This window comes from Stenella coeruleoalba (genome assembly GCF_951394435.1).
Source record: "Stenella coeruleoalba genome assembly, chromosome: 8".
In the NCBI taxonomy this organism is placed as follows: domain Eukaryota; kingdom Metazoa; phylum Chordata; class Mammalia; order Artiodactyla; family Delphinidae; genus Stenella; species Stenella coeruleoalba.
Window position 1 is genome coordinate 9,523,663 of NC_137154.1, and position 121,896 is coordinate 9,645,558.

General features: G+C 53.2%; 3 protein-coding genes across 5 annotated transcripts; 2 read left to right on the forward strand and 1 right to left on the reverse strand.

The window, feature by feature from the left end:
* Positions 1-23,743: 23,743 nt before the first annotated feature.
* RAB3IL1 (RAB3A interacting protein like 1) lies at positions 23,744-41,666 on the forward strand. 2 transcript variants are annotated; one of them, XM_079930208.1, is made up of 11 exons: positions 23,744-23,930; positions 32,113-32,359; positions 32,754-32,849; positions 32,936-33,013; positions 33,680-33,898; positions 35,137-35,265; positions 35,360-35,472; positions 35,749-35,772; positions 36,946-37,045; positions 39,759-39,825; positions 40,657-41,666. In XM_079930208.1, the coding sequence occupies exons 1-11, from the start codon at positions 23,920-23,922 to the stop codon at positions 40,737-40,739; spliced, it is 1,167 nt and encodes a 388-aa protein (XP_079786334.1). In that variant the 5' UTR covers positions 23,744-23,919; the 3' UTR covers positions 40,740-41,666. The 2 variants fall into 2 exon arrangements, with proteins under 2 accessions (XP_079786334.1, XP_079786333.1); XM_079930207.1 differs by lacking the exon at positions 23,744-23,930 and having other exon boundaries at positions 31,980-32,359.
* A 7,598-nt stretch (positions 41,667-49,264) lies between these two features.
* Positions 49,265-65,693, forward strand: FADS3 (fatty acid desaturase 3). Its single transcript, XM_079929734.1, has 12 exons — positions 49,265-49,614; positions 58,716-58,826; positions 59,329-59,526; positions 59,909-60,010; positions 60,143-60,265; positions 60,530-60,590; positions 61,148-61,224; positions 61,707-61,804; positions 62,155-62,251; positions 62,364-62,443; positions 62,628-62,753; positions 64,421-65,693. The coding sequence occupies exons 1-12, from the start codon at positions 49,408-49,410 to the stop codon at positions 64,470-64,472; spliced, it is 1,332 nt and encodes a 443-aa protein (XP_079785860.1). The 5' UTR covers positions 49,265-49,407; the 3' UTR covers positions 64,473-65,693.
* Positions 65,694-69,574: 3,881 nt separating this feature from the next.
* On the reverse strand, positions 69,575-104,614 carry FADS2 (fatty acid desaturase 2). 2 transcript variants are annotated; one of them, XM_079929733.1, is made up of 13 exons: positions 104,335-104,457; positions 103,923-104,040; positions 95,098-95,208; positions 93,365-93,562; positions 93,144-93,245; positions 86,859-86,984; positions 78,309-78,369; positions 77,822-77,898; positions 73,011-73,108; positions 72,652-72,748; positions 72,266-72,345; positions 71,682-71,807; positions 69,575-71,327 (listed from the first exon to the last, which is right to left on the reverse strand). In XM_079929733.1, the coding sequence occupies exons 1-13, from the start codon at positions 104,340-104,342 to the stop codon at positions 71,276-71,278; spliced, it is 1,254 nt and encodes a 417-aa protein (XP_079785859.1). In that variant the 5' UTR covers positions 104,343-104,457; the 3' UTR covers positions 69,575-71,275. The 2 variants fall into 2 exon arrangements, with proteins under 2 accessions (XP_079785859.1, XP_079785858.1); XM_079929732.1 differs by lacking the exon at positions 103,923-104,040 and having other exon boundaries at positions 104,335-104,614.
* Between the last annotated feature and the right edge of the window lie 17,282 nt (positions 104,615-121,896).

Here is a 121,896-nt window from a genome sequence, read left to right on the forward strand (position 1 = left end):
CAGCCTTCGGGAGAACACTGGGATCTCCAAGCTACCCCGTCCCCATGGACTCTACCCCCATGAGGCCAGCCAGGTGAGGCACAGACGCCAACCACACCCCCAGCCCACCAGCTCAGGACCGGGGCTAATGGGCAGGGGAGGAAGAAGAGGAGCGTCCCAGGGCAGGGCTCCCCGAGGGTACTGCACTGGGTGCGAGAGCACAGGATGCTGTCATGCATTCACCACAAGTCAGGAGCCTCAGCTTTCCTCATCTGTCCAGTGGGCATGTTAGCAGTTTCACATGCTGTAGACAAAGAAAGCAAGGCGTAGAGGCAGAAGTCGACTTGCCTCGAGTCACAGAAATTAGAGTTGGAGCTGGGAGGTATAACACATCATGGTCTAGGTCAGAGCAGTGTGTCTTTTCACTGTTCCAGCAGGTTCCTGAGTTTCAGTTCCACAAGCAAGCACTAAATACCAGCTGAGCTGAGTGCTGTGCTGGGTATCGTGGGAGGAAAAGGGAACAAGAAACAATGGCTTCTCCGGTGACTCGAGCACTTACTGGGTGCCAGGCAGTGCACTAAGTGCTTTTTAGAAATGATCTCAGCTCGGGACTTCCCTGGTGGTCCAGTGGCTAAGGCTCCCAATGCAGGGGGCCTGGGTTTGATCACTGGTCAGAGAACTAGATTCCCCAATGCCACAACTAAGAGTTCACATGTCCCAGCACCCTCAGCTAGGACCCAGTGCAGCCAAATAAATAAATATTTAAAAAGAAAAGAAAAAAAAAAAAGAAATGATATCGGCTCATCATCAGAACTGGGGAATAGGAAGTGTTATCTACCTGTGACAGGTGGTTGTCGAGCCCAGAAAGAAAGTAAGTAACGTGCCTAAGTCTCCACTCAAACCCAAGTCTGTGTGGTCCCCAGCCCTAGAGGTAATGACTGTGAAAGCTGTCTCCTGGCCCGAGGTTGCTGACCACCGGGCCGCCTGGGGTAAGGCCGCCTGTCAGGGTTGCCCTGGAGGGAGATTCCTGTACCAGGTGGGCGACTGGACCAGGCAGCCTGCTCTGCGTCTGCGTCTTCCAGGGGAGCCTTCCTCAGGAGACGGCCAGACCCAAGGGCAGTGGGGGAGGACAGCACAAGGGCAAGCCGTCGAGGAGTGAACCACGGGGGTGACTGTCTGCTGGGCCAACAGGACGGCCAAGCAAGCGGCCTTGAGTTGTCTTGATGGGCCTCAGACACAGGTTGCCTGGCGTCCGCAGCTCCAACCTCTCTCTACCCCAGGCCAGGGCTCCAGAGTTAGCAAGTAAAACTACAGGACAGTCAGTGACATATGAATTCCAGATAAATAATGAATAACTTTTTAGTGTAAATATGTCCTGCACGACATAAGCTCCCTGGGGAGGCGTCCAGAAGCAATGGTCCTTTCTGTGCTAGCCCTCCTGCAGCTGACTTCTAGAGCCTGGCTGCCTGGGGCGTGGGAGCGGAGGGTTGGGAGGTGTCTGTGGCCCAGTTGCAAAAACATCATTTGGAAGCTTTTTTATTTTTAAACAAACTTGATTATTTTTGGTTGCGTTGGGTCTTCGTTGCTGCATGAGGGCTTTCTCTAGTTGAGGCGAGCAGGGGCTGCTCTTTGTTGCAGTGCGCGGGCTTCCCACTGCAGTGGCTTCTCTTGTTGCAGAGCACGGGCTCTAGGCGTGCGGGCTTCAGTAGTTGTGGCTTGCAGGCTCTAGAGCGCAGGCTCAGTAACTGTGGTGCACGGGCTTAGCTGTTCCGCGGCATGTGGGATCTTCCCAGACCGGGGCTCGAACCTGTGTCCCCTGCATTGGCAGGTGGATTCTTAACCACCGCGCCACCAGGGAAGCCCAGAGGCATTTTTAGAAATTAAATAAACTAGACTCCCAGAATCCCAGGCCCCACCCTGGACCTACTCAATTAGAATCTGTATTTTTTTTTTTTTTTTTTTTGCGTTACGCGGGCCTCTCACTGCTGTGGCCTCTCCCGTCGCGGAGCACAGGCTCCGGACGCGCAGGCTCAGCGGCCATGGCTCACAGGCCTAGCCGCTCCGCGGCATGTGGGATCTTCCCAGACCGGGACACGAACCCGCGTCCCCTGCATCGGCAGGCGGACTCTCAACCACTGCGCCACCAGGGAAGCCCTAGAATCTGTATTTTAACAAGGTCCCCAGGAGATTTGTGTGGACATGAGAGTTTGAGAGGCTAGCTTCAGACGATGACAACAGAGATAAGGGAGATTTATTATTGTACTAAGTGTTTATTGTAAACACTTAGGAAAATATAGAGCAGCAAAAAAACCCCGCAAATCACCAAAGGTATCCTTTTGATGTATTTCGTTCCAGTCGTTTTTTTTAATATTGAGGTAAAATTCACATCCTATAAAATTCACTATTTTAATCATTTTAAGTGAACAATTCAGCGGCTTTTAGTTTATTCAACCATCACCACTATCTAATTCCAGGACATTTCTGTCATCCTGAATGGAAATTCAGTACCCATTACTCAGTCACTTATTCATCCTTCTCTCCAATCCCTAGCAACCATTAATCTGCTTTCTATCTCTATAGATTTGCCTATTCTTGACCTTTTATATAAATGGAATCACACATATTTGCCCTTTTGTGTCCGGTTTCTTTCACTTAGAGTAATGTTTTCAAGATTCATTCATTTCCTAGCATGGATCAGTGCTTCATCCTTTTTGGGTTGAATAACATTCAGTTGTATGCATGTATCACAATGTATTTATTCATCAGTTGCTGGACATTTGGATTCTTTTCATTCTTTGTCTATTATGTATATTCATGTACAAGTTTTTGTTTTTAAACTTCCGTCTTCAATTCTTTTGGGTATGTACCTAGGAGTGGAATTGTTGGGTCATATGGTAATTCCATGGTTAACTTTTCAAGGAACTACCAAACTGTTTTCCACAGTGACTGTATCATTTTACACTCCTACCAGCACTCTATGAGGGTTCCAATTTCTCCACATCCTCTCCAACACTTGTTATTTCCCCTTTTTTTAAAAAAAATAAAGCTGTCCTAGTGGGTGTGCAGTGGTATCTCATTGTGGTTTTGATTTGCCCTTCCTTAATGACAAATGATGTTGAGCATCTCATGTGCCTGTCATTTGTATATTTTCATTGGAGAAATGTCTATCCAAGTCCTTTGCCCATTTTTCAATTGGATGATGTTCTCATTGTTGAGCTGTAAGAGTTCTTTGTATATTCTGATTACTAAACCCTTATAGGATGTATATGTATCTCATAAGATTTACAAACATTTTCTCTCATTCCGGGTTGTCTTTTCGTCTTCTTGAGAATGTCCTTTGATGCACAAAGATTTTAACATTTTGATGAAGTCTAGTTTATTTTTTCTTTTGTTGCTTGTGCTTTTGGTGTTGTATCTAAGAAACCATTGCCAAATCCACGGTTCTAAAACTTTACCTATAATAAGTACAAAATATTTATTTAAAAAAACAACAAAATTATCCTCAAGTTTTTTTTGAAGAGTTTCAAAGCATTAGTGCTTACATTTAGGTCTTTGACCTATTTTGAGTTAATTTTTGTATATGGTGTGAGGTAAAGGTCCAACTTCACTCTTTTTTTTTTTTTTTTTTGCTGTGTTGGGTCTTCGTTTCTGTGCGTGGGCTCTCTCTAGCTGTGGCAAGCGGGGGCCACTCTTCATCGCGGTGCACGGGCCTCTCACCATCGCGGCCTCTCCTGCTGCGTAGCACAGGCTCCAGACGCACGAGCTCAGCAGTTGTGGCTCACGGGCCCAGCCGCTCCACGGCATGTGGGATCCTCCCAGACCAGGGCTCGAACCCGTGTCCCCTGCATTAGCAGGCAGATTCTCAACCACTGCGCCACCAGGGAAGCCCCCAACTTCACTCTTTTGCATGCAGATATCCAGTTATTCAAGCACCATTATTTGAAAAGATTATTCTTGCCCCATTGAATGGTCTTGAAACTCTTGTTGAAAATCAATTGACAGTAGTTGTATAGGCTTATTTCTGGACTCTCAATTCTATTCCTTTAATCTAAAAATCTATCCTTATGTCAGTACCACACTGTTTTTATTGTGTAGCTTTGTAGAAGTTTTAAAATCAGAAAGCGTGAGTCTCCAACTTTGTTTTACCTTTTCAAGAATGTTTTGACTATTCAGGGTCCCTTGAAATTCCGTATAAATTTTCAGACCAACTTGCCTATTTTTGTAAAAAAGGCAGTTGGCATTTTGATAGAGATTGCATTGAATCTGTAGATCACACTGCCTTCTTTTCAATATTGTCTTCCACTCCATGAGCATGGGATGTCTGTTATTAAGATCTTCTTTAATTTCTTTCAACACTGTTTTCAGTGTATTTGTTAAATTTATTTGTAAGTATTGTATTATTTTGATACTATTTAAAACGGAATTGTCAATTTTAAATGGGATTATTGTCTTAATTTTAAGATTGTTCATTGCTAGTATAGAAATATAACTGATTTTTGTATGTTGATCTTATATTGTACAACTTTGCTGAATTCACTTACTAGGTGTAATAGTTTCTGCGTTAGGATTTTTTAAAATAAATTTATTTATTTAATTTATTTACTTTTGGCTGCGTTGGGTCTTGTTGCTGTGCACTGACTCTCTCTAGTTGTGGCGAGCGGGGGCTACCCTTTGTTGCAGTGCCCAGGCTTCTCATTGCAGTGTCTTCTCTTGTTGCGGAGCACAGGCTGTAGGCACACGGGCTTCAGTAGTTGTGGCACGTGGGCTCAGTAGTTGTGGCTCACGGGCTCTAGAGCACAGGCTCTGTAGTTGTGGTGCATGGACTTAGTTACTCCACAGCACTTGGGATCTTCCCAGACTAGGGCTCGAACCTGTGTCCCCTGCATTGGCAGGTGGATTCTTAACCACTGTGCCACCAGGGAAGCCCTGAGTTAGGATTTTTTTTTTTAATATTTACTTATTTATTTTCGTTGCTTTGGGTCTTAGCTGCGACAGGAGGGCTCCTTAGTTGTGGCATGTGAACTCTTAGTTCTGGCATGCATGTGGGATCTAGTTTCCCGACCAGGGATCGAACCTGGGCCCCCTGCATTGGAGTCTTAATCACTGTGCCAACAGGGAAGTCCCAAGGATTTTTTATCTATAAGATCATGCCATCTGTGAATAGAGATAGTTTTACTACTTCCTTTCCAATCTGGATGTCTTTTAATTCTTTTTCTTGCCCTAGTTAAAACTTCCAGTAAAATGTTGACTAGAAGTGGCAAAACCAGACATCCTTATATTGTTTCTGATCTTAGGAGGAAAGCTCTCAGTCTTTCACCATTAAGTATGATATTAACTGTGGGTTTTCAAAGATGTCCTTTATCAAGCTGAGGAAGTTCCCTTCTAGTCCTAGTTTTATGAGTGTTTCTATCATGAAAGAGTGTTAGGTGTTTTTTCCCCCACCTTTTTTTATTGTGGTAAAATATCTTTAACATAAAATATACCATCTTAACCATTTCTAAGTGTACAGTTCGGTGGTGTTAAATATATTTATAACGTACAAGCATCATCACTCTCTATCTCTGACACACTTTTCTTCTTGTGAAATGGAAACTCTAAACCCATTAAACAATAACTCCCCACTCCCCCAGTCACTGGCAAACACCATTCTACTTTGTCTCTATGATTTTGGCTACACTGAGTATTTCATATAAGTGGAATCATACAGTGTTAGTCTTTTTGTCACTGGCTTATTTCACTCAGCATAATATCCTCCAGGTTCATTCATAAGGGTGTTGGGTTTTATCAAATTATTTTTCTGTATCCGTTGAGATGATCATGTGGTTGTTTTTCTTCATTCCGTTAACACAGTACATTACATTGATTAATTTTTATATGTTGATCCATTCTTGTAATTCCTGGGATAAATCTCACTTGGCCGTGAAGTATGATTCTTTTAATATGTTGCTGGATTCAATTTTCTAGTATGTTGGGGCATTATAGTGGTGGTGGGGGGGGAAAGCGTTATTATGGGATTATATGAAACCATATGTGTGAAACTTTTGAAAATTGTAAAGCACTATAGAATTTAAAGAATCTTTTATTCAATTAAAAGAAGAGGGGCATCCCTGGTGGCGCAGTGGTTGAGAGTACGCCTGCCGATGCAGGGGACGCGGGTTCGTGCCCCGGTCCGGGAGGATCCCACATGCCGCGGAGTGGCTGGGCCCGTGAGCCATGGCCGCTGAGCCTGCGCGTCTGGAGCCTGTGCTCCGCAACGGGAGAGGCCACAACAGTGAGAGGCCCGCGTACCGCAAAAAAAAAAAAAAAAAAATTTAGAAGTTTTCAGCTATTATTTCTTCAAATATTCTTTCCCCTCATTTCTCTTCCTCCTCTCTTTCTGAGACTTCCATTATGCATATGTTAATAACATATGCTTGGTGGTGTCTCACAGATTAGGCTCTATTCATTTTTTTCACATTCTTCTTTTTCTTTTTTCTGCTTCTCAGACTGGGTAATCTCAATTGACTTATCTTCAAGTATGCTGACTCTTTCTCCTACCTGCTCAAATCTGCTGTTGAACTTCACTAGTGAATCATTTCAATTAGAATTCTTCAACCCTAGAACTTCTATTTGTTTCCTTTTTATAACTTCCGTCTCTTTATTGATATTCTCTATTTAGTGTTATGTTCTCATGGTTTCCTTTAGTTCTTTGTACATGGTTTCCTTTAGGTCTTTGAAAATATTTTAAAGAGTTGATTTAAAGTCTTTGTTTACTAAATCCAATATCTGTGTTTCCTCAAGGACAGTTTTTTTCCCCCCATATATAGGTCATGCTTTCTTATTTCTTTGCATGCATCATAACTTTGGTTCTAAACTGGACATTTTTAGTATTATAATGTAGCAACTCTGGAAATCAGATTCTTTACCATGCGAGGCCTTGTTCTTGCTGCTTGTAGTAGAAATTGTTTGTTAGTTGATTAACTTTTCTGAACTAATTTTGTAAAGTTTATTTTTTGTTGTCTGTGGCCACCGAAGTCTTTTCCATTAGCTAGTGGTCAGCTAGTGATCTGACAGAGATTTCCTTAAATGCCTGAAACAACAGCCATGAAAGTCTTTGCAGATGAGCCTGTATGTATGTTGGGACGTACCTTTAAATACTCAGCCAGGCAGTTTACAACTGCTTCAGCCTTCATTTCCTGCTTGCTCAGAGCCTGAAGATCAGCTAGACATGAGATCTTAGAGCCTTCTCGTGTCTTTTCTGAGCATGCTTCCAGCCCTGGGCAGGCATGTGGACTTCTAGTCCCATGAATAGGTAGGTGCTTTTCAAAGCCCTTATCCCTAGAGCATCTCATTCTCCAGCCTTTCTTCCTAAGCTTTTTGGTTTGTTTGTTGTTTTCTCCAAATGTTACCCAGATGACAGCATCTAATACAATAGACTTTGTATACGTTCAATAAATGCTCCCAAGGTAACAGAGAGTTCTGAATTGGGAAAAATAAGGTTAGTCCTTTGAGCCAGATGTCCAGGGAACCACCAGAGAGGTCAAAACAAACAAGCACAGTTCTTTCAGTAGAAGGTCCATTCCACTCCCTCTAATGCTAAGAACAGGAACGCAGGCTGTTGTCTTCAAGGCTACCACAGAGCTGGGGAGTGGGGGATGGGCCAGGGTAAGTTAAAATATCATAAAGTTCTCTTACTGAAATTCAGCTACTTATTTCTTGATTAAGTGTTCACCTGGTTGCTGTAAACTTTATTTTGTTTCCAGAGTTCTGATAAAGTTGATTCTGACAGTTTTGCAGTTTATTAGCTGCTTTTGTGAAGAGATGAACTCTTGGAGTTCCCTACTCCATTTTCACTGACCTCCTCAGTCTTTTTTTTTAAACACAGAATATTTTTACATAAAAATAATTATTTGGTATTTCAATTTTTTGCATCTTTTTCACTTAATGTTATACCATAAATATTTCTGTTTACCTGTATTATTCTTCATTATTATCCATTTTAGTAGATCATTTAGCAAATAGTTCTTGGGTACCACTTACCTGGTGGTCATTCTATGGAGACTGAGTATACAAAAATGAGTAAAACAAGGCCTGCTCATATGGAGCTTATATTCTAGAAGGGAGAGAAATAAGAGTCAAAGAAATATTCATTCTTTTGAATGCTGTATAATATTCCACCATAAGAATATAACTCTGATAGGATGAAAAATGTCCCCCACCCCCGTAATATCAGGTCCTAATCCCAGAAACTTGTAAATGTTACCTTATATGGAAATGGGGTATTTGCAGATATGATTAAGTTCAGGGTCTTGGGATGTGGAGATTGTCAGGATTATCGGAGTGGGCCCTAAATGCAACCACATGTGTCCTTTTAAAAGGGAAGAAGAGGGAAATTTGACACGTACAGAAGGGGAAAAGGCAATGTGACAATAGAGGCAGAGACTGGAGCGAAGCCAACAGATGTCTGCAGCCACCAAAAGTTGGAAGGAGCACGGAACGTATTCTCCCCTAGACCCTCCAGAGGAACACAGACCTAGCAACATCTTGATTTTGGCCTACTCACACTAATTTTGGCCTCCAAAATGGTGAAAAATCAATTTCTGTTGCTTGAAGCCACCTAGTTTGTTACAGTTACCATAGAAACTAATACAGAGGTTTGGAACTGAGAGTGGGCTGCTGCTGTAACAGATAGCTAAAACCTGGAGATGGCTTCGCAATTGGGTAATGGGTAGAGGCTGGAAGAATTTTGAGAAGCATGATAGAAAAAGCCTAGATTGCCTCGAACAAACTATTGGTAGAGATATGGATGTTTAAGGCTCTGCCAGTGAGGGCTCAGACCAGAATGAGGAAAATGTTACTGGAAACCGAAGGAGAGGTGATCTCTGTTATACAGTAGAAAAAGTCTAGCTGAATTGTGTCCTACAGTGGTGAAGAGCAGCATTTTAAGTGATGAACTTGGATTTTAGCTGAGGCAATTTTGAAGAAAAATTTTAAAGATGTGACCTGGTTTCTTTTTGCTGATTATACTAAACTGTAGAAAAAAATATATTGAGAAAAGAACTGTTATGCAAAAAGGAACCAGTACTTGATTTTGGAAATTTGCAGCCTATCCAAGTTGCAAAAGATGTTAAATTAGGTGATTTACTGTTAGAAAACTGTGCTCTAGAGAGAAGGCCATGGGTGTGGTTGGACAGCCTTCTGCCAGTGCTGAGGATATTAGGTGTATGACCCGTGGAGCCACTCAACCATCTCAGCAGAAGCCAGGGATAAAAGATGATACTTTCCAGGAAAGATCTGTGGGAGACTGTAATGATGTGAGTCTCTGTGACATACAAAGGAGACCCATAAGGCCTTGGAGAATGTTATACCGGCAGAAATGCTGCCAGCTTGAACTGAAAAGAACAGAGGCAATGAAATGAGGGAAGGCTGTTGGACTCCCAAAATTCTACAGGCAGGAGATGGGTTTATAAAACTACTCAGCTTCAACCATTTGCTTGCCTTTAAGAAAAAGGAAAAATGACTCAAAGGGAAGAGCCTCAGGCCCAGAGGGCAGAGCCTCAGGCCTAGAAATCAGAGTCAAGGATGCAGAGGCTGGAACTGTGAATGACAGATTCACCTAGGCCTTGAAAATACTAATGAAATTTGCCCTTTATCTCTTCCATTTTCTTTCTTTTGGAATAGGAATGTCTATAACTGTTATACTGTGCCTGTCCCACCATTGTATTTTGGGAACAGACAACTTATTTCTAGTGTCACGGTTCCAGAGATGGAGAGGAATTTTTTCCCCAGAATAACTCATACCCAGAGTCTCACTTATTCTCGGTTTAGATAATGAGATTAGGGATTCTGAGCTGATTATAGTTAGATGAGATTTTGGATTTGAGTTGATATTTTGATGGATTAAGACTTTCGAAGATGTTGGGATGGGTTAAATGTATTTTGATTGTGTAAAGGGAGAACGTTTTGGGGTTGGGAGCAGGCTCTAAATGCAATCATGTGTGTAATAAGAGGGAGGCAGAAGACAGACAAAAGAGAAGGCAATGTGAAGATGATGGAGAAATTGTGAGGCTGTGAGACAAGGAATGCCAGCCACCACCATAAGCCAGAAGAAACAAAGAACAGGTTCTCCCCTACAGCCTCCAGAGGAAGCATGGACCTACTGACATCTTGATTTTCGTCCAGTGATACTAATTTTGGACTTCTTGCATCCAGCATGGTGGAGGACGAAATTTCTGTTTTAAGCCTCTGTAACTTTTTAGAGTTGCTATAGGAAGCTAATATGATACCACAATGCATTTATCCAGTCTCTGTTCATTGGACATTTGGATTGCTGTTATGAATAGCCTTGTACATGTCTCCTGGTGCAAATGTGCTTGAGTTTTACCAGTTTACACTCCTACCAACGCTTTAGTTCCTGTTGATCCACATTTTGTGTATCATTTGATATAATCAGATTTCTTAATTGTTGCCAATCCTAGTGAGTATGAGATAGTGTCTCACTGTGGTTTTATTTGAATTTCCCTGATTACCAGGCTTGAGTATCTCTTCAAATCCTTATTGGCCATTTGTAATGACTCTTCTATGAAATGCATGTTCATGTCTTTGCCTATTTTTCTAATGAATTATTTTATGTATTTTTATTGACTTATAGGAGTTCCTTTTATAGTCTAGATACTAAAATTTTGTTGGTTATGGCTTGTCTTTTTACTAGCTGTTCCTTCTGGGCTTTACACATTTTTATATTGCTAAATAACATGTGTATACTGACAACTTTTTAAAAAATTTATTTATTTATTATTTTTGGCTGCATTGGGTCTTCATTGCTGCACGCGGGCTTTCTCTAGTTGCGGCGAGCAGGGCTACTGTTCGTTGCAGTGCGCGGGCTTCTCATTGCGGTGGCTTCTCTTGTTGCAGAGCACGGGCTCTAGGCACGCGGGCTTCAGTAGTTGTGGCTGGCGGGCTCTAGAGCGCAGGCTCAGTAGTTGTGGCGCACAGGCTTATTTGCTCCGCGGCTTGCGGGATCTTCCCAGACCAGGGCTTGAACCCGTGTCCCCTGCATGGGCAGGTGGATTATTAACAACTGCGCCACCAGGGAAGCTTGACAACTTGTTATTAATTGTTTAACCTATTGACTTATTTAGTAGATGAGGATTTAATTATCTGATACCACTGCGGGTTAAAAATTAGTGTTTAAGTGAACATTTGGCGTTTACATATTTATGCCTACTCAAATATTATTCATAGCTGAGCACTAATATGACTATATTTTGTACTTTTAGTTTTCTCTAAAGTTAGTAACTGTCATTTTTTAAAATTGTTCAGGTTTCTTTGTACCTAGTGCTCATTCTTCCCACACCTTCCAGTATTTTCAATCACATCAGTTAATCTATCCATTCCAATGATTTTTCCTTGGAGACATTATTCCTAGTGACCATGGTTCTCCTCTGTCTAGGCGGGTTACTCTCCATACTGCTACACAGCCATTGTCCTGGGGCTTTGCCTTCGTCCTTGGAATAATCTTCCCCATTCACCTGGGTTGGAGTCCTTGTTTTCCTGTATCCTCTTTCTTTCTTATGGTTTTACCCTTCTGTTTTGGTGGAACACACCCTGTAAGAGTTCATGAGTTCAAAGTAGTGGTACAGTGGCGGAAGGCACGGTGATGATTGCTCTTAACATACCGACTTCTTGATCTTCTCTCTTCCAGTTTGGTCTGATTGCCGTCGTTGCCTACACAGAATCCCAGCATCTGCTCTCACAATCATCCTGAAGATTCCCTTCCCTTTAGTCCTTTGTTGGCTTTCCAGTCTCCTGACCTATAGGGTTTTTTCCTTGGTTCCCCCCTCATTTTGCTGAAGTGCATCCTTCAGTGGTTCTTGAGAAAGAGTACGTGAAAGTTAAAATTTTCAAGACCTTGCACGTGAACTTGAATGATAGTTTAGTTGGCATAGAGTTCCAGGTTGGAAATAGTTTTCCTTCAGAATCTTGAAGGCATTTTTCTCCATTGTTTTCTTGCTTCTGGTGTTGCTATTGAGAAGCCAAAATCCATTCTGATTCTAGGTCCTTTGTTGTGGTTATTATTGTGTTTCTGGAAGCTTGTAAAATCTTCTTTTTGCCCCCAGTTTCCTGAAAATGTACAATGATGTATCTTAGTGTTTTCATTGACTCTACTAGGCACAGTGTGGGCCTTTTCGGTTTGAAAAATCCTATCCTTCAGTTTGGGGAAGTGATCTCAAATTATTTATTTGATGTTTTTATCTCCATTTTCTTCTGTTCTCTCTTTCTGTAGTCCTTGTAATGCAGATAGTGAGTTTCCTAAATTTCGCCTTGAATTTTCTAATCCTTTTTCTATTTCTTTATTTTTATTTTATTTCTTTATTTTGGGGGGATATTCCCTTAGCCCCTCTTCAGAGCTTTTCTTTTCAGCTGTCATATTTTTTTAAAAAAGGTTAATTTTTTTTTTTTTTTTTTTTTTTGCTGTACACGGGTCTCTCACTGTTGTGGCCTCTCCCGTTGCGGAGCACAGGCTCCGGACGCGCAGGCTCAGCGGCCATGGCTCCACGGCACAGGGGATCTTCCCGGCCCGGGGCACGAACCCACGTCCCCTGCATCGGCAGGCGGACTCTCAACCACTGCACCACCAGGGAAGCCCACCAAGAGTTCTTTTTGTTCTCTCAACTTTCATTGTATAAAATCATGTTCTTATTTCATGAATGCAATACCTCCTTTTGCTCTCTCTGAGGGATATTAATGATAGGGGGGATTTTTTGTTTGTTTTTTGAGGGTTTTTTTCCTTCTCAGAGTCTCTGTTTCCTGCAAGTTGCTTTTTTTCTGCTTACTAGGTTTGACTTCCTTCATGTTAGAGGTTCTCCTTCGTTGTCTTATAGTCTTTGGTTGTCTGCTCATTATTATTATTTTTTAATACTTTCTTTCTTTCTTTCTTTCTTTAGGGCTGCGTCAGGTCTTACTTAGTTGCAGCAAGTGGGCTTCTCTCCAGTTGTGGCGTGCGGGGTTTTCTCTTCTCCAGCTGTGGTGCGCAAGCTCCAGAGTGCACGGGCTCCGTAGTTTGCAGCACGTGGGCTCTCTAGTTGAGGCGTGTGAGCTCAGTAGTTGTGGCGCGCTGGCTTAGCTGCCCCGCAGCATGTGGGATCTTATTTCCCCGACCAGGGATCGAACCCATGTCCCCTGCATTGGAAGGCAGATTCTTTACCACTGGACCACCAGGGAAGTCCCTGTCCGTTCATTATTAAGAATGGGAGCTTAAAAATTGATGGGAAGCTCTAAGCATGTTGACTTTGACCTTCACAGTATGGTGTTCCGATGGGGCATTTCATGGGTAACACTAATCTTAGGGTCTTTAGTCCTCTCTTCTTGGGCTGGCCTGAGTCCCCAGGGAAGGTTCATCCAACCTGCTGCCTGGAGGGTAAAAATCTGGCTGCCAGTATTCTGACTGCTTGGTAAGGGAAGAGGGTTTAGGGCCAGGGAAGGGGGTGGTGTCTCAGTTTTCAACTTGTATGCAATCACTTAATCCCCTTAGTCAGCTATTGTCCCAAAGACTGTTTTACCGTCTCCAGAGAACAAATTTCCAGTCTTCTGTTAGACTCAGAAAGGGGAAGTTGCTTAGTGGCATGAAGTAGGGGAGAGGATACAGGGATCTAATTTCTTCTCAATCAGCTTTGATCGAGAGCTTCACGTTTTAGCCTTTACTACCAATGCTAGAGGTCTCTGTTGCTGCCAGTTTCTGATACTTTGCTTCCTTAAATCTACTCATAATTGAGAGAGATTTGTTGATACCTCACACTGTCATGACAGATTTGTCTAATTTGCCCCTGTAGCTTTAAGGATTTTTGCTTTAAATATTTTTAGACTTTTTTATTAGGTGTATACTAATATAGAATTGTTATATCTTTCCGGGTGAATTTCACTTTTATTTTACTTAACATTGTCATCACTTCATCATTACTGCATAGTGACTACCTTTAATAATATTTTTTGTCTTAAAGTTCAGTTATTAATATAGATATACCACCTTTCTTTTGCTCTGTATTTTCTTCATATAACTTTTTTCTTTTTAATAACATGTTTTATTAAAGTATAGTTGATTTACAATGTTGTGTTAATTTCTACTGTACAGAAAAGTGATTCAGTTATACATATGTATACATATGTACATATATACATATATATACATTCTTTTTCATATTCTTTTCAAGTATTGTTTATCACAGGCTATTGCATATAGTTCCTTGTGCTATACAGTAGAACCTTGTTGTTTATTCATATAACTTTTTTCAGTCTCAACCTTTTCATATTCTTATGCTTAGGTGGGTCAGGTGTGTGGGTTTTTAAAACTGCTTTAAGCATTTAAGTGTACAGTTTAGTGACAATAAGTACATTCATATTGTTGGGCAACCATCATCCAACTCCAGAATATTTTCCTCTTCCCAAACGGAAACTCTGAATCCATTAAACAAATGTTGATGTCTATCTGCGCTTTACTTTCTTTTTTTTTTTTTTTAAAGAATCAATTTCATTTATTTTTGGTTGTGTTGGGTCTTCATTGCTGTGCTTGGTCTTTCTCTAGTTGCGGTGAGCAGGGGCTACTCTTCATTGTGGTGGGTAGGCTTCTCATGCGGTGGCTTCTCTTGTTGTGGAGCACGGGCTCTAGGCACGCGGGCTTCAGTAGTTGTGGCACACGGGCTTAGTTGCTCTGCAGCATGTGGGATCTTCCTGGACCAGGGCTCGAACCTGTGTTCCCTGCATTGGCAGGCAGATTCTTAACCACTGCACCACCAGGAAAGTCCCTGTGCTTTACTTTCTATTCTTGGATTTTATAGACCTCATAAGTCTATGCTCTATATCTCTTTTCAACTTCTTTTTCAAATTTTCCATATCTGTGTGTACTTTTCTGTTACTTTTTGATTATTTATATATATTTTCCAGGACTCTAATTCTCTCTTTGGCTCTGTCTAATCTATTTAACCCATTCTTTTGGAGATATACATCTATATGTATACTTCATTTGGTCATTCAAAAATCTGTTTGGTTCTCTTTAATAATCACTTGTTTATTTATCTTAAGTTCATACATAACCTTTCTATATTGTATATAGGACCTGAGTATCCGGGGTTCTATAGCATCTAAATCTGTTCTATGTTGTTTCTTCTGATTCTCACTCATAGTGGCTAGCCTCCTTCTGTGCTGGCGATCTCTGATTGGGAGCTCATTACTTGGTATTAACCAATGGGAATCTTCTTACCTGTATTTGGACACTTCCCTCCAAAGGGGATTTGCCTCTGCTTCTGCCAGGAGCCAGAGGGTGCCACCAGCATGGGACACTTCAGTCCTCCTTGAGGGCCCTGGCTTCGTATAGTTGCCCAAGATCCAGCTCCCCCACCCTCTCCTGGCCAAGCTCCCAGCTTCATTCTAACTTTTCTTTTGGAGGCAGGAAGTGGGTTTTGGAGATCTTGGAAGACAACAGGGCCTCAAGGAATCATGGCCTCTCTTTGCAGGATATTCTTTTTCTGTAGCAAGAAGCTTCCTCACTGCTCTAAGTCCACCAAATGAGAAGAAGCAGAAATTTTCCAATCCAGGGACTTCCCTGGCAGTACAGTGGTTAAGGCTTCGTGCTTCCACTGCAAGGACGCAGGTTCGATCCCTGGTTGAGGAGATAAGATCCTGTGTGCCGCAAGGCCAAAAAAAAAAAAAAAAAATTCTCCAATCCATTCCACACACGTCTATAGTAGCCACCTTTTGGACATGCAAATCTGATCACATCACACCCCTGCTTAAACCCTTCAATGACTCCCTTTTGTCCTTAAGTATAAAGTTTGAACTCCTTGGGAATTCCCTGGCGGTCCAGTGCTTAGGACTCGGTGCTTTCATTGCCGGGGCCGGGTTCAATCCTTGGTCGGGGAATTAAGATCCCACGAGCAAAAAAGACAAAGTTTGGGGCTTCCCTGGTGGCACAGTTGTTAAGAATCTGCCTGTCAATGCAAGGGACACAGGTTCGAGCCCTGGTTCGGGAAGATTCCACATGCCACGGAGCAGCTAAGCCCATGCGCCACAACTACTGAGCCTGCACTCTAGAGCCCGCGAGCCACAACTACTGAGCCCACGTGCCACAACTACTGAAGCCTGCGTGCCTAGAGCCCATGCTCGGCAACAAGAGAAGCCACGACAATGAGAAGCCCGCGCACCACAATGAAGAGTAGCCCCCGCTCACTGCAACTAGAGGAAGCCCGTGCACAGCAACGAAGACCCAACACAGCCAAAAAATAAATAAATAAGTTTATTTAAAAAAAAATAAGATAAAGTTTGAACTCCTTGCCCAGCTTACAAGGCCCCACATGATCTGGCCTAGTTGCTCAATGTACTTCCCATCCTTGTACCTGTCACATTGTTACAATTAGATGTCTGAATCCCCCAACACGCTCCTTCCCTGAACTGTATACTTCATGAGTGTAGAAACTTTGTCTTGTCCACTAATATCTCCTTGGCACCTGGCACAGGTGCTTATTAAATATTTGTCGAATGAATGAATGAATGAACACATTTACTGGGTGCCCAGTGTTTTTCTTACTGGTTTCTGTGAATTCTTTATCTTAAAGATGTTAAGATTTTGCCGTTCGTTGGGAATATTTTCCCCAGGCTATCTGCCTTTTAATTTTGGTGACTTTTTGGTGGAGGGAGGAACATAGAACATAGATAAGTTTTACATTGTCATGTAAACAGATCTTCTTCTTTTGAGGGTTCTTCAAACGCTTCTAAGTTCAGAAAGTCTTGCCCTCCCTGGATGTTTGATGTGTCCCTTCTATTTTCTATGCACGCTGCTGTCGATTTCTTCTTCCCAAAGCAGGGCTCCAATCACGCCACTCTCCTGCTTAAAAATGTTTAACTGTCTCCTTGGAGCCTTTAGTATAAACTTCAAACTCTTTAACTTGGCCTCCAAGGCTTTTCATGATTCATCCCGAGGCGGTCCATCTGATCTTTTGTTTACTGTCCCCCAACTTAGCCTGAGCAGAATGAAGGGATCCCTCCCTCTGTACCCTGCTCTCTCCCACCTCCCAGCCTTCGTTCCTGATGCTCCCTCTGCTAGAATCCCCGTCTATCTATTTAATAATTATTTATTCTATATATTCATAATTATTACATATTAAACTCCTGCTTATTCTTCAAGCCCTATTTTCTCTAAAAAGCCTCCCCTTACCCCTCCTCCTGAGAGGATGAATGATGGAGGGATAAGAACATGAGCTTCTGGAATCAGATAAATCTGGATGAAAATCCTAGCTCCTTCCCTTGTTCACTGCGACCAAACCCTTTAAACTTTCCACATCTCAGTTCCTTCATCTTCATTTTGTTTGTTTTCTCGTTTTTGGCTGTGCTGCATGGCTTGCAGGATCTTAGTTCCCTGACCAGGGATTGAACCCTGGCTCCCTGCAGCAGAAGCATGGAGCCATAACCACTGGACCACCAGGGCATGCCCCCCTCCTTCATCTTTAAAATGGGAACAGAAAGCAATGAGAGGACCGATGGGTGATTGCCAGGGTGAACGAAGTCTGATATCATGAATGCAAAGATCCTAGCATGGTCCCTATCCCACATTTTGGAAGGGAGTCACCTGCTGCCCTAGGGTCATACTCTCCCCCTCTAATTGTATTTGTCCCTCAAGGTTCGGCTGGTTCTAATTCCATTAGGTGGCTGAGTTTTCCTGCTCTGGACCAGGGAGTGGGCAAACAGGTTCCACCTCAAAGAATCCAGCCCAGGCCCCCAGGCACCTTTGTGGGACACCCACACCCCTCTGGCGCAAAAGGAATCCCCTCCTTCCTTTCTTGTGAGCTCCAGTGGTTTTGTCCCTGGGAGATAATTTAAGTCTCCAAAGAGGCCCACCAGCCAGCGCTCTCTGCCCCTTGCCATCAGCACCCAAGATGATGATGAGTCAAGAAGAGCAAGAGTAATCCTCCCAGTTTAAAGGTGGGTAAACTGAGGCTCAGGCTATCTTCCAAATAGCTGGGTCTAGAACTTGTGTGGCTTCTCAAGGGGCTCTGGGAGGCCTGGACGGCTGTGGTGGGGAACCTGGGGAGAGCTCTGACCCCAGAGTAGGAGATGGTACAGGAACCCTGGCTCTCATGGCCTCCACCCCTTGTGCTCGATGGGTTGGTGCCACTCTCGGAGGCTGGTGGGGAGCTCAGTGTCTGTGTAAGCTTCGTGAACCTAGAGTACTATGCTGGAGTAGGTTGTTTTGTCTGTGTTGTCTGGGGAGAGTAAGGATGACAGTTCGTTGGCTGGAGCGTGTGTGTGTCTTGGGGGCTGGGGGTGAGGGTGGGGACAACCTGGACAGAGAGAGGAGTGAGCTTAGGGTCAGGAGCCCTGGGCTGCAGCTCTACACCCAGCATGCTGTCACCTGGGATGAGCGCCTGCCCCCTCTGGACACCAACTGCCTTATCTGTAAAATGGGGGTGGTGGTAGATGGGCCGATCGCTGCCAGGGGATCAGACGGCTGCCCTGGGCCCGGCTCCCCCCTGAGCCCAGACCGTCTTCTGGGCCTGACTTCACCCGATTGGCCCCCACAAATCTCTGACACCATTCTGCTGCCTCTTCCCTCTGTCCTGTCCTTCCCCCAGTGGCCTGGGCCGGACTCTGGCTCCCCACCATGGCGGGGGCGGGGGGAGCTGGGCAGGCAGTGGTGCTGGTCAGGCCTGGGCGGGGGGCCTCCAAGCCCACAGCTGGCCTCTCGAGCCTCTTCCTGGAGCCAGCATCCTCTCCTCCCTCCCTCTTGAAATCTGAGCCCGGGGATCCAGGGAGCTCTCGCCCTGCAAAACATTCCATCCAGTTGTCCAAACACTCTGCACAGCTGGCGGAGGGAGGGGCCCGAGCCTGGCTTTCAGGGAAGCCTTGGGCTGTTGTTTTCATGGAAATGGCTGAGTCCTTACTCAGAGGGCCAGTCTGGGATGCTGGAAGTGGATTCGCAGGGCTGAGAGGATAAAGAGCCCCCAGCACGCCCTCCTGGGCTTGCCCAAGGCCTCCCTCACCAGGGCCCGGCCGCTGGTGGGAAGGATCCAGGCTGCCTCATGCCGATGCGAGGTGGCAGCCGGGCGCTGGCGGCCTTGTGACCGTCCCCTCGGAACTGGGCTTGGTGCGGTGGCGGGGGAAGGGCAGCAGGAATGGCTGAGAGAGCAGCCTGAGAGGTGACTTAGGGCAGCAGCTTTTCCGGGCAAGCAGTCCCAGACCTGGCTGCCTCTTGGTTCTGACCCACCAGTGACCCGGGATGAGTCCACAAGCCTCAGTTTCCTCACCTGCAACAGGAAGGGGTTGGGCTCCTTCTGCCTCTGATTTTCCTAAGTCACAACGAAGGACAAGGTCCTCAGAGCTTCCCGTGCAGTCCCAGCTGTGTCTAAATGTCCAGAAAGTAGCCAGATTTTCTAGACAATCCCCAGAACAACTCTGACTCAGTTTCCCCTCTGAGAGGACAGCTGGGGCTTGGCAGGGAGGAACCATAGCCTGTACACTTTGTCACCAGCCAGGCTCAGCCCCTTCACCTCCCGCCACGTCAGGGTGATGGGGAGACCCCCACCCCCCGCCCCTTCACACATCCTGTTTTTCATTCATTGTTTCCAGGTGGGCCCAGAGGAAGGTGGAGGCACCGGAGAATCTAGCAGGAGGATCAGTGAGGAGCAAAAACAGGAAGGGGTTGGGAGCAGGCCATGGAAAATTCACTGCCAGGAAACAGAGGCCAGCATCTGGTTTGCATTAGGCTGAGAGAGCTTCGAAGCCCAAAGCTTGAGTGAGAGATATTGTTATCCATGCGCAGGGCAGGCGGGGTGTGACTACCCCTCAGGAACTGGCAGCTTCTCCCAGCGGGAACTCAGAGGCTGACAGGAAAAAAGAGGGAAGGCGAGGGAGAAGGGGACAGGAAACTCAGTGTCCACTGTGGCTGCCACCTCATGAATGTTATCTTCTTTGATATTCACAACTTCACAGGGGAGAATTGTTCCCATTTTTATAGTTGTGGGGATTGAGTCCCAGAGAGGTTAAGTGACTTGCCCAAGGTCACACAGCCAAGGGAACGGCAGAACTCCCGATTAGAATGCAGGCCAAATGAGATAGGGTGGAACACTCAAACCATCCCACGGGTGGATTGAGGCTGACTGTGTGCCAGGCAAGGGGCCACTGAGGATTTGGTGATGAGCGCGGGCCAGCCTCTGCCCATGGGGTCACTCAGTTCATGTGGGGGGTGTCTGACAGTGCCATGGGGCACTGTTCATGACACACGGTGGACCACGTGTCTGAGGGCTCCAGCCCAACGCCTGCAGAGGAGAAAGCAATCCAGAGGGGAAGGCTTCCTGGAGGAGGGGGTATGAGCAAAAGAGAATTTTATCAGAGGGGGTGGGTTGGAGTGGAGGATGCAGAGAGGGGGTAGTGTGAGGAATGTGGGAAGAGGGGGGTGTAGGGCATGTCTGGGCAATAGCAGCTGGCCTGATGTGCCTCAGAGGGAGAGATTCCATTTTATAGTTGGGGAAACTGCAGCATAGAGCCTAATGTGCGCAAGGGTCCACAGTCTGGGAGTGGGGTTGAATCCAACCTCTCTGACTCCATCCAGGTCTGCGTTCCTAACTGCTACACCATCTGGTCCCTTTTTGCTGGTGGTTAATAGTTTTAAGGGGATATTGAGGCCAGGGACCACAGGGCAGCGGGGGCCTTGCCCAAGGCCACACAGCCAACTAGTGACAGGGTCAAAGCTGGACAGGCTCTTTTCAACTTGCCAACCTGAGTGGGAAGAGGACAGGCAGCCCCATCCATGGGCCCGGTAAAAACCTGGGGCCTTAGGTATGTAGAGGGAGGCTCTCACTTCCCTTCAAGGTATCTCACCTTCCTTAGGAGGGGGGCCCAGCCTCATATGCTGTCTGCTGAGCCACGGGAGTTAATAATTACTGGGTTTAAGGAGATAGAGGCCTGTCTGGGAGGCGCCTCCCTCACTGGCCACTGCTCCTCAGAGATAGCAAAGGTTAGTGTGAGTCTCAGCCTGGGAGTGGGGAGAAGGCTCCTGCCACCTCCCCGCTTGGCAGTCTCCAGAGACACTCTCGGTCTGGCCCTCCAGCCATGGACCCTGCTAAGGAACGCACTGAGTGCCCTGCCCGAGAAAAATGCCCTGTGTTCCTGGCAATGAGCTCAGGGACCGTCCGCTACGCCCCATCAGGTTTGGGCCTTGCACTCAAGGGCAACTTGGGAGAGCAGCCCTGGGACACAGACAGGTGAGCGGAGGGGATGGTGGAATCTTGCCACTCAGCAGGGGCATTGGGGGAGGGGTGAGAGGCGGGGCTCCAGACAGGGGACTGGCATAGGACTATGAGGAATTTCATGAGCATTCTACAAGGTCGGCACCAGGGGTGGCCCTGATTGTCTTGTCCAACTTGGTGGTTGTACAGATGTAGAATCTGAGGCTCAGAGAGGGCAAGACACTCATTCTTGGTCACACAGTGAACTGAAGTCCAGAATCAGGGCCTGGGTCATCTAGGCTGGCAGTCTTCTGGATGGGTCTGTGGCCAAGGCTGCCAGGCTGGGGATAAGGATGGCAGGGGTGAGGGGGAAGTTTGGGAAGGGCAGTGGCTTGGGGGCAGAGGACACACCTTTTATATTTTCTTCCCCACCTGCCGGTCAGGCACCTAGTAGGCTCCTCTTGTTGCCCGACAGCATGTAGCTGGGGCTGCCAGAGAGCCCCTCTGGTTTCTGGGCTGTCTTTTCAGAAAACCGGTATAAGGGGTCACAGCCCCTCCATCCCTGGCTGTGTGACATTGGGCAGGTTCCTTAACTTCTCTGAGCCCATCTTTTTCAACTGAAGAGTTGTGGGAGGAGCTAGTGAGGCCTTGGGAGTCCTAAGCAGCTGCATAGATCATGGGATATTTTTGGCTAGTAATTGGGGTGGTGACAGTGACCCCACACTTGTCCTTCAAAGCCTCCCTCAAGAGTCTCCCCAGCCCACCGGTCCTCCCGGGCTGAGGACCCTTCCTCTGGGGCCATAGCCCTGGACTGACACCCCCTCCACCCCTTATCTCCCACCAGTCCGGGTTACCACGACTTGGACCAGGTCTTATCTCCTGCCTGGGCTTGTGATGACTTGGAGGGTAGGCGCCCTGTTCTGAGCTCCTTTTGTGTCATCCCCTCCCCATTCCCCTAAAGAGTGAACAGAGCAAGGTCCAGGAAGACAGCAGTTGCTCAAGACTATTTGGAGAAGGATTCGTCAACAAACATAATGACATCTGCTTTGGGCCAGACCCTGGGCTGGGCTGCGGTGGGTGGAGAAACACAGCCCCAAGGAGGACCTGGTCCCTGCCCTTGGGAAACCACAGCTGTGGAAACAATTGCCCTGCAGAGTGAAGGAGGTCTGGGCAGAATGAAAAGGACATCACAGAGGGCTGCCCAGGTTGTTCACTGCACAAGGTACCAGCCAAGGGGGCATGAGAGCCAGACATCAAGTCTGGCTCGCCCTCCACTCACCAAGTCCTGTACCTTGGCATGGGCCATGCCCACCTAGGAAAGGAGTACCGTTCTCTAATTTGAACTAAGACACCACTCACTTGGCAAGGTGTGCCCTGGGCAGGCAGTGGCCCTGGAAGTGGAGGTCCCCACCCCACATCTCTCCACTGTACTGGAGCCCCAGGAGGACAGAGCCTGTGTCTATGCAGTTTCCTTTTGGGTCCCCAGCCCTTGTATGGCCCACAGTTTGTGCTCAGAAGGGGTGGTTGGATGCATGCATTCAAAATACGTGCCCCAGATGAAGACCTGATAAAACTCAAGCCTGGGGCCCCAGCTCGGGGTCTGAGGGTAGTGCCCCAAGTTCTAGCAATATCTGGAAGGGAAGTACTTCCTCCCATCCTCCCAGGCCTCCTCTAGACACGGAGGCTGGGAGCCATGGTCCCTGGCAGGAGGGAAGCGGGGTTACGCTCTCACTGGATCAGCCCCAGGCTGAAGTTGAGGCTGATGGTCAGGGCTCAGGAAACGTGACAGAAGGACAGAGGGGTGGAGGGACAGGCTAGACCAGCGTTCAGGGAATCTGCAGAGGATGTGGGACCTGACAGGTGTGTGTGTGTGTGTGTGTGTGTGTGTGTGTGTGCGCACGCGCGTGCGCAATTCTCCCAGAGAGTAGATGGTGGGCAAAGGTAAGGATGGGCAGTATCTGTTCAGAGCAGGAAGGGAGGCCCCTGGTTGGGAGGGGGGGAGGGGCGGGGTTGGGGTTGAAGACTTGGGCCAAAGGTGGGGCCTCCCTCAGAAAATGCACTCAGTAGGAGTGAGAAAACTAGTTTTGGGGTCAGCCCCACTTCTCACCAGGAGGGAAGTTGCCCAGAGACAGGCGCAGAGCAGGGAGGCCAGGGAAGGAGTGATGGCCGGAGGGCCGCGTGAGGGGGTGGGAGGGTGTCTGCCGGCCTTGAGTGACAGTCCGCTAAGAATCTGGGAGCTGAAAGCCCGGAGCCATGGTAGGCTCTTGAGCAGGGGTGGTCCTGGGAGGGTGCTGCGCTGGGCCGCGCTGGGCGCCGGATGTCTGGAGCAGAGTAAGCTGGGAGCGTCGGAGAGCAGTGCTGGCCGCAGGATGATGGGGACCCGCTCCTCCCCCACTCGGGCCGTCGCACTGTCCGGGGAGGGCGGCCGGAGCGGGGCTGGGCCGGGAGCGCGCGCGAGCTCTCCGCGTCGGCCGCCGGAGGGGCGGGGCAGGGCACGTGTCCTTGGGCCACCCCTCGGCCACGTGACCCGCCGAGGGCAGGGTCGCAGAGGGACTGGGGGCCGGGGCGCGAGCCCGGGCCGCACAGACCCACAGGCAGCGGGCAAGACTGACAGGCGGCGGGGCAGCCTGGCTGGCCCGGGGCGGAGTCGGCTGCGGGCGGGGACGCGGCGGGGGCGGCGCGGGGAGATCTCTGGGCGATCGCGGCGGCGGCGCGGGGAACCGACGCCCGGGCGCCCCGAGTCGCCAGTATGTGGAGCGGGTAGGTCCGCGCGGGGTCGGGCCGCGGCTGCCTCTGGGGGTGGGACGGTGCGGGGGGGGGTTCCCTGCAGTGTGTGCACCCCTACCGGGAGGTGCTCTACGCCCCCATCCCTGCCCGTGCTGTAGCACGAGGACTGGCGAGCCGGTTTGGGGTGGAAGGACATTCGGCATGGAGGGTTCAGGGGGTCTCTCTGGGGGCAGGAATTGTGAAGGGTGGGCTGCTGACCGTCCCGGAGTGACAGCGCCAACTCCTAGCTTGTCCGGAGCGCAAGTGAGATGGGGGCAAGGGGGTGTGCGGCGGAGTGCAAGCCAGAATAAGCCTGGGATAAGCACCTAGAGGAGGGACCCCCAGGCTGAGTGAACCCTTGAAAAGCAGTGCATTTGCGAAAGGGGGGACTGGGTCTCTGCCACATTCGCTTGCAAGTTGGTGAACTTCCATCTGGGGCTCCTGGAACCTGCTGAGCTCAAAGGTGGGTGGGACCTCCCTGCAGCCTGGAGGGGTGCAGCGCAGACTCTGGGCCCTGGACTAGTGGCTCCACTACCCATATCTGTTCCTTGATTCTTAGGGGTGGTCCCAGTCCCTGGGCAACCAGGTGTGGGACCCTTTCCCTGTATGTGCAGAAAAGCTGTGGCCTTCTCATGGAGTTGGGTAAACACTTCTTCCTCCCCATAGCCTGGAAAGACCAGGTCCTGGCGGAGATGTGGCCAGAGTGGGGGTGGGTTGTACTCCTGGAAAGAACGGGGCCAGATGGGTGGTCCCAGGACAGGGCTCCTCCCAGCCACAGCCGGGGAGTGAGGGAAGCCCCACTGGAGAGGCTGGCGGGCTGGAGAGTTCTGATGCAGGCTAGATCCACTTTACTCCATGGCACCTAGCGAAGTTCGGAGTTCGAGCTGAGATGCTAGGGGAGGGCTGGGGAGTCATGCCCAGCAGGGGCTCCTGAGAGAATGGGCTCCTGGCAGGGGTGAGGTGTGGAGACGTGAGACTCTTAAAGGGAGAGAGTTAAGCAGAGCCTGGATTCTTGTGGAATTGCGCCCTGGGGGAAGGAGACTGAGCTTACGGAGAAGGTGGTTGAGGTGGGTTGGTGACAGCTGGAGAGGTCAGGGCGATCCCACCTGGGGTAAACCGTGCTTGAGGAGCTTCTGGAGGAAGCTCGTGACCCCTTGTGTTGGGTGCGCCCAGGCAGAACACAGCCACCGAGTTGCTGTGTGATCTTGAGAGTATGGCCTCACTGCCCTGAGCCTCAAGGTGAAATGTGTGGGTTGTGTGGTGGAGGTAATCCAGGCCCAGAGAGTGTCCTTTCCTGGAGGCGTCCAGGCTGGAGCCAGACAGACAAGTCTGGGAGGTGCCAGTAGACGGATGCTCACTTTAAAGACTGGATCCAAGAGTCCCGGGACCGTTCTGGATGGACCAGGCTGCCAAGCTGACGCCCGCTTGATCCTAAGTGTGGCTTCCTTGGATCCCCCAGGGTGTAGCTGGGTGCAGAGCACATAGTAGGTGCTTCATAAATGCAGATGGAAAGCATGAGGGGCAGAATGAGGAGCTGGGCATCTGGGGAGTGAGAGGCAGAGTTTTGGGGTTACCTTGAGCTCTGCCTTTTCATGGCCCCCTTACTTGGATGTTGGAGGCAGGGGCCAAGCTGCCAGCACCCGCTGGGGTCCTGGGGTCCTATGAGCTCACGCAGACCCCAGCAGCAGCTGGGAGGCATGCTGCTCAGGTCACACTTGCCCGGGTAACTGACTGAGCTGCTGTGACACCTCTGGGCAAGTGCATACTTGGGACCCTTCCTTCTAGACTAGGAGGGGTGAGGAGTTGGTGACTCTGGCTAAGCCATTGATGTCTCTGGGGCTTGGTTTCCTTACCTGGAAGACAACAGAGATACGTCTCTTGGGTGACTGCTCTGTTAATGGCCAGGTCGTAGTGCCAGTTCACCTTCTTGGCCCTGGACTCAGGGCTGCTCCCCTGGGGTGGGTGGAAGTGGCAGGACTCTACAGGAGCTCAGGTGGACCCTCTTCCTTGGGACTCCTTGAGTGTGGGCCCTGAACTCAGAACCCAGAGGTGGCTCCCCCAAAACAGGACTGCTCCCCTCCCGCTCCCCCACAGTGTCCCCTGTCCATAGTCTTGGGTGCCAAGCCGGCTTCCTGGTGATGGGGTGAGGATGGTGACTGGGGTACTTCTGCTGCTAACACAGTGCTGGGCACTTGAGACTTGGTCATCAGAGCCGAGAGTTTGGGTTCTGGGCTCGTTTTCTGCCACTAAGTGGCCACATGACATTGGTGTAGCCCCTCAGTCTCAGTTTCCCCATCTGACAGATGGGGCTAATCATACCTCCCTAGAAAGGGAGGGGCAGGCTCTGATAGACGCCCAGGAATGAGAAAGACCACCCCAACCTCCCAGGGATGGGAGACTGTGTCTTTGCTGCAGGCAGGATGCTGGGGAGCTGCAGGGCTACAGATGGGCTGTGAGATCTTGAGAAAGTCACCTAACTGTTCTGGGCCTTGGCTATCGTAAGGAGCTTGGATCTGTGAGGTCCTGCCTTTAAGGAGTAAGTCACAGGGAACTCCAGGCTCTGAAATGGCATCTGAAGTATGGCCTAGGGGCTCCAGGGTCAAGAGCAGGAGAAAGGGGTTTTGCGACCTTCACTGTCACCTCCTCCTGGAAGCCCTCCATGATTTAACTACCTCCCACCTCCCCCTCAACAGATGGAAATGTCTTTCCTGCTGTCCCTTAATCAGCACACCTGTCTGTGGCACTCAGTAGAGTCCTGCTTGTCCTAGACTCTCCCCACCCGGGATTTGTGCTCAACAGGGTGGGGGAAGGGAAGCAAAATGAATTCCAGTGTGATGAGAAGGGGGCTTGGTGATGTGGCTGCCAGAACCTGTGCACACTGGGTGGGTCTGGGCCGGTGGAGTGCCTGGCACACGATAGGTGCTCGCTGCATACGTGTTGGATGTTTGAGGGCTTGGGGTGTCAGATTCTTCTAGGACCAAACAGGCAGATGTGAGGCGTGTGCCCTGTGCCCTGCTCTACCTCAGTAGAGGAGGGAGCCCTCCACCCTTTCAGGCCTTGTGCCACCTCCGGTGGAGACACAGGGCTGGATTCCCTCCCTCATCAGGGCTGGGCTGCGCTGGGCTGGGCTGGCAGGCCTGGGGCTATGGCAGGGAGAGGCTTGGCCTGGGCCCCCTGCCTCAGGTGTTCTGACCTCCCTGCTTACCACCCTGAAGCTGTTCCTCACCTCCTCCTCCCTCCTGCTGCCTGTCCTACCAGGCACACACCTGCTTCCCCCTTCCTGGAGCGGTCCAGGCCCACCCTCTCCTACACTGGGGGTCCCGCTTGGCTCACTTCCCGGCATTCTTCTGGTGCCTCGTATGACCCTGTTCTCCCATTCTTCTGGGACCCTCCCCTCCAGCGCCTGTGATGGCTCGTGTTCAGGTCTCCAGGCGGGCTCTCTGGCCCTCAGCTCCTCTCTCACCCATCCCTCATCCAGGCTCAGGGCTGCAGCTGCTCCCTCTGGGCTGGTGCCTCCCCTCAGCCACCACTTCCCCAATGCCTCAGCCACGCCCCTTACCTTCCCTGAAAGACCCCCTCCCAGTTCCTCAGTCGTGTCGTGGGCACTGCTGTTCTCATTCACCTTGGCCTCCGTTTTTCATTAGATTAATTACTGCAACTTTTGTTCTGTTCCCCTCTCCAGCCCCTGGTCCTCCCCTGATTTCCTCCCCACCCCCGCCCAAGTCTTTTGTCTCTGTGTGTCCCCTCTGTGTGTCCCCTCCCAGCCCAGAGCCTGCCTGGCTAGAACAGCAGCCTTGGGCGGAACCGTACCACCACCACTCAAGCACTATCTCCAACTTCCTCAAACCCCCGTCTGCATCCTGCCTCACTTCTCTGAAACCACCATTCATCCCCTTTCCGCCAGTCCTGACTTTTTTGGGTGACAGTTCACATGATGCACTAGTGCCTGGACTCTGGGTTCAGTTTCCCCACTGCCACTTCCTTGCTGTGTGTTACAGCCAGGTCGCCATCCCTCTCTGAACCTCGGGTGCCTCGTCGTTCAAACTGGGCTGGCGAGAGCATCTCCCTGTGGCAGCATCGCAAGTTGACACACGATGACGTCTGTGGGGATGTGGAGTGGTGGGCTGGCGTGGACGTGAACAGGAGCTTGAGAATCGGATCTGTTTGTGGGTCTGGAGCTGAAGACTTGGCCACTCTGTAGGCTGAGCCTGGCCGGGCTTGCTGGTTGGTTGGGGACCCAACACACGAAACCTTTCCTGGGACCCCCTTGGCCTCGTTACGAGAGTCACTTGCCTGTCAGCCTCAGTGTCCTCAGGGCTTACTGGACCGCCCATAAGTGTATGAGCGTGATTCTGAACTGGGCCCCTGTGCCATGGCTGTTCCTGAGCTGTGCCCTGGGTCAGAATTCCTGCAGACCAGACCAGCTGTAGTCGCCCTGGAACCCGGGCTTGGTGGCCCCAGGCAGAGGGTGAGGGTCGCAGTCTGCCCTCCCAGCCCTCTCCTTCCCCGGGTTTTCAGTGCTTTCTTCACTGGCTTCCCCGCTGCTTGCTTAATGAACCCACTGTGCCTGTTAGCACAGGGGAGGGGTCTTTAACTCAAAGAGGTGACCTGGGCACTGGGGGGCAGAGAAGGGGAGGTTAGGGCAGAAGGACCCCATGGCTGGCTGGTTGGGCTGGGGCTGGGAAACGGTATCCAGGACGCTACCTGGGTCCGTCTGGCCCCAGGAGTGGGCTCCGTTCAGGCCCTCCTGGCCCAGTGGGGTTGCTGGGTGACTGGGGACCGTAGAATCCAGGGTGGGCCTCATTTCGCCATTTTTTCTGCTTGGGGACAAAAGCCCTGCTGGCCCTCCTAGGGGTGGCCTGGGGGGGTGAGGATTGAGGTTACTGCTTTCCCCTGCCTTGTGTGTTTCCTGGGGAAGTCACCCAGTGGGGCCTTTCCTGTATGAGTTGCCCTGGGCTCTAGGCCGCAGAGCTGGCTTCGGGATGGGGGATGTTGGCTGCCCCCACCTACCTCTGACCTTGACTCTTAGTATCTCCCACCCCCCTACCCGAGCAGACCCCTTCCTAGCCGGCCCTGCTGTGTGTCCTGGACACTGAACTCTGTGTCTGCAGGGAATGGGGTCCGAGAAGGTTTGTGCACAGGGCCGTGGACCTGAACTGGAAGGGGAGGTGCACGGCAGGAGGACTCCAGTGGTAACCCGTGCTCGCCCAAGGAGTGAGCTCCCCAGCCCCCAGGCACTCACCCCCGGATTTTCGGGCCTCTGGTCTAGGAGACTGAAGTGTGTGGGAGATAGCAGATGCTGGCTCGGGTGGACCCGAGGGGCCTGGGCTCCCTCCTTCATCTGAACTTTGAGTCTCGGGAGCTGGCCTCATAGCCCAGAAGTGTGAGGGGCAGGGTCTGCAGACTTCAGTACAGGGTGGACCCTCCTTCCCTCCAGCTTCTGCACCCCTGGCCCAGGCACTGGGCATTTGGTGACCACAGGGTGGTCCTGCTGTTCCCACGCCTTCTGCCATGAGGATTTGCTCGTGGGCTTTTCCACCAGGGAGAGGGGGAGGGTATCGCACTCTGTCTCAGGCCTCCCTGGACCACTGTTTCCTCTGGCTGCAAAATAGGGCGCCATCCCCCCAGAAGTAGACCAAAGTGAGCCTGTTAGGAAAATGATGGGGGCCGCCTGGATGCACCCCCAGCCCGTGCCCTTGGGACCCGCTGGAGAGCCCTTCACTGTGGCCAGAGGCCCAGACCACACTGGTGGACGAAGCTCAGGCCTCGTGGGAGGGGCTGGCGGCCTTGTTCCCCTAGGCAGGCGGTGCTGGCAATATCAGGGTGGTCCTTGTGGTGGGGCTAGGTGTCTGAGACCTGGGATCCTGCCCTGTGCCCTGTGCTGTCCCTGAGTCAACCCCTGCCCTTGGCCTGTAGTTCCTGCTCATTCTATTGTAGTGGGCAGTCCCGAGATGGGGTCCCCACCAAGCCTGTGTGACTGTGGCCATTCTCTCAACTGAGGAAGTGGGGCTGGGGCCCAGGCCTCCAGGTTCCCACAGTGGGTACATCCCCAGGGCCTGGGGTTTCAGGTGCAGGACACAAGAGCCTGGGCAGGGATGGTGGAGGTGGTGGAGGTGGTGGAGACACCTGGCAGATAGCCCACTATTTACCTGGCGCTGTAGGCAGTGACTTCCTCATTGGATTCTCAGTGTGTCCCTGCAGGTTTTAACCGCCATCCCACAGGCGGGGAAGCAGGTTGAAAGAATTTCAGCAACTTTCCCAGGGGCTCGCGTGGACCCCAGGTCAGAGGCTGGCATGGACCCGGCCGTGCCCGACTGGCCTGTGCTCTCAGCCACAGCTCCCCCAGTCCTGGCCTCCCTCCTGGGAGGCTGTTTCTCTGCCTGAGCAGAGGCTGAGAAGCCAGTTTGGGCTGGAATTGGGTCAGATTTTCCTGTCACAGCCAGGGAGGAGCCTCCTGGATGCCCCTGGGCTCAGCGGCCCTTGATCCCAAGGCAGATGCAAAATTATGTAGCCCACACCCCACCTGCCTGTCCGCTGTGGCTGGAGAGCTTTGGGCCTGGACTGAAGACCTGGCCGCCTGTCCCACCAGTGCCACCGACTAGCTGTGTGGCCCTGGGCAAGTCCCATTGCCTCTCTGAGCATCCGTCCCTCAACTGTAGAATGGGAACAATACCATGAATGCTGCTGAGAATTTTAAATGAGATAACACGGGCAGAGCACCCTCATGAGTCCCCTGGGTGCAGACCCCAGCCTGGGGCTGCCACAGTACTGCCAGAGACCCTTAAGCTTCAGGGACCGCCCCCCTTCCCGACTAGACCCCCCCCAAGCAAAGTATTAGGAAAGATCCCTGTCCGGCATAAACACTGTTGACGGAGTGGTGGGTGTGTGTTCCCACTTTATTCATCAAAGCCCCACGTCCTAGCAAGGCAGGACCCAGCCCCAGGAACCTTGAGGCCACACTCGGGGCCAGTCCCAGCAGACGGCAGGCTGGGCTGGGCAGCTGGACAGGGCCATGCGGAGGGTCGGGAAATGGGCTCATTGCTGGGGTCCCTGGGTGCCCTCTGTGTTACCTAAGGGCAAACTGAGGCTCCGGGGCCGCTTAGTGACTGTCCCAGGGCCCAGAAGACAGGGAGGTGGGACCGGAGAGACCCTGGCCTTGTGTTACTTCCCCTCCGCGATCCTGAATTTCATGACCCCTTGGCCCTGTCTTTCCTCCCTCCCGTGTGGGCCCCTCTTGGCCCCCTCCCCTCCACTTCCCCACTGCTATCAGCAGCCCAGCCCCCAGCCTCGGCCCAGCCGCTGCAGCTCAGAAGCTGCTGGCTCAGGAGCCGCCAGCTTTTGCTGAGTGAGCGAGTCCAGGGTGCTGTCTTGGCACAAACCGCCACGGCCCAGCCCGCTCCTCCCCTCCCTCCTCAGGGTCTGCTGCGAAGGGGGGCGCGTGGATGGGAGGTGGGCAGCGGCTGGCGGCCCCCACCCCGCACCGCCTCTAGGGTCTTCAGCTTCAGAGGGAGGAGGGTCCTGAGGCCCAGAGAGAGGGGGTGTTTGCCTGAGGTCACAAGGCAGACCAAGCAGAGAGCTGGGACTGCCCCCCTGCATGGTCCAGAGAGCAGGAAGTGGGGCTGCCTTGCCTAGGCTGTTTGCAGAACCTTCCTGCCTCAGCCGGCCCTGCCTGCCCTGGCTAGGCCCTTCCTCTCTGGTCCACCCTAAATGGCGTCGAATTTGCATAAACTATGCATGAACCATAGCAATGAAGGCAGTTCCCACTTAATCACCTCGTGTGCCAAGGTTTTCTGCACATCGCTGATCCACTCAGTGACCCTTGAGGTAGGGCCATTGGGATTGTCCCCATTTTATACAGGGGGAAACTCGGGCTCTCGACAGGCATGCATTTACAACATCTGCTGGGCAAACGAGCACCTGCTGTGTGCTCAGCACCTACGGTGGTCCTGGGCTGGAGGGGATGGTTGACAAAGATGAATGAGGCCTGTCCTTGCCCCCAGGAGACCCTGTGCTTGGTCATTCTGCCCTTGTGACGACCCCCGTGACGGCCTATTTTACAGATGGGGAGACTGAGGCCCAGAGTGGCAGGTGCATTGCCCAAGGCTGGTCCCTGGCCTCAGCTCTCTAGCTCTCCAGGCCTCGGGACACCACCCTGTATCTGCTCTTTGCCTCACAGCCAGCCCCACCCGGACGAGGGCCACCCACCGCCCCCTGAAGCTGTCCCAGTCCCCTGGAAGAGTGCGGGCCCCTGCAAAAGCCACAGGGATTCAGGCCTGGTGGAGACCCCTGCTGGGAAGGAAGCCCAAGGCGAGGAGGACCCTGCGGCCACCCGGCTGGACGTGTTGCGTCTGCGCAGCTCTTCCATGGAGATCCGAGAGAAGGGCTCAGAGTTCCTGAAGGAGGAGCTGCACAAAGCCCAGAAGGTGGGCTCTGAGGGCGGGGGCGGAGTGGGGGGGGTGAGGGGCCGGCCTGAGGGGCCGTGGGCTCTCACCCAACGGCCAGAGACGTCACGTTCCTGTCAAGGCCGCCTACATGCCAGGCCTGTGCTGGGCAGGAGGGCAGCCCAAACGAAGGAGAAACAGTTTTGCTTGTGACTTTTAAACGACTTTTAGAAGTCATGACATCTCTGAAAACCGTTCCCAGGCTCTAACAAACTGACAGTTGGGGTCCAACTTCACGCTCTGAGCTAAATGGAAGCACAGAGGAGGCAAGCTCGGGGCCCTGAGGCCCACGTAAGGCGGCCCCGGGAGTGGCGCCAGGCCCGGGGCCGCTGGGGGGCTCACAGCGCCCTCCCTCGTGCCCACGCCCGCCCCGCAGGAGCTGAAGCTGAAGGATGCGGAGTGTGAGCGGCTGTGCAGGGTTCGCGGGCAGCTGGAACGGGAGCTGGAGGAGCTGACGGCCAGCCTGTTCGAGGTGCGGGGCGGGGCGGCGGGCAGGGGGCGGGGCAGCTGGGCGTCCGTCCGCGCCTGCCGCTCACGTGGAGCCCGCCGTCTTCCCAGGAAGCCCACAAGATGGTCCGAGAAGCCAACATGAAGCAGGCGGCGTCAGAAAAGCAGCTGAAGGAGACGCGGGGCAAGGTGAGGCACGCGCCGGCCCAGACCTCCTGCCCACCTCTGAGCCCTGCGAGCGCCGGCCTCCGCCACCCGATCGGACCCTCGCATGGACTGGGGGGCCAGCAGGGAGGGGCAGAGGCATCCGAGATGGCCCCACTGAAACGTTCCCGCTGGAGTGGGAGCCCAGCTCCCTGGGACTCGAGCTGTGTTTCTGCTGTACCCCGGAGACCCTTCTGGGGGCCTTTTCGGGGGCTGGAAGGATCCTGTGGCCATTGTAATTTCTTTTCCTCCGTCCCATACCGCCTTTACTAAGCAGAAACCACAGGCTGGCTGTGTGAGCCTGGGCAAGCAGCTTTATCCCTTGGAGCCCGAGTACCCATCTGTAAAATGGGAGGGCTGGGCTGTTCCTGGCTCCTGGGGGCCCCTCAGTGGGAGACCCAGCCAGCTCCCAGATACGTGCACCTAACAGTCCTGGCTCCCAGTATGACCTCAGCCAGGCTGTGTCTCCTCTGAGCCTCAGTTTCCCTATCTATGGAAAGGGTATCTCAGCCCCCAACCCAGAGGCTGTTCCGAAGATAACGGGTGGAGTTAGGTGCTCAGGGTGGTCTTTCCTGAGCTGGGGTGGCAGTCAGTGGCAGCCGGGGCAGCCTCAGCCCTGGGTTAATATTGACAGCCGTCTCTCCCGGCCAGATCGACATGCTGCAAGCAGAGGTGACAGCCTTGAAGACACTGGTCATCACGTCCACACCAGCCTCTCCTAACCGCGAGCTCCACCCACAGCTGCTCAGCCCCACCAAGGCCGGACCCCGCAAGGGCCACTTGCGTCATAATAGCACCAGCAGCGCCCTCTGCCCCGCCGTGTGCACCGCGGTAGGACACGCCCCCAGCCTGGACAAGGAGGGCAAAGAGGTGAGGGGCAGCGGGCAGGCAGTGGTCACAGGAAAGGGAGGCAGTGCCCACTGTCAGCCAGGCAGCGGTGCCCAGTGGGGACCCGCCTGGACCCTGCTGTGTGACGGGGAGCGTGTCCTACCCTCTCTGGGCCTCTGTGTCCTCTGGCTGTGAGGGCTGCCTGAATTCCCTGTGATAGGAGGTGTTGGGCCCTCAGTAGGGTACGTGGGGCACCTGGTCCAGGCGGGACAGTGGCTGTGATGCCCTTGGCCACGGGTCTTTGGGCAAGTGAAGCCGCCTGTCAGCACCTCAGTCTCCTCGCGTAAATGGGGTTTCCTGGGGCCACAGGACGTGGGCGTCAGGAGCTCAGCTCAGGGCTGCACCCAGCGGACGCCCCTGAAGGCTGTAGTGGGATTCAGCTTCCTGGAGTCTCTGATGCCAAGGTGGCCCCAGCTCTGCCCTGCCCCAGGCCTCCCGAGCGTCCAGGGAGGAGGTGCGGGCCAGGCCTCTCCATCCCCTCCCGAGCTCTAAGCTTCCGGCTGGACTCTAATAATCTCCTTCCTCTGTCTGTCTCTGTGCACCTGTCTGTCTGTCTGTCCTGCCGGCCCAGCCCGGGCTGCCCCCTCTCCTCTCCCTGCTCCTCTGCGTGGTCCCCAGCAAGGCGGTTCACCTCACCTACGAGCCGGCCTGGCAGCTCCCACCTGGGGAGCTGCCCGTGGGCCCCACCTCTGCTACCTCTCTCTCCTTTTCCCGACAGGTAAAGGCTCCGGAGAGGGGCCGCTCCCTCTGCCCCCTCCCAGCCTCTCCCTCTGCATGTGCCCCAGGGCAGCCAGTGAGCTGTGTGTGTTCCTTTCCGTGTGCGCATGCCTGCGTGTGCCGTGCGTCCCGTCAGGTCCCTGTGTGTACCTGCGGGTACCTGCAGCGTCACTCTTCAACTTACCCTCCTCAAGGAGGCAGCGAGGGTCTTCAGAATGAGACCCTGGACCCACGTCTAATTCTGTAGGCCAAGAAACTGGCAACACACCTCCAACACGCTTAGAAGTGAAACTTTTGAGTTCCGAATCCAAATTCTTCTGTGCAAGGGGAAGAGAAGAGTTCTTCTTTGGGACTCGGGTCCCCTGCATGGCTACAGGGGACAGGCCCGCTGGGGCCTGCACTGCATCCTCCCTGGCTCCCCACCTCCTGGGGCTCTGCCTGTCTCTGCCATGCTGGCCCCCCCAGTGCCCTGCCCCCCACCACCGGCTCACCTTCCCCCACAGGTGGACACGACCCTGTTTGCAGAGTTCCAAGCCTGGAGGGAATCGCCCACCCTGGACAAGACCTCCCCCTTCCTGGAAAGGGTGTACCGGGAGGACGTGGGCCCCTGCCTGGACTTCACCATGCAGGAGGTGAGGCAGACAGAGGGTGGCCCGCCGGGGGGCCCAGCCCCGCAGCCGGCGGCCAGCCCCTCACCACCTCCCACTCCTCCCTGCTCTACCGCAGCTCTCAGCCCTGGTACGGGCCGCCGTGGAGGACAACACGCTCACCATCGAGCCGGTGGCTTCGCAAACACTGCCCGCGGTGAAAGTGGCCGCTGTCGAGTGTGGCCGTACCAAGTAAGCTTAGCACCCTGCCCCCGGGAAAGGCCCGCGTAGCCTTGTGCTGCACCAAGGGGGTGGCCAGGGAGGACTGAGCCTCAGGCCTGCCTGCTGGGTCCTGCAGTGGGACCTGGGGGTGGGCAGGGGCACCTGACCAGAGAGGGACAGTGGCTGCCTCCGCGCAAGGCAAGGAGGCATCTTTGGCAGACATGCTGCCTCTAGTCATGGAGCCGGGGTCTCCTCCTTCCTGGCTGGCCTGACGTGCATCTCTCTCCTACCCCCTCTCTCCCACAGTGGGTTCCGGGCCCCGATTGACACGTAAGTGACGTCATTTTTCACTCCACCTCCTGACAATGACCCGATGGCCCTGGCATCTTGTCCTCCCTGCTTCTCAGCTGGCATTGGGCAGGGCCAGCAGCAGAGCAAAGCTGCCAGCATGGAGCAAGGGCAGGGACTGGAGCCTGCGAGGGAGGCCCCTGGGTGGGAGCCTTGTCACAGAGGGGAACATTTGAGCCGGGTTTTGAAAGATGAATAGCAGTTTGCTGAGCAGGGAAGGACCTTTCAGGCAGAGGCAACAGCATGAGTGGAGGTATGAGAAGCTGGAATATTAATGGAAACACCACTGGATCGGTGGGCGGAGCAGTGGGGTGGGTGGGCATGGGGTTGGGGCTGAGGCCACAGAGGGTGTTTGGGGCCAGAGTGTGAAGGCCTCAAATGAGGTTTGGGCTTTAACCCACTGAGGCCAGCATTTCACAAATCATCGATTAACGTTCCCTGAAAAGAGGGTTCCCTGGTCCAATCAGAGTCACAGTGAACCTGGAGGCAGCAAAGGCTCTGATAAGTCCTGCAACCAAGGAGCCTATTTAACCTTCCTTTACTCGGGATTCTCCGTAACTATTTCCTGGGCAGTAGGGAAGCAGCAGGGAAAGATAATGGGCTAGATGTGGGTTTTTGGAGTAGCCCCTGGCTGTAACATGGAGAAGAAAAGCAGAGATGAGGCAGAAGTCTGGTTGGAAGGAACTGAGGGCATCCGGGCAAAAGGTCCTATTGGCAGAACCTAGCCTGGGGACTTCGTGACCTAAGTGGAGGAGAGAGAAGACTCCTGCTTAGGAGGAAGGGATGACTGGGTCTGAGGGCCCTAGTAAAGTAGGGGGCAGCATTTTTAGGGGCGGCAGAGGGTGGAGCTTTTGTACACCTGGCCTGAGGTTGACCAAGCTCTCCTGCCCAGCAGGGGTGAGGTGAGGGGTTGAGGGATGGGGTCCAACTTGGTTTAAAGGTCTCCCCCAGGGACTTCTGAGACTGCCCTCCTCCTTGGCCTGCCTCCAGGCTCCTTGGGAAGCTGGGACCAGGGGAAAGGATGCCAGGCCCCACCCTGATGTGTGTTTGCCTCCCCCTCCCTCTGTGCCTTCTCTGGCTGCTGCGTCCTCCCTGGACGAGCTGGGTGGGCAAGCCCCAGCCGTCCCCATGGTCCTGAGGTCTGCTTTTCTCTAGTACATGTGCCCTGAGTGGCCTGGCCTGCGCCTGTCGTCACCGAATCCGGCTTGGGGACTCCGAGAGCCACTACTACATCTCACCGTCCTCCCGGGCCAGAGTGAGTCATCCAATGGGAGTGTTACCTGGCTCCTTAGAGGCTCCCTGGGCTGGGACTCTGAGCCCCAGGCTGCACAACCTACAATCTACAGAGCAGGGCACAGGCTCAGAGAGGTACGAGAATGACTTGGGCCACACAGCCAAGCCGGTGTATTTGTTTGCTGTTGCTGTGTGACAAGTTACCATAAACTCAGTGGTAAACTTCGATTTAGTATCTCACAGACTCCCTGGGTAGGAGTCTGGGCACAGCTTAGCTGGGTCCTCTGCTCAGGGCCTCAGGGACTGCAGTCACAGTATCAGCGGCTGCATCCTTTCTGGAGCTCAGGGTCCTCTTCTGAGCTCACATGTTGTTGGCAGAAGTCAGTTCCTTGTGGTTGAAGGACTGAGGTGGCCATTTTCTTGCTTGCCGAAAAGTACTCATGGGAGTGACACCCATCAGCTCTGTCGTTTAATATAACCTAATCAAGGGAGTGACACTAGAGTTCCAGGCTCCTGACTCCTGGCTCCGGCCCCAGGCTTTGGAGAAGGTTCTGAGGCTTGTCTGTCACACAAGGCTGACAGTCAGCTGTGGGCTCTGAGGGGCCTCCAGGGATCCCAGCTTCTGCCCTCACCTGCCGAGTGACCCAGGTGAGGGTCAGTGGATCAAGGGGCCTCACTGGGCTGGGATGAGGGTGGGGTGGACCCCTTTCCTCTGTCCCTTCAAAGACAGTGAAGAAGATTGGAAAGAACAAAAGTTTGGAAAACTCAAGCTTGGTGCAAAGGTGACGTGGTGTGGAAGGTCCTCTTGGAGGAACCATCTCCTCCCCTTGACCTACTAGAGGTGCCTAATTGGACTAAAGTGGGCAAATGGCCTCATCATCAGGCAGTAGATTGACCAGCACAGTCAGCTTGTCTGGTCCTGACAGCCTCTGCAGGGCAGCCCAGCATGTTGTTCTGGCAAATCCCCCAGCAGCGAGCTGAGCTCCCATTAGAGAGGGAGTCTGAGCCTTAGAAAGGAAAGGGGTGCACCCCAGGCCACTCAGCCGAGACCGGAGGTCTCCCCATCCTGGATCCAGGCTCTTACTTCTGCAGTCTCCACCTCCTGCATCTGTGCCCAGAGCCTTGTTCGGTGGCCATGGGTCACCTCTGTTTCTTTCTGATCCCAACGAGGGGATCTGTGCCAGACGCTCCCATGCCTAGAAAATTACATCTAGAACGTTGTTCTGCCAGGCCTATGTGTCTGCTGTCCTGGGCAGAGCTGGGAAGGCAGAGGGGAAGGGTGTGAAGTTCTCGGATGTGGTCCCCACCCTGATGAGACCAAGGAGTGTGGAATCCATAGGGAGAAGAAAGTTCTGTCCCCAAAGCGCAGCCCTGGGGAGAGAGCCCCACTGCTCCCCACCATTCCCTAGTCACGGACCTCTGGTAGGGCCTACTGGCCACTGAGCAATGCCAGGGCCTGGGACCCAAGCTTCTCCTGCCCATCCCATCCGGCCCTACGCAGCCCCTCCTCAGCCCTCCCAGGCGGCACCTTTGCCACACTGGGTTAGTCCCCTCACCTGGCCTCTCTCACACCTCCCTGCCTTTGCCAGGGCCACCAACCCCCTGCACCCAATTTTGTCCTCCTGGCAAGGGCTCCTGTGTGTTTGAGGGCCCAGCAGGAGCATCGCCCCTCCCTCAGCTTTCTCCACTCCCCAGCCTGTGGCCCCCACACACTTGATGTCCCTCCCCCAAAGTGCTGGGTATTCAGCATGGGCAGTTGTGGGCGCAGCTGCCAGCTGCCTTCCACCCTGCTTCAGGTTGGGTACCCTAGAAGCAGAGCCTAAGATGGAGATGGTGTGCAATTCTCAGGAGGCAGAATGGGGGTGGGGGGAAGGACAGGCAAAGGTGAGGCTTCAGCTGGAGTCTGGCTTCAGCCTGATCCACAGGGGCCCTGGAGCCCAGAGTGGATTCCACCCTGAGGCACGGGCGTGGCCTTTTATACCCAAGATGCCTGTCAGTCATTGGCTGAAGTCTGTGAGGGTATGGGGTGCAGAGCGGCACCAGCAGCCAACATTCTCAGCAGTGGGGAGATGGGGCCCCAGCCTGGGGAAGGGGCCTGGGAAGGGCACTAACAGCGCCCTCTCAAAGGTGTGAGAGTCTTCGTGACAGAGCTCAGGTCTGAGCCAGCTCGGGGTCCCCAGTGCCTGGCGCAGGGCCTGGCTGGGAGCAGGCCTCAGGTCAGACTAGGGGCTTCAGGTGGGGATCCAGGGCAGCCAGGTGAGCAGCTTCTGATCCCCTCACCTTTCCTGGCATTACGAATAGCACCTGGTAAGGCCTGGCTGGCCGGGGCCTCCAGTAGCCAGAGCGAGCAGGCCCCTCCGGGGAGCGTGGGTTCTAGGCAGCCTGCCCGGTTTCATCTTTGCAGCTCAGCCACTTAATAAGTGGAGGCTCTGTGGCCTCCGCAGTCGTTGTGGGGTCGTTCCTGGAGCCTCAGCGCTCCCCACGTGTAGACTGGGAATGATAGGCACGTCCGGCGCACCGGGTACGCGTACTTGATTACGCTTAGTGGTCGCTATCGTTTTTATTAGGAGTACTAGTGCTGCTGTTGACTGTAACGTTAGAGCCCAGAATTATCTGAGTCTCACAGGACGTGGGTCTTCCCGCTCTGGTCTGCGATCTACCCTGGCTTTTTTTGGGGGGGGAGGGGGCAAGTGTGAGGGCCGGGGGGGGTCACACCCTGCCCCCTCTGCCCACAGATCACGGCCGTGTGCAACTTCTTCACCTACATCCGCTACATCCAGCAAGGCCTGGTGCGGCAGGACGGTGAGCGCCCCCTCGTGGCCGCTGGGGGTGGCGCCCGGGAGGGGAAGGGCGGGGCGGGGCGGGGCGGGGCGGCCGGCCGGGCCAACCCCAGGGCTTTGCTGCACCCCGTCGGAGGAGGACTCTGCGAGAGAGAAGGTCGTAGATTAGCAAAGCGATCCGGAAGCTCCTGTTGCTGAGCCCTGTGGAGAGAGGAAGAGCGGAAGGAGCCTCCTGGGCTCTGCCTTACCGGGAAAACCAGCCTGGTGCCCCCACATACCTGGATCCAGCTGCTTTTTCCCGTTCAGAAACCTCTCCAGCCCCCCGGGCCTGTAGTGACGGCATTCTTGTTACTGGCCTGGTCTACACGATGGGGCCTCCCCTGTGAATCTCCTCCCCTGTCCCGCCGCGTGGACCTCCAAGTGGTGGCTGGACACGGCTCGCCCACCTCCCCCTGTAGACACTCCCCGCCCTTGCCCAACAGGTCCTCTGTCCATCCGTTGTCCCCCTGCCCCCATTCTGCCAGGCCAGGGACGGGCCCTGTGCAGGGTCGCTGGAGAGCCCCGGGAGCAGGGGTTGGAGAGCATTTGCAGTCTGTCCAAGTGTGTGGCAGTGTGTACGTGCGTGTGCGTGTCAGGCTGTGGAGGTGACCGTCACCTCCATGCCTCCCGGGCTGCAAGCCCCCACAGTGGAACCTCAAAGAGGTCCGGCTACTCACTGAGATCTGTCCTCAGGGACTGGGGAGTCCTAGGGTGCCCACCAGCTGCCCTGCCCAAAGCCGGGGGAGAGGCCAGGCCATCTGCCTGAGGCGACCCTGAGTGGGCACTGAGCTGTCCACCCTCTGTCTGCCTGCAGCGGAGCCCATGTTCTGGGAGATCACAAGGCTGAGGAAGGAGATGTCGCTGGCCAAGCTTGGCTTCTTCCCCCAGGAGGCCTAGGTCATGGCCCAGGCCTGGAGGGGGTCTCTGAGCTGGAGCCAACACCTGCCCCAGGAGAGACAGACAGACAGACGGGGTCCTAGAGCCAGCCCTGAGCCAGAAGCTGACCAGAGGGACGAATGGCCAGGCCGTGGAGGCAGCACTGAGCCGGCAGCAAATGTCCATCCCAGGACAGGCCTCAGGAGGTGACCTCTCCCCCCTCATAGTACTACAGCCACCAGGAGACTTTCAAGAAAGCACCAAAGACCAAGGAGCTGGGAGCCGTACAAAGGGGCTCAGCCCTTGGGAGGGCACCCCTGGGACAGCCAGCACCCACTCCCCAGTCCCAGGAGCTGCTGCCTGCAGGTGCCTCACTGGCGAGATCTCCAGGGTATCTCCGCACCCCCCCTTTCCTAAGCCCTGGGCACCAGCACCCCCTTGTGGCCATCCCTCACCTCGTTCCCAGGTGGGCCTGCTGTGCCCAAGGGCCCGAGAGCTAGGAGGAGCGGACGGGGCGGACGGGGGCCTCGCTGGCTGTCTTCCACTCCATCCTGTATCTGCCTGACAATGACCCCAAAACATCCTTAAGATGTATCAGGGGCCCTCCTCCCGCCCGCCCGCTCGACCTTCCTCCTTCCCGCCAGCTGAGCCCAATGCTGCAAGGAGCCTTCGCCCCCACCACTGCTGGGAGGATTGGGGCACTTTCCTCCCAAAGTAAAACACAGACAGGCCTCAGGATGCCCGGGCCTGTTTTCAGCTGTGGATGGCCGTTCCGACGACGGAGGCTGAGATCGCCCAGCCCGGCACACAGGGCTGGGGTGGGGCAGGCAGGCCCCGGGCCCCTCCTCCCCCCTCGCAGGCTACTCAGTACCGGGGTCCAACCTGGACACATCCCTCACCACGTCCGATTTCCGCCTCTGAATGGAATGTAACGCGATCTCTATTTAATAAAGGACGGCTTTGTTGGTAGAGGCCAGGCAGCCACGCGCCTTCACTCCTGCGCCCTGGGGCTTGGGCCAAGGCTTGGGCATCTGAAGGAATGAAACAAAATCCTTTCCTTGCCCGCCCTCGTGCTTGGGATTAAACCCAAATCCTGAAGGGATTGCTGGAGGGAGCACCAACCGAGTCCTCCCCAGTGTTCCTGGGGCAGTAGGTTTTTGGGGGATGAGCCCAGCTCCCTCTCCCGAGAAGTGGTTTGCTGTCAGGAGAACGGGGGCTCTGTCGCTGCCTCACAGGGGATCTTGGGCAGATCCCCTTGCCATCTCCCTGCCAAGTGTCACGGAAGCCTGGAGCTCAGAGTCAGAGCATCAAGGCTGCCTGGTGCCTGCAGGGCAAGGCAGGATTGATTGGTGATGTCTGCCAGCAGCACAGCAAGGCCTGTGGTAGCTGTGGTTTTCCCCGCCCTGGTCAAGGGACAGTAGTCAGAGGTGGAAGAAGGTGGAGTCGCCCGGTCCTCTGAGAACCCAGGATAGGCCTTGGGAGGTGCCTTGTGGGGCCTGATCCCCTCCCCACAAGTAGGGATGTGGGCCCAGGCCAGTTGGTGTCCTTCCTTGTGGGGTGGGGCGTAGCAGCTTCTGGGTCAGTATTTACTGGGGCTGGTGATCCCTCGAGGGGACTTCTCTGTTGGCCTGAGACCTTGGGGTCACTCAGCTGGTAGGTCGAGGCCCCCCCACCCTATCACTCTCTCCAGCCAGTAGCCTTTTCCCTCTCGCTCTCCCGCCTCCAAGACTCTCCCTCTCTTCCCAGCCCTCCCCACTACTCCACTAGTGATTTGAATCCCTTCTGTCTCCCCAGCCCCCTCGGATGTTCACCGGTTAGGCCTCCTGTCACAGATGTTCATTCATTCACTCAACAAACGCTGGGCAACTCATATGCCAGACACTTTTCCTGGTGCAGGGGGTACCTCGCTTGAGCTGAGACGCTCACGGGGAGACTGGCAATAAAAACAATGCACGGGTGACATCCACGGTGTCAGATGGAGGAAGGAAAACAAGGAAGGCGATGGAGGATGTCAGGGAAGGGTGTACCCTGCCGCATTATATGGGGTCACCTATGTCCTCTCCTGCATACCAGTCTCTTTCTGTCCTGGGTCAATCCTGGGTCAGCCAGGGGACAAGGGAGGATGAAGGTCTGGGCCCTGGAGCTGCCCGTTCCTGCCCTGAGCTTCTGTGCTCCCGGTCCAGCCACACCCAGCGCCAAGGAGACACCAGGCAACAGTTCAGGCAACCTGGCAGAGAATCCCCACGGCCAGATGTGCTCAGCCTGACCCTGCCAGGTGAGCAAACAGTAGCTGAGATGCCTGGGGGGGTGCCTGTGACCCTTACACTCTGGCGTCAGTACATAATAGCTGAGCACTTACTGTGTCCCGGGGCTCGTTCCACACCCTTTACGTGAACGCATTCACTTAATCCTCAGGACAACCCTAGGAGGTCCTGTTTTCCTCATTTTGCAGATGAATCGACCTAGGCACCACGAGGTCATACAGGAAACGGTGGCCCCAGAATAGGAATAGATGAGCCCAGCTCCAGAGCCCACGGTGTGAGCCAGCTTCCTAGATGCTTTATACTCACCACCTGCCACGTCCCGGAGGCTGCGTTAGGTCCTTCCCTGTTTTTCAGGGATGTAGAAACAGGCTCAGGCAGTGACGGAGCAGAATTTGAATCTAGGTTTGTTTCTCACCTTTACCCCGTGAGGGGTGCCCTCGCCCCTGCTCTGCAGGCTTCTGGGGGTGGTATGGGGGGAGCTCAGGGCTTTGGCTTTTGGAGTTGGGGGGCGGGGAAGGTTAGCTCACATCAGCCACACAGGAGTTGTTCCTCTTAAGTGAATTTTCTAGATAACCCACTCAGGTCTCTCTAAGTAGTGCCGCACAGGTGGCCACCTCTTACAAGCCAGCACCAACCACAGTCTCCGAGCCTGAGCCCAGCCCCACCCTGGCCTCACACGTTGCGCTGCTGTGTCACATTTTGCCATCTGCCAAGCCTGTACCGATTGGGTCCTGCCAGGGTTGTGTACCTGGGCAAGTCACTCCTCTCTGGGCTTCAGTTTTCTCATCTTTGACTTGGGAATATCAGACTAAATGACCTTTGCAGCCCCACTCTTTCCCTTTTTTTTTTTCCATTTATTTTATTGTGGTGAAGACCCACACAGTTGACCATCTTAGCAATTTTTCATCGTATAGTTCAGTAATGTTAAGTATATTTGCATTGTTGTGAAACAGCTCTCCAGCACTATTTTTATTTTATTTTTTTTTTTAGCGGTACGCGGGCCTCTCACTGTTGTGGCCTCTCCCGTTGTGGAGCACAGGCTCCTGACGCGCAGGCTCGGTGGCCACGGCTCACGGGCCCAGCCACTCCGCGGCATGTGGGATCTTCCCAGACCGGGCACGAACCCACGTCCCCTGCATCGGCAGGCGGACTCTCAACCACTGCGCCACCAGCACTATTTTATCTTGCAAATCTTAAACTGTGTACCCATTAAACAAATCCCCTCCCCCATCCCTGGCCACCACCATTCTATAACTACTTTAGAGATTTTATGTAAGTGAAGTCATGCAGTATTTGTCTTTTTATGACTGGCTTCTTTTATTTAGCATAATGTCCTCAAGGTTCATCTGTTTTGTAGCCTGAGACAGGATTTCCTTCCTTTTTAACGCTGAATAATATTCCATTGTATTCATAGACCACGTTTTGTTTATCCACCCTCTGTTGATGGACACTTGGGTTGCTTCTACCTCTTGGCTATTGTGAATAATGCTGCTCTGAACATGGAAGTACAGATATCTGTTTGAGACACTGCCTTCACTTCTTTTGGATATTTAGAGGTGGGATTCCTGGATGATATAGTAGCTCTTTTTAAAAAAAAAAAATTTATTTATTTATTTGTGGCTGCATTGGGTCTTGCTCTACGCGGGCTTTTCTCTAGTTGCGGTGAGCGGCGGCTACTCTTCGTTGCGGTGCGCGGGCTTCTCATTGCGGTGGCTTCTCTTGTTGTGGAGCACAGGCTCTAGGCGCGCGGGCTTCAGTAGTTGTGGCATGTGGCCTCGGTAGTTGTGGCTCGCGGGCTCTAGAGCGCAGGCTTAGTAGTTGTGGCACACAGGCTTAGTTGCTCCGTGGCATGTGGGATCTTCCCTGACCAGGGCTCGAACCTGTGTCCCCTGCATTGGCAGGCGGATTCTTAACCACTGCACCAGCAGGGAAGCCCCCATATAGTAGTTCTACTTTTAATTTTCTGAGGAAACTTCATACTGTCTTCCGTAGCAGATGCACCATTTTACAATGCCACCAATAGTGTACAAGGGTTCCAATATCCTTGCTAACACTTGTTTCACTGGTGTTTTTTGATAATAGCCATCCTAATGGCTGTGTGATATCTTATTGGTTTTTTTTAATTGACGTATAGTTGAATTCCAATGTTGTGTTAATTACTGCTGTACAGCAAAGTGACTCATTTATACATATATACACATTCTTGTTCATATTCTTTTCCATTATGGTTTTTCACAGGATATGGAATATATTCAATAGTTCTCTGTGCTATACAGTAGGACCTTATCCTACTGTTGTTTATGCGTTCTATATATACCAGTTTGCATCTACTAATCCCATACTTTTCCACTCCTACCCTCTCCCACCCCTCGGCAACCACCAATCTATTCTCTATGTTCCTGACTTTGTTTCTGTTTTGTAGGTAGGTTCATTTGTGTCATATTTTAGATTCCGCATATAAGTGATATCATATGGTATTTGTCTTTCTTACTTCATTTAGCATGATAATTGCAAGTTGAATCCATGTTGCTGCAAATGGCAGTATTTCATTCTTTTTTATGGCTGAGTAGTATTCCATTGTATATATGTACCACATCTTCTTTATCCATTCATCTGCCAGTGGACATTTAGGTTGTTTCCATGTCTTAGCTATTGTGAATAGTGCTGCTATGAACATAGGGGTGCATGTATCTTTTTTTTTTTCTTTTGTATAAAACACAGTCCCTACCATTTATTTATTTATTTTTATAAATTTACTTATTTTATTTATTTTTGGCTGCTTTGGGTCTTTGTTGCTGCGTGCGGGCTTTCTCTAGTTGCAGTGAGAGGGGGCTACTCTTCATTGTGGTACACGGGCTTCTTATTGCAGTGGCTTCCCTTGTTGCAGGGCACAGGCTCTAGGCACGTGGGCTTCAGCAGTTGTGGCTCGTGGGCTCTAGAGCACAGTGTTAGTAGTTGTGGCGCACAGGCTTCGTTGATCCACTGCATGTGGGATCTTCCCGGGCCAGGGATCAAACCCGTGTCCCCTGCATTGGCAGGCGGATTCTTAACCACTGCACCACCAAGGAAGTCCCACATGTATCTATTTAAATTATAGTTTTGTCTGGATATATGCCCAGGAGTGGGATTGCTGGATCATATGGTAATTCTATTTTTAGTTTTCTGAGGAATCTCCATACTGTTTTCCACAGTGGCTGCACCAACTTAAATTCCCACCAACAGTGTAGGGGTGTTCCCTTTTCTCCACACCCTCTCCAGCGTTTGTTATTTGTAGACTTTTTTTTTTGTAGACTTTTTAATGATGACCATTCTGACTGGTGTGAGGTGGTACCTCATTGTAGTTTTTTGTTTTGTTTTGTTTTTTAAATTAATTAATTTATTTTTGGCTGTGTTGGGTCTTTGTTGCTGCGTGCGGGCTTTCTCTAGTTGCGGCAAGTGGGGGGCTACTCTTCTTGCGGTGCACGGGCTTCTCATTGCGGTGGCTTCTCTTGTTGTGCAGCACGGGCTGTAGGCACACGGGCCTCAGTAGTTGCGGCATGTGGGCTCAGTAGTTGTGGCTGGGGGGCTCTAGAGCACAGGCTCAGTAGTTGTGGCGCACAGGCTTAGTTGCTCCATGGCATGTGAGACCAGGGCTCGAACCCGTGTCCCCTGCATTGACAGGCGGATTCTTAACCACTGCGCCACCGGGGAAGCCCCCTTCATTGTAGTTTTGATTTGCATTTCTCTGAGATTAGTGATGTTGAGCATCTTTTCATATGCCAATTGGCCATTTGTACACAGCCTCTTTTTTTTTTACTACGGGGTATTCTAAGGAGCTCTACTGTTCCATCATAGTGATGCCTCCAGGGAGAGTCTTTCATGGCTGCTAGGGCTCTTGAATAATGAATAATAACTCTTCACTGAGTAGTTGTGTCTAGGGCCTAATAACCAAGCTCGAAAAGTGGTGAGCTTTAACTCAAAGCCAAATCGCAAAGCTCTGACTTGGGTCCCCTTTGCGCGTCTGCTGGAGAACAAACGCCTGGGCTTTGTGACTGCTCTTTTTGGTAGGCGCAGAGTTTTTCGGAAATTTGCCCGACTGGGCCACTGTCGCCCCTACGCGGCCTACACAAACATCATTTGACCCCAGGACAGTGGCTGGTGGCACCGTACGGGTGTGGAGACTTCAGTGTGTCCAAGAGGCTGTGTAGCAGCTCGTGGAGAAGCCCAGCAGGGGCTGGGACAGGGGCTCTCTTCAAACCTCATGTGCCCCCCCAAAAAATTGCTCCAGCTGGCCAGACCCTCCCTTGCCTTTTGTATACTTCCCCCTCCCCCTGCCTAAACCCTGACAGTGGCCCCTTGGCAGCTCAGGAATGTCAAGTAGTCCCTCTCTCTTTCCAAGTAGCCTGAGGGGCCTCGCTGCCCTGATGGGGGTTTGGAGACAATGGAATCCCTAGTTTCCCCAGGGCCCCTGACTCCAGGAAAGTTGCCAGCTCCACTGGTTTGAAGCCCAGAGAGGCTATGGAAGTCCCTAAGGCCTGCAGAGAAATGTGGGAAGCTGCTGGTTGGGCTCTGGGGAGGAGACGTAGTTCCGGCTTTTAGCCACTCAACTCCAGGTGGCAGGAGGGTTCAGCCATCTCTCTCCCCCTGTTGGGATGAAGTAGCTGGAGGCAATGGCCTGGCCCTGAGCCCTGTCCTTGCTTTACCTCCAAAGGGATCCTATGAGGGCCTTCATCTGCCTCGTCTCTCTGGGGGCAGCTGGGGCAAGTGAAGGTTCTAACCCACTTAATTCCCCGCTACCTCACAGGAGCTGACACCAGGCTCGGGCCCAGGGAACGGGTCAGGTGTCAGCAACTGACCACTGATGGCTGCTGAAGACAGGGTGAGGGCCACGCCTCCTCCATCCTTGTGCCCATGTGTGAACGTGGTGGGGGCAGGGGCATCTGCCGTCACCTCCAGCCTTAGCTGCCAACCACATTCCTCTATCCCCGCACATGCTCAGGGAGGGGGCTCGAGGATGCCTGAGTGGAGAGGGCTCAGGCCGCCTATGGCTGTGCTGGCGACAAGGCCTTACTGGTTGTCCTGGCAACCGAATGCAGGTGCTCCTGGTACCAAGGAGAACCCACACGACCCCTCAAGCCCTTCTTTGGATCCTGCCCAACCTGTCCCACAAACGTTAGTGACAATGATTTCCTACAAAGTGTGAAACGAAAATAAAATTTTAGCACATCAGAGAACTGTACTTAGGGTTCTCAAAGTGTGTTCCCCAAACCAGGACATCCGCATCACCACATCAGCATCACCTGGGAACTTGTTAAAGCACGATTCTCTGCCCCCAAAGCAGACCTGCTGAGTCCCACTCCGGGGATGAGCCCAGCAGTCAGTGTCTTGACAGGCCCTCTGATGATTCTGACGTGCACTCAAGTTTGACACTTCCTGCCCTGTAGCATAACCGTAGCCTGATTTCATTCGGTGTTAGGTGTGAATTCTTAACTTTTAGGAACACGTACCTTTGTCTCAAAAAAAACTACAGACCGTAGGGGAGCAACCTACACTCTCAGAAGGAATTTAAGTAAAAAGTAGGCAAGGGTACCGTACCGAGCAAGCCAGCCAGTAGAGCAACCACATCCGGTGAATGACAGCACCCCACTCCCCACTCTGGCGCCCCTGCTCCCCTTCTGCCCCAATGGCCATCCCAAGGCATCACCGACCCTGCAGCTCCAAAGGCAGGAAGCCCACCGACTTCCATAGATGGGCGGGGCGGGGGGAGGGCGGTCAGGCCAGTAACCTCAGCCCCGATAGAGGGGCCTCGCTGAGCCGATTCTGGGGACCCATGGTTTGAGAGCTGTTTATGGTCACCCCTAGGTAGTGTCCCCACCTCTGAGCGCTCAGGGTTTAACGTTCTAGGAGGCGCGGCGGGAAGCCCATTCTTCGCAGACTCTTGTTCTGGGCCCCACTGGGCGCGGACCGGACCCCCGAGGGCGCGGCGGACGCCGGCTGTGGGCTTTCCGTCCCTCCGGCCCCGCCCCGCCCCCGCACTGCCGAGCGCAAAGCCCGGCTGCGGACGGTGCCCCCCGCAGGCCAGGGTGTTGTGGCCGCGGAGCCTCGCGGGCGGGGCGCGCCAGCCTCGACACGGCCCTCCCCGCCAGCCCCGCCAGAGCGCGGCGCAGCCAATGGGGGCCAAGGCGCTGCGCCGGGATTGGGGCGGGTGCGGGGCGGCGGCAGGGGCCGGGGTGCGGGGAGGGCGAGGCGAGCGCTGTCAGCGCGATTATAAGGGAGTGAAAAGTTGCCGGCAGACAGCCCGGCGCACGCTCGTACGGCGGCCGCAGCGGCAGGGCGGGGCCGCGGAGCAGCGGGTGGCGGCGGAGGAGGTCTTTGAACGCGGCCTCGCTCCTCAAGAGGTCTCGTTCGGCGAGGTCCCGGCTTCGCGAGGACTTTTGCACGCAGCCATGGGCGGCGTCGGGGAGCCCGGAGGGGGACCTGCGCAGCTGGGGGCGACGCTGCCCACCTTCCGCTGGGAGCAGATCCGCCCGCACAACCTGCCAGGCGACAAGTGGCTGGTCATCGAGCGTCGCGTCTACGACATCAGCCGCTGGGCACAGCGGCACCCGGGGGGCAGCCGCCTCATCGGCCACCACGGCGCCGAGGACGCCACGGTAAGGCCACCCACCGCTGGCGGGGTAGAGCCCAGCGCTCGCTGGGGCCTGCTCGTGGGCACCGTGCCCTGCTCCACCGGCGGGGCCTTAGCATCCTTCTTACTCTCGCTGACCTTTGACCTCCCAGCCGGGGACCCAGAGTTGGGATCTACTAGCCGGGGCCTGATGTGGAGTAGGGAGACCACATCAGCATGGAGGACCCATACCCCCGGCAGTGGACCAGGGCTGGTCTGGAGCAGATCTGTGCGGGGAGGAAGGGGCTCTCAGAGGTGGGTGTGTCATGGCAGAAAGCACTGGCCCTTGGTGAGGGGGCTCCCTGATGCTCTGAGGTTCCTCCTCTCAGTGCTGGCTCTCCCAGACCAGGCTCTTCAGGCCGAGCGCTTGCTGGATGCCAGAGGTAGGGCGGGTTCCCCAGGGGCTGGCAAGGATGTGCCTGCCATCAGAGGCTGGAGGCTGGGCAGCAAAGCTTGAGTGAGGCCTAGAGGTCTGTGGCTCCCCAGAGCTGCTGTAAATGGCTCTGAGGAGCCGTGACTCACCTCTCGTGGGCTAACAGCTGCATGGGGGAGAATTTCGCTAGTCAGGCTGGGTGGGCCTCTTTGGGAAGCACATTCACCCCAGGAACAGGCTGGCCCCTGTGGACCCCAGCTTCCCCTTTGCAGCCATGTTCAGACATGTTCTGGTCAAGGAGGAATGTGGCCTGTCCAGTGGGACCATCTGGCAGAGCAGCATCAGGATGAGAGTCCTCACCAGCCCCTTTTCCCACAGTCCCCCAGCTGGACAATAGGACCTGGGGCCGTGACGCTCTGTCCTTGACCATCCAGAATTCTAGGCTGGTCCCACTGGGTACCAGGAAGGTCTTCAAGATTCCAGGGGATGAATCCCTGACTGGCGGAACTTCAGATAACAAAAGCGATTGTGTCCCGTCGCAGGAGGGTCAGTGCCCCTGTTGCCAGAAACATCTGCTCTCTGCCCACTGCCTTCTCCCGTGGCTTGCGCAACCTTCCTGGGACTCTTTTAGGGGGAAACGTGTCTCTTCCTCACTTCCCCAGGAAGCTGAGAGGTTAGGGTCAGAAACCTCCTGAAACCCTAGAAGCTGACCGGGAAAGCCTTGTGGGTAGTGCCGGACGGCCCGGCGGTGGCCACGGCGTTGGAGCTGACTGTGGGCCAGGGAGTGTGTGACCGTGTTAGGCCTGTCCACATGCGAACGAGGCGTGTGTTTGTGTGTGTGGTTATACATGTGTGTGTTGCTGCCAGGGCGTGGGGGGCGTGAGGTGCCACAGCCCCTCCCCCCTCAGCCTGGCTGAGCCCTGGCCACCCCTCCGGGATGCTGGGGGCAGCTACTCTGGCCTTTTTTCAACCTCTAACCTGTCGGACGGGATGGAGGTTGGCAAGAGGAAGACGATGGAGAATATTTACGAATCGTTTTTTCCCGCTTGGTGCCCAGGTCTGTGCTGGGGGCCCTCCCGTGTGGGAACCCCATTTAGCTCTAGACGCTGAGACCCCCCCCCCCCCCCGTAACAGGTTTCTCACTGATTCATCACCAGTAAGGTCTGTTTTCCCATTTCCATTAAAACACTCTGTCCGTTCCCTGGGGCCAGGTCCCGGCTCTGCCGTTGGAGGCTCTGAGGGACCTGGAGCCAGGCATATCACTCCTCTGAACCTCAGTTTCCTCATCTGTAAAGTGGGGACAGCTGGGCCAGACAGTGAGCCGGCGGAGGGCAGGACTGTGCCTTCTCAGCTCCGTGGCCCCAGAGCTGCTATATAGTTGTTCCTGGTCAGTTTGTGTTGCCAGCGGAGAAGTGGGAGTGTGCCCTGCAGACTGTAGAGTGCAGTGGACAGCCACGGCATAGCCACGTCTTTGCTGGGTGACCTTGTCTGGTTCGTTCATGGCTGTAACAGGACATGATGTTAGGCCATCTCTTAGCTTCCCCGAGGCCCCAAACCCTGGGCTGGAGTTGCCAGAAATACCTGGTCTGTTCAGGCCAAAGGGGTTGTGAGGAGGCTGGGGTTGGGGGACCCCAGTCTTTGTCTGTGGTGGGCCCACAGGGCAGAGCAGGGATCAGATCACCCCAGTGCCCTGTGTGGTCCAGCCCAGACCCCAGGCACGCCATCCCCGGCCCTGGAACACAGGTGGGGGTGGGGCAGCCATCTTGCCGGGCTCTGTTCCCGCAGCCACCTTTTAGCAGCCCCTGCTGCCCATCAGCTGTTCTCCTGTTCACGCCACAAAAGCCTTCCTGCCAGGAAATGCCCAGAGTTCCTGCGCCGTGAAGTCAGTCTGTGGCCATCCTGGGATACAAAGCCGGGTACCCTGGGGAGAGCGCTCTGGGCCTTGGGCCAGGTTTGTCTAAGAGTCACAGGCGGCCTGAGACTAGTGGAGCCAGCCATGGAGGGGTGAGGCCCAGCCGCTGCTGATCGTGAGTTTACCAGGCCTGGGTGCCGAGCACCTACTGTGTGCCGGGCTCTGAATTCAGTACTTGATTTATAGATACCCCTCTCTGAATCCTCATGATACCTCTATGGGACAGGTACTGTTACTGCTATTTCCATTTTAAAGATGAGAAAACAGACTCAGAGAGGCAAAGTGACTTGAAATTAAATGATGGGTCTGGGATTTGAATCCACAGCCCATGCTCTTAACCACCCGCTTCACTGCCACTTAGCTGTTTATTTCATTCATTCATTCATTCTTCAATTATCAAATCATTAAATCCAACAGCAGATATGCAACGAGCATATCCTACGTGCCAAACCCTGTTCTAACCTCTGAAGATACAGCTGTGAACAAAAAAATGTGCTAGGAGGGACTTCCCTGGGAGTCCAGTGGTTAGGACTCCGCTTTTCCGCTGCAGGGGGCACGGGTTTGATCCCTGGTCGGGGAACTAAGAACCCACGTGCTGCGCAAAAAAAAAAAAAAAAAAAAAAATCTGCTAGGAGGATGTTCCTTGGCAGAGGGACCAGCTAGGGCAAAGGCTCGGAGGTGGGACTCCATGCATTTAAGGAACAGCAAGGCTATCAGCTCTCAGCGTGGCTGGAGCGCAGCAGTGAGCAGAAGTGCAGGCAGTGTGGTCCAGAGGTAGCAGGGGAAGCAGGACTTTTGTTTTATTCTAAGGGGAGCTTGAAGGGCAGAGCAGGGAAGCCAGGGGAATCTGATATACATTTAAACAGATCCCTAATGAGGAGGGGGAAGGCAGAGCCTCCTAGGAGAAGGGGGAGGCATTAAGAGAAGAGATGGTGGGGACCTGCCCTCCCCAGGGGAGGCCGCTTGGAAGAGGTGGCCATTCACCTGGGCCCTGGCGTGCAGGTACGTCCAGGGCAGGGGGCAGGTGATGCTGTGGGCTCAGGCACACCAACAGGAACCATTAGGATTTAGCTCAGTGTGGTCTCGAGAAAACAAGCTTCAGAGGTGGTCCTAGCGTTAGCCCACTTTGCAGATGAGGAGACTGAGGTTGAATACGGGTGATTTGAAGGGACCTTCTTGGAACCCTCAAAGGGCAGGGCCTTTGTCCTTGGGCTTGGAGGGTGGGGTTTGTATCTGGGAGATCTGGGCAGATCTGAGGCTGTGGAGCGAGGGTGGGGCCGGAGACAGGGGCTGGCCAGGAGCTCAGACAACCTGGCTCCAGAGCTGAGGAAGCCGTACTCTGCTTCCTCTTACCACGCCAGCTGCCTCGAGAGCTGCCTAAGGGCCACTCCCCGTGAAGTGTGACCTCTCTGGGCTCTGTGGGTGTTTTCTGCAATGTCCCCACCCACCCAGGCCCCTGGTGGGGCAAGAGGGGGATGGCAGTGCCCTGGGGGAGGCGTCGGATCATATGGTGCTGGGCAGGAACTTGGGGAGCAGGGGTGGGGATGCTAGTATCCTAAGCACGCCGGCAGTCCCTCTGCATTTCCTCCCAAGGATGCCCAAGTGGCAGCCATGGGTTTCTCGGGAAACACCAGCGGGAAAGAGCCAGAGCTCAGTGGTGGAGAGAGGACCCGGGGCCAGAGGGCCTGGCCACTTCAGGCCACCGCGGGGTCAGTGACACCTGTGAGGCCAAGGGTGCTGGATGGAGGAACCCCACCACCACCACCACACCTGTCACCAGGGACACCAGGGGTGCTGGGGGGACAGGGGCAACTTCCTGAGGACATCCGTCCTTGAGCTGGGCTCTGCTGCTCCAGCGGGAGTTGATGCTCATGTTCAGGGCTGTGTGCCCTTTGGCCTCAGTTTCCTCATCTATAAAATGGGGATACTGATAGTGCCTCCCCATTGGCCTCCTGTGAGGAGACCCAGGGAGAGGATGGGAGGGAGCATCTGACCTGGGCGTGAGATCCTGCTTTATCTTCCCACCCAGGAGAGGGAGGGAGGAAGAAATTCCTGGGTGTGTCCACTCTCCCATCCTCACAACCCCCTGCTGCCTCCTGAGCTGAGGTTAAGAGGAGCAGACCCAGACCACCTGAGCCCCCAGCAGCCCTGCTTCCTTCCCTGCTCTACCCCCTTCCTGATCTGGAACATTCCAGATTCTTTGGAGAAGTGACCAGAAATGCTCCCCGCCCCTACCTTATCTCTGGGGTGGAAGGAGGCTGCCAGCCCCTCCTGTTTCCTAGCCTCAGGCTGGCCAGGACAGTGACCAGCAGGGCGCACCTCCACCCTCCTGCCTCAGGCCTGCGGGCCTGAATCTCACGGGACACCAGGCCCCTTCTAAGTGCTCTGCCTGCACTGACTCAGTCCTCCCAGCAGCTCCACGAGATGGGTATTTGTGGTTCCTGATTTACTGAAAAAATATAGGATGGAGAGGGGGTGCGACCTTGTCTGTGGCTCCAGGGCTCAGCTCCTAAGTGGCGGCTCAGATTCCATCCCCTGCAGGCTGGCTCCTGAGTCTCCCCACTCCCAGCCTTAACCAGCTGCTACCTGGAGTTCAAAGCGGGGCTGGGGGCAGGGCAGGAGCCACTCTGAGGCTTCCAGGGACTGAAGCAAGGCTGGGTGGGAGCTCTGTCCTGGGAGAGCAGGGACGTCACAGAAGATAGACCTGGATTCGAATCCCAGCTCTGCCACTACAAACTCTGACCTGGGCAGGCCAGAGCCTCTGTTCCCTCACGGGCAGAATGGTTCAGACGCCTGGCTTGTGAGTTCCTTGCCCACTTACGCACACCTGCCATCCTGCCCCAGCTCCGTGCAGGGCTCTGAGGCCACCCCTGTGAACAAGGGCCTGTCCCTGTCAACCGCAGCTTATGTTTAGAGACATCGTTTGAATTCTAAAAGTTTCACCCAACTCTGTTCCAAGAACTCGTGAGAGGCCTCAGTTGCCATCCCCGTGGGGGAGGGTCACAAAGTTTGCACCTATGGCCCTGGGAGGACGTTTCCAGGCGCATCAGGGGTGGGGCCTCCTGCAGTACACTGAAACTTGGTCAGTGCAGCCCCAGAAGCACCAGGACCACCGTCCCGACCCCCACAGCCCGGTCTCCGAGCAGCCAGATCCTTGGCTCCCCGGGATGGTGACCAGCCTCGTGACGAGGGCCCCTTCCCTCCACCTAGGAGACCCACTGCCTCCCCTCTGACCAGGAGCGGCCACCCTGGGGCTAATGCCGAGTGGCCACAAGCACAGTTTTACGGTCAGACCAAGTTCTGGTCCAACCTCCATCAAATGGAGCTGTGTGACCTTGGGTAAGTGGCTCAACCTCTCTGAGTCTTCTGCCCAGCTCCTGAATCCTTAAACAGAGGCCAAAGAGGACTGAGTCACATGGCCCCAGCCAATGTTCCAGGAAAAGCTGTTTGCTGAGGTTTTGGTCTGCGGCCAGGGACCCACCTTGTTGGTACTCAGACTGCAAGAAGCGTAGGCTCAGCAGTGCCCACCCAGCCCCAGGAGCCCGAGCTGCTATCCGAGGACCTGGCACAGCTCCGCGCTTTCCCACCCACCAGCGGAAGGCTTGTCCACCAGCTCTGGGATGTCCCTGCCCGGACCTGAGGGGGCGCACAACTTCCCTCCTCAGTGCAAAGGACATGCCTGGCTGGGGGTCCCTCGGGCAAGCCTGGCTCTGTCCTCCTTCAGGGCATTTCCAGGCCTGGCTTGGGTGAATCAGGACCAAGGGAAAGGAGTTGGGGAGGGAGAGCTGCTCCCGCAGCTCCTCAGCATGGCCCTGGAGCATCTGAGGTCGGCCGGGCGCTGGGGCGGCCCCAGAACAGACACAGAGGTCGTGAGAGCGCGGGGCTGGGAGAGGGGGAAGCCTGGGGCCGGAGCCACCGCACACACATCTGCTCTGTGAGTCTGTGTGTGTGCCAGGCCGTGTCTGTCTGGGTGTTCTTGTGGCCTTGCCTGTGCGCGTATTCCCAAGCGTGTCTGGGAGCCTTAGCGGGTCGGTGGTGGTGTCTGCACGCGTGGAGGCGCACCCTTAAGGCACTGCACTTCCGTGACACGTGTGCACCTCTGGTGTCACGCTCTTTGTAGCATGCCGTGTGCCTCTGTGTGCCACCAGGGCGGTTTCAAAGAAAACGAGAGGTAATCAGAGTCAACGCTCGCTCAGCCTTAAAAAGGAAGGAAATTCTGACATGCCACACGTGGATGAACCTTGAAGACGTGATGCTAAGTGACGAGTCCGTCACAAAAGGACAAATACTGTATGATTCCTCTTCTACGAGTCAATTCTTCTTTTTTCGGCCGCACCTCGAAGCAGGTGGGATCTTAGTTCCCTGACCAGGGGTGGAACCCGTGCCCGCTGCAGTGGAAGCGCGGAGTCTTAACCACTGGACCGCCAGGGAAGTTTCTGTGAGTCAATTCGTAGAGACAGAAAGCGGCACGGTGGTTTCCAGAGGCCGGGGGGAGGTGGAAATGGTGAGCTAGGGTCTCATGGGGACAGAGTTTCAACTGGGGAAGATGAAAAAGGTTTGGAGATGCGTGGCGGCGATGGTTGCCCAACAGTGTGAGTACACTTAATGCCACTGAACTGTGCGCTTCAAGATGGTGACGATGGTCAATTTTATGTGTGTTTGACTATAAAGAAAAAGAAAAAAACCTTAGTGCTCTATAGTCCAGAGCCCGAAAGGCCCTGGGGGCGCGCCCTTTTGATGTTCCCCCTGGATTTGCCTAGTTCCAGGCAGGAGAACAGACTCGCTCAAGGTCACAGTAAGCGGGGTCAACCAACCACAAGAGCAATCTTCCTCTTAGTTCCCCAGCCAGTGCCGCTCCCGCGGCTCCCCAGTAGGCCAGCGCCCGGGCAGCTTCCTGTGGGGCCAGCCTCCCCTCCCCCCCCCCCCAGGGGTGCTCCCCCTCCATCAAGGCTCTTCCTTGGTGAGGGTGAGGTCTGTACCTATACAACCCCTTCCCCTATTATGAGCTCCGCGGAGGGGCCCCAAGTCAGCCTTCCCAAGGGCCTAGGTTATCCCAGAAGCTACATCCTCTGAGCCCCCAGGTCCTCAGACTGCCCTGCGCCAGTAAGAGAGCAGGCAGCAAGAAAGGGGACCCCTCGGGTGAATCCTGCAGGGGTGGCCTTCAGGTGGGAGCTGGAGGGGCCTGAGGTGCTTCTGTCCCCGGGGATGGGACGGTGTGGGCTGTCCTGAAGTGAGGACAGGGGCCCTGCTGCTTTAACACCCACCAGGCACTGCTAGGCTCACTAGCAGACAGCAGTCACCTTCCCCGGCCCAAGGGGACCCGCCGCTACTCCAGGTGCTGCTCCCACAGTTCAGGCTGCTGGCCGGCTGGGGGTTGGCACTCAGAGCCTCCGAAAGTGCGAAGATAAAAATGGGTTGAAGAGCTGTAAACAGCAGTGAGCCAGTGACACCAGGGCTAGATCAGGAAGACTGAGTGAGTCCCAAGCGTGAAGTTCAAGTTCACTCACACTTCAGAACTGCCCGGTGCTAGAGGTCGGGGTCACTTCCTGACCGGTCCCTTTCCACAGCCCTTTATCTTTCCTGGGGTCGCTCTCTTCCTCCAACCCCTTCTCCCGCTCTGCACCCTGCCCCCATGACAGAGAATCACAGGAATGTTAGATTGTTTATTTAACTTACTGTTTAAAAAACTTATATTTTCCACTCCTGCTTTTAAAATCAAGCGAGTTTAACTGTTTGAGCATCTTCGGGCTGTGTGGTCCTCGACTGATTTTTTTTTCTCCCGGTGGCCCAGTGGTCGTCAATTGCAAGTTCCCTCACCCACGTTTTACCCACTGCTTGTGTGTGTGAAAGGTGATTAATCTGATGTTTGTGACCCAGTAGAAAAGCATATGATTTCAAGAAAGCTTTCCAGTGATCTTTTTGGAAAAGTCAAACCCTTTCAGGAAAGGAATCAGAGTCTTCCAGGGAGAACTTTCTGTAAATCCTGATTTATTTTTTTAAATTAATTAATTAATTTATTTATTTTTGGCTGCATTGGGTCTTCATTGCTGCGCCCGGGCTTTCTCTAGTCGCGGCGAGCGGGGGCTACTCTTTGTTGCGGTGCGCGGGCTTCTCATCGCCGTGGCTCCTCTTGTGGCGGAGCACAGGCTCTAGGCATGCGGGCTTCAGTAGTTGTGGCGCACGGGCTTAGTTGCTCCGTGGCACGTGGGGTCTTCCCGGACAAGGGCTCGAACCTGTGTCCCCTGCATTGGCAGGCGGATTCTTAACCACCGCGCCACCAGGGAAGTCCCAATCCAGACTTTTAAAAAATACATTTATTTATTTATTTATTATTGTGGCCGCGCCGGGTCTTAGTTGCAGCACGCGGGCTCTTAGTTGCGCCATGCGTGTGGGATATAGTTCCTCCAACCAGGGATCGATCCCGGGCCCCCTGCATTGGGAGCACAGAGTCTTACCCACTGGACCACCACGGAAGTCCCCTGTTAGTCCAGATTTTAAAATACCCGACCGAATTTGGGGAAGGGCCCCATGGCGGCGTGAAACAGCTGGATCCTGGCAGGCGAAGGGTGTCTGTTGGGGCACCCAAGGCCTGGGGAGGACCAGGGAGGGCTCACAGGCAAGGCTGACCCGTGTGGTCCTATTTCTGTGACGGCTGAAACACCAGCGGACTGCCTGCCTGCCTGCCTGTCCGTCTGTCTGCTCTGCCCTTGCATCAACAGCCCTTCCACTTTGTCTCTGCCTGCTGCCTCTGGGTGCTACTCCAGCCGTCTGTCTGTCCACCTGACTGTCTGCTCTCCCTCAGGATGCCTTCCACGCCTTCCACCAGGACCTCAATTTTGTGCGCAAGTTCCTGCAGCCCCTGCTGATTGGAGAGCTGGCCCCGGAGGAGCCCAGCCAGGATGGACCCCAGAATGTGAGAAGGGCCCCGGTGGAGGCTAAGCCCCCAGTGGGGGGGCTGGAGGGGATGGAAGGCGTTGCCAGTGGCAGCTTCATTCGAATTATCCCAAGGGGCCCTGGGGCCAAGGCTGGGTCTGCCGTCCCTTCCTGGGCAGACAGCTGTAGGCAGAGCCGTAGGGACACCCGCACCAGCGTTTGCCGGGCGACCCGTTTGCCGGGCAAGCCCCTTCCCTGCTCTGGGCTCTGCAGCCCCATCTATGATGAGGATTTTGATGAGCTGCACTCTCGGGGTTTTCCCTGCTTCTCAGGTACCCCACACCTTTTGTGGGTGGCGGAGGAGCCTTTGCCGCCAGCCAGCAACCCAGCTCACACCCCAGGCTGGGCACTCTGGTCCCTCCGTCCCCTTCGGCCACAGACCCACTGGGCCTGACGCTGGGAGGAGTGGCTGTTGGGGGGGTTCCGGGGACGCCTGGGGCCTCCCTCGCTTCCTCGGCTGACCGGCCGTGCCGCCGTGGCAGGCCCAGCTGATCGAGGATTTCCGAGCCCTGCGCCAGGCGGTCGAGGACATGAAGCTGTTTGAGGCCAAGCCCACGTTCTTCGCTTTCCTGCTGGGCCACATCCTGGCCATGGAGATGCTTGCCTGGCTCATCATCTACCTCCTCGGCCCCGGCTGGGTGCCCAGCACCCTGGCCGCCCTCATCCTGGCCGTCTCCCAGGTGACCCCAGCACTGTCTTGCAGACACCTGAACTGACCAACAGACACAGGGCCTGGCACACACGGACACTCGGGACATACTTGCTGAATGAATGAATGAATGAATGCCCAGTCCCATAAGTGTGTACCTGTGGGTCGAGCTACAGTTTCAATATGCGAAGGAAGCTCTTTACTTAATAAGCCCAGAGGGAGCCCACGGCTGGGAGCTGGACGGCTGCCGCCTACAGCTCCGTGACAGACCCGCAGCCCCTGGACCTCCCGAGGAAACTGGCCTACTAGGGTCTAGAGTGGAGTGCCAGCTTTGGGGGTGCCCTGCGAGCTGGGAGGGCTGGCCGGGGCCCAGGCGGCTCCCTGCCTCGGCTCCTGACCCTGCGTCTCCCCAGGCCCAGAGCTGGTGTCTGCAGCACGATCTGGGCCACACCTCCATCTTCAGGAAGTCCCGGTGGAACCATGTGGCCCAGCAGTTTGTGATGGGGCAGCTGAAGGTGAGGCTGGGGGCAGGTGGTGGGCAGCCAGGGGCTTAGTGGGGGGGCCACACTGGGTCTGCGCAAGTGTGTGGTTGCCATGGAGAGGGGGGCGTGGCCTGGCCCCACTCCTGAGAGCCCCCTCCCCTGCAGGGCTTCTCTGCCCACTGGTGGAACTTCCGCCACTTCCAGCACCACGCCAAGCCCAACATCTTCCACAAGGACCCGGATGTGACCGTGGCGCCCGTCTTCCTTCTGGGGGAGTCGTCTGTCGAGGTGCATGGGGGACACGCTCGGGCTGGGCCTGCAGCAGAGGGGAACTGGTAGTCCCTGAACCCCCTGCTGTGGCCCAGCCCCTGACCCAGCCCCCGACTGTAGCTCCAGGCTGAGCCCCTGTTCTGGTGGTACCCCTTCCCCCTTTCCCAGTTGGCTAGAATCCAAAGTTGCCTTGGCCCCTGGGCCCCAGCCGGCCCCCTGACCCTGCCTGGGACAAGGAGGGCCTGGAGAGCCACCCTCCCCAACGGCTGCCTGTCCCCACAGTACGGCAAGAAGAAGCGCAGATACTTACCCTACAACCACCAGCACCTGTACTTCTTCCTGAGTGAGTGTCCGCTTGTCCCCCTGGGGGTGGGAGCCATGCCGGGGCCTGCACGGTCCACCTGACGCTTCCAGCCCCCTCAGCACGGCACCTCCAGGTCTCTCCCGGCCTCTCTCTGGTCGCCCTAGCCTGCAGCCCATGCCGACTTCCATCGCCAGGCCTTTGCCCCAGCCCTTCCCTCTGCCCGGGGTACCTTCCGGCAGAAGGGAGCAACCACAGTCTTGCCTGGAGCTTTCAGAGTTCTTTCCTACCCTCACCGCAGGGCGAGCCAGAGCTCTAGGGCAATCGTTGGGGCAACAAGGTGAGGATTAAAGGGCGCGGATGTATAAGGCTGGGGCCGACCTGCTGAAGAGGCACAGGAGGTGGCGGGGCGAGGACCAGCCTGGAGAGGCTCAGACACGGAGGGAATGAGTGAGGACCGGGCCTTGTGGGTGACGCGGGCTCGTCCCAGCAGGATGGGACCAGCGCCAAGTGCCGCTGGCCTTCCTGGGGGAGCAGAGCCCCGCCCCCAGCCCTGTGCCCCGCCCCACCCCTGAGCCCTCTCACGCCCCTCCTTGCAGTCGGCCCGCCGCTGCTCACCCTGGTGAACTTCGAGGTGGAAAACCTGGCGTACATGCTGGTGTGCATGCAGTGGATGGTGAGTGGGGGCCCCGCTCGGGTCCCCTGGGCGTACAGCTGTGGTGGCAGGAGGTGGGGCGTCAGGGGGCAGCCCCTCTCAAGCAGCGCAAACAGGTGTGCCTGTGATGGTGCGGTAGGCATGTGCACCCGCGCAGGGGGCGTGAGTGTGTGCCTGTGTGTGGTTGCAGGGGGAGAGGGGCGTGTGCACGGGGCATGCTGTGGGTCTCTCACGGTGGGGTGTCCTCCCTGGGGCTAGGGATCCACTGGGCCCCTTCTGCCAGGCATTTGTCTTCCCGGGCAAGGCTTCCCTCAGCCCGCACCCCTGCACAGCACCTTCACCTCCGTGGTCAGCCCCCTGAGGCTGGCAGGGCAGGGATCCTACCCACTTACCTGGCTGAGACACCCAGGCCCAGAGAGGGGCGGTGACGTGCCGTCCAGGGTGACCCAGCTCCCCTTCCCGGCTGCCTCGAGGCCTCTGCCCTCCTCCTCCCTCCTCTACAGGACTTGCTCTGGGCCGCCAGCTTCTACGCCCGCTTCCTCTTTTCCTACATTCCCTTCTACGGTGTTCCTGGGGCGCTGTTCCTCTTTGTGGCTGTCAGGTATGGCCAGGTTTGGCATGGCGGGGTGTGGGGAGCTCACACACGGGCGGCAGGGGCCCCTGACCTCAGCCCTCCACGTCCCCATCTGCAGAACGGGGACAGTACTGTCTCCCTGGGCTGTCGAGTGGCAAGATCCTGGGGGTGGCAGGCCTCAGGGAAGCGGCCCCGGGGGTGTCCCCCGTCTTGAGTAGGGCAACTCTGGCAGCCTGGCAATGGCCCCTGCACCACTCAGCTGCTTTAAACACTAGCGGGGAGGGCTTGCCGCAATCCCGTAGCACAGATGGGGAAGCCGAGGCCCAGGTCTGCGTGGTCAGCTGGACACGGGGTAGCGCCTGGGCCTCCCCTCACAGGGTCCTGGAGAGCCACTGGTTCGTGTGGATCACCCAGATGAACCATATCCCCAAGGAGATCGGCCACGAGAAGCACCGGGACTGGGCCAGCTCTCAGGTGGGCAGCAGAGGCGGGGTCCCAGCGGAGAGGCAGGGGGGCGCTGACGGGGCTGCCACGGGGTTGGGCTCCGTGCCGGCCCCCTCACGTGTGCCCCGCCCGCTCCTGGCAGCTGGCGGCCACCTGCAACGTGGAGCCCTCTGTCTTCCTTGACTGGTTCAGCGGACACCTCAACTTCCAGATTGAGCACCAGTGAGCGCGGGCCCCGGGGGCCCACGGGGGTGGGAGTGAGGCCTGAGCCTCTCTGTCCAGTCTTCCCCCAGGGAGGCCGAGACGTGAGCCCTGGATTTCCTGGAGGGCCCGGGAGAGGTGGTGAGCGGGGCCCGGGGGGCGATGGGTGGGTGGGGGTGCCAGCACACGCTCTCCCCGCCCCCAGCCTCTTCCCCACGATGCCGAGGCACAACTACCGCAGGGTGGCCCCGCTGGTCAAGGCCCTGTGCGCCAAGCACGGCCTCAGCTACGAGGTGAAGCCCTTCCTCACCGCCCTGGTGGACATCATCGGGTAAGGGTTCTTTGCTCACGGTGGCTCCCTGGGGGCCCCTGCCCACCCTGGGCCTGGTCAGCCCCGTCCTGAGCACCCACCTGGCTCTCTGAGCTCACGTGGGCTCCTTTGTAGAAGCTGGCATCCAAGGCCTTTCCGATCAGCCTTTCTGCCCTCAGCCCGTGACCTCCCTTCCCAGTGTCCGCCCACGTAGCCAGGGTTTAGGGAGCACCTACCATAGGCCCAGGCCCTGTCCTTGGTGCTACAGACACATCAGTGAGCAAAACAGGCTGACATCCCTGCCTTCCTGGAGCTGACATCTGAGCGGGGGAAACAGAAAAAAGGCAGTTAAAATAAGTAAATTACAGAAAATGTGAGAAGGGGAGAAGTGCTTCGGCAAAAAACAAAACAAAACCACAAAACCTGAGGGTGGGGGCAGGAGAGGGACTGGGTGGTGCAGGCAGGGTTGCAATTTTTAGTGGGGTGGCACGGTGGGTGGTATTAAGAAGGCAATGTGTGAGCAAGACAGGGAGGAGGGGAGAGGGCTGGCCATGGAGAAATCTAGGGGAAGCAGATTTGGGGCAAAGGAATAGCCGTGCAAAGGCCCTGAGGCAGGAGTGTGCTAGGTGAGTGGGAGAGTCGCTGAGTGGAGGAGGGGCACGATTTTGGAAAGATGCTCTGGCTGTGGGAAGGTACTGATGGGGCAGAAAGAACAGAGTGGGGGTTCCTGCAGCTGTCCAGGGATGACATGGCTTGGCCCTGATGGTAGCCTTGGCCGTGGGGAACAGAGGCCGGATTCTCAGCCAGAGCTCTTCCACCTCTATGCCTTAGCACATGCTGTTCCCTTTACTTGGATGCCCTTCCTTCTATACTGGTGTTGGAACACCTACTTCTCCTTTTTTTCTTTTTTTTTAATTAATTAATTAATTTTTGGCTGTGTTGGGTCTTCGTTGCTGCGTGTGGGCTTCCTGTAGTTGCGGCGAGCGGGGGCTACTCTTCGTTGCAGTGCGCGGGCTTCTCACTGTGGTGGCTTCTGTTGTTGCGATCACGGGCTCTAGGTGCGCGGTCTTTAGTAGTCATGGCTTGCGGGCTCTAGAGTGCCGGCTCAGTAGCTATGGCGCGCTGGCTTAGTTGCTCGCGGCACGTGGGATCTTCCTGGACCAGGGCTCAAACGCGTGTCCCCTGCACTGGCAGGTGGATTCTTAACCGCTGCGCCACCAGACCCGCCTACTTCTTCATGGCCCTTCCCAGCCCAATCCTTGGGGCCACTGCCACTTGGCATGGCCCCTTTAGGACACCTGGCATAGGGTTTCCTAGCAAGTTCTTGATGTTTCTGGTTCCTCTGCCTGATGTCAGGCTCCTGGTGGGCAGATCCCAAGCCTTAGCGGGGCTCAGCAGGAGGAAGCAACAGAGAGAGCTGGGTGAAGGAGAGACAGGCCCACCCTGGTTCCTGCCTGGACTTGGCCTTGGCTGCCCCCCTCCCGACTCAAGGTCTAGTTCCCGCTCCAGTTAATGAGCATGTAGCCTCCTCTCCCAATCCTCGCCTCCAGCCCCACCCAGCTGCCTGCCCCAGGGGACAGGGACTCACCGGGGAACGGGGACATCTCTACTCACACTCCTCATCGTGGGGGGAAGGGGTTAATATTTGCACTTGAGTCCCTTACCTCTTCCTGCCCCCCGCCTCCCAGGTCCCTGAAGAAGTCTGGCAATATGTGGCTGGAAGCCTACCTCCACCAGTGAAGGCAGCGGCACCCAGGGCCCCAGCGCCACCCAGCCACCCAGCCGGGCTCCCCCACCTGCCCCCACCTTGCCCTGCCTCAGCCTGAGGACCCTGCCCGCCGTCCTGGGCCCCCTCCCCGCCTGCTCCACGCCCCTCAGGCCATGGCTCTAGACCCCACGGGACCAGGGCTGGGGGCACGGTATATAAAACCACACGGTGAGCATGGCATGTTTTCCTAGCGCAAAAATTTAGGGAAAAAGGTTATTTTTATATAAAAACAAACCCAGATATATTACGGAGTAGAGTATTGAATTCGCATGAATTTTGGAGCTGGAGTTCAGATCCTTCAGCCATCAGGGTCTTGGTGGGGCGAGGGGGTAGTGGTGGGTGGTGGCTTTCCGAGTTGTGCTCCGCTCTGGGTCAGGGAGCTGGCATCTGCCTTGGGCTCAGGTCACCTGAGGGCCTGGTTCCTTCCTGTTCTTCACCCACTCACCAGCAACCTTGGCAGATCACGCTGGGCTCCCCTCACTTTACTCCTTTGCACAGTGGGACAGGGGCTGGCAGCAGATGGGGCCTCAGGGCTGAGCGCCATGTCTGCAGGCGCCCCCGGGGGGCGCAAGAGGCACCCCTGTCCTGGATCTGCACTGGTTTCTTGCAGCCTCAGCCTCAGCGCTGAGGGGCCTCAGAGGACCACGGGCAGTGGGTCCCCTGCTGATCTCCAACCCACACTTGGCATCACACCTGTGGAGGTGCAGCTGACCATGCTCAGTGACCTCAGGAGGTGATCCCGGATCCCCCCAGTGCCTGCCTGGGGCCAGGTGCTTGCCTGCAGTGAACCATTCAGGCGGGACCCCTGGGAAGGGGCTGTTTCCATCCCTAGAGTCTGAGAGCACAGCGCTGTCCTTCACTAATAAGCCTTGGGCTCCTCATCTGGAAGATGGGTGTGGTTGGCCTGGGCCTGTGGTGTTTGGACACTTCTGGGGAGGGATTTGAGTTGCCTCTTGGGGCTTCCTGAAGGTGGGAAGAAGGGCTTCCTCCGCTCCCAGTACACACACACTTCGGCAGCTCCAAGCTGAGCAGAAGGTTTCATTTGAAGAAATGTCAGCAGCTTAAAAAACAAAAAAATTGAAATGCTGAGCTAGAATTTCTCTGAGGGACTTTCTGGAGTGGGAGCCGCCATCTCCCCACCAGCTGCAGGGTTGCTCCCCACTCTGTCTGGGCTCCCATGGCCCCGGACTGGGTTCCCTACAGGAGGTGGAAGAGGTGCAGGTACCGCAATTCTTGTCCAGTCTTTCCAGGGACCACCCAGCCCCACCCTGACCCCCTCCACGCAGCTTCCACCCCCTCTTCTCTGGAATCAGGCAGCCAAGGGAAAGACCTGCCTCTGCCTGGACTCTGGGCTGTGACCTTGGGGAAGTTATGCAATCTCTTTGAGTAATAGCATGACCTCCTAGGGTGATGGAAGATCAAAGGGATGCTTTGAAAAAAAAAAAAGGGATGCTATGTAGGGCTCTTTGCTTAGGGGCTCCAGCAATAGGGCTTAGACTTTATTTTTAAAATGTTCTGCACAGAGTCCATGGCCCTGGGGCCATCACCTGCTCTCACCTGAGAAAAGCACTTGGCTGCCTCCAAGCCTGTTTTGTCCTTGAAAGGTACTTCCTGCCCTGAGAGCAAATCCTTGTGTGTAGGGCAAGTCCCACTTCCAGGGCCCCTGCACAGGCTGTTCTCTTTGTGGGAGTCCCTCTTCCTGTGGTCACCCGCTGACTCCTGGTGCCTTGTGGGCCCTGGGATGGCAATCCCCCTGGGCAGATGGTCAGTGCCTTTCCTGCAGTGACTCTGATGCCCTTATCAGGGAAATGCTAACACACTAGACTCAGGGACAGCGGGTGCCCACCCAGCGGGAACGCTGAGCCTGCAACGCCCCCCAGAGGTACCTGGAGTATCTGCACCAATGTGGGGCAGGCCGAGCTCCGTGCTGCCCCTGGTGGTGGCTGAGGGCAGTGGGCCCTCACAACTGCAAATGGGTAGTTGCCTAGTAACTTGCTGAAAAGACCATTGGGAAGGCCCTCTGGCCTCAGTTAGCCACCCCACTCCCTATTGCCTGAAATCCTTCACTGGGGGGTCATCTTTGCCCTTGTCCCTCTCTGTCCCCCATGCTGGAACCCCTGAGGACAAGTCAACCACCCCTCTCCCTAGTTGAGTTCCCCCTTCTATGTCTATAGGTTTCTTATGCAGTCACGGGGCCTGGGCTGGGTCTGTACAAGGAGGGAGGGAAGGGCCTTGGCGGAAACTCTAAGAAAGGCCGTGGCCCTGCTTTACAGTCTGCAGTCTTGGGCCCAGAGAAGAAGCAAAACTCCTTAGGGAAGCCATGCCTTTTGCCCCCTTCAATCAACCAGCATTTAATCAGAGTCTTCTGTGAGTTGGCCTGGGCAGATGGGGGAAAAGGAGATTCACAAGACCCAGCCCCTGCCTGTAACGTTGGGAGCAGCTGGTAGGTTATGTGACTGGACAGGTGGTGGGTCTTTCCCGCCCCACCCCTCCCCCACACACGTCCCGGAGCACCTGGCTGCCTCCATCTCCTTGGCCCTTTCCAAGCCCCTGGTACCTGTCACTAGTCCTCCTGGATACTTGCTCTTAAACCAGATAATTTGGAAGAAAGACCCAAATGCCTTCAAAACTCAAAGAAATGTATTTATAATAGCAGAGGACAGTAGAGACATGATCTTTAAGTCCTAGCCTGCTAGGTGTTCTCTTGTTCTGTTTATGCACGGGCTAGTAGTTCCAGACCTGCCTGGGCCCTGCCTTCCCCCTCCAGGCCTCGGTTTCTTCATAGATGGTGTAGGTACCCTACTGGATCCACAGCTAATCATTTCCATCTCAGACTCAGACCAGGGGTGAGCAGCTGCGTTCTGTCCAGAGGGGCACACCTCTCCAGGGACGGCGTGGCTGGGACAGCTGAGGAGTCCCCGAGGCACTGTGTCACACAAGCAGTAGCCTGTCACTCCTGAGGGCCGTCTGTGCCCAGTCTAGGTGGCTGCCACCTCCGCCCTGCCCCTCCCACCAAAGGCCTCCTCTCTCCTCCCAGTGGGCCAAGAGGGTCTGAGTGTCCCACTGGACGCCTGAGGAACTTGTCAAGCCAGTGACCACCTCTGGGGCTCCAGGTCCACAGGCTGCTCTGCCAGCCCCTCCTCTGGGCCCGGTGCCCAGCACATGTCCACGCCACCCACAAAGCTGATAGCCTTATCAGGGTAGCCACCTGCCATGGGTGAGCTCTTATCCCCTCCACAGGGACTAACTCCCTGCGTGTCTCCACCCCGTCCACCCAGCCGCTGGGCCTCTCAGGAGCAGTCTGACGTTTGGCCTGATGGGATGGGAAGAGCCCATGGTCTGGGAAACGGCCCTTCCCTGGCGGCGGTGAAGGACACGCCAGGCGGAGTGCAGGGTGAAGAGCCGGGCTTCAGCTGCTGCGCCGAGTGCCCTCAAGCCAGTCCTTTCCCTCTGGCCTCAGCCTCACCTGTGAACGGAGGTTTGGTCCTGTGACCACTCAGGGCCCTGCACATTAGGGTGTCATGACTTTGGCAAGGGGTGGGGATCAGAAACCCACGATTCTGGGCTGGGCAAGAGCCTCAGCAGGGTCTGGGGACAGGAGGGGCGCTTGGACAGAGAGCAGGTATGGGTGTCCCCAGTTTCTTACCCCAAAGGTAATACATCAGGGCAAGGTGGGGAGTTGGAGGAGGGGAGAAGTCACAGAAGATCCAGGTGCCCATCAACCTGGGCCAAGTGCCCATCGACCTGGTGCCCATCGACCCGATGCCCTCAGAGCCACCACTCTCCTCCCCCTCCTGGGATCCTGGTTGTCACTGGTGAGGGATGCTGGACTCACAGCTGGCGGGGGTACAGAGGTGTGTGTGTACTCTACCATCCTGCGAGCCAGGGTGCGAGGCCCAGCCCAGGTAGGAGGCAGAACACGGGCACAGGTAAGAAGGATGAAAGGTCTGTTCCCCAGTGTCTCCCAGATTTGAAGGCTTCTAGTGGGTGTCCAGGCAGGGCGAGGCCAAGGGCTCAGTGTTGGGAGATGACAGCATCCTTGGAGCTCTGTAGCCCACTGCCTTCTCTGTACAAATGGGGAGACTTCAGCCTTGAAGGCTGGGGCGGGCAAAGGACTCACCCAAGGCCACTCAGTGAGCCAGGGCTGGGTCTTTGCCTCTTGGCTCGAGGCTTCTGGAATCCTAGGTCCTACTCCACAGTCTGTGCCCACTGGGGAATCACACACACACCCGACCTGGATCAGCTGGCTGTCCCTGCCGGCTATACTGAGGTCATAGGCTAAGCGAGAGGGAGGGCAAGTGTCTGCTGTGGAGCCTCCCCAGCCCTGCTGGGAGGAGGCGCAAGGCCAGGTGGGGAGCCCCTGGGATTCTGGCCCCCGTGAACCTCTTGGTTCTTCCCTGGCACAGCCAGCTTGACCTGCCAGCTGAGCCAGCCCAGAGCAGGGTCATCAGAGAGCAGTGTGGGAGCCACTGGGAGGTAAAAACTGTACGAGTGCTCCTGGCGCGTTCCTGTGGACTCTTTCCGGGCTTGGGGACTGAATGAGCCACTGCACGGGCACAGCGGCCATAAGACATCTGATCCCCAGGGCTTTCCTCAGCCCCTTGAGACTCTCTGCCCCCAGCGCTCGGTACAGTGACCAGAAACGGGTAGAGGGGAATCCAGCAGAAGCCAGCTGATGTGGGCCTGTGGGCAGACAACTGGTCCCTAAAGGAGGAGGGGGATGGGAATGAGGATGTCAGGAGGTGGCCTGTGCCAGCCCCCTGCTGCCCCCCGGAGACCTTCCGGAAAGCCTCACTCCGGTGGTGGTGGTTTTGTGGGAGATGCGGAGAGTCCCCAGCCCCCAGGAAGAGGAAGGAGGGCTCATTTATTTGGGCCATTTGTCCAAAATTCCTGGCCTGGAGTGCACTGCGGGGCAGGGGAGAGGAAGTCCTCTCCCGAGAAAAGGCGTGGCGGGGGGAGGGGGCTGGGGAGGGGTGGACAGAGGGAAAGGGCTCCCAGTGCAACATGGGCCCCCTCCTCCACCCTCCACCGACATCCCGCCCGGCATCAGCATGCAGGACGCGGCCAGCGCTGATCACGGAAGTGAGAATAAAATCACTTCATTTATTTCCAAAAATGTAGGGGTGGGGAAGCAACATGATAAAAATTAAGATCAGTTCCCTATGGATCCATTCTGCCCCAGGGGAGGGACAGCGGCTCTTCTGGCCAGTGTGTTCTCAGTGGGAGGGCCTCAGGCGGACCCTCGTTGCCATGGCAACCTGAAGGTCCATCACCAGCCAGGGCGGGTCCCTCTTGGCTGGCCAGCGGCTGGTTCCTGTCCCGCCCTCCCCTGGAGCTACATAATGGTTAGTGGGTTAATTTCCAAATGCAGCAGCTCTGGATCCTCCCAGGGGCACCAAGCTCCCCACCCTCCCCTCTCACTTTCCTGTCCCCTCACCTGTCTGGCCTCCAGCCCCAACCCCTCCTTGTCCCACTAGGTCCCCCCCAAACCCCCGGCTCCTCAGGGTCACCTCCTCCGGGACTCCTTCCTTCTCTGCCTCCCGACACTCAGGGCCACCGTGGCCTCAGTGAGTGAGCCCAGCTCAACCCACTGTGGGGCCTGGGGAGGCTGCGAGGGGCGGCTGGTAACAGGCAGATTGTCACATGGCCCAGTCCCGTTGCCACCCCCGTCAGAATGCATCCTGTAGCAAAAGGTTAAAAAACCAGGAAAAGACACGACAGCATAGAAGATGGTGAAAGAGAGTGTCCACGCGGGCAGCCCCAACCTGGGGAGGGACTGGGATGAGCCCCCGGGCTTCAGTGCCCGCTTGCAGCCTGTGGGACCCAAGTCTGCACGGGCCAAGCAGCCAGGGACTGGCTGGCACTGCCCGGTAGGTAACGGAGCACTCTGGGGAAGGGTCTGATTGCTCCGGAATTTTAGGCCTCTCAACCAGGACAAACATCTGAACAGGGATGGGGGGACAGGGCTGAGCCTACAGGCTGGCTGACCCCTGACCTGGCCATTGCTTCTGCTAAGCCCATCTGTGGCACTGCCCCTTGGACCCAAAGTCCCAGGCTCTGGAGCTGGGAGGCAGCAGGGTGGAACTGCTCGAGCCCCGGGTCAGAGGGCTCCAGTGGGGCCAGGAGGACATCTCCCTGGGCCCCGAGGCCTGAGCTGGCTGCGCTACAGACACTGGGAGCCTGGCGTCAGGGCCCAGGGGCTGAAGACCTCTGAAGAGAAAGTGGGGCCTGCAGGGACGCCCCAAGTACCGATCCTGGCGGTGGGAAGGAGACCCAGGCACAAAGCACGCCACCCCACGTAGGGGCAGACGGTGGGCGGCCATCAGAGAGGGTGGAGCCAGGCTTGCAGGCTCAGGGAGCCGTCCTGCTGGCTAGGACCCAGCCCTGCAGACCTCAAGAGCATCGGAGGGAGAACAGAAGGCGGTGTGAGGCCTGGAGGCCAGGTGCAAGGGGGTGGGGGCCACAGGCTGCACCTGTGCACCTCTGGTCTGCAGATGCTTAGGGGCAGAGGGTAGTGGCCAGGCTGCAGCCACCTGGCTCTGCTCCTAGGTGGGGAGAGCCGGGCTGACCGGGCAGGCCCCAGGAGGGAGGGTGCTGGGGGAAGGCGCAAAGGCAGCGAAACCAGAGAGCAAAACAGGAAAGACCGAACCCAGAGTCTGTGAGCCAGCAGGTACCACAGCCTCATGACACCCCCCTGAACCAAGTCCCACCCTTCCCTTTGGCCACCATCCCCACCTGGTCCCCCTTCCCCATGGGCACCCGGAGGGCTGCAGCTTCATTTGTGGAGGTAGGCGTCCAGCCACAGCTGCCCAGACTGCCTCAGGGACCTGGGAAGAGAGAGGGATAGGGACAGTCAGGGACCAGGGAGCCTCAGGGAGCGGCGGGCTGGGAGCATGGGTGCCTCCTCTCAGCTCTCAGCCGGGGGCCTGCGGGCCTGCTAGCTCAGGGCTCCCCGGGAGACCCCGTGAAAGGACCAAGGGAAGGTCCTCATCCAACCCACACAGAGGCCAGGCAATTCCTAGCGACAGAGGGGCCGGCGGGGGGCACCAGTGCCAGCAGGGCCTCGGCTCCTCTCGTCACCCGTCTTCACTATGGGTGGTCCCAGCTACGTGCCTCTCAGTCTCCCCCCTGTGCCCCACGGACCTCCAGGGGCGCCAGCGCCCGTGCCCGCCAGCCCTTACCTGATGATGTCCTGCAGGGCCTGCAGCAGCGGCTTCTGCTGGTACTCAATGCCATGCTTGGCGCACAGGGACCTCACCAGCGGGGCGACCTTGTGCAGGTTGTGCCGGGGCATGGTGGGGAAGAGGCTGGGGAGGGTGCGGGGGCCGGGCGTGAGGAAGCACCCACCTCCTCTCACAGCCCACTTGGAGGCTGGCTGGGCCCAGGGGACCCCGTCCATCTCTCCCTATGTGCCCACAGGGGCGGCTGGCATGTGGAGGGGGAGGGCTGGGCCTCGGGTTCCCTGGCAATAAAGGGACCAATCACCTGCCCTGCTAGGCTCACGGGACCAAGGAAGATGCCAAGCCACACGTGCAGGGGTGGGCGCCACTATACCATGTGGCCCAGGGCAGGAGAACCCCTCTCCAGGCTTCGGGGGGCGCTGGGGTGGAGATACGCTCTAGGGTCGGTGGGGGGACCTCACTGGGGAAGAGAGAGGTAGTCCCCAACTGCTGCCCTCTGCCGGGGAGGCTGGTGGCTACTTCCCTCCACTGTACGGCCTCCACCCTCCACCCACCCCCACCTCCCCGCCCGCGCCTGCGCTCACTGGTGCTCGATCTGGAAGTTGAGGTGGCCGCTGAACCAGTCATTGAAGAAGGACTGCTCCACGTTGCAGGTGGCTACCAGCTATCAGGGAGAAGGGGGATGAGTGGCCAAGAGCCAAAGCACAGAGGGCCCCGTCTCCTTCCCACGAGGCCCAGCCTTACCCAGGGGTCTCACCGCCCTGCCCAGATTCCCCACTGGTCCCTCCAAAAGCTCCCCGCCACTCTCTCTTGCCCAGCCCTGTTCCTCCCAGCGGAAGGACACAGGCAGCTCCAGGAAGCGCAGGACGGCGCCGGGCCCACTGGGCAGCCACGTTCCCGGGAACCAAGGACATGGACCTCGGGTCCAGGCTCCGCAGGGCCCCGGTGGCCCAGCTCTGGCCACCCTCACCTGGCTGCTGAACCAGTCACGGTAGGGCTCCTGGTCAATCTCCATGACGATGTGGTTCATCTGCGTGACCCACACAAACCAGTGGCTCTCCAGGAACCTGGAAGCGAGCTCGGCTCAGCACTGGAGCCCGGCGTGCTCGGTCTCCACGGGGCCCGGGGAATCGGTGGGAACAGAGCCTCCCTCCCGACCCCGCACAGCCCAGGGCGGGTGGGGGGTGAAGCGAGTGCAGCCCCTGATGAGGGGCCGGGGCAGGAAGTGGGGACCTCTGAGCCTTTCCTCTTGGGGGCCTCGCATCAAAGCCCCCATCAGTGCCAGTGCTCGAGGGGCCCAGGGATTATTAACCAGCAAAGCGCAGGCACCTGATGAAGTTGAGGAAAATGATGGCCCCCAGGACACCATAAAAAGGGATGTAGGTGATGAAGAAACGGGCATAGTAGCTGATGGCCCAGGCCAGGTCCTGCGGAGAGAAACAGGTAGATGTGGGAGTGTCCCGCCCGCCCCCCGGCACGGCTTCCCGACCACAGGTGTGTGTACACAGCACCTCCCTCTCACTGCTGGGCCAAGGAAGCTCAACAGGCCTCCGTGAAACTGGGCACCAGGCCCACTGAGGACGCGACGCCTGCCAGTGCAGGGTGTGCACGACTGTCTTTATATGTCTAGGGAAATGCTGAGTGTTTTAGCAACAGGAAGGGAGCTGCAAGCTCTGCATTTAGGGAAGTAAACAGGGATGGGGACCAGCAGATGCCAGCCATGGGGAGGGGCCGGGGGTCAGCAGCTCTTTCATGGTCCCGAGGATTCTGAAGGTGCATTACCATCTGCACGCACCCCTGACACCTGCAGGTTCACAAACTGCTCATCAGCACCTGGGTCTCCTTCCCGGACATTCACTCCAGCACAACAAAGGCCAGAGACACCATCCATCGCCCGCCTCTGGGCCCTCCCAGCAACCTCTGACACTGCTGGCCCTCTTCCCACACCTGATTCTCCTCCTGGCCCCTCTTCCTCTCGGCTCTCCTCCCTTCCTGGGCAAGCACCTCCCCCAGCTGCCCCAATGGCTCCGTAACCATGGCAACCAGAGCGACCATCTTAGCTCCAAGCAGACTCTATCTTTCCCTAAGCCCTCCCATCCCACCCAGATCAGCCCACAGGGATTGGGGACCACTGTCTTCTCAGCCACCCTGACCCAGCCTGTTCCCACCTCAGGGCCTTTGCACTGACTGTTTCCGCTCCCTCATCCCTTCTCCCAGACACTCGGCAGGGTAGTGATGAGAGCAGAGGCTCCGGGTCAGGCTGCTGGCTGTTAATTACAGCTCCACCCTACTCTGTGTAGCTGCAAGTAATTTTCTGAGCTGTGCCTCAGTTCCTCCATCTGCAGGATGGGAAGAGAACACCCCCACACCCCCTGAGATTCTACATGGCTTGAAGGTGTTGCAACAATAAGAACAGTCCACAAGTCTGAGCTCTAAAGACTCCAATCTGGTCTCTGCACCACTTTGCTACCATAGAGACTTTCCTAACATGCAAGCTGGACCACGCCACTGCGATCCTCAAAGCCATCACGGGCCTCCTTCCCCGCCGGGGGATAAAGGGTAAAATCCAGCCCCTTAGTAGCTGCACGGCCCTCGCATGCCTGCCCACCCACCTGGCCTCATCCGCAGCCCATCTCCCACAGCCAGGCTGCGCTGCAGCGTCTGCGTCTCGCTGCATCCACCTGGAAGCTCCTCCCCTTATCTGCTCAGCAAACTCACCCTTCAAACGAGCTCTGTTCAGTTAAGCTCCACAAACACTCAGTAAATGCCTTCTCTGTGTCAGGGACCGAGTTAGGTGCTGGGGGCAAAAGGAAGTCCTTCAGAGCCCCTCGTCTGGAAGGACAGACTTATACAGAGATCCCTTCAATATCATATGCAAGGGGACACACAGTTACAGGGGTGATGGGAGTGTGGCATGACGTCCCGACCCGATCCTGATTTAGGAAAGGCCTCCATCAGGAGGTGGTGCCTGTGCTGGGCTGGGAAACGCGGGACGTCAGCTAAGCAAAGAACAGTAGGATGGATGTTTGCAGAATGATGACAATACGAAGAAAAGCCCAGAGAAAAGACCGGGCAAGGGCTGTGTTTGCATACAGATTATATGCTCCATATACCCCAGCCCAAGCGCTCGAGGTGGAGGCGGGACACCAAGGCCAGGTCACGTCCGCCTGGGGGGACTGGCCTCTACCTTGCCGGCAATGAAGACCCACTGAGAGCTTTAAACAAGAACATGGTCCCTTCTGGACCTTAAACTGGATCCCTGCCAACTGGAGGTGGGGAGATTCGGTTATTCCAGTAGCTCAGGAATGAAATGACAGAGGCCCAAACCAGGACCCACGGCACTGAGGAGGAGATAACAGATTCCAGAAATATTTAAGAGGCAGGGACAGCTCCACCTGGGGACTACTTGGTCATGAGGAATCTGGGCTGGTCCCTGGCGTGGGTACCATCAGCTGGGGTAGGAAGGGGTTGGGGGGAGCGGCTGCGGAGGGGAGTCGAAGGGCCAGCGGTGGGCGGAGGGCAAGACCTCAGGACCGAGGCGGTCTGAACATTCATTTTAATTCCTTGTTGTGTGTAAGCAGTGCAGTAGGATGTACGTATATATTAACGGAGGTACGTGCTTAGGTATTGTTGCGCGGAGCGATACGTGACTGTGGGACCCCTGGTTTCACAGGTAGGGGATGAAGGAGATGAGGGAAACAGAGGTGGAGGAGAACCAGCAGAGGCGGCACTTGGAAGCTGACACGGAGAATTTTAAGAAGGAGCAGTAAGTGGTATCGGATACATCGGACCTCCAGGAAGTTGAGGCCTGGGAAACATCCCCAGGATGTAACCACTGGCAACGCTGGCTGGCATTCGGGGCTGGATAATTCTCATCTCTGGGGGGCTGTCGTGGGCACGGTAGGATGCCCACTAGAGGCCAACAGCTCTCCACCCCCCCTGAGTTGTGACAATCAGAAATGTCTCCCAGGACTTCCCTGGTGGTCCAGTGGTTAAGACTCCGAGCTTCCACTACAGGGGGCACGGGTTCGATCCCTGGTCAGGGAGCTAAGATCCCACATGCCACGGCCAAAAAAAAAAAAAAAAAAGTCTCCCAGATGTTGCCAAGTGGCTCAGTAGAATTGTGCCTGTTGAGGACCACTGCCCCAGGTCACAGCCACACGTGGCACCCAAGCTCACTGTTACCATGAATCAGAAAACCACAGCGCAGGGCATGCCTCTGCCCATGTGGGCCCCTGAGGGGAGTGCTCGGTCTGGCGCCATGCCTGGCTGCAGTCAGCTACAGTTTTGTACTAGAAACCCAAGCTTGAACCCTACTCCCCAGCGGGAGAGCTCTGCCCTGAGGGGCCCGATCAAATGTCCCTGGCTGGGCCACCTGAGCCGGTTCAGGTACAAAGTCTGATTCCCTTTCCCGCTGTCCCTATGTAATGCTTTGTTCCTGAGGGAACAAACACAGTTTAAAAAATAAAAAAAGGATTAAATATTCACGTCAGGAGTCATTTGCCATGAAAGCAGATTCAAGTACCCCCGGCAGCAGCAGCATCGCGGTCCCTTTCTGCTGTGACCCCTTCCAGGGCCCAGGTGAGCTCAGGTGCAGGAGACCTGGATTCCAATTTCCACCACTTAACTGATCCAGAAACTCCTTCCCTCTGGCCTGTGCCTGCCTTGCTGGCAAAACAGGGTTAGATGACACGACGTAGGGGGCAGTGCTTAACCGTTCCCGGAACACAGTGGGTACGGATAAAAGAGCGTGTCTTAGAAGAGTGTAGTATAGGTTTCACCAGCACGGGGCTGGCAGAGACCTCAGACTCCCACCTCCTCCCCAAACAGCCCCACCTGCTCCCGAGTCCCAGGCCTGGCCCTCTTAGCAGAATCAGCAGGCACCTTTGCCAATAACGCCAAGGAGAGAACGTAAGACAAAGTACTTTGAAGCGCTTCCATTGCTGTACGAACATGGACAGTGGTGGTTGGGGTGTGGGGACAGGATCCAGGCCGTGGCATCGGGAGGTCTGGGTTCTAGTGCCCGACCCACCCCTCGGTGTCACCTTGGGCAAGTCCCAAACTCTTAGAGTTTCAATATCTTCATTTATGAAACTAGGTTTTTTAAAAAAGACCAGCAATACTGACTCAGTGACTCTCCGCTTGGTCCCGAGGGCAGGGGCCCTGTCCCCGCCCCAGGGAATCCTGTTCTGCCCAAAGCAGTCTCTGCCTAGGGTCACTGCTCCACCCAGGGCATCCCACCACGGGCACATCGTCCTCTTCCACAGAACCACGCCTGCACATCTACATCAAGACAAAGACCTCTGTGCACCACGCCACGCGGCCCTCTCCAGGGTCCCTTTCTCTCTCTGGAGTTACGGGCTGGATCACGGCCCCTAAAATGAGTATGTTGAGGTCTTAATCCCCAGGACCTCACAGCGGGACCTTATTGGGACATAGGGTCCTTGCAGATGTAATTAGTGGAAATGAGGTCATTAGGGCGGGCCCTAATCCACTAGGATTAGTGTCCTTATACAAAGGGGGAGACCTGACACAGATACAGACGCACACAGAGGAAAGATGAGGGACACAGGGACGAGATGATGGTCATTCACAAGTCGGGGAGAGAGGCCTGGACTAGATCCTTCCTCAGAGCCCTCAGAAGGACCAACCCTGCAGACACCTTGATCTCGGGCTCTAGCCTCCAGAGCTGCGAGACATGCGATGCTGTCGTTTAACAGAAACGCCACTCGGTTTGTGGCTCTCTCATGCAGCTGCAGCAAACTAAGTGCCCGGCGGCTCTCCATTTACCAACCAGAGTGCAGTGTGGCCCGGTCCACCGGGTCTTAGGGGCCGCACGGGGACACAGGAAGGCGATGGCTGGAGCAGAGCCTTGGATGGGCGGGCTCATACGTTGCCTTCAGGAACTTTCTGAGGAGCTCTGCCAAGGCCGTGGCTCTCCCAGTGGGTGCCCTGTGTGGGGGGATCTTTACGGTTGGGGTGCTATGGCCTCCCTGGCTCCTGGCAGCCTCAGAGCTAGTCCCTTCCTGAGGGCGACAAGGCAGCCACCCCAGGAGGAGATGCCAGGGGCCCTGCAGGCCCCCAGGGTCCACTCGCCTCCGTCGCCCTCCTCCCCACACTCCCGGGCCCCCTGGACTCACCACCCAGTCTCTGTGAACGATCATGGACATGATGATCTGGTACTGGAAGTACAGGGGGATGAGCAGCGGTGGCCCAACTGCAGGAGAGAGAGGAGAGGCGCTTAGAGGGCCTGTCTCACCCGGGTGGGCCTGGAAGACGGGAGGGAGCTGGGGGCAGAAGCCGGAATGTGGTGTCAGCTCTGCAGCTCCCGGGCAGAGGCGGCCGGGGCCCCGGTACCCAGGAGGGGGCTGGGAGCAGACAGCACCTGCCGGCACCCCGCCCAGCGATCATGAGTGTGGGACCCTGGGCAGGTGTCTGGGCCCACGTCCCTTCTGCGTCATGGGCCACGTGGGGTTTGCCTGGGATGGCTGCTGTGGCCCCTTCTCATCTCACAGGTCTGGTGTCACTTTCTGGGTCTGGAAGGTTGTCAGGTGGGAGGGGAGACAGAGGGCCACACTGGTGTGAGAAGGGGGTCCGGGTGTGGTGGCAGGGTGTCCCAGCACTCACTCAGGAAGAAGTACTCGTGCTGGTGGTTGTAAGGCAGGTATTTCAGCTTCTTCTTGCCGTACTGAGGAGAGAGCAGAGACCGTGAGCCCCCAGCACCCCTCAGGCTCCAGCCTCCCGTGCTCTCCTCCACCTGCTCTGCAGCACCGTTCCTTCCTCCTGCCCAGGGGGCTTCTGTCCTCTGCACCCTGGGCTCCCAAGGCTGGGCCCCTGTGGGCTCCCGGCCACTCCGGCCAACACTTCCTCAGCCCTCGCTGGGCGTGCCGATGCCAAGCTGCACCCCATGCTGGCCTCGGCTCATGCGCTCCTCTACAAGCGATGCTTCCAAAGCTGAAGCTCTGGGTCAAATCACTGCCCGAGGCCGCAGGGCCGGCTGGGATCTGAACCCAAGAAAGTGGACGCAGAGCCCATGCGACAGGCACTAAATAAATGCTGAGTGAATGCACAACTCAACAGTGCACGTGGCGGGCACAGACACCCAGAGGGAGCTCCTTGGCCAGTTTCCACCCCTTTGGGAGACAGAAAAGCTCCTGGGTCCGCCTGAGAAGCTCCCTGGAGCCCGCAATGGGCAGGAGAACTCAGGTAAGGGCCTGGGGAATTGTTAACAGTCACCAGGCCAGGCGCATCTACCTTCTCGGAGCCTCCTGCAATTCCCAGGCCGAGACTTTTCACTTGAGGATGCCGGCGGGCCAGAAGAGGTCACCACGTGGACCACGTGGACTCTTTAGGCCACACCTGGTCACCTGGTCCTACCCAGGGCACCCTGACACCCAGACATTCAAGTGAGATGGGCTGGGAGGGCTGGCTGGGGCGTGGGCATCCTCACTGTACCAAGTGGCTCAGGCCACACTGACCATGAACCCGGGTGAGGGGACCCACGGCCCCACAGGGCCCCTGCAGCTCCTTAATTCAAGGTCCACCCCCACAGGGACCAGCCCACCTGGCCCTTAGGGGACTGAGACCAAAAGATGCTGCTCGAAGACGGGCACCTGCGATGCTGGGGGTCTGTGTGGGGAGCCTGGGCTTCGACTCTGCCTCTCACCTGCGCTGAGACACCGCACAGGTCGCGGAGCCCGCCTGAGCCCTGTTTGGCATCCAAATCACTGGTTGCCAAGAGGAGCCAATGAGAACAAGGGCGCAAATGCCAGGGGCTGACCCCTGGGCCACAGCTCCTCAGCCCCCCTCCCCCAACCCCACCCCCGGCTCCGGAGGCTGGCGCGCTCTCATCCAATCATGTCCACTGCTGCTTCCTTCAGCTGGGAGATCAAAGCACGATATGGACGGCGAAACCCTGGACATCCTCTAGGCCTGTGCTCCTGTTCTTGAGGTGAGAACACAAGAGGGGAGGGATTGCCAAAATCACAGGGAGAGCCCACGGACAGACGGGCCCCGGGGGGAGCAAAGCCAAGCCTGTCCCCAGGACGTGCATCTTGGCACAGAGGCCATGGCCGTGGCCCACCCAGCTGAAGCACCACCAGAATCAATCCCTTTGCTCCGTGTGGCCCCCTGTGCCTTGGCAGGGGTCTCACCCATCCCCAGAATGCACGTCCTTTGCACGAAGGCTGTCAGTGAGATTGCGGCTGGCCTTGGAGAGGTCCCAGCCGGGGGACACCAGACACAGTTCTGGACAACTTTCCAGAGGAGGGAGGGATTAGAGGTGCCCCCTGAGTGGCCGGTCTGGTGGTCTGAGTTCTGGGGAGCATGGGGCCCATAGAACAGGCCCCCAGGTCTTGCTCTAACCTCCTCCCAGAAGCCAGGAACCGGGCCCAGACTTTGTCTGCAGGCTTCTCCAGCCCTGGACAGGAGGCCTCCTACATCTCTGCCCCACAGGTCAACCCAGTGGACAGCCCCAGGCCCAGAAGACCCTCAGGCTGGTCCAACGCTACTCGGGGAGTGAGCACTGAAGGCAGCGCAGGCTGGCTGGCAGAGGGACCCCACGGAAGGTCTCAGGGGTGGGCGCAGCTGGGGAGTTGGTTTGAAGCTGCATTTGCACAGTAAGCACCCTATTTGCACTGATCCATGGTGCCCTGTAGGGGGTGACAGGAGATTACACGGGGCTGATGCTCCCCAGCTGCCCCTGGCCACTTAGCACTGCAGGCTCCCATGCGTGTCCCCTCAATGCCCCAGACTGTCGTGTGGGAGCTGCCGAGTCCCTGCCCCCAGGCAGCGGCAGGCCTCCCCTGTCCACCCCTGAGGGCTCCCAGCCTTAGAGAGGCGGGGGCTCAAGATTTGGAAACAATCTGTTATTTGAGCAAATTGCTTTGCTGTCCCCGCGCCCTCCCACCCCATGAGCTGTGGGCTCCTTATTTGTCAAGTGGAGGTATGATGGGTACTTCTTAGTACTTCTTAGGGCTGTCGAGGGCCCGTTGGTGATGGGGCCGTGAAAGCACTTCAGGACCGTGGGGGAAGGCCAGTCACGGTTACACGTGCGCCCGTGTGTGGTAACGTGCGAAATGTCATGGGACGCCTGTTCCCGTCTTGATGACCTCAGTTAGGGGAACTGCAAGGTCGCCTGTCAGGGGAAGGCTGATCCAGGGCACTAGCTTTCCTCCGAAAACCAGCCAGGCACAGCTGTGGTTTGGTGATGCCAGGCCCGGCCCGGGGCCAACCTTCTGGCTTCTTGACTTTCACACGCTCAGTTCTTTGCAACACTCAGCTGTATGTCATGGGCACAGGGAAGGGATGGGGAGAGCTGTTTCAGAATGTACCAAGCTAGGAGGAGGGGCTCCTGGCTTCTTAATTCATCAGGAAGCTGGAGGGATCCAACAAGCACAGGCCTCTAGTGTCCAGCAGGTGGTGGCCCCAGGCAGGGCCCCACAGGACCCGGAAGCCCTGGCTGGGAGCCAGGCAGCCTGGTTTTGGATGGCGGCACTGCTCTTCTAGCTGTAGCCTTGAGCAAGTTATTTCTCTCTCAGCCTCAGCTGCTCCACCTATAAAATGGGTTTGATGAGGGTTCCTGCCTCCCGGTTAAGCAAGGATTAAGGGACGCCCCACGTGCAGCGCTCGGCACAGTGCTAGGCCCGGGGACTCAGTAAGAGTCAACCTTCCTCCCCAGTGGGGACCACAGGCCTCTGCCCTCCAGGACAGTCCTTATCACACACAGGGAGAAAGCTCGGGTCATGAGGCCATCACAGGGGAGTTGCAGGAGGATAGGGGTGCTTCCACTCGAGCTGCGGGCGAGGATCCGGGTGGCTTGTCGTGTCCAGACCCCAGGGAGTGGCGGCACGTGCAGATCCTGCCTTGACACGTCCTCAAGCTGAGGCTGAAGGGAGCACAGGCCCGAGGCAGAGGGAGGTGGAGTACGGCCAGCCCCGGCGGCCTGTCTTCCCGGAGGCCCACCACCCTGGGCCCCGGCCAGCTGACCCTCCTGTGCTCAGCCTCTGGAAGGACCACAAGGCCGGGCTTGGATTATGGGCTGAGGGGGTGCCAGGGGCACGTGCAGGGGACTTTTCAGCATTGGAACAAAATGTCTGAGGATGGGCTTCCCTGGTGGCGCAGTGGTTGAGAGTCCGCCTGCCGATGCAGGGGACACGGGTACGGGCCCCGGTCCGGGAAGATCCCACATGCCGCGGAGTGGCTGGGCCCGTGAGCCATGGCCGCTGAGCCTGCGCGTCCGGAGCCTGTGCTCCGCAATGGGAGAGGCCACAACAGTGAGAGGCCCGCGTATCGCAAAAAAAAAAAAAAAAAAAAAAAAGTCTGAGGAATGACCAGGCCCTTCCTTGTCGGTCAGGGGAAGGGGGAGGGGAGCAGTTGCAAAACCCTGCCCAGACTCACACACAGAAATGAGGAACATGGCCACGGCAGGCATGCAAGGTGGCAAGACTCCAGCCCGAGGGCCCTGAGAGGAGGGCCACAGGTGCTCCAAGGGAATATTTGGCCTGTTCAAGAAGGAAGCCTGGAGGGTCAGCTGCAGACCGGCCGTGGGGCAGGGAGAGCCTCCCAGATGGGCGGGACAAGCAGGAAGGCAGAAACATCCCCAGCTTCTGAGAGCCCGTTTACAGAGCTACAGGGCTAAGGGCCTCCTCGTTCCCCCCCATGATATGGAAAAAAAAAAAAAAAAAGTGGGTGGTGGAGGGGCAGGATGAGCAAAACAAGACCGTCCTTGACATCGCCGCGAATTCTGTTCTGAAGTTCCAGTAACGCCAGAAAACCCAGGCCAGGAATAAGCGTGTAGAGCGATTAGGAAGAGCCTAAATGTTCATTATTCTCAGGATGTGACTGTCTACCCGGGAAATTCAAAACAATCAACTGAAAAACAGCTAGAATCATAAGCAGACAGAAGTGGACACTAGCTGGACATAAGATAACTAGCCAGACATTAACAGGTTTCCTGAATACTGGAGAAACCCCTATCATAATGACAAAAAATAGAAGTTACCCAGGATTTAATTGAAAAAAAAAAAATTCACAAGACATATAAAGAAAAGGAGGACTTCCCTGGTGGCGCAGTGGTTAAGAATCCACCTGCCAATGCAGGGAACCCAGGTTCAAGCCCTGGTCCGGAAGATCCCGCATGCCGCGGAGCAACTAAGCCCCGTGCGCCACAACTACTGAGCCCGCGTGCCACAACTACTGAGCCCACGTGCCACAACTACTGAAGCCGCGCGCCTAGAGCCTGGGCTCTCAACAAGAGAAGGCACCGCAATGAGAAGTCTGCGCGTGGCAATGAAGAGTAGCCCCCGCTCGACGCAACTGGAGAAAGCCCGCATGCAGCAACAAAGACCCAACACAGCCAACAATAAATAAATAAATAAAAATAAATTTTTTTAAAAAAGGAAAACCTTTCTAAGAGATATAAAAAGGAGACTCAAGCATAAATGGAGAAAGATGTCTCATTTCTGGATGGAAAGGTTGAATGTAAAGACGTAAATGCTTTCCGGGAGGGAAGTCGGCCCACGACAAGCTTGCAGCGAGCTCTAAGGAGCCATTGTGGATGGATCGGCACGGATCGGCACGACGCCCAAGTCACCCAGACAGCGTCCCGTGCTGACGCTCAGCCCAGACCAGGTGCTGGGGTTCAGGAGGGGATACCCTCCCACTCAGAAGGGGTGGCGTGACCCGGTGAGGGGGAACCAGGAAAACTGGCTGACTCCTGAAAATTATGAAGGTTGACCAGCAGTCTTAGCCAAGTCCCATTTGGCAAGAGTCAAGCATTCAAAAGTGACACCAGGGGACCTCCCTGGCAGTCTAGTGGTTAAGACTCCACGCTTCCACTGCAGGGGGCATGGGTTCCATCCCTGGTCGGGGAACTAAGACCCCACATGCTACAGTGCAGCCAAAAAGAAAGAAAAAAAAAAAAGAGGTCCAGGGAACCAGGCTCTGATGGGGCTCCACCACTTCTCATCCACAGCCAGACCCTCTCCACCTGCAGACCCCTCTCGACCCCGTAGAACTCTCCCGCTTCCCTGGGTGCAGATCCCTGCTGTCAGCACTCCCTCAACTCCTAACACCCTCAACAGAGCTGCTGGCTTGATGTCTCCTGCTACCCCCTAGAGGGTAACATGCCCATCTGAGGGCGCGTCTTAGCTCCTTCACTGGGCTGGGAGTATCCTAGGAAGAGGGACAATGGCCAGCTCCGAGCCTCCAACTCCCAGCACAGGCCGACACAAAGCAGCTTATTCATTCAACAAACATACGCTGAGGGCCTACTATGCACAGGCCCTGGGGACCCAACAGAGAGCAAACCATATTACTTTTTGATTATTTATATATATTTTCCAGGACTCTAATTCTCTCTTTAGCTCTGTCTAATCTATTTAACCCATTCTTTTGGAGATATACATCTATATCTACACTTCATTTGGTCATTCAAAAATCTGTTTGGTTCTCTTTAATAATCACTTGTTTATTTATCTTAAGTTCATACATAACCTTTCTATATTGTATATAGGACCTGAGTATCCGGGGTTCTATAGCATCTAAATCTGTTCTATGTTGTTTCTTCTGATTCTCACTCATAGTGGCTAGCCTCCTTCTGTGCTGGCGATCTCTGATTGGGAGCTCATTACTTGGTATTAACCAATGGGAATCTTCTTACCTGTATTTGGACACTTCCCTCCAAAGGGGATTTGCCTCTGCTTCTGCCAGGAGCCAGAGGGTGCCACCAGCATGGGACACTTCAGTCCTCCTTGAGGGCCCTGGCTTCGTATAGTTGCCCAAGATCCAGCTTCCCCAGCTCCTCCTGGCCAACCTCCCAGCTTCATTCTAACTTTTCTTTTGGAGGCAGGAAGTGGGTTTTGGAGATCTTGGAAAACAACAGGGCCTCAAGGAATCATGGCCTCTCTTTGCGGGATATTCTTTTTCTGTAGCAAGAAGGTTCCTCACTGCTCTAAGTCCACCATATGAGAAGGAGAAATTCTCCAATCCCAGGTCCAGGAACTAAGATCCCACATGCCACGTGGTGCGGCCAAAAAATTTAAAAAAATTAAACATTATAAATAAATAAATAAATAAAAGTGAAACCAGGGACTTCCCTGGCGGTCCAGTGGTTAGGACTCCACGCTTCCACTGCAGGGGGCACGGGTTCGATCCCTGGTCAGGGGACTAAGATCCCGCATACCATACGGCCAAAAAAAAAGTGAAACCATGAAACACTGAAAATATATGAAGAACTTTCTAAGCATAAAAGAAAGGTCCCTTCCAGGCAGCATGGTCCTGTGGACACCAGGGTATGGCTCAACCAGGAACCCAGAAACAGCTGGCCTCTCCCCCGAGTATGTGAGAGAAAGGATTTCATGGAGCACGTGGCCATGGCCATGGTCTTTCAAGGCCACTGGCAACTGGATGGCCAGATCCCCAAATCCTCCCACCGCACCCCCTCCCCAGAAGTCGGCATTCGAGAGGCGTCTAGGGAGAAATGTTGGGAGAAGTTTCGCCGGCCACCCCACAGAGAGGAGAGACGCCTTGTTGCCAGCATCACTGGTGAGACTAGATTTCGTTTTCAGGGACACAGAGAGCATTTGTCAAGCCAGTCAACAGCTCTACAGCATGAAGCCTCACCCAGAAAGGGAAGCCTTTGTCTTCTTATCAGATGGACCCAGGTTAATCAGTCCTGCTATCTAGACACCTCAAATCAAAGCGAGCAAACTCTTTCCTAGAAGGAAAACGTAAGCATGTATTTTGGCAGAGAATAAAATCCTTGCCCAGCCAGAGAGCCTCCACACTTCCAAAGTACTGAATTTTGGCTAATTTCCTCTGAATTGACAACGTCACAGAAAACCCACGTTTCTGCTCAGATATTCTGTCAGATAGATATGAAACAGGAGAGGGGGGTACCAACCAGGATTGAGGGGACAGGCTCTCTTCTCTCCCTGTGCCAATCCTTGGAGGCCAACACTACTGGGAATACGACCAACTAAAGACACTGCTCCTTACTGAGGGTAAACATGCCTCTCGTGGCAAACGCTTATCGGGCCCCTACTCTGCGCGTCACACTTAAGATGTACGTAAAAGCAACAAGGATCTTCTAAACTTTAGTTTACATCACCAATGTATTTCTGAAAAGTAAAGCATATGCAGATTTTTTTAGAGGCTGTCACATAGAGGCTCTACTTTTCGCAGAATGTTAAATGAGGACAGTCTTTACATTCTTTAAATGCGTTGGCGGGGGGGCCTTTATTCAAAGACTTAGCAACACCAATTTTTCCTGTCATAAAATAGTGTGGGTTACATTATGGTATAGAAATACGACAGAGCACTTGGACAGCCCCAGGTGGAGGTCCATACACTTCTGACTCCAGCAAGGAAGTGTACGTTTGGTGAGGCAGCAAGTTGCAGAAAAATTGTTTAAGTTTTAATTTTTGTGTTTAAAAAAAGATATGTGTGTGTGTCTACACACATAGAAAATATCTGGAAGGATTTTGTAGTATGTTGTCAACAGTGGTCACCCTCAGGGGCATGACACTAGAGGCAAAGGGGGGATGGTAAAGATAATAGGAGACTCACTTCTTAGTTTGGTCTATTTCTGTTATTATTTAAATGCTTGTAACAGGTATGTTCTATATTTATAATAATAATAATTTTAAAAAACTAATGTAAAAGCAAGGCAGTGTGATGGAGTGGAAGGAAATGGCCTAGCTGTCAGATCTGGGGCCTCATCCTAGACTGGCCAAAAAATGATGTGACCCTGAACACACACCCTCCTCCTGCCAAGCATCGCTTGGCATCTGTGGTGAAGCAGGTGGGACCAGACCCCGTTGAGGTCCCTCCCAGCATCGGGGACTGTGACCCTCCAAGTAAGGTTTCCTGGGGCTGGTCTTCGGGGACCAAGCTTGAGGTCTGGAATTGTGCCTTCCTGCTAAACTGGAAGGAACAAGCCAGGAAATACTCTTCCCCGGCCCATGGGAGGTGGGGAGGCATCGACCACTCTGATAAGGATCTGTATCCATTATTTACACAGGACGCCATCCCACAGACATTTCAGCTTGAATAATTCAGGGTGTCCAGGAAAGGTTTTCGTGTAAACATCAGACACTCTCCACCCTACGGGATTCCTCCCCTGATCCCTGCGCAGGCCCAACACTGCCCATGGCCACTTGGTCCCCTTCATCGTACCTCAATGGGCTGCCATTTACCCAGGACAAACACATGCAGCATGTTCACATCCGGGTCCTTGTGGAAGATGTTGGGCTTGGCGTGGTGCTGGAAGTGGCGATGGTTCCACCAGTTGGCAGAAGCACCCTGTCGGGGGAGGAATAGGGGGTGAGCAGTGCAGTCCTCGGTGCGCAGGAAGGGGATCCACGACAGGCCCAGCTCAGGACCAGTTCCCAGCAGGTCCAATACTCAGGGCTGACTTCTCCCTTATACACAGGGCCTCGGGCCCCTGAGAGTCAGAATGCAGTCCTGCCGGTGCTGAGTCCAGAGTGCTTCCGTATGGAGCCAGGTCACTCCCCCCCTCCAGGCCTATTTCCCTGATCATAAGACGGTGCTGGGGATGGACAGAGAGGCACGTGCTTCAGCACGTGCGGTGGAGTCTCAGCTCTCTGCCAACACCGGGCGTGAGGCTCCACCTCCCTCATCCTCTGCTGGCCTCCTGTTGGCGTGTGTTGCGCAGAGGGGAACCCTACTGTTTTGGGAACAGTAAGAAGGGGTCCCTACCATATGACCCAGCACTCTGCCCCTACGTGTGTACCCAAGAGAAATGAAAACAGAGCCACACAAAGACTTGTACACAAACGTTCCAGCAGCATTATTTAAAATAACCAAAAAGCGGAAACGACCCAAAGGTCCATCAACGGATGAATGGATAAATACAATATGGCAGACCCGTACAATGGAATACGTTTGGCCATGCCACAAAAAAGTGTGACATACTGACACGTGCTACAACGTGGGTGAACCTGGAAAACACGATGCTAAGTGATAGAAGCCAGACACAAAGGATTCCATTGATACGAAATGTCCAGCACAGGGAAACCCACAGACAGAAAGATGAGTGGCTACCTAGCGCTAGGGCTGGCATGAGGGGGTTGGGAGGTGACGGCTAAGTGGTGTGGGGTTTCTTTTGGGGGGGATCAAGATGTTCCAAAACTGATTGTGATGGTGGTTGCACACACGTGGTTTGTACACTTTATTTCTGCCTTGCCTCGCAGCATGTGGGATCTCAGTTCCCTGACCGGAGATGGAACCCACGCCCCCTGCAGTGGAAGTGCAGAGTTTTAACCACCGGACTGCCAGGAATTCCCTGGTTTGTACACTTCAAATGCGCAAATTGTATAGCATGTGAATTAAATCAAGAAAGCTTTAAAAAAAAAAACAAAAATGAACACAAGTGATCCCTGCTCTCAGATGGCCAAGAGAGAGCCAGACAAGCCGCTGCACTGAGAGGTGACAGCTGAGTCACACCACGCCCAGAAGGCTGGCGGAGCTTCATAAGCAATCACCAACAGAGCTTCCTGGTTCTAACGGTCTAGGGACTTCCCTGGCAGTCCAGCGGTTAGGACTCTGAGCTTTCACTACCAAGGGCCTGGGTTCAATCCCTGGTCGGGGAACTAAGATCCCACAAGCTGTGCGGCACGGCCAATAATAATAATAATAATAAAATTACAATTCTAGCAGACAAGAAGCATCGCATGAGTATTTCTTTCAAGGCCACAAATTTCTGTCTCACCAGCTCCAGCTCTGGGCACATTCTGAAGGCACGTCCCTCTGCAAAGTCACCCAGTGACACAAAGAAGGAAACAAGACTCCTCTGACTCTTCAGCATGAGGACTTCACTGTTGCCGGATCAATCAATGCTTTGGCCAAGGGTCTGGCCATCTATAAAAAGGCCTAACTGCGAAAACAAATATTTTACTTGGAAGACGTTTTGATACAAACATAGTCTCTGGACCCTAACGGACAAGGGCGGGAACAGCTCTGAGCAGCTGTGGCCTTTGCAGTGACCTCAGGCCCCTGTAAGCAGGAGGGCCTCAAAACCCAACAGGGCAAAAAAAAAAGTCAGCGAATGAGAGCTTAGAGGATTAAGAAATCAGATGACACATTGGCCTTTCTAGACAAAAGGAACCAAATTCCTGGGAAGAGCTCAAGGGAGCCCCTGGCACAAAGAAATCAAGGGGCAAGGCGTGTACGCACGATGTTTACAATACACCAACCAAGAGATGTCTGTTGAGTAACTGGAGGAAAGACAGGCTATGAGCACCACGGGGATGAGAGGAGGCAAGGTGGGGCCATCCCCGAACTTGGCATCGGCTGTAACAACAAAAGGTGCTATTTATTCTCTGCTGTGATTCTTCTCCATCCTTCTTCACTAGGCTCAACCCTACGTATCCTTCCTGGGCACTGGGAAGCCCCGCCTGCCCTGGAACAGTGACTCAGTGCTGTGCTCTCGGAACATGGTGCCGATGTTGCCTGCCCTGGGGATGAAGTGGGGAGGGAGGCGAGCCCTTGTCGAGCGAGGGAGAGTAGGGTATCACTCCACACTGGGGTGGGCTGACGGAGCTGGAAAAGTTTCGGGAGGCCACTCAGAAGGCCTGCCCTTGGGCAGCAGGCTGGGCAGGAGCAGGCCGGCCAGATTGAGGGTCCCTTTTCTGACAGAGGGAAGAGCCTAGGTGAAGGCCTTGGGGGAAGGGGAGCGTGGAATGTTCCAGAAGCCAAAAGAAGGCCCCCTCAGTTGGGCCAGCAGTGCTGGGCAGAGCCATAGCAGACCCTGAGGCAAACTCATCAACAATATTTCTAAAAATCTATGCTTTTGCCCATCCCATTTTCAATTGAGAGAACCGCCAAGTTTGACAATTTCTCTCAACCAAGTGACAGTCTTAAATCATTTTTTAAAAATATTTATTTATTTATTTGGCTGCGCTGGGTCTTAGCTGCGGCACGTGGGATCTAGTTCCCTGACCAGGGATCGAAGCTGGGCCCCCTGCGTTGGGAGTGCGGAGTCTTAACCACTGGACCACCAGGAAAGACTCTTAAATAATTAAAAAAAAACTTTTTTTCTTTTTTAAAAAATTAACTAATTTATTTTTTGGCTGCGTTGGGTCTTCGTTGCTGTGTGCAGGCTTTCTCTAGTTGTGGCGAGCGGGGGCTACTCTTCGTTGCGGTACGCAGGCTTCTCATTGCGGCGGCTTCTCTTGTGGAGCACAGGCTCTAGGTGCGTGGGCTTCAGTAGTTGCGGCACATGGGCTCAATAGTTGCGGCACATGGGCTCAGTAGTTGTGGCTCATGGGCCTAGTTGCTCCGCGGCATGTGGGATCTTCCCGGACCAGGGCTCAAACCCGTGTTCCCTGAACTGGCAGTTGGATTCTTAACCACTGTGCCACTGGGGAAGTCCCTTAAATAATTTTTAATTAACTTAAACTGTAAAATAACAATAAATTCCGTTTCAGTATAAACAATCAATTTAAACTTCATATTAGGATTTTTAATATACCACCTTTCCAATTTTTAAGTAGTTTTCAACTATTTTAATGCTCTGGGAAAAAAAAATCAACCATCAGGATTTCCCTGGTGGCATGGTGGTTGAGAATCTTTCTGCCAATGCAGGGAACACGGGTTCGATCCCTGGTCCCAGAAGATCCCACGTGCCGCGGAGCAACTAAGCCCGTGCGCCACAACTACTGAGCCTGCGCTCTAGAGTCCCCGAGCCACAACCACTGAGCCCACATGCCACAACTACTGAAGCTCGCGCGCCTAGAGCCCGTGCTCTGCAACAAGAGAAGCCACCGCAGTGAGAAGCCCGTGCACGGCAACGAAGAGTAGCCCCCGCTCGCCACAGCTAGAGAAAGCCCATGCGGAGCAACGAAGACCCAACGCAGCCAAAAATAAATAAATAAATTTATATTTAAAAAAAAAAAATCTACCATCAAAAAAAGAAAAACACGAATACATGCAAACATGTATGTAAGCTACAAGTTGTGCTTTAGCTTCAGATTCCAATATGGCTCAACAGTCCTGAGCTTTATTTGAAATGTTGGTATTTTGTTCATTGTGGATTGTTTTGCATTAATTTTGCTTTTTTTTCTTTAAATATTGCATTAAAATGTTACTTATCTCAATTCCTGACTCGTTTTGGTGTCCCCTTAAATTCTGTGCCCCTGGGACACACTTGTGTGCTCACTTGCCTCACCCTAGTTCTGGCCCTGGTGGCCCCAGATAAGGTTGTGAAAAGGCTGTGGGTTCCGAAGATTTCCATCTCCAGATGTAGAGCCTAGATGGCGCCAGTCCTGGTGGTTTGCATTTTATCCTCAGTGCAGTGCCAAACAGAGATTCGACCTCTCAGCACTGTCTCTGTACAAGATCACCCTTGGGAAGAAATGTCCAGCGGAAGTGACATGGGCTGAGGAAAAGGGGGAGCTGGGAGGTGGAGGGCTCACCCGTGGAACCCTACAGCAGCGCAGGCTGACAGTAAGAAGCGGGTCCCAACATCTCGAAGCTTGCAGCACCCTGTTCAGTGCCCTCACTGTCTTGAGCTAAGACATCCAAATTGGCAGGGCACCTGAGGACCTCCCTGCAGCCAGCTCCTTTCTGTCCCAGAAAGGGACAGAACAGCTGGACCGACAAGGCTTGTCTGCAGCCGTGTGGCCACTGGGTGCCAGAGCGATTCCACAAAAGCTGTGATGCTCCTCGCTCTGGGGCACCCCTGCCCAGCCACACCACTGGCCTGGACACAGCACGAAGGACACAGCTCGCAGCGGGCTGGGAAGCCATCCGCAGAACCCAGGTCCCTGACCTCCTGTAGCCTCCCAGCCTGAGTACCCTGTCACCCCAGAGTTTACAAGTCAACGTTCTACATGGAGGCCAGTCTTCCGTCCTGACTGCATCTTCCGTCTGATCCAAGAGCTGTGCCCCAGGGCCCTTCAAGGACCGAGAGACATCAGGCGGGAAAGGCCCTCCCGCCCAGAGTCTGAAAACAGGACACAGTCCATCTTTGTTAAGTGTGTGGGGATAACATGGGTTCGGAGTGAAACGTTACTTTCAGTACCCAGGAGGGTTTTCTCCAACAGAAAAGAGTATAAAATGAAACAAAGTACTCAACTATGTGCAACCTTCACCCCTGAAATTCTGGAAAGAAACCAGGTTCTCAGACAGCTCCAGGCTCAGGTCCAGGCAAACTGTCTGCTGAGGAACTGGTTATTAGTTCAATGGTAGTTCACGCCCAGCCAGATCCGCAGCCGGCAAGCCAGGAGCTGGATGGGGTCAGGTCGCAGGGAGAGACGATCAACCCGGACACGGAGCTCTTCCGAAGCCAGGGTGGGGAGGCATGGGGGTCTTTAGGACACAGCTTTTCTTAGGAAGCAGCTGAATGATGTAGAGGCAGGGCTGGGGTGGGGGATGAGATCTGTTTCCAGGTGAGAAGTGGCAAGGACTTACTCCCGAAACCAAGGAGATAACGCCTATCACAGCAGCACAAGGTCGCTGGCAAGTCGAGCTCGCCTTTTTACAAACTTGCCGAGCTAGAAGGCTACTGCAGGTCTGCCTCCTGATCTGGAGGGTGGTGAGAGAACTACCTTCCCTTCTGAGTTTGAAACAACTCTTGCCCTTTGGCTCAGCTGATCAGTACACTGTTTGATTTCCCTTATCTAAAAAGACTTATATGAGACAATATTCCCTTTTCATGGCCCCATATACTTCCAAAACGTACTGGAGGTGGCTTCTGATAAAGGACTCATCTATAACAGAACGCTTAAAGATAAAAGTGTAAATGACAGGTAGTGGGAGGGAAGGATACATACAAGGAGGACGAAGATTAGGGACAGTTGCTGTTTCATGTTTTGCTTCGTGTTTCCTGGCATCCAAGGGGGAGAAAACAGCAAAACACAATGTATCAGATAGCAAACATTCCCTGATGGAGGGAAGCAAACCGATTTATCAAGAGAGACTGTTTCTTCAGATGCAAACCATTCTATATAGAATGAATAAACAACAAAGTCCTACTGTGTAGCACAGGGAACTATATTCAATACCCATAATGGAAAAGAATATGAAAAAGAATGTATATATAAGAATGTATATATACGTATAACTGAATCACTTTGTTGTACAGCAGAAATGAACACAACATTGTAAAACAACTCTACTTCAATAAAAGAATTTTAAAAGAGACAGAGACTGCTTATCTACCGGCCCCAAACTGAAAGGAATTTATTAGTAAGTCCTTAGGTAAGGAACAAATATAATCAACTAAGAAGCATGGGCTTGTTTTTATAACTAGGACACTGGTTTTGCATGTCTAATGTGGTTAGGAGACAGGGCTTGGAAGTTCAGAGAAGTGGAGGGTTGGCAGGTCCTGCAGGTCAGCCGGGACAGTGACCTGACGGTGGACCTGGTCTGAGTAAAGTGAGATGGTGCTACCCCAACCACTAACTGAGAGGACAGATGCCCAGGGCGGCTGACATTTACCTTTAAGTGACCAATCATGAACTTGTGGGCTATGTGGTTCCACGTGGACTTCTTGTAAACAGAGAGGTGGCCGTAATCGTGTTGCAGCCATCCAGCTTGGGCCTGGGGAGAGAGGGCCACGGATGCTTTCCCAGCGTTGGCACCCAGGCACCAGGCCTCTGCCAGCTGGGGGAGTCAGGGGGCGGGGGCTTCGAGTGACAGGTGAGAGTGTCACGCCTCACCTGAGAGGTAGCGAGGACGAAGGCCGTAATGACGGTTGGAATCCAGCCGTTGCCAAAGTAAAAGATGGTGAACCAGGCGATGCTCTCCATGACGATGATGTGGGCCAGGTAGAGAAGGAAGAACAGGTGGCTGCTCTTGAAGAGGTTCATGTCCTCAGCCGTCTTCCTCAGCGCCCGGAAGTCCTCAGTGATCTGGGACTGTTGAGCCAGAGTACCGGGAAGGAGTCAGCCTCCCAGCTGCTCCAGAGGGGACCAGTCGACACACCTAAGCTCCACAGGAGCCCGGCCGCTGTTTACTGCAACAGCTGCCGTCACCGCATACCTGCCTGAGCCCGGCACAGCCCTGGGGCTATGTGTTTGTCCACAGCCAGTTCAGTGGCAGAGAAAGGACTTAACTCAAAGCTTGCATTTTACACGGGAGCATTACTCAAAATAGGCAAAAGGTGGAAACAATCCAAATTCCACTGATGGATGAATGACTGAACAAAAGGTGGTCTATACATACGGTGGAATATACAGCCTTCCAAAGGAAGAAAATTCTGACACTTGCTACTAATGAACGAACCCTGAAGACATTAGGCTGAGTGAGATTAAGCCAGACATGAAAAGACAAATACTTATGAGTCCTCTTATATGAGGCACCTAGACTAGGCAAACTCATCCATAGAAAGAACAGTGTTTACCAGGGGCTGGGGGGAGGGACAGATGGGTAGTTAATGTTTAATGGGGGCAGAATGTCAGTTTGGGGTGATGAAAGTTCTAGAGATGGGTGGTGGTGACGGCTGCAGAACAACATGAACGTGCTCGAAGCCACTTAGCTGTGCGCTTAAAATTGGTTAAAATGGGGAATTCCCTGGTAGCCTAGCGCTTAGGATTCCGCACTTTCATTGCGGAGGGCCTGGGTTCAATCGCTGGCTGGAAAACTCGGATCCCCGCAAGCTGCCCAGTGTGGCCAAAATATAAAAAAAAAAGTTAAAATGGTGACTTTTATGTTGTATCTATTTTACAACAATTTTTTAAAATACAAGGTTTATAGCAAATGTTTTCTTTCCTTTTCTAAAAACAAACATTTATTTATTTATCTGGCTGAGTGCGGGATCTTCGCTGCGGCACGCGGGATCTAGTTCCCTGACCAGGGATCGAACCTGGGCCCCCTGCATTGGGTGTGTGGAGTCTTAACCACTGCACCACCAGAGAAGTCTCACAACGATATTTTTTTTTAAAAAAGCTTATTTTTCCACTACCTGACATGCACCAGTTGTTCCGGACACTCTATCAGGCAGGAGAGGGCTGGGTGGGCACTGGGCATGTGGGGTCAGGGAGACAGAGGCAGAGTCAAGGGTGGCTCTGGGGACAGGAGGGCATCACTGGGACAAAGAGGGAAGCTAGGAGGCAGGGGCAGGGCAGGAGGGGGAAGAAAGGCCAGATACAAGGGCAGGGGGCTGGGCAGGACAGAAAGACCCTGTGCGCAGCCTGGCACCGCTGAAGCCCCAGAGGTGGAGAGGCTGGGAATGAATTACTCCAAGGTGAGGGCCAGCCCAGGCTGGCAGCAGGAGGGGGGCTCACCAGGGCCATCGGAGGCTCTGAGTCCTCCCTGACCCTAGGTGATGAGCAGTGGCTCCCCCTGGACTGGCATAAAGGCTCCTTTGCCCCACGCCCTGCACTCTCCTTCTTGGGGCGAGACCCCCTCCCCCCACAAACCCTCCCCTTCTTCCTTGTGAGGCCCGACTCACATTCTTGCTGTGGTCCTGGCTGGGCTCCTCAGGGGCCAGCTCGCCAATCAGCAGGGGCTTCATGAACTTGCGCACGAAATCAAGGTTGCGATGGAAGGCCAGGAAGACATCCTGGGGAGCAGGGGACAGGTGGTGAGTGGGAGACCCCGACCTCGGCCAGTGCCTCCGCCCCAGGCAAGACGGCGCTCGCCAGCAGAAGCTCTGTCCCACTAGGACATCAGGACACCGAACGGGGCTGCAACCATCCGACCCCAAATGCTCTCTCAGCCTCATTCCGGCAGGTCCCTAAGTGCCCAATTCCAGTGGAGGTGTCACTTCTGGCTCTGCCCTGATGAGGGGCCGCTGAACTCGCCATGGGTATTTACAAAACCGCAGAGACGTGCGGCCTGCCGCTGGGCGAGTCACGAAAACGCGCCCCTGCAGGGCTACACGGCGCGGGCACCGGGCGGGGCACAGCCGGGAACCCGATTCTCCTCCAGCTGCTCCTGCGGCGTGGGCTGCCCGGTTTCCGGCGAACTGCACCACCCACCACGTGGTGCACACGCCTATCAACAGAAAGAACAAGTCTGGAGCCTACCGCAAGCATGCAAAATGTGCTTAGCTCATGTTAAACCAGAAACAAATGCAGAATTCCGTAAAACGCATTTCTGGAGGGGTGGGGGCAGCATTTTCATACTTTGAAAAGGTATGAAAATAATTGTGTAGATTATGAACACTTTTTTATGTAGAACTCTAAACTGTTATGTGTTAAGGTGGTGGCGTTATGCCTTGCTTTCTCTTAGTTTTTCCAAACTTTCTCTAACATTGCTGTATTGCTTTTAAAAAATTTTTTAAATGAAGATTGTGCCTTTTAATCTTTTTTTCCAATTATAAAGTAATGTGCATGGTTTTGGCAAATTTAGAAAATGTACAGAAGAATAAAGAGGAAAATAAATACCACCCAGAGTGACCATCATTGCTAATATTTCAGGATTTTGTTTTCCAGTTTTTTTCTATACATGCTATGTAAATTAGATAAAACAAATACAGCATCTCCACTAGAGATGTGCTGACCATAGACCGCCCCCTCCCACCGCATGGGATACAATATGATGTCGCTGTGATCCACAATGTTCACCTAGCATCAAACCAAGCTTCAAGGTGAAACTCACATAATATTGTACGTCAACTATATCTCAATTTAAAAAGTTTTTTAAAAACAAGTCTTGAGACTTTGCTAGGAGAGAGGAACAAGTTGCATGATACCACGAGAAGCAATCAGAAAAATCAATGTAGTGGGGAAAAAGAAGTGAGGGTGCACGTGTGTGTGTGTGTGTGTGTGTGTGTGTGTGTTGGGGGAGGGGTCCTAGATTAAAAGAGACAGAAAAATATATAACAAAAGGTTATAAAAACTGCAGTGTTTGATTTGAAAGGCTCCCATTGGAGGGCGAGAAACCCAGCAGTTATCCAAGACATTTTGGTATTGAATGAGAGATTTTGGATATGGACAGGATATCTGATCATATTAAAGAATCACTTTTGGGACTTCCCTGGTGGCGCAGTGGTTAAGAATCCGCCTGCCAATGCAGGGGACACGGTTCGAGCCCTGGTTCAGGAAGACCCCATATGCCACGCAGCAACTAAGCCCGTGCGCCACAACTACTGAGCCTGTGCTCTAGAGCCCGTGAGCCACAACTGCCGAAGTCCCGCAATGAGAAGCCCGTACACCGCAACGAAGAGTAGCCCCCGCTCGCCGCAACTGGAGAAAGCCCACGCACAGCAAGGAAGACCCAACCCAGCCAAAAATAAATAAGTAAATAAAATTTCAAAATAAATAAGTTAAAAAAAAGAATCACTATTAATTTTCTTAAATGTAACTAAGGTATTGTGATTATGTTAGAGAATGTCCCTATTCTTAGGAGAAGATGGTGAGGTGGCATAATGATGCAATTTATCTTCATATGATTTGGCGAAAGACAGTGCATATATGCATAAAGAGGAATATAAATGTGGCAAAACGTTGGGATTAGTGAATCTTGGTTGAGGATATACAGGTGTTCGATTCTTTCAACATTTCTGTATGTTTGGAAATTTTCAAAATTTTTTCAAAAAGAGGAAGGAAGTTGCTGACAACTCATGAAAATGTGCTCAGGGCTTCCCTGGTGGCGCAGTGGTTAAGAATCCGCCTGCCAATGCAGGGGACACGGGTTTGAGCCCTGGTCCGGGAAGATCCCACATGCCGCGGAGCAACTAAGCCCGTGGGCCACACCTACTGAGCCTGCGCTCTAGACCCCACGAGCCACAACTACTGAGCCCGCACGCCACAACTACTGAAGTCCACGTGCCTAGAGCCCATGCTCTACAACAAGAGAAGCCACCGCAATGAGAAGCCCGCGCACCGCAACAAAGAACAGGCCCCGCTCGCCGCAACTAGAGAAAGCCCGTGGGCAGCAACGAAGACCCAAGGCAGACAAAAATAAAATAAAGTAAATAAATTTATTTTTGAAAATGTGCTCGGCCTCCCCTCCCCCCACCCCACCCCCCTGCCAAAGTAGCTCACAATTGCCCTGGCACCAAGCCTTTTGCCTGGTCTTTGTTCTGTTTGTGTCTAGAACAGACTCACAAAGCAACGCTTTGTGCAGAGGAAAACTGGGCCCAGAGTCTCTTAAAAATGTCTGCACCCCCCCACTGAACAGAAAGGGATGGTAGCAGAGGATCAGAGCAAGTGTATCTTCAGAGGAGAGATGGGCTGCTATCCCAGGGGTCCTGAGTGGGCAGCGAGGAGCCTGTGGTCCACGCTGGGCCAGCTGCCACCCAGACCCCAGCCTCCGTCTCCTCTGCAAGGGAGGACCCTCCCAGCTCCAGTGTTCAAAGGCCCTGGGAAAGGGCCTACCAGGAGCTTCCAAAGTCAGGGCTCAGGCATTGGTGGTAGGGCAGTGAGCACAGCTGCCTTCCAAAGTCAGAGCCGTAAAAGGCCCTTTCCTTGGCCCACCTCACAAGACACCACGGCTTTTGAGAAACGAAGGGGGGCGTCCTTGGTAAGGCAGTTTCCTGAGGAACGACGGCTGATAATAAATAACGAAACAATCTCTACTCTTCACTGGGAGACAGACAGCCTGCAAGTGCATCACCTCTCCTCCGGCACCCGCTGCCCCCCACCAGGTCCAGGTCCCACCTCCAAGCCTCTGTCTGGGCTGAGGAACCTGGTGGAGCAGACTCCTGTCCTGACTGAGGCCATCCCTGGGTCAGTTCCAGAGAGCTCTTGGGTGGCGTCATCTCCCTGAGGCCAAGGGAGAGGAAGGGCCACGTGCCAGGTGGGGAGCCAGGAAAGTTGTCTCTGTTACCTCCCTGATGCCTCAAAGCCCCACTTTACAGTTGAAAGCACTGGAGCCCAGGAAGCTGACACCCAAGTGGCAGAGTCAGGGTCAAATCCAGGTTCACCCGATCCAGGGACCGCAACCCCACAAGCCTCACGCAGGTTTAGAAAGCCGAGCGCTGTTCAATTATCTCATTATCCATGTTAGATCCAGCAGCTTTCCGAGCAGACCTGGTGGAAACCACGCTTGGACCCACCAAGCTGGTTTCTACACCGGGGCCTCTGGCTCTTCCTTCTGCCTGGCGCCCTGCTCCCTCAGCGTCCCGGGGCTGGCTCGTCCCAACCTACCACCCTATCTGAAAGAGCCACCCTCCAGCCTCACGCTTTCTGGGACATCACCCTGTTTTAACAGTTATCAAAACCACAAGCTCTATTATGTGCTCACTTCTTTATTGCCTGTTTCCCCAACTAGAATATAAGCTCCACTAAAGGGCCAAGCCTGTTTCGTTTGTTGCAATAACGCCAGTGCCAACAACGATGCCTAAGAGAGGCTCACAAGACCCCACAGCTGTGCACCCTCTCAGCCCAGGAAATTTTCCACTCTTCGGTCATTTTGCACAACCCGGCTTGTGCTTCTGCAACATCTTCACCTGCTCAGTGACTGAGATTACACAGGTCAGCCACTGAGCCATGGGCTTTGTGTACGTAACCCAAGAATCTTTACCAAACTCTGTGAGGCAGGTCCTATTTTAGAGGTGAGAAAGGAGGCTGACGGAGGTGAAACTACTTGCCCACGGGTCACACTCCAGGTCCGCCTAACTCTAGACTTTTCTGCTGTTCATACAAAGGCCTCGATCAAAATGAGCTTCCTTCTCCTGAGAGGTGATCACTTTTTGTGTCTCCCCCTTGCAAGTGTCACAGATGTGCCTCACCAACTTGTAGCGGGTTCCCAAAAGTTAAAGTGTCTGGCTGGCACAAGGCAGGACACGGCCAATCCAAATGTTGACTTTGGAACAAGAATTGGAAGCAGGCTCTATCCTCGTCCGACAGGGAGATTGGAGGCAAAGACATTCCAGGAAGAAGGCCGGGGACACAAGTAAAGGGGAGGGAGTGGCCAACAGTTCCAGCGGGGGCAGATCCGCCCCCAGGAGGGTAGGTGTGCCTGTTGGGTGCTGGGGAGGTCAGGCTGAGGATGGAGGGACAGAACACCCAAATTCTCAAATGCAAGACCTTCACCAGTTCCTGCTTCTGCCATCGCCCGGCTCCCATGCCAGCCCCTTCTGCATGAAGACAGCCTCCCTGCCTGGCTCCCAGGCGCTGAACAGAACTCACAGCTCCTCCTGCACTGAGCAGCAGGCGTCACGTCTCGTTTCTGGCTGTGTCCACCTTCTCTGCAGAGCAAGACGAATCTCTAATCCAGCTTCTCACATCTGGGCACACGGCCAGGGACTGGGGAAGCGCAGGAGAAGCAAACTCAGGGCAGACAATGCTGCCGGCAGCAGCCCTGGGAACCAAGACTGTGGAGCACGGGGTTAGGGAGGGAGAAGCAGAGGAGGGACCCTACGTTCTCAGCTGGAAATAGGGATGCTAGCTTCCTTTCCATGGCGGAGAGATGTGGGCAGGATGTCCCCTCCAAGGGAAAGAAGCGATGGGGGGGGGCGGGGTAGTGCTTTGTGGCCAAAGGACCCTTGGCGAGAGCGTCCCTGCTGATGCCATGCACAGGCAGCCTGGGCATGAAGGGATTACAGCAAAGGAAACACACCTCGATAAGATGCCAAAGATACCAGGGATGCTGGGCTCGGTATGGGGTCTTCTGGGGGCTGCAAGGAGTCGACTGCTCCTACCAAGATCTAGCTGAGGGGGTGGGGCTGCCCTCCAGGCACAACCACAGGAGGGATTTCAGGTAAACGCCTTTTACCTTTGGCGAAAAGGAGGTCACCAAGGTTCCTCTGCTTCACCCTTGTTCTTTTCCTGTTTACTGAACCCCCTACTGTGCGTGCTGGGAACATGCACACAAGTGCTCAGGAGGCTAAGGGTTCCAGGGTAATGTCCCCTCACACCTGCAGAGAGAATGATCTCATCTACAGCCAATTTGAGCCTGATAATAACCTTCCCATTTCCTAGACCTGGAAAGTGAAGTTCAGGGTTAAGTGCCTTGCCTAGAATTCCTAAAGCTGGGACTCGAACCCAGGTCCTCTGCCTCTCAATACCTCGACCCTCCTGCCCTAAGGAGGCCAGAGATTCATTCCATTTTCAACAGTAAAACTCCATTGCATTTCCCAAGAACGGCATCGGAGCAAGTTCAAAGATGGAATGAATCCTGATCTCTTCTCGCCCTCCCTGGGTTCCAAGGGGCGACTGACGCAGACAGGGCAAAAAAAGTCACCGAGACGAGGGGGGCAGAGGTGGGGAAGCTGGTGCCTAGAGGCAGAGGGTCCAGATTCAAGTCCCAGTTTGAAAGGAGAGAAGCAAATCCAGCAAATGCACTCACTATCTGGGAGTTATTCATCTTTGTGCCCAGGGCCAGCTCGGAACCACAGAGACACTGGAATAAATGTGTGATGAGTCTTTGTTAGAGAAGAAAAGTTCTGGGGAACTTTTTTAACTTTTATAACTCTGTATATAACTGAATCGCTTTGCTATACACTTGAAACTAACACAACATTGTAAATTAACTATACTTCAATTGAAAAACAGAAAAAAAAGTTCTGCCCTGAAAGAGGAGAGACACCCCTGGGACCCAGGCGAGGGCTCCCTTTGCCCACAGCAACGCAAAGACCAGGGAAGTGCTGGAGGAACAGAGGGGAAGAAACCCAAGGTGTAAATAGGAAGGAAGGAGGAGAGGAGGAGGGAAGGGAAGGGGGGCTGGGAGGTCTCTGTGTTGGTAGATCCTGAGTTGAGGTCTGAGTGCTGCGAAGACAGCAAGGTGTTTAAACCCGAGGGAGCTCCTCCCTACAGGGCTGATCGCAGCACTAAATGAGGTGATCCGTACAATGTGCTTTGTGAGCTGTAAAAATTTAGCTTCATTTTTTATTCTTGCAAAGAGAAGGACCACATGACGATTGGCCTTACCCTTCACTAAGCCACCCTTCTGGGGAGGAGGCCATCCTGACTTCTGAGGTCTTCTCTTCTTCAGTAACAAGAAAATCCCCTATGGAGGCCCCAGGTTATCGGACTTCCTTGACTGTCAGCCTCTGGTGAGGATACCACTGCATCAGGAATGGCTCGTAACAGTGCATTCAAGTGCTCCCTGGAATCTAACCTCTATCTGCAGATCAGTCCTTCCCACACTTCACAGGACCATAAATACTCACTCCCCCAGATCTGAAGAAGTCCATGCCCCGAGGGCGAAACCACCTGCTCAACAGCCCAAAAATAAAGAGACAGAGTCTCTCCATGCCTAGCCTGTTCCTGCCCCTCTCAAGTCCCCTGCCCAGAGACCCCACACTTCCTGTGGCCTTTTTCCAACCTGGTCCCAGAAAATAGAGAAAGAGGGAGAGGGAGGGAGAGGGAGAGAGAGAGAGAAAATATTCAGTTGCTCCGTCCACCATTATTCAACTCGATCAGTGCATTTCATGCCCCCAAAGTTTTATCTCGGAAGGCAGTAAGCTCTGGGCATAGGGATTGTCTTCATATCTTGCTACACCAAATAGAGCTGGCCTGGATTTAAAAAATTTTCCTCCAAATTCCTCTTTGTTTACTTTACATTCTAGCTGTTACATAATCCTCACTCTTACCGCTCACTTATCTGATAATGTAATACGGAAGAACCTTTTGCATTCTATTACAAGTTAATCACTAAAGGGATGTTGTCTATAAGCTTAAATTATACATAATGGCCTATCTCTGGGAACCCTGCTTCTCAGGTAATGAACATTAAGCTACAATACCTTTGTTGAGCTCACAGGAAACATCCTGACCAGGCCCACCTATGACTACAGGGAGGAAGAAATGAACACATACATCCCCTCCAGAGGCTGACGGGAACCAGGAAATGTTTGATTTGACTCCCTCCCCTTTTAGTATAAAAGGAGCCTGAATTCTAAGTCAGGCAAGATGGTTCCTTGGGCACGAGCCCACCATCTTCCCAGTTTGCTGGCTTTCCGAATAAAGTCGTTATTCCTTTGCCCCAGCAACTCGTCTCTCGATTATTGGCCCGTCGTGCGATGAGCCATATGAGGTTAGACTCGGTAACAGTAAAACTCCATTGCATTTATCTAGTGCTTAGTTTAGGAAATGCCTTGCCGCAAAAGAAGGTATATTTATTTCACACTACGGAATAAACAGACCAATCCACTGGATTTGACTTTTCCTTCTAGGAAACATTTCGGTGAAGGCTCAACCAGGACAGGAACCTTCAGAATTCACCTATGAAAGATCTCAAACCAGGAGTCAGGTCTTTACTTGGGAATCACTCTTACCCGACCTCCTCACAGGGCTGTGGGAAGGTCCCAGTGAGATAATATACTGATGGTGCTTGAAAATCTTATACCCACCTAAGTTACAATCGGTATCCCAGCCCCAAGGGCTCAAGGCGAGTTCACAAGCAGGTAAAACGGGATCGGGCCCAAAGCTGTAGGCGCTATTGCTGACCCTCTGCTCGCCAGAGCAGCGAGCCAAGCCACAGCTTACACTATAGCTGCCTGCTCTGCCCCCCAGCACTTGACTCTGTCTGTCCCAATTAGATAGAAGAGGTAGGGAGATCTAGAGTTCCACCAACTGACGGCCCCATACAGCTTGCCCAGCAAAAGCCCAAACAGGTCAGCGTGCCAGACCTCCAGGTGGAATGAGCTATGTCAAGCTGATCTCTCCCTAGTCACCCTTCCCAAATTCTCCATGCCACCAGACCTGCTCTGCTTCCAGCTCACTGCCACCAAGAGTGGCCCCTTCCTTCCCTCCCGGCCTCTGTTCTTCGAGTCCATGGGGTGGGGATGGGGGGAGCAGATCCAGCTGCACCCGAAGAATAAGCAAGGATTTGGGGCTGGGGGGTAGGGGGCGTGGTGGGGTGCTGTGTCATCGCAGAGCTGCAGGTTTGGTGCGCAAAGGTGAGGGTAAGATGGACAGCCCCGGCTCCAGGAAGATCCCAGAGTCCCACTACCTTTCCGAGGGCAAGATGAGGGAGGGCACTCCTGGCCGGATTTGGGAACAGAGGACCATTGAGTTGAAGTCCCAGAGTAACCTCGAATGCAGCTGGACCTGTTGCCAAGCTAGCCTAGTGCTGCTAAATCGACCCGTCTCAAGGCCCCTCTCCACCTGGGCTTTGCAAACTCCAGCCCTTTTTCTTTCCACCAGTTCCCACCCGGGGCCCCCAAGAAGGCCGGCCCTTGCCGGGGGGGGGGGCGGGGGCAGGGGGTCCTGGTAGTCTCTGAGAGCGTGGGAACAGGAGCTACCAGGCGGTGTCTCCGCGGCAGCCATTGCGGACCTTCTGAGACTGGAATTCCGGCAGGAGCGAGCCCTGGCCGGGGACGAGCTTTCCTTCCCCGCCCCCTAGTCTGGCTGGCGAGTGGGGGACGCGCGCGGAGTCCCACACCTGGCTCCTCTCCCGCTCCTCTCCGCGGGGCCCAGGGGCGGCCATCTTCCACGCTGGGGGCGTCAAGGCTCCAGGGCCCCGGCGCCCTCTCTGGGGAGTCCCAGGCTCCGGCTGAACTCTGAGGAAGGAACGGACGCAAGGATCCCAGTGCGCGCGGTAGATCCTGCATGGTTCTCCACCGCTCGAATATGCCTCTTGGGCTCCAAAATCCGACCCCCACAGCACGTTGGCCCAGCTGTCCCAGAGGACGAGGATTCGGGGCGGGGGATGAGCGCAGTAGACTCTTTCCTTCCCTCCAGGACGCCCCAAGCTCCACTCAGCGCTGGAGGTCTTGTTTGGCGCCCTGGGACCCATGACTCCTGATTCCCTCCTGCAGCAGAGAAAGGTGGCGGGAGAGGCCCCAGACCCTTACCGTAGCATCTTCCCCTGCGTAGTGCCCGATGACCCGGTGGCCCCCCGGGTGCCGGTGTGACCATTCGGTGATGTTGTAGACCTTGCGGTCGATGACGAGCCACTGGTCCGTGCGCAGGTTGTGCTTCTGAATCTCCTCCCAGCGGAAGGCAGGCATCGGCGCCTCGCGCTCGGTGGCCCCCTCGCCCTGGTTCCCCCCCTTCCCCATGCCGCCTGCCGACAGGGTTGCCCCGTGCACTGCGGTGTGTGCGGCCCGGGGCCTCCTCGCTTTCGGCTTTTGTCTTCTCCTACTCCTCCCCCCACCGCGCCCCCTCCCCCAGCCGCCTCGCCTTCGCTCCGGAGTATCCTTGCCTTCCCTCCAGGCTTCCCAGTGCCCCCAAGCGGTCCCCTCCTTCCGCCCCTCCCTCCGCCCGCCGGCCCGCAGTGGACTTTTGCCTCCTGTAAAAACTCCTCGGTAGCTCAGGGCCTCGAAGCCTCCTCTTCCCGCCCCGCTGGCTCCCCCCGTCCGGGGCTTCGCATCCTCCCGCGTTCCCCTCCGCCTGGGTTTCCACAGTGATCAGCAGAGCGCCTGCACCAATCCGGGCGCGTCGCCCCGCCTGCCATTGGCCCAGGAGGATCTTTCGAAGGCCAGCGGGCTGGAACAGCGGTCCCCGGCTCCCCCGCCTGCCCCCCCACGAGGAGTCGAGAGGGGCCTGGAGGTCGGTTACGTGTCCGTACTCCTCCCTCCCCCGCTCGAGCTGGGGGGTTGGAGGGGGGGACCCAAGGATATCCCAGGGTAGGTTGGCGGGCGAGCTGGGGCGGCGGCTGAGTTCCGCGCTTTCCGGGCGCTTGCGCGCACACCCACGGCCCGCGCTCCCGGGTTTGCACCTGATGCCGGCACGTAGAGGACCCAGCCGCTCCGCGCGCTCTGCGGTGGGGACCGGCCCAGGGCCCGGCTGGCGGGCGCGCAGGCGGCGCCGAGCCGCCGGGCTGGCGAGTTCCACTCTGGGACTGGCCTGGTTAGGTGACGCCCTCCCCTAACCCGCTGGAATCCGGACTCCAGTATATCCACATTGTCCGTGCTATCCACACTGGCGCCCTTCTGCAGCCTCCCTGGGGGAAGAAGCCGGCCTCCGGCTGGCCCAAGGCCTGTAATCAGTGGATCTTAGAAAAGAATTGTGGAACCTCTGATGTACTTTCCTGTGTTAGGCGCCATGGTGGAGGGAAGCGGGGGTGGGGGTGGGGGGGCATGGGAGTGGGGACTCCAGGACTTGGTTCTTTCCCTGAACTCAGGAATCTCACAGCCGATTTGGGAGAGGTACCATGGAAACAATACAGGACCTCATAGGATTAATTGTTCAGTGATGTTTATAAATAACAGGAAATAAAAATGGGGGTATCAAAAGTGTTGTGGTCCGTGCGCGGGCTGGAAGAAGAATTTCGAGACACGAAGTATTTTAGAAAAGAGTGAGTTTATGGAGAACAAAGAGCAGAGTTAGGGGCGCTGCAAATACCGCGGGCGACTTCCTGATAGACCAGGGCGAGCCGACCCCCTTTGTGGGCTAGTAGCCAACTTTTATAGCCTCAAGACAAAGAAAATTCCTGCTGGCAGGATGGCATTAGGTGATTGGTCAGGATGCTACAAGGTTACTACACGGCGATTATTTTGCCTAATATGGAATGGGGGAGGGGGGCTGTCTGGTTTAGATTAGGAGCGCGCGTGGCAACAGTTGCTATGGGGGCTAGGTTAATTCCTGAGTTTTTGTCCTGTGTCCTCGATGTAGGGTGTCCTTGATGCAGGGCTCCACACTTCCCAGGGAGGAAGAATGGCATGGAAGCCTTACTGGTTGCACGGGACAAAACGCAAATTGGCTCAGAAAAAAGGAGGAGTTTGTTGTCTCGCTAAACTCAAGGAGGGACTTCGCTGGTGGCGCAGTGGTTAAGAATCCGCCTGCCAATGCAGGGGACACGGGTTCGAGCCTTGGTCCGGGAGGATCCCATATGTGGCGGAGCAACCAAGCCCGTGCAGCACAACTACCGAGCCTGCACTCTACAGCCCACGAACCACAACTATCGAGCCCACTTGCCCCAACTACTGAAGCCTGCGTGCCTAGCGCAACAGGAGAAGACACCACGATGAGAAGACCGCGCACCGCAACAAAGAGTAGCGCCCACTCGCCACAACTAGAGAAAGCCTGCTCACAGCTACGAAGACCCGACGCAGCCAAAAATATAAATAAATAAATAAATTTATTTTTAAAAAATCAATAAGTTCAAGGAAAGGTGGGACAATCTGAACACAGGAAGGTGGGGATGGAGGGGCTCAGGAACCAGCAGATGCAGGAACTTGAAGGCTGCCAGGTCTCTCCCTCCTCTGTTCCTCCTTGATGTCACCTCTTTCTCTCTCCTTGCAAACGAGGGTCTGGTGGAGAGACAGCTGAAAACTACTGAGTCTTAGGTCTTACGGCTGGCTGCGTTGGAAGGTAGGCCTACTAATCTCTCGAGGTATAAACTCAGACACAGAAGGAAGAACTCTGACTGGCACGCCCTTCTTGGATCAAGTACCCACGCCTGGATGAGTCAACTATGGCCTGGAGATTAATCTCAAAGAGTCCACATGCTGGAGTGGGGAAAGTGTCAAGGTATGAGCGCAGCTTGGAGAAGAATTTCCAGACATAAAGCAGAACGTAAAGAAGATAGAATTTATTAGAGGAAAGGGTCGCTGCCAGAACAGTGGCCCGAATTCCTAGTAGTCTGGGAGAGTCGAGCCCGCACATGTGTTATTGATCAGTGTTTATAGCCAGAAAACAAAGGAATGGTCCAAGGTGAAAATTTCATTTACTGATTGATCGAGGCACGCCTACCTTCCTTCTGTACAGTGGGAGTAGGACAGGGCATATGCCTTTCCTTCCTTATTTGGGACAGGTCCCATTGCCCAGGTGGGCATCACCCAGGTGGGCGCAGGGATTTCAAAACCATCTCAACATGGTGGGGAGGGCGATTAAGAGTCCAGTAACTTTTTCAGGCAGGGTCATCCTTTGTCCTTGAAGCACCATTGTCCTTGGAGCACCACACTCCCCCTTCTCTTTATGTGTAGGGCCAATTCCTTGGCCTTATTGAATACCCTACTCATATCTACCTAACTGCCTAATTCCCTCTCAGGCATTCAGGAAGCCCTTTTGGGAGGAGAAGGGGCGATGAACTCTCTCTGGCCGCTTCCTGCTGAGTGAGGGCGTCGTGGGGCCCTGGGATCCCTCGCCTGCTCTCTGTCAGGGTGCATCTAGGGAGGAGTGTGGGCCCCATGGAAAGAGATGTTGGCTTGTTCAAGGGTACGAGTGTTGACTGTCCAGTATTCTTTTTTTCTTTTTAATAAATTTATTTATTTATTTTTGGCTGCATTGAGTCTTCATTGCTGTGTGCGGGCTTCTCATTGTGGTGGCTTCTCTTGTCGCAGAGCACGGGCTCTAGGCACGCGGGCTTCAGTAGTTGTGGCACATGGGCCCAGTAGTTGTGGCTCGCGGGCTGTAGAGCGCAGGCTCAGTAGTTGTGGTGCACGGGCTTAGTTGCTCCGCGGCATGTGGGATCTTCCCGGACCAGGGATTGAACCCGAGTCCCCTGCATTGGCAGGCAGATTCTTAACCACTGGGCCACCAGGGAAGCCCTGTCTGGTATTCTTGTTGTATCACCATTTGGAGGTTTATTTGTTGTATTCTGGAAGAGACAAACTTAACAAGAAGGTTAAAAATACATGGCCCAAAGATTGGGCTGGACCTTGCCCGGATGGTTGACCAAAAAACAGCAATCCTCCTATAATGTTGCACAAGTCCCTCCCTGATAAGCCTTTAGGAGGTCCAGAGCTCTTTTATTTTGTAAAACTACTCCTGCAGAGAAATTATTTGTCTTGTAGCATGTTAATTTGAGCTGCGAGGTTGGCAGTCTGTTGTGTAAGTTCAAGAGAGAGCTGTAGGGGTGAAAATAGGGTTTAAGAGTCCGGCTGAGCCTGTTCCCATCCCTGTTAGGAGGATCGAGGAAGAGCGAGTGGGACCAGAGAAGGAGGTCGGGGCTGAATAAGTAGCCGCTGTGTCACTTCGAAAGGTTATAGGAGCCCCTGTCACATCCAGGGTTACCTGGGGCTCCTCCGGTCTTCTGGGGAACATAGGGGCCTGTAGACTGAGACTTGGGCACCTTCAGTCATCCGCATCCAGGAGCCCCAGATCTTGAGCGTAATCCCGTTCTCACTCCTGGTAGTCAACTACCACCAACAGGGGCCACTGGCCTTGACCTCAGCCAGGGGGCTGGGACCCGAGATACCCCAGGTGTTGGGTGGTTGTGGTGTTGGCCTACCAGCTTGAGGGCGGCAGGGACAACTCCTCTTCCAGTAGCCCTTTTGATGACAGTAAGGGCACGGGGTGTCGGGTGGTGGGGTGCGGCCGTTCTTCACTGTGCGCCCCTGCTGACCGCACGGGTCGCAGGTCAGCTGTGATTTCTGCGACGGGAGATGGGCTGCCTTGAGTCCGTGCTGTGGGAGGGACTGAGTAATGACAAGAGCCATATATTGAGCAGGTCGTGTTAACTTTTCCTCCTCTCTTTCTCGTCTATTCCTAGAAGCCTCCTCCCTATTCGTGAAGACCTTAAAGCCCGTCAATGGGACGGAAAATGGGGTCTGTGGCCCTTGCTCTAGTTTCCGTAATTTCTGTCTTATGCTTGGCGATGCCTGGCTTATCAAGTGAACCGCAATACAGCCTGAACTTCAGGAGTCTCAGGGTCTAGGTTGGTGCATTTCCTCATAGCCTCTGCCAATCGGGCCTGAAAAAGGTCCGCCTTCTCCAAGGGTTCCTGGGTAACTTCTCTGAGCTTCTTATAATTGTCCTGTTTGATGACTGGCCTTTTCATACCTTCAGTAGATATGTAGTCATGAAGTTTCTCCTAGTGAGCCCTCCTGCTGGCCCATTTTCATTTGCCTGGTATCTCCATCCTGGGCCTGCCCGTGGGACTGTCTCTTCCCCGGCTCGGTTCTCATTAGGATCTCGGGCATGTGCCTCACCTGCCCAGGCCTGAGCCAAGGCCCCGATCCCAGCCTTGTCTTCGTGATGCAGCAGGTAGTTAGGACACAGGAATATCTGGCCAGGTTAAGTCAAAGGCTATAGTTAGGGCCTGGAATTCCCTGATGAAGGTGGAGGGGTCCTGGCTAAGGGGCCCAGTTTCCCTTGAATAGGAGAGATCAGACATGGGGAAGGGGACCTGAACCCTGATAGTACCTCGGTCTCCATTAGCGACCTCTCGTAGGGGGACCATGCTGGGACTCGATTCAGAGCGTTGGGCTGCTCGTGACCGAGTGTGGGGAGGGGAGGGAAGGTCTGCTTGCGGGTAGAGAGGTGGGGCTTGGGGAGCAGCAGGTTGGGGAAGAGGCTGGTGAGATGGGGGACAAGAAGGCTCATCCAAGGGCTTCCCTGGTGGCGCAGTGGTTGAGAGTCCGCCTGCCGATGCAGGGGACACGGGTTCGTGCCCCGGTCCGGGAGGATCCCACATGCCGCTGAGCCTGCGCGTCCGGAGCCTGTGCTCCGCAACGGGAGAGGCCGCAACAGTGAGAGGCCTGCGTACCGCAAAAAAAAAAAATTTGGTTACTGATTGGTCGAGGCACATATACCTTCCTTCGTAAGGGTGGGAGTGGGACAGGCCTTATGCCTTTCCTTATTTGGGACAGGCCCTTTTGCCCAGGTGGGCGTTGCCCAGGTGGGCTCAGGGATTTTGTAAGCAGAGCAACATTATGGGGAGGCCGATTAAGAGTCCAGTAGGGGGTGTAATGGTGAAAGTTCTTCAGACAGGGTTGTCCTTGTCCTTGAAGCACCATTGTCCTTGGAGCACCACAGAAAGGAGCCACTTTTAGAGGAGGAGAATGTTGCTACCAGAAGAAGAGAGCATGCTAGGCAGAAAACCAGAATCTGAAGGCAGAAACAATATGGGCTTTGGAGTCAAGACCAGCTTGGGTATGTGTCCTGGTGCTGCAACTGCTGTAGCTGGACTCTGACAGGTTACTCTGTCTTTCGAAGCCTCAGTTTTTTTGCATCAATGATACCTACCCCATGGGGTTGTTTTAAGCATTGGCAATAACATGCTCAGCATATATATCAGGGACTTCGGCCCTGACGGTTATTGTTCACTGTTTGCTTAGGTCCAGCACTTTGGACATTTCTGCCACACCAACCTACTTGTGCATCAAGCCTCAGAATATTAGGTTTGGAAGACATCATTTAGTCATTCCAAGTACTGGTCCACAAACTGGTTCCAGATAGCATAGAGTTTTCAGCAGTTAGTTGAAAAACTAGAAAAATAAAGGAAAATGTAGAGTGTTTCATAAAACTAAGGGTATTCAATTTAAGTGACTGCCTTTTAAAAAATTCTGTCCTAATTTTCTGTACTAAAATGTTTTTTAATAATGAAATGGTAACAGTAGATGGTGGAGTTTTGAAAATATGTTTATTTCACAAAATGAAAAGTGGACAACTCTACACTCATTTCCATATTTAATTTACTTCTTCATGAAAAATTCAAAAGCTCGAGAACCGCTGATCTTGCCCAACTCTTTATTTTCAAGCAGAAAATCAAGCCCTGGAGCGTTCACGTAACTTGCTCATATCCCAGATTTAGAAAGTGGGTACTTTCAGACACCACCTCGCATTTCGACTCAGCGTGGGATTACCTCTGACAGCTGGTTTTTGATTTTTAAGGTCTCTTTCATTAATTTTTTAATACACTTATTCTTTTTTTTTTTTTTTAACAGAAACACCTTTATTTTTGCCTTCAAAGAACAAACTGTTCTTCTTTTTCCAACATAATCATGATGAATACATTTATTCTTTACGGTAGTTTGTGGTTCACGGCAAAATTGAGTAGGAAGGTCAGAGAGTTCCCATATACACGCCATATGTCCACACACACACAGCCTCCCCCATTATCAACATCCCCTACCAGCGGTACATTTGTTACAACTGATGACCAATACTGACACATCATTACCCAAAGTCCATTGTTTACATCAGGGTTTACTCTTTGTGTTATACATTCTATGGGCTTTGACACATGTATCTACCATAACAGTACCGTACAAGATAGTTTCACTGCCCTAAATATCCTCTATCCTCTATTCACCCCTCCCTCCCCTCTGTCCCCTGGCCTTTTACTGTCTCCATAATTTTGCCTTTTCCAGAATGTCATATAATTGGAATCATAAAGTATACTGTGCACTGAATATCTGTGTCTCCCTCAAGTTCATCTGTTGAGATCTAATCCCCAATGTTATATGTGTGGAGATGAGGCCTTTGGGAGGTGATTAGGTCATGAGGGTGGAGCCCTCATAAATGGGAAGAGTGTCCTATACAAGAAGTCCTCGACCCTTCCACCGTGCGGAGTTAAAGCCAAAAGACGGCCATCTAGGAAGTGAACCCTCTCGCCAGACACCCAATCTGCCAGCACCTTGATCTTGGACTTCCTAGCCTCCAGGGCTGTAAGAAATAAATTTCTGTTGTTTACAAGCTACCCAGTCTATGACATTTCTGTTATGGTAGCCCAGCTAGACTAAGATACGTCTGCCACCTCACATAGTTCTTTTTGTGTGTATATATGGTGAGAACTTTTCAGATCTACTCCCTTAGCAGTTTTCAAACATACAGTACAGTGTGGCTAACTGTAGGCACCATGCTGCTCTATGTTAGATCCCCAGAACTTATTCATCTTATAACTGGAAATGTGTGCCCTCTGACCACCGTCACTCTTTCTTCTCCATCTCTCTGGCTACCACCATTCTACTCTCTGTTTCTGAGTTTGGTTTTCTTAGATTACACATATAATTGAGATCATACAGTATTGGTCTTCCTCTGACTGACTTATTTCACGTAGCGTAATGCCCTCAAATTCCATCCATATCACAAATGGCAGGATTTCCTTCTTTCTTATGGACAAATAATATTACATCGTGTATATATACCATAAGACACAAAACCATAAAACTATAAGGTAACCTGGGAGAACATTTAGATGATCTTGAGTTTGGCAATGGCTTTTTATGTAACACACCAAAACCATGACCCATGAAAGAGACAACTGATAAGCTGGACTTCATTAAAATTAAAAACTTATGCTCCGTGAAAGACACTGTCAAGAGAATGAGAACACAAGCCACAGACTGGGAGAAGATATTTGCAAACGACATAGCTGATACAGGACTGTTATCTAAAATACAGAGAACTCTCAAAACTCAAAAAATAAGAAAACAAATGGGAGAAAATAATTGCAAACCATATATCTGATAAGGAACTCATACAACTCAATAGCAAAAATATATAAGGAACTCATACAACTCAATAGCAAAAAAAATCAAATAATCCAACTTAAAAATGGACAAAGTATCTTGTGAGGTAATAGAAAATCTCTATTGGTCTCTGTCCCCAGTTCCTGAAACCCTTGTAATTTTCTGGGTGATACGAGTGTCTTTTGTTGTAATGAGGTGACTCTGGGTGGGCTACTGGATGAGGGCTGGTCACCAGAAAGATCAAACCATAATCAGGGGCTTGGAGTTTTCAGCCCATTCCCCCATCCTCCAGAGAGGAGAGAGGAGCTGGAAATGGAGTTAATGATTGATCTTGCCTACGTGAGGAAGCCTCCATAAGTACCCTAAAAGTATGGGGTTTGGAGAGCTTCCAGGTTGGTGACCACATGGAGGTGTGGCGAGAGTGGCGCACGTGGACGGGGCACGGGGGCTCGGCGCCACTTCCCGCATACCTTGCCCCCTACACATCTCTTCCATCTGGATGTTCATCTGTATCCTTTATCACATCCTTTTATAATAAACTGGTAAACAGTAAGTAAACTGTTTTCCTAAGTTCTGTGAGCCACTCTAGCAAATTAATTGAAACCAAGGAAGGCATTGTGGGAATCTCTGATTTATAGCCAGTGGGTCAGAAGTGCAGGTCACCACCTGAACTTAATACTGGCATCTGAATTGGTGGTGTGTGGGACAGTCTGGTGGGACTGAGCCCTTACCTTGTAGGATCTGATGCTATCTCCAGGTACACAGTGTCAGAATTAAGCTAAATTGCTGGTGTCACAGAATTGCTTGGTGTGGGGAAACCCCCTTCACATTTGGTGAGCAGAGTGTCAGAAGTGAAGTGTTCTGTGTAAAAGAAAAGGACACACATAGGAAGAAAGGACTACTGGGGGGGGTTTAAAATACAGACTGGAATAAACATTTTTTCCAGAGAACGTATACAAAGGTATACAAATGGCCAACAGATACATGATTTGACTTTTTTGCTATTGAGTTGTATGAGTTCCTTATATATTTTTGCTATTAAGTTGTGTGAGTTCCTTATCAGATATATGGTTTGCAATTATTTTCTCCCATTTGTTTTCTTATTTTTTGAGTTTTGAGAGTTCTCTGTATTTTAGATAACAGTCGTGTATCAGCTATGTCGTTTGCAAATATCTTCTCCCAGTCTGTGGCTTGTGTTCTCATTCTCTTGACAGTGTCTTTCACGGAGCATAAGTTTTTAGTTTTAATGAAGTCCAGCTTATCAGTCGTCTCTTTCATGGGTCATGGTTTTGGTGTGGTACATAAAAAGCCATTGCCAAACTCAAGATCATCTAAATATTCTCCCAGGTTACCTTATAGTTTTATGGTTTTGTGTTTTACATTTAAGTCTATAATCCATTTTGAGTTAATTTTTCGTGAGGGGTCTAAGGTCTGTGTCTAGATCATTTTTTTGTATGTGGATGTCAAGTTGTACCAACACCATGTGTTGAAAAAATTCTCTTTTCTCCACTGTATTGCCTTTGCTCCTCTGTCAAAGTTCAGTTGACTGTATTTGTGTAGGTCTATTTCTAGACTCTCTATTCTGTCCCATTGATCTATCTGTTCTTTGCCACTTCCACACTGTTATGATTACTGTAGCTTTACAGTAAGTCTGAAATTGTGTTATTATTTTTTGTTATTAGGAAAACAAGAGATGTTTATTATGAAAATCAGAAAATATAGATAAGTATTTTAAAATATTAAAATAATGCTTATCCTCTCTACTCAGAAACAATCAACTTTACTAGCAGTGTGTACAAGATCCGTGTGTGTGTGTGTGTGTGTGTAAACATATGTATAATTAAATAGAATAGCCCCTGGTCCCATGGAGCTCCCAGTGTGGAGAGGACACAGCAAATACATAACACTCACAAGATAGTGAGTTAAGTGCAAAAGAGTCAAGGGCTAAGTATTAAGGAGAGATACAGGTTCTAGAGTGACAGAGAGCCCAGAAGTTTGCATGGAATTAGCCAGGTGAAAAGGGACTGAGGATGGCAGAAATGTTCCTGGAAGTGAGAAGAGACTCCTGTAGGCACAGAAATCAGAGAGAAGTTGGCAGCTCCTGAGGAGCTGAAAGAAGTTCAGTAGGTCTGGAACACAGAGACAGACAAGAGGTGGGGAAGTGGAAGGGAGAATTTCCGGCAAGAAGAGTGAGATTTAAGGTCCGGGGTTGGGTGGGGTGGGGTGGAGGCAGCAGGCATAGCTCAAAAGGGCCTTGCAAGTCATGTTAAGGAGTTAGACTTTATGTCAAGGTCATTGAGAAGCCAGGAGATTGACTGGCTGCAGATACTGTTTGTCTTTCTCTGTCTGACTTACTTCACTTAGTATGATGATCTCAAGTGGCATCCATGTGGCTGCAAATGGCATTATTTCATTCTTTTTTATGGCTGAGTAGTATTCCACTGTATATAGTACCACATCTTCTTTATCCATTCATCTGTTGATGGACATTTAGGTTGTTTCCATGTCTTGGCTATTGTGAATAGTGATGCAATGAACATTTGGGTGCATGTATTTTTTTGGATTAGAGTTTTGTCTGGATATATGCCCAGGAGTGGGATTGCTGGATCATATGGTAATTCTATTTTTAGTTTTCTGAGGAACATCCATACTGTTGTGGGTTTTTTTTAAATTTTATTTTATTTATTTTTTATATAGCAGGTTATACAGCACGCCCACCCGCCACCGCTTTCCCCGCCTTGGTGTCCACACATTTGTTCTCTACATCTGTGTCTCAATTTCTGCCCTGCAAACCGGTTCATCTGTACTCCATGCTGTTTTCTATAGTGGCTGTACCAACTTACATTCCCACCAACAGCGTGGGAGGGCTCCCTTTTCTCCACACCGTCTCCAGCATTTGTTATTTGTAGAGTTTTTAATGATGGCCATTCTGACAGGTGTGAGGTGATACCTCACTGTAGTTTTTTTTCTAATAGTTTTTTTTTAATTAATTAATTTATTTGGCCAAGTCGGGTCTTAGTTGCGGCATGCAGGATTTTTAGTTGCAGCATGTGGTATCTAGCTCCCTGACCAGTGATTGAACCTGGCCTCCCTGCATTGGGAGCATGGAGTCTTAGCCACTGGACCACCGGGGAAGTCCCTCATTGTAGTTTTGATTTGCATTTCTCTGTTAGTGATGTTGAACCTCTTTCCATGTATACGTCTTCTTTGGAGAACTGTTTAGGTCTTCTGCCCACTTTTTAATTGGGTTGTTTGTTTTTTTGTTATTGAGTTGTATGAGCTGTTTGTATATTCTGGAAATTAAACCCTTGTCTGTCACATCATCTGCAAATATTTTCTCCCATTCCATAGGTTATCTTTTCATTTTGTTTATGGTTTCCTTTGCTGTACAAAAGCTTGTAAATTTGATCAGGTCCTATTTGTTTATTCTGCTTTTATTTCTATTATTGCCTTGGAAGACTGACCTAAGAAAACATTGGTATAATTTATGTCAGATAATGTTTTGCTAATGTTCTCTTCTAGGTGTGTTATGGTGTCATGTCTTCTATTTAAATCTTTAAGCCATTTTGAGTTTATTTTTGTGTATGGTGTGAGATATTTTCTTTTTTTCTTCATTATTCTTGCTAGAGATTTATCAATTTTTTTCAAAAAAATAATTTTTTATTGTATTTACTTTCTTTAATTGTATTTTATATTTCATTGATTTCATACCTTTTCTAAAACAAGCATTTAAAGCTATAAATTTCCCATTAAGCACTGCTAGTTGTAGCCCATAAATTTTGATGTTTTCATCATCATTCATTTAAAAATATTTTCTTTTTTTAAAAAAATAGATTTATTTCATTAATTTATTTATTTATTGGCTGTGTTGGGTCTTCGTTGCTGTGCGTGCCGGCTTTCTCTAGTTGCAGCGAGCGGGGGCTACTCTTTGTTGCGGTGCGCGGGCTTCTCATTGTGGTAGCTTCTCTTGCTGTGGAGCACAGGCTCTAGGCACACAGCCTTCAGTAGTCGTGGCACGTGGGCTTCAGTAGTTGTGGCACGTGGGCTTCAGTAGTTGTGGCTTGTGGGCTCTAGAACGCAGGCTCGGTAGTTGTGGCCCATGGGCTTAGTTGCTCTGAGGCGTGTGGGATCTTTCCGGACCAGGGCTCGAGCCCGTGTTCCCTGCATCGGCAGGCAGATTCTTAACCACTGTGCCACCAGGGAAGCCCCTAAAAATATTTTCTAATTCCTTGCAATTTCTTTGAGCCTGTGGATTACCTGGTAATATGATAATTTCCCAATATTTGGAGATCTTCTGAACAGTCCTTTGTAATCAACTCCTAATTTAACACAGTTGTCAGAGAATATACTCTGTATCATTTTATTTTATATTTAGTGATATATATTTATTTTATGGCCTAACATATAGTCTATCTTGAAGAATGTTCAATGTACTCTTGAAAAGAATGTGTCTTCAGTAGTTGGATGCAGTGTTTGATACATGTCAGTAGGTGAAACTGGTTGATGGTATTGTTCAAAATTCTATATTGATTTCTTTGGTCTGTTTTATAAATTACTAAAAGGAGGTGTTAAAACCTCCAACTATGATTATGGATTTATCTATCTCTCTTTTTATTTGGTCAATTTTTGCTTCACATATTTCAATTATTAGATTCATACAAATTTTGGATTTTTATGTCTTCTTAATGATTTCCTTATTATGAAATTCCCTCTGATAATACTCTATCTCAAAGTCTATTTTATCTCATATTAATTAATTTAGCCATCCCAGCTTTCTTATGATTACCCTTTTTTAATTTAATTTTTTAAATACAGCAGGTTCTTATTATCTATTTTATACATATTAGTGTACATATGTCAATCCCAATCTCCCAGTTCATCCCACCCCCACCCTGCTTTCCCCCCTTGGTGTCCATACATTTGTTCTCTACAACTGTGTCTCTATTTCTGCTTTGCAAACCGGTTAATCTGTACCATTTTTCTAGGTTCCACATATATGTGTTAATATACGATATTTGTTTTTCTCTTTCTGACTTACTTCACTCTGTATAACAGTCTCTCGATCCACCCACATCTCTGCAAGGGACCCAATTTCCTTCCTTTTTGTGGCTGAGTAATATTCCATTGTGTATATGTACCACATCTTCTTTATCCATTCATCTGTTGATGGGCATTTAGGTTCCTTCTGTGACCTGGCTATTGTAAATAGTGCTGCAATGAATATTGGGGTGCATGTGTCTTTTTGAATTATGGTTTTCTCTGGGTATATGCCCAGTAGTGGCATTGCTGGGTCATATGGTAATTCTATTTTTAATTTTTTAAGGAACCTCCATACTGTTCTCCATAGTGGCTGTATCAATTTACATTCCCACCAACAGTGCAAGAGTGTTCCCTTTTCTCCACACCCTCTCCAGCATTTGTTGTTTGTAGATTTTCTGATGATGGCCATTCTGACCGGTGTGAGGTAATACCTCATTGTAGTTTTGATTTGCCTTTCTCTAATAATTAGTGATGTTGAGCACTTTTCAGGTGCCTCTTGGCCATCTGTATGTCTTCTTTGGAGAAATGCATATTTAGGTCTTCTGACCATTTTTTGACTGGGTTGTTTGTTTTTAAAATATTGAGCTGCATGAGCTGTTTATATATTTTGGAGATTAATCCTTTGTCTGTTAATTCGTTTGCGAATATTTTCTCCCATTCTGAGGGTTGTCTTTTTGTCTTGTTCATAGTTTCCTTAGCTGTGCAAAAGCTTTGAAGTTTCATTAGGTCCCATTTGTTTATTTTTGTTTTTATTTCCATTACTCTAGGAGGTGGGTCAAAAAAGATCTTGCTGTGATTTATGTCAGAGTGTTCTTCCTATGTTTTCCTCTAAGAGTTTTATGGTGTCCGTCCTTACATTTAGGTCCTTAATCAATTTTGAGTTTATTTTTGTGTATGGTGTTAGGGAGTGTTCTAACTTCGTTCTTTTACATGTAGCTGTCCAGTTTTCCAGGCACCACTTATTGAAGAGACTGTCTTTTTCCATTGTATATCCTTGCCTCCTTTGTCATAGATTAGTTTGACCATAGGTGCAACTTTCTATTCTGTTCCACTGATCTGTATTTCTGTTTTTCTGCCAGTACCATACTGTCTTGATTACTGTAGCTTTGTAGTATAGTCTGAAGTCAGGGAGTCTGATTCCTCTAGCTCTGTTTTCTTCCTTCAAGATTGCTTTGGTTATTTGGGGTCTTTTGTGTCTCCATACACATTTTAAGATTTTTTTGTTCTAGTTCTGTAAAAAATGCCATTGGTAATTTGATAGGGATTGCATTGAATCTGTAGATTGCTTTGGGTAGTATAGTCATTTTCACAATATTGATTCTTCCGATCCAAGAACATGGTATGTCTCTCCATCTGTTGGTATCATCTTTAATTTCTTTCAACAGTGTCTTATAGTTTTCTACATACAGGTCTTTTGTCTCCCTATGTAGGTTTAGTCCTAGGTATTTTATTCTTTTTGTTGCAATGGTAAATGGGAGTGTTTCCTTAATTTCGCATTCAGATTTTTCATCATTAGTGTATAGGAATGCAAGAGATTTCTGTGCATTAATTTTGTATTCTGCAATTTCACCACATTCACTGATTGGCTCTAGTAGTTTTCTGGTGGCATCTTTAGGATTTTCTATGTATAGTGTCATGTCATATGCAGAGAGTGACAGTTTTACTTCCTCTTTTCCAATTTGTATTCCTTTTATTTCTTTTTCTTCTCTGATTGCCATGGCTAGGACTTCCAAAACTATGTTGAATAATAGTGGTGAGAGTGGACATCCTTGTCTTGTTCCTGATCTTAGAGGAAATGCTTTCAGTTTTTCACCATTGAGAATGATGTTTGCTGTGGGTTTGTCGTATATGGCCTTTATGATGTTGAGGGAGGTTCCCTGTAAGCCCACTTTCTGGAGAGTTTTTATCATAAATGGGTGTTGAATTTTGTTAAAAGCTTTTTCTGCATCTATTGAGAGGATCATATGGCTTTTCTTCTTCAATTTGTTAACATGGTGTATCACATTGATTGATTTGCATATATTGAAGAATCCTTGCATCCCTGGGATAAATCCTACTTGATCATGGTGTATGATCCTTCTAATGTGTTGTTGGATTCTGTTTGCTAGTTTTTGGTAAGGATTGTTTTTCATCCATATTCATCAGTGATATTGGTCTGTAATTTTCTTTTCTTGTAGTATCTTTGTCTGTTTTTGGTATCAGGGTGATGGTGGCCTCGTAGAATGAGTTTGGGAGTGTTCCTTCCTCTGCAATTTTTTGGAAGAGTTTGAGACAGATGGGTGTTAGCTCTTCTCTAAATGTTTGATGATATTCACCTGTGAGGCTATCTGGTCCTGGACTTTTGTTTGTTGGGAGATTTTTAATCACAGTTTCAATGTCATTACTTGTGATTGGTCTGTTCATATTTTCTATTTCTTCCTGGTTCAGTCTTCGAAAGTTATACCTTTCTAAGAATTTGCCCATTTCTTCCAGGTTGTCCATTTTATTGACACAGAGTTGCTTGTAATATTCTCTTATGATGCTTTGTATTTCTGCGGTGTCGGTTGTAACTTCTCCTTTTTCATTTCTAATTTTATTGATTTGAGTCCTCTCCTTCTTTTTCTTGATGAGTCTAGTTTAAGGTTTATTAATTTTGTTTATCTTCTCAAAGAACCAGCTTTTGGTTTTATTGATCTTTGCTACTGTTTTCTTTGTTTCTATTGCATTTATTTCTGCTCTGATCTTTATGATTTCTTTCCTTCTACTAATTTTGGGTTTTGTTTGTTCTTCTTTCTCTAGTTCCTTTAGGTGTAAGGTTAGATTGTTTATTTGAGATTTTTCTTGTTTCTTGAGGTAGGATTGTATTGCTATAAACAGCTCTTCCCTCTTAGAACAGCTTTTGCTGCATCCCATAGGTTTTGGATCGTCTTGTTTCTGTTGTCATTTGTCTCTAGGTATTTTTTGATTTCCTCTTTGATTTCTTCAGTGATCTCTTGGTTATTTAGTAATGTATTGTTTAGCCTCCATGTGTTTGTGTTTTCTACGTCTTTTTCCCCCGTATTTATTTCTAATCTCATAGAGTTGTGGTCGGAAAAGATGCTTGATATGATTTCAATTTCCTTAAATTTACTGAGGCTTGATTTGTGACCCAAATGTGATCTATCTTGGAGAATGTTCCATGTGCACTTGAGAAGAAAGTGTAATCTGCTGTTTTCAGATGGAATGTCCTATAAATATCAATTAAATATCAATTAAATCTATCTGGTCTACTGTGTCATTTAAAGCTTGTGTTTCCTTATTAATTTTCTGTCTGGATGATCTGTCCATTGGTGTAAGTGAGCTGTTAAATTCCCCCAGTATTATGTGTTACTGTCAATTTCCTCTTTTATAGCTGTTAGCATTTGCCTTATGTATTGAGGTGCTCCTATGTTGGGTGCATATATATCTATAATTGTTATATCTTTTTCTTGGATTGATTCCTTTATCGTTATGTAGTATCCTTCCTTGTCTCTTGTAACATTCTTTATTTTAAAGTTTATTTTATCTGATATGAGTATTGCTACCCCAGTTTTCTTTTGATTTCCATTTGCATGGAATATCTTTTTTGATCCCCTCACTTTCAGTCTTTCTGTGTCCCTAGGTCTGAAGTGGGTCTCTTGTAGACAGTATATATATGGGTCTTGTTTTTGTATCCATTCAGCGAGCCTGTGTCTTTTGGTTGGAGCATTTAATCCATTCACCTTTAAGGTAATTATCAATATGTATGTTCCTATTACCATTTTCTTGATTGTTTTGGGTTTGTTTTGGTAGGTCCTTTTCTTCTCTTGTGTTTCCCATTTAGAGAAGTTCCCTTAGCATTTGTTGTAGAGCTGGTTTGGTGGTGCTGAATTCTCTTAGCTTTTGCTTGCTTGTAAAGCTTTTGATTTCTCCATTGAATCTGAATGAGATCCTTGCCGGGTAGAGTAATCTTGGTTGTATGTTCTTCCCTTTCATCACTTTAAATATTAAATATATCATGCCACTCCCTTCTGGCTTGTAGAGTTTCTGCTGAGAAATCAGCTGTTAACCTTATGGGAGTTCCCTTTTTATGTTATTTGTCATTTTTCCCTTGCTGCTTTTAATACTTTGTCTTTAATTTTTGCCAGTTTGATTACTATGTGTCTCGGTGTGTTTCTCCTTGGGTTTATCCTGCCTGGGACTCCCTCCACTTCCTGGACTTGGGTGGCTATTTCCTTTTCCATGTTAGGGAAGTTTTTG

Bases quoted from the DNA above. Each gene is read 5' to 3' on its own strand.
- FADS3 (XM_079929734.1), top strand. From the start codon at position 49,408: ATGGGCGGCGTCGGGGAGCCCGGAGGGGGACCTGCGCAGCTGGGGGCG. The intron at 60,591-61,147 runs GTGAGTGTCCGC...CCCTCCTTGCAG, and splicing joins GCACCTGTACTTCTTCCTGA to TCGGCCCGCCGCTGCTCACC. The intron at 61,225-61,706 runs GTGAGTGGGGGC...CCTCCTCTACAG, and splicing joins TGGTGTGCATGCAGTGGATG to GACTTGCTCTGGGCCGCCAG.
- RAB3IL1 (XM_079930207.1), top strand. From the start codon at position 31,997: ATGGGGAGACTGAGGCCCAGAGTGGCAGGTGCATTGCCCAAGGCTGGT. The intron at 35,266-35,359 runs GTGAGGCAGACA...GCTCTACCGCAG, and splicing joins TGGACTTCACCATGCAGGAG to CTCTCAGCCCTGGTACGGGC. The intron at 35,773-36,945 runs GTAAGTGACGTC...GCTTTTCTCTAG, and splicing joins TTCCGGGCCCCGATTGACAC to TACATGTGCCCTGAGTGGCC.
- FADS2 (XM_079929732.1), bottom strand. From the start codon at position 104,541: ATGGGGAAGGGGGGGAACCAGGGCGAGGGGGCCACCGAGCGCGAGGCG. The intron at 93,563-95,097 runs GTGAGTCGGGCC...CTGGCTCAACAG, and splicing joins GCCAGGACCACAGCAAGAAT to TCCCAGATCACTGAGGACTT. The intron at 77,899-78,308 runs GTGAGTGCTGGG...TCTCTCCTGCAG, and splicing joins GCACGAGTACTTCTTCCTGA to TTGGGCCACCGCTGCTCATC.